We start from the raw sequence: 141,487 nt of genomic DNA on the forward strand, positions 1-141,487 counted from the left end.
AGCGAGGTTTCCTCATTGCCGAACTCAATTCCACCATACTCCCCTTCGAACCCTTCAACTCCAATGAAGGTGGGCTTGGTGGCTTCGGCCGGAGGAAGTGTCGTGACCTCGATTCCGGCGAGGGCCGCCGTGGGATCTGCTGCAGCGGAGGCCGGATCCTTGATCTTCTTGAACCCTCCCACTAGGGCCTCCTCTGGCTTGTTGATCTTCTCGCTGGCGGCGAACGGATCCTTCTCCTCGGGGGCCTCCTCGGCCTGGTCCTTCTGCTGCTCATCGGCGGGGAGGGAAGCGGTGACGGGGGCGATGGTCGCGGAGACCTCGTCCCCGGCCGCGAGGGTCTCCGGCGGGAGCTCGAAGAAGGCCTTGGAGAAGGAGTCGAGGTTGGCGCGGCGCTCGAGGGACAAGGCGTCGGCGCCACCAGACCAGGTGTCGGCGCCGCGGGCGCGGTTCTCGGCGTCGATGGAGGTGGTGACCATCTTGGCGATGCTGTCGCCGTGGATGGACGAGAGGATGGTGGCGAGGCGGACGCCGCCAACGCCGCGGAGGACGATGTCGAGGGCCATGTAGATCTCGGGGTACTTGCGATGGAGCTTCTCGGGGGTGACGTCGACGCCGCGGCAAGCGGCGACGACGACGCTGACGGCCTGGTTGACGGTGTTGATGCACTCGAAGACGTTGTTGGTGCGGCCGCGGTCGGAATCGCGGTCGATGGTGGTGATGCCGAGGACGTAGATGGTGTTAACGAGGCGGTAGACGACGCGGTACTTGCTCTCGACGCCAACGACGACCTGGCCGCTGGAGGCGGCGAGGGGGTCGTCGCCGAGGGCGGAGTCGAGGTCGTCGGGGGCGGGGTGGGGCGCGGCGGCGGAGGGCTGCTGCTTGTGGGGGACAGCGGCGGCGGTGGCGGCGGCGAAGGCGAGGCGGGTCTGCCGGAAGGCGGCAAGGGCGGCGAGGGCGCGGGCCGGGGGGAACCACTCGCGAGTCTGGAGGAGGACGTCGGCGCCGTTGATGGGTTGGAGCGATAGGGCGAGGCACGCCATCGCCGGCACTACTAGGGTTTGGACCTCAGAGATCGAGACCGATATCTGAGACTGCCTCTATCTTCTCTTTATTCTTTAGCTTCTAAGATCGAGAAATCGGCAGAGGCTTTGATATCAGATTTGGGGCAGTTCGTCGCAGCTGGATCCGATCTCGGCTTTTGGAAGCTCTCTCTCTCGCTGCTTCCGCTTAGATCTGAGAGGGTTTCATTTCCTCTCGCGAAACTGGAAAGGGAAAAGGGGGACTTCTGCTGTACCGGAGGAGTAGTTTAAAGTCAATTACCGGACACACGGAAAACTTGGTGCGATGGCTTGGATTAGATCTCGGAGAAAGGCGTATAAAGATTTCTATGCGGTCGATATCCTTGCAACGTCACTTTCTTTGGACGGACGATATCCTTCTAACGTTACTTTCCTTGGACTCAACTGACGTGATGGATTCTGATGGTAGATCGAACAGAAATTAGACGTCCAAAACTGAAACCTTTCTTTAGTACTATAAGAAATGGATATGATTTTTCTAGCCTTAGGATCTAATTGATTCGCAGGGAAAGGTGGAAGAAAAGTATGATCTACACAAAAATACAAAAATATCTTATATTTCATTAGAATATTCAAAAATATTAAAAAGTAGCTTTATATATATATATATATATATATATATATATATAAGATTTTCATATTTTATTTTAAAAAAATTATTTGAGATAAAGAAAAATCCAATTTCTACCTGATAGGAATCAGAATAAATTGTTTTTTTCAAATATACTTTTACGCTTTTAAATAGAACAAAATATTTTTTTATCAAAAAAATAATAATTATTTCATATATTTTTTTAAATAAATAAATAAATTAAACATAAGCCGCTCTAAAATGTATTATTTTTTCATTACTATCCAAACATGCAAAAATTATTTTGCTACGCAGCATATACCTACTTAGGCATTAGCTTCAAAAAAATATAATAATAATAATAAGAAAAAATTCTCATTTGGTTGGAATAAGTCGGATGATTCTTAAAAATCATTTATTCAATAAAATTTTTATAATTTTTTACTATATTTAATTGATAAAAATATTTTAAAAATAATATAAAAAATTACTATATTTGATTGAAAATAATCTTATATTGAAATATTATCAAATTTTTAACACACTCTTGTAAATAATTTAAATGCTAATATGATTTCTCCATCTATTTATTGGTCATTTATGCCCACTTACATAAAAACGGTCAATATCAATTATTTTAAATAATATTAAATTTCATATATTAGCAAATATATTTTTTTGATAAATAAATTTTAGTATGTTTTAGTATATAAATAAATATATTAACTATTAAATCATATATTAGAATTATTAATAATTAACAAAAAGTTGTTATTTATTTATTGTAGTTAATATTTAAAATCATATCATTACACAAAATAAATATTATCAACCAATATATTTATAATATATTAATATAATATGTATATTAATGTACTTGATAATATTAATAAAGTATTATATTAGTATTGCATGAATATCATATTAATATCATACTACTATCTATTAATATCATACTAATATCTTATTAATATCATATTAATATCATATAAAAAAGAATATTTGTGTAAATTTGTTTTACCGCCTGTCAAGAAAATAGGTATGAAATTAAATAAGTAGTTTAATATGAGATTTCCCCAACCAGACGGTGACTCTTTTCTTTTTCTACCGCATTGGACATCGATTAGGAGACATCAATCCAGCGAGTCGGGTGTTAGATTGCTGAAAAGACCTGCGATAAGGTTTCTTAACAATAAGGAGACCATAATTCGATCATTAAAAACAAAATTTATTGTCTCGTAAAACACTCGGCCCAAATAACAAGTTGGAGCTTCAAAATAGCTCAAATAGAAGTTCGAGAATAAAGAGACGAGAAGAAATTTACGGACAACAATTTCTATCATTAATCGCTCCAGAAGATTACATCGTCCGAAACCCTAATTCCATGTAATTCATTCAATTAGCCCACAATAACATGCCATCTCAATCAAACCGTAGCCCCCAAATGTAAAGGGGGAAGTTCTAGCCTAAAGTACTATATTTTCCTAACCCTAACCGCCGAAGCCGTAGAGGGTGCGGCCCTGGCGCTTGAGGGCGTAGACGACGTCTATGGCGGTGACGGTCTTCCGGCGGGCGTGTTCGGTGTAGGTGACGGCGTCGCGGATGACGTTCTCCAGGAAGACCTTGAGCACGCCTCTCGTCTCCTCGTAGATAAGACCGCTGATGCGCTTCACGCCGCCACGCCTCGCCAGACGCCGGATCGCAGGCTTGGTGATGCCCTGGATGTTGTCCCGGAGGACCTTCCGGTGGCGCTTCGCTCCGCCCTTACCCAAACCCTTGCCTCCCTTTCCGCGTCCCGACATCTTCTACGAGCTCCCTTTCTCTTCTCTCGTCGATCCGCTTCCTTGCCCCCTCCTCTTCCATCTTTGGGTCCTTTAAATACTTTGTTAGGTTCCCCGTTGGCCGTTGGATGGGAAAGCGATCCGCAAGACGCATTTGTTTTTGTTGCTGACCGTCCGATTAGGAGAAGTCTCATTCTATTGGTCGAGACACGAGCTGGCGGATTCACGTCTCGGGGGGAAATGGAAGAGTAGCCGACCTGAGCCTCCTCCCTATTAGTTGGCCGTGGGCTCGATTAGGGGGCCCCAAAACTGGGCAGTCAAGTTTATCCTAGCGGCAATATCGTTTTGCCTTGGCAACCACAAGGTGGTTCAAGTTTAGGTCTTGTATGTTGGAACGAGTCCTGAATGATATATCACTTTTAAGTATTTGAATCTAGAAAATTATAGCAGGGTTAAGTCTCCCTCTCTCAAGTTCGAGAATTAAGAACCCGTGTTGAATCCTAAATTGAACCTAAATTGATAAGTAATGCTTGCCAACCTAACTCAATCCTACGTGTCTCGTATCTTTAATACACCCGATCCACATTGGAGTTTAATTGGATTTTATGATAGGCACCATGAAAAGATCCATCCTAATTCTCACCTTAACACAAATAATGTTTTTTTTCTTGATTTGGATGGTTGACCATTTTCTTCGATTGGCTTAGATCAAGACTGATATAGGTCAATCTTATATAGACGGTCTGTGTGTTTTAAACCAACTAATTTGCCAAGTTTGCCACGTGAGCACGAATGTTTTGTGCCAGAGCCAAATCTCCCGTCAATGAACAAAAGAAAGCGTGCCGGTTATGTGCATGTAGATACGGCGTTTTGTATCCGTATTGACGACTTATATACTACTATTTCACACTTCACGTGGGAAAAAATAGAGCTCCAATCCAAGACCAGTAAAGGCCAACAGGAGGGTAGGAAACTGTTATCCCAGTGTTGAGCCTGAGGAGCAAGATTAAGACTCCTAGGATATAAATAAAAAACCATTTTGATGCAAACTAATATATTTCGACATATTGGGTGTTAAAATTCTCAATAAATTGGCCAAAGCTAGAGGCTGTCAACTGATTACTTTGATAAGAATGACTTAAGCAGCAGCTAAAGTTTCAGCTAATAAGTGAAGGTTAAAGAGGACTTCTGGAACTGCAACCTAACTAGTTCACCAGCTTTGCCATGCTCACAAAGTTCAGATCTCCGAAAATTTAAGGTCTAATTCGTTATCTTGGCATAGGCAAGTTCCCGCACCATGTTGAAGATATCAAAAACCATCACAGAAACTTCAAATTTAAATCACAAGCTATTTCTTTTTTTCCCCTCTTAATTTCTCTGTTTCCTATTAATTCAATTTAGTAGGTGCCTGCAGCTAAGTTGGTCGAGCAATGCTGAATACAAGCTGACAAATGGCATACATCTGTTGCTGTATTATGACATGTTTTTGGATCTCATTTGCATAATCTCGTTTCCAAGGAGCAAAATCCTTGACAAAATTTGTGTTGAAATTTTCTTTTCATTTTGTTAGCAGGGTAACTCGTGTTGAATTTATAGCTAAAAGCTTGGCTGTAGCATTTATTTTAACTTCAGCATCTTTTGATCATCTGCATCATTTGAAAAGAGAAAATAAAAGAAGATAGTTTAAATGTTTCCTACAGGAATTTTCTTGAAGATAAAAGTCTTGCGCAATGTAATTTTTCTCACTGCTCTGAACAAAGCCTGCAAGGAAATAAAACAGATAGATATGATCAAACTATCAGTATAGTGGGCCAAATATGGCAACACAAAGTGCATCTTACAAGATGAACCATTTGAAAAATAATATAAAGTTGATATATGAGGCTCTCCATGACATCTACAAGAGAAGTAAAGATCTCCCAAAAGAAATAAGAAAACTGTCCGAAAAGGATGATACTGTTGGTATCATGCCATTTTGATATGAAACCATCATTGATAAAGGTGCCAGGATGCTGAAAACCATCAATACCGATATGCACCGGCCACACCAGTCCATACCAGTGCATACTGATGGAGTCGTACCGTATCCGATTGGTACCAACAGTTTTTTGTCATTCTTCTTAATATTTTCAATATTTGTATGTACAATCAATACCGGCACCACACTGATCCATACTATTCCAATGGAAACGATACCAATATCTAAAACCTTACATGAATATTGTATTTGGATGATTTAAGGCTAAATAAAGATACATCCATCTTTGAACTTGCATCTTTTGCTAACCAGGAAAATGGTTGGCTAATATGACAATTGAACTTGCCGTATAATATAGGTAACAGTCAGAGGACTGGAGAAGTACCTCCCACTTCAGCCAGCAGCACAGAAAAGATCCTTCAAGTTGAGTAGAGAATGAATGGTACTATAAACAATAAAGAAAAAGATGATTAGCACACATTCAGCAAGGCTCATTACATCTCTATAGATTGAGATTATCTTAAACAATTTGCAATAGTTTGATGCAAAACCTCAAAATTCCAATTTGTGAAATCAAATATCACAAGTGATCTCAATTTCCCTACTATAGTCTCAATCTTTCTGGAAGCATTTTTTACAATCCAAAACTGATATGGTATAAGTGTAATATGAAATCTAACCTTGATATGGTATAGTTTTACTAGCAATGCATAATAATATTAATTTAAATATGATATTCTAGGCTTGATATGAGATGGTCTACCCTAGGTACATTACAGGAATAATACATAAAAAATCGTTTTTAGCTAGTCTTCGATGGATGCTCCTAGGCCCTTCAGCCTTTGAAATAAAACATAAACCATATGATTGTATTACCACCACAAAAGGTTTTTTAATTTGTCGCTAACCTGAGATGTACAAAAAGAGGTAAAATTGCTAATGGAGTATAATTAGGAAACCATTTAGGCAGTACTACGGAAAAAGAGATATTCTCCTAACACCCTGTGGGCATTGCATTATGTTCATTTGCATGTGTCTGTTTGTTATACACACATACACATATTTTATGCCATGTCTCCTTAATATATCATTCAATGTTTTGCTGTACATTTGATAGGCTGGATGAATTTGAGCTTTTCCATCCACTTAGAATTTGACGCTTGATGAAAATGTTTATTCAATCAATATAAATACAGTTAGCAACTAAAAGAAAACTTAGTTACGTGGACTTAATTATGATCAAACACTCCTCATAGACTTAAGAGGGACTATCTAATATGTAATACTAATATACCCTAAGATCAATGTACGAAAAATTTTGAATATGTGTATGAACTCAAGCATACTATACTTCTAACTACTCACTCGACAATTTATCTCATGCCAAGATGGTTCCACCACATAGGCCAAATCAAAAGCACTCCAATAAAACCAGCTGTCTTTTTTCTCAAACTTAAGAAATTGCAGTGATTTTACTAGTGACTTTTCAAAAAATCTTGCAGAGACAGATAACAGAACTATACGTGCAATCAATCAGCCAAGCCAGATTTATAGTTGGGAAATGTTCAGATGACCATACGCACTAAAATCTGTTATATCAAAGCACAAATTATTAAGTTAAGGTCAAGCTATGTAACCCTTAATTATGCGACACACTCAATTTTTGGTTTCCTCTAAATGTCAAGAGATGTGTAATGCTAGGTACAAGTGGCTAGCTGACCCATGAAGTAGCTTCTGCTTCATGTGCCTACAAACTAAAGCTTTAATACTGGAACACTGATCTGGCTTTACTCCTTCCAAAAAAAGAAATCTTTGCACCCTGAACAGCCCAACAAGTTTTGAATTATTGGGTCTTGAAATAGCAAGTGATTCCAACTTTAAAAATTGATGAATTTTTATAGCTACACATTTAGTCTTCAAGGCAAAAATGTTCTCATTGCTGCAAGTCATAGATGGAATATCCAGATTTCACTTTTCACATCCATAAGTTAAGCAAAGGATGATTTTTCTAAAAAATAGGAATGCAATTAAAGGCATATGTTTCGGTTAGGGATGTGTATCATAAATGGAATATCTGGGTTATTGTAACAACCCAGAACCTCACCCAAAATGGCTAGCCAGAAGGTGCTATATGGGTTTCTTAGTCCTATATAAGTATCCAACATCTTCTCGGTGAATAACCAATGTGGGACTAAACACACGCTCGCACGGATCCTCATATACTCCCCTCGTTTAAGCCTTGACGTCCTCGTCAGGCTAAGAGTTCAAATCCATTCAAATCTAATCATATACACCACGATAGGCCCATGGTCAGCCTCCATTAACCCGTGTAGTGTTTCCTAGTCCACATAGGCTATGCACCGAGTTCGCTCTGATACCATTTATAACAACTCAGGACCTCACCCAAAATGGCTAGCCATAAGGTATTATATGGGTTTCTTAGTCCTGTATAAGTACCCAAGATCTCTTCGGCGAATAACCGATGTGGGACTAAACACATGCCCGCACGGGTCCTTACAGTTATACATTCAGGTTTCACTTTTCATATCCATAAGTCAAGAAAAAGATAACTTTTCTAAAAAATAAGAAGTGAGGAATGGAATTTATTGTATATCTTAATCAAAAAAAATCAGCTTACATCGTAACTACTTCTCAAGCTGCCTATCAACATTTGTACTGGCCACTTAACTGATGCATTTTTTCAACTACACAGAATCAAACAGGAAAATTTAACAGTTTCAGTTAGTCGCTTCCATGTCCTAAATTAAATATTGTTTAAGAATAGAGGGGCATGCTATCCACATTTCTCCAGTTACAACTTCAATCAATATGCAGTAATTTATGGAAACAAACAACTAGTTTTAGAAGGTAGATATTATTCCTCAGTTAATTAAAATCTCACGTAAAACCTTAGCATTTCACCATAATAAAAAAATAATTCATGTGTTCTAGCAAAGAAAGACATTGAACTTACCAATTAAAACAATACTCAGCACCAGCAAGAAAGTGATTCGGAGAGAACTCAGGTGATACTGTGTTCCTTGGATATGTCGTTGGAGCCCGTTCACCCTTCCAGCATGTAGCCAAACACTGGAAGCTTTAGAGTCATCTTTCCAACTACTAAAACAGCACCTGCTTCTTTCAGTCACCCCATTAATTCTCTGCTCAAACACACACACACACATACACAAAAATAAGAGTCTGATTTCAGCCTGATTTCAAAGGATTTATACGGCCCATAGAAATCCTATTAACCCAAAAACGAATAAAAACATAGAAAAGGTCAATTGAACTTCAAATCCTCAATCAGACAAGAAGTGTAGCTGAACAAAACGTCCAACCTACTAAGATCACCACTATACAAAAATATAATCATCAAGTGCACTGTAATACAAGCTTCAACTGATCTCTTATTCGATGAGATAAATACCAGGTGCAAAATCTGCCGGTGAAATGAAGAAGGTAATGAATAATATTCATAGACTGCACACGTTTGAGGAAAGTTCTCACCTGCGCAAACCGGGTTATACCCCTAAAGTTGAGGTAATTTGATAATCCTTGTCTCAACTGAAGATGCTTCTCACTCTTAGCCTTCCAGAAGCTGTTCCTAAAGCACCTTAATTTTGTTGTTGATTCAGCACTTCTTAGGAAGCCAAACAAACCAGATGCACGATCTGGTGTTTCTGGCCTCACCTCCACCAATTTTCCACTTGTATCCTCCTCATCAGCTACCACAATCTTCCAAGCACCCATATCTGCTGAACTTAATGTTCTCCTCTGCCCGTTCACCTGCTCTCCTTGAAAGCAAACATCATCTTTGCATTTGGGACTTACTTTTGCTGCCACTTCCACTGCATACCTCGCATCCTTATTTGTTGTTACCGTATCCTTAAAACCTCTTGCAGAATCGGACATAGTTCTTAACTCACATGAACCTTTATTAGCAACATTTTTGTTTGTTGTCTCTTGCAAAATTTCTGGTGCCGCAGAAAGAAAAACAGCAAGATCATCTCGTTCTTCCTCATTTAACTGCACCCAACGAGGTGGTTGCTTCCCTTCTTCAAGAAGTGTAGAATTCAATGCCTGTTCTATATGAAAAATTTGGTTTTCTATTGCAGCTATGAACTGCCGGCGCCTAGTGACAATATTCTCTCCTGATGAACAATTGTCATGACTCAAGTTAACAGCTCTCTCAAATTCTTCCAACTGCACAGACAAGCATCACAATTACTGATAATGAAAAACCAAGACAAGAAATGAGAGCCAGTTTTCTCAGAATGATACGTGGGTATAGAGAAAGGATAGAAAAATAAGGGTGACAAAAACCCACCTGCCACTTTGCAGTGCCTAAAGCAGTATGGAGCTCCCTCCGTAATTCATCAGACATTTCAGAATTCAATCCATCGCTACGGTCTCTAATCCACATCCTATACATAGATTCCAATCTGAACAAGAAGTGCAGAAGGCCAAAAAAAAACACAATTTTTGACTACAGTCAGCATCAGAACCTCAGAAGCAAGCAATCAAACACAAAACAATACCCATTCTCAAAGGAAACCAAGGTTACATCCATAAAAACCAAATATTTTCCCAGAAAAAAAGATTTTAATCAAATCAAGAGCATAGCTCCCATCAAGATTCAAACTTGCCATCAAGAGACAAGAAAACATACATGTCCGCCGATTCCTGGACCACCTCCGCAGCTGAAAAGAATACATCTTTCTTCCACTGATCAAAAGCAGTACCCACCGCCATCGGCCAAGAGGAAAGGACCTCAACGGAGACCCGTGTCCAACGGCGCCCCGGAGAACCGGAATCCACCCAAAAACTTTCCCTATTCTTTCCTTCCAAGAAGAAGCAAAGGAATCCAGGCAAAGCAAGGGGAAAATACCTCGTTTTCTCCCACGCCTTCTCCCCAAGAAGCAACAGAACACGACGAGAGGAGCAAAGGAGAGAGCCGTGGAACTCTCTCCCTCTCTCCCACTCTCCCCCCTCGCCCTCTCGCTTCGCGTCCGAAAACTAGGCCACAGAGAGCAAGAGGGCAGCGGTTGGGAATTTGACCGTGGGCCGCCAGCCACCAAAATAGGTGCGGGGTCCACATCCACGTGGCACGGCTTCCGAAGTTACCCGCCGCGGAGTCGGTACTTGCATAATATATTTATACACGCAAGAAGCATGTGGAGTCGTTAAAAATGATGCAAGATAATTAGGGAATGGGCTGGCGATAACCGGAGGTCTAACTGGCCAAGCCTTCTAGGATTTAACTACCTACCTTGTTCTCTATAGTGTTTAGAACCGGCAGGTGCCATATCCAAATAGGTTTAGAACCGGCAGGTGCCATATCCAAACTGGTAGACCTGGCTGGCTTGACCCGCTTAAGTTAACCATTCAATATAGTTGGCAAATCATATCCTATACTGCATGCACCAACATAGCAGTGTATTATGCCAATCATCATCTCCTTCATATAAGTCAACCATCAAGATGAGTGCATATAGAAAGAAGGCAATAGTATATACAGTATACGGTATAATTTTTTCAGTATAGTACATCTTTTGTATAGAGTTGCAAAACATGAACCATTTAGATTAATTTCTGAATAGAACAAGTCATCCTATTTAAATCAAAATTGAGCTCGAGAAAAGCTAGCTTGAGCATGGAGGCGGAGCACAAGATTGGCGTATCATAATGTATAATACCTCAATTAAATTCAAGCACATTTCCATTTACGGAAATATTTGCAGCTAGACGAGCATTTCGATAGTTTAATTGAGATTTAACTTAGTGATTAGCTCAGGTTATATGTCCATAATATTATATTAAAGCCTTCACCCACCTTGGTCTCTTAAAACATTCATAGACAAGGTTTTTCGAGCATTGCTCAAAGTCAGTTGTCAAACTTTAATATGATAAAAGTGGATCAAGTTTCTGCATGATGTGGATTCCTCTAGATCGACTTGTTTGCATCCTCCAATTTTGTTGTCATGCAAAGCTTCAGCGTCGTTGACTGTTTCTCCCCCGCTGAAACACTTATGTTGTGAACCGTTGCAAAACTAGTCGAGAGTTGATCTTAGATAAATAATGCATGCTCTATTTTTTGAGATGCTGCCAATGTTCAGTTCCATTATCAGCCACTCTCCTCTTTGGAATCCTTTCCTTTGACTTAAGTTGGTTTTTTTTGGAGGCTAGGTGAGGAGATATGGTCGGATTCTGGACAGCGAGAGAAACGCACTAACTAAATATTTTAATAGTGCAACATATGTAGTTTATTTTGTCCATAACTTTTTTTTTTTGGTGGATTGTCTAGAAATCTTTCGTGCCAAGCAAAAGCAAGTGGCACAGTTTTGGCACTTGAAACTCCTGAAAAATAGAGTCACAACTTACAAGGATGCGCCCTTAAAGTACTTCTCCGGAAAAATATGTTATTTATCTTCACATAAAGCGGTTTTTGGTCACAAGAATAAGAAATAGTCCAAAGTTTCACTTTGGACGCCAAATAGGTGATTTAACTCCAAATCCTTCTTGCCGAAACATTTTTCACAATATCTGTTTGTTTCCAGAGGCTGCTCCATCTTCCATTTGGACTCAGCTTAGATGACTAACTTGAGACTCTGTTTGACCAAACCATGCTGACCATTGGAACGATGAACTTCCGATCTTCTTTCTTAAACTAAATCAAGAAGTCAATGATACCTTCAAACTAGAATCAAATATGCATCATTACTTGATGCTTATCAGAAGGTCCAACTAATTAAAACACACTACGATGCTGACATGTGGTAGATCGAGAGTGGTCACTGGACGGGCCCAGCACCATACTGCCGAGCTTGTCTATTAGGAGCTCTTCATAGTTGGTCGTATCCTAACCGGGAGACCCAGTAGTCATTAAAATCTCGCCGATGTGACAGGCATGACGTCATTCGCATGCAGAATATTCACGCCCGATGTTCAGGCTTTACTCGAGCCAGTCACTTCTGGTCGACCTATATGTCCTAATCTCTGATGCAAGATAGGCTCCTCTATTGAACATACACAGAGGGGCAGAGGAGGTAGGAAAGAAGAACACCCTAACAGTCTGAAAGGCAACTTCCTTATGTTTTTTTGATAACTACACTTATTTAGGCATCGCAGGGTCTCCAGTCGGATATGTTCCAACAAAAGAATTTCTTTGCTCTATATTGTTTCAGATCGAAATACTGCCATCTGATAAGAATTTTAATTGTAGCGGTCAAGTGCCGCTCGTCTTCTCTAATTTTGATCGGAGTAACCAATCACCGAACTTTCAGGGCATCACGAATGCCGTGATGCCTTGGGTCAGTCATTACTCAGCGCAACATTACCAATTGGTACGAGAGCCCGTGGACCGGAGTCTGTAACCCATCGAGAGGCTAGAGATGTACGAGAGATTCTTGTTCTATAAAGTTGCTTGCATCCTTGACCACCCAAAGTGTACAAAAGGATCCTGCCTCTAATGTTGGCAATTGGATGTGACAGCGGATGGAGTCAACTTGTGCCCTCCTTTTCTCTCTGGTCATCCCGTAATAAATTTAAGACACGAATATTGCTTCAGCTGAGGACTTGGATAAACATAACACGACCAACGAGTGGGAAACTTCGCGTGGGATTTTGGCACCCAAACCTTATCATATGACGCAGAACGCAACCATCCCCCAGCTACTCCACCATCAGTGTTTTGGTGTTCTACATGGAATTTTATGTTCCCAAAAAAATTAGTTCAGAGGCTGCTTTCTTCCGGCCAAAGGTAGGTTCCGATAACGATGGCCCGAGATTACTTAAATAAACAGCTAGTGACATAAGGATCAAATTCCTTTGAATTATATTCCAGCACTGATGTTCCTAAAAGCATCTTCTGACAGGTAGAAAGTATCATAGATATGCCACTGACTAATTAGATTCAAATAGAATGCCTGCCACATTTGGTGCTGTGGTATGTCCTGGTTCATCATCAATGGCATATATATATATATATGACAATGTTGCTGGTCCAAGAGATGCTCGCATCTTCTGCCCTTCAAGCTACCTCTTGCGTGCATCTCAGGTGGGAAATCTGTATGCATTCGTATGACCTTACGCTGAAGCATCCGAAATTTAAAGTCCAAAGTTACAAGACTCTATGACAGAGGAAACGATCCTTCTCCGCAGATCTTTGTAATCCAACGCCAGCTTTACATCCCAATAAGAATTATCACTGTAACATTAAACAGGAACTATTGGATGGTGAGGCAAGCAGATGGTAAATTTTAAGCTAAGACTGTCACAACCCAAGGCTTCATCCAAAAAAAACTAGTCATCAAGTATTATTTGAATTATCTGGTGATGTATAAGTACCCAATATCTACCAAGCAAATTATCGATGTGAGACCAAACATATGCTCGCACGGATCCTCACATACTTTCTCCATTTAAGCTCTACCATCCTCGCAGGCTAAAAATTCAAATCTAGTTACAAGCACTACAATTGGCCCGTGGTCAACCTCATTAAACCTGTATTGCAGTGTTCCTTAGTCTACATAGATGTGGGATTAAATACACACCCACACGGGCCCTCGTATTCTCCCCCAGTGCAAGCCCTAGCATCCTCGGCATATTAAGGATTCAAATTCATTCAAATCTAATCACAAGCCTTAGCAGTCCAATACAGAGACAACACCACTCGAAACCATCTGGATCGGCTATTCCTTCAAACAATTGATTAAACATGGACAGAATTTGTTTCAAGCACTCCTTCGTTGTCCCCGTGCATCTAAGGATTCTAAGCCGATGAGTTCAGGACATTAATCAGCAGGCCTGTCGACAGAATTTAGTAGAACCAAGTTGGTAAACCTACTTAAAGCACAATCAGTGGACTTGATACATGATGTGATCCATAGCTTTGATCTGATACATGATGGAGCTGTAGCATAAAGTAGCGATTATGGTGAATAGCGAGCATTCGGAACAGGAAGGGGTGTTTTTTAGCCTTCCCAGGAATATGGGTGAGTGGAGAGGATTTGAATGCAATCGCAACTCATGCACGCAAACTGTGGGCCCTCCTGAAGAGGATTCCTCTCGAGTGTTGAGGACTTGCACCTTTTCTCTTCCGGACCTGTTTGCCTGGTTGAGAAGGCCTGAATAGATTGGTCGAGTTGGTCGGGGGACCGGGATCGCTATCCAAAGATCGCGGGCGTCGAATCTACTCAATCGGCAATCACTCCCTACACAAAGATATAATTCGTCTAAAGAAATCTGGGGTTCATTGTGAGGATCCGCGTGGGCGTGTATTTAGTTCCACATCGGTTATTCGTTGGGTAGATCTTAGGTACTTATACAGGATCAAGGAACCTAAATAATACCTTCCGATTAGCTATTTTGGATGAGGTCCTGGGTTATTACAAATGGTATCGGAGCGGATCCGGCCCATAATCTATGTGGACTAAAGGACACTGTAGCACGGATCCATTGGGGCTAACCATGAGCCGATCATGGTATTTGTGATTAGATTTGAATGAATTTGAACCCTTAGCTTGATGAGGACGTCAGAGCTTGAACGGAAAAAATATGTGAGGATCCGTGCGGGCGTGTGTTTAGTTCCAGATCGGTTATTCGTTGGGTAGATCTTGAGTACTTATATAGAATCAAGAAACCTAAATAATACATTCCGGCTAGCTATTTTGGATGAGGCCCTGAGTTGTTACATTCATTATAACTGCGATCCTCATATAAATAAAGGTGGGTAGGTATTCCCAACTGCTCCGAAGAAGAAGAAGAGGAAGAAGAAGAAGGCCCCAAAGGCGGGCATGCATGGGTTTGGATTAGTTCCCAAAGCATTTCCTTCGTGAAAACTATGACCAGAAAAACCAAATTTAAGCATCAAAATAATTCAGAAAAAACATAGATTGTTTATTATAACCCAATCACCTGACAACGGAATTAACTAAAGAGAATTTAAATTGAAAAGAGACAGTAAGACTCAAAAAATGTCGAGACTTGCTTTTAATCAGATTAGAAACTCACTCCAATTTTAAAAAGATTGATTCAACGTTCGGTACAAAGAAAAGGAGAATATGACAGAAATATTCCTATCAAATGGCTATTTATCGTCTACCAACTTGAACTTCCTCTATCTCCTGCACCCTGGAGCAGTTTGACGATGCTACTGTTTTCTGGATAACGATCGTGGGCCTCCCTTTCATGAGAGGTGGAACAGGATCAGGATACCTGATGGATGATGAAGTCGCTCTAGGAGAGATTTTAACAGCTGCGGAGATGGGCGGAGAGCTTGTAGGGGGTACTGGAACGTTAAACTTTGACATGAAAGAGAAGTAACCATCCGGTGAGATTGGGCTTGGCCATGGAAACCATCGGGCACTCGGTTTGTCATTACAGAGCCGGAGTTGGGGTGAGACCTGCCGCTCGAGCCAAAAATGACGGTAGAAATCAGCGATAAAAATCTCAGCTCTCTTGTCGATGTCTTCCGGTGTTGCACTCCCGATCCTCGGGCGGCTATTAGTCCTCGAGACATTCCCGATGGGGCTCGTAGTCCTCGACGGGCCAAACGATGATCGAGCATGCATCGCAGTAGTCCTCCAAGTCGGAGCTGGTGGCGCAGTCGAGCAGGCTCGGTTGGCGCTCGAAGCGCAACCGGTGGTGGGGACTCTGGGAAGCTACGAGAGAACACAAGATCCATTTGTTGGCTCCCAGAGAGAGAAGCAACTTTAACCTCTGTACCATACTACTTAGGTATCTCGAAAGCAACAGATTTTTTATGGCCATGGCTAAAGACTACGGAGAAGAAGAAGAAGAAGGTTTTTTGGTCTTGTAAGGGACAGGAGGGGAGTGGGAGAAGTAGAAGAGTCTGTTGCTATATTATATAGGGAAGAGGGGGAGAGCGCGCGGGAGAGAGAAGAAATATGGTTATATAGGTCACAAGACTTCTGGGCTTTTGGAAAGGGCAATGTATGCGAGAGTCACAGGCTTCATCCAATCCAAAACGAATTGCATCATCGCAACCTTTTCTTTTCCTTTTTATTTCCCATGACGGGGTGGGAACAGGGAAGTTTAGAGCAAGACTCCGACCGGTTGAAATGGAGATAATAAACAACTTAGGCCCTGTTTGGAGGAACTGTTGGCAGTAGAGCTGTTAGAAGTAGAGCTGTTGGAAGTAGAGCTGTCTGAAGTAGAGCTGTTATAAAAAGCTGTTTGCTGTTTGGTAACTACATTCGTAAAGTGCTGTGGTACTTTGTTTTGTGTTTGGTAAACAAACCGAGAAAGTACTTTTGTATGACAAAATTACCATAAAGGACATTGCATAGTATTATATAACAGAACATAATAAAACATAACATAAATTAATACATAAATATACGATATAGTATAATATTATTGTAATATAAAATAATATTATGTTAATATAGCATAATAGTAATATAATTATTAGAGTAAATTAATATTTGGTAATATAACATAATATTAAATTATTTAACATAACATATTAATGTATTATGATATAATGTAATATATATTATATTTTTAGTATAATACAACAATAAAAGTATAAAATATTAAAATTATTAGTATAAATTAATTTCACATAATATAACATAATATTAAATTATTTAAAATAACATATTAATGTATTATGATATAATGTAATATATATTATATTTATAGTATAATACAACAATAAAGGTATAAAATATTATAATTATTATTATAAATTAATTTTTCATAATATAACATAATATTAAATTATTTAAAATAACATATTAATGTATTATAATGTAATGTAATATAATATAATATTTATAGTATAATACAATAATAAAGGTACAAAATATTATAATTATTAGTATAAATTAATTTTTTATAATATAACATAATATTAAATTATTTAACATAACATATTAATATATTATGATATAATATAATATGATATTATATTTATAGTATAATACAAAAATAAAGGTATAAAATATTATAATTATTAGTATAAATTAATTTTTCATAATATAACATAATATTAAATTATTTAACATAACATATTAATATATTATGATATAATATAATATGTTATTATATTTATAGTATAATACAAAAATAAAGGTATAAAATATTATAATTATTAGTATAAAATAATTTTCCATAATAATTTCCTATAAAATAATTTTCTGCGGTCCAGGGGCTCTTCTTCGTGGTCCACGCTCGAGAAGGACCTCAGCGTGGGCCGCGAGGTTGATGATAAAAAAAACAATAGATTGATTTTGGAAGGTATGGAGAAGGATTAAAAAATTTTTCTTCTAAAATGTGGTTCAAGAGATACATACAAAAATTGAAAAAAAAAATACCTTTTCTTACGAAAGGGAGTCTGACGGCTAGGGTTCTTGGCTCAAGCAGATTTTTAGGTTTATAAAGGGACAAACTATATAATTATGTTATTTTAATATGGGCATTTTTGTTAAAAATACAGCTTTTCGAAAAAGCTGAAACAGTTTCCTCCCAAAAGCTCCAAATTGGAGCTTCCTCCTAAAGCCGTTTTCAACTTTCCGCAAAAGCTGAAACAGCTTTTTGAAAAATTTACCAAACACAATTTTTCATCTAAAAGTACTTTTGGAGGGCCAGAAAGCACCCCTCCAAAAGCTCCCCCAAACAGGGCCTTACCTGTGGGCTCTTGAACTTTCTCTTGAAGCCAAGGGCTACCGCTTAAGGCGAAACAATAAAGTCAAAGTGGCTAGCTTCATTGAGTCCCTACAGGTGGTGACATCTCTGACTGCAATCTCGAGTAGTTTTTGAAATCATGCTAACGTGCAGAGGCTTGCCAATTCCGACCGACCCACTTACTCGAATTCCTAAGCAACAAGCGCTAGTCTTCGCCTAAACAATCCACTCTTTAGCAAACCATTGGAAACCTCCTCTATTCCTTGAGTGTCGTCCTAACTTAGACATCGAAGGGAATGCAATCCAGCAAGAGGACTTTTTCGTCTTTGTTGTTTTAATTCGGAGTTGGTTGTGAACCAGAACCTTAGACGCAACCTTCCATTCTGAATCGTAGCCTCGCACGACCCGAGTAGCTCACCGCCAAACTCTTCAGCATCTTTCTTGCTCAGCATCTAGGCCAGGCTGGTCCTTAGCGACAACAACTATTATTAATACTTTCTTGTTTAGAGTTGTTTTTTTTATTATTTTGTGATCCGAAAGAAGCTCTCCTCTGTAATAATAATTCTGTAGTTGTGGAGAAGCATTTTGCCCACGGATAAAGGCATATTCTTCTGCAAGCCAGGAATGACTAATCTAACAAAAAATTCGAACGTCTTGGAAGATGTGGTTACGATAATGATGATGATTGTGAGCGTATTATATAAACCTATTTATATATTTTTATTTGAGTATGCTTATCTTGAAGCCATCCTATTGACAGCCACATATAGGCAGATAATAGCAATTAGCTGGACTTGGCATGGCAAGGCTATTTTATATGATGGCTGGGCTAGCCAATCTTAGGCTTAATTGGCGAGCCTTTGATCATATTGGACTAAGTTTGGGCAGATTACATGCAAGCATAATTGAAGCGATCACAACCTGATCTAAGCCTGGCCCATTCTGCTACCTAGCAGTCCTAACAATCTACGAAATTATATATAAAAATCAACTTTAGTTATTAGATTATCTGAATTATGGAAAAATTTTGAATTATTCTCAATATTTTCCTTGGCCGAATAGTTCCCCGGAATATTCTCCAAAAGAATCAATCTAGAACTATTCAATTGTTCTGAAGTTAAGCATAATTTATTCATGAGATATTTTATGACTAATTTAAGAAACTTTTATGTGTTGCTGCTAGGAGTGATTTTTTTGCTATCTTTTGCTATTCCCAACTCTCCTGCAACTATTTTAAATAAATAAATTTGTAAATATTTTAAATAAGTTATGCATTATTTTGGTTTTTATTTATATTTTTTGGGGTTATATGGATTCTTTTGAACTTCTAACATTTTTTTCTAAATTGGAAGTCATCATGTTTACCCGTATTATTTCCAAAAAAGACATCTTCATGCACTTGATGACCAAGCATGCCCACTCTAGTTACGTTTTTCGATATATTTTTTTTGAGAGTTGCATTGTTTTTTTCAACAAATTACATAAATTTTGTATAAATATATTTAATAAAATATTTCAGAAGAAAAGGCATGCATGGTTGCACAAACAACTTATAATATATTTTCTGAATACTTTGCCACAAAGGATGCAATCTAGTCGGCAGCTTTATCAGCCTTATAGTAGGCATGATTGTTCCAAAAAATAGTATGATCCCTCGGCAAATATCCTAAACCAAAGAGGGTACGTCGGCAACCCCGGTCTGCAAGTTTTTTTTTTTTCTTAAAAAATCTGAAAATATGGGAGAACCCAATGGGACCCGGTTACTCAAGGCTATCAAATATATAATAATTTTTTACTCGAGCTCCTTTCTTTCTTATTTTGCAAGGACTCTTACCTTTCCCGTGTGGGTGCATAGAAGTATTCTAGTTCCCGAATATCGAACATGCGACTATGTCAACAAATCATCTCATATAATTATTTAATAACCATGTATTTAATATCAAAGACCCTTTCAAGCATACGTTATTCATTAGTCGAGACCTGCTTCATTTAGAATTTAAAATAAAGAGAGGAGAAATGCTGGAAGAGAGAAACAAGGATTTCAGGAATCAAGGCCATCCGGAACTCACAATCCTTGAAAAAATTAGATTATTTATTTTATTTGAAAGGTTACTTACCTTAAATATAGATTGTTATGAATCCAAGTTTTCTACTATGATTAAATATTCTCTCCCCATCGCATAACATTTCCCCAACTCCTGTCTATTACTAAACCTCTTTTTTCTTTTTCCAATTCATATAAATTAAATCATATCTTACAGCCTGTTAACAAGCTCCAAGGCTGAACAGGGCTCTTGTGATCAGCTATAATCTTATAAATTATAGCAAATATTACATGTGTTAACATAAGAAAAAAAAGATAAAATATTTATATATGGTATTCACAGTTGTATATTTATCAATATATAACCTAGTAATAAAGCTAATAAGAAAAATGTATCAAGCCTAATAAGAAAGTATCAATCACATCGAAACAGGTATATAAACATAATGGAAAATATACTTAACAATATGTTACCTTGATGGCCTCACATATGGTTATAATGCTGGGGAATTTCATTAAATTTGCTGCATGCCCTCAGTGGTCACTTAATTTATTTTTTATTCTTTCTTTTTCCCTGCTTTCATAAGCTCTGCACATTACATAAAATTAGGAGTCCGAAAACTACTACTATATAGAATCAGCTATACGAAGTAGAAAAATAGACAATAAAAACATGTTACAATAAGAAACAACTAATTAAAAAAAAAGAAGAGTAGTGCTAAATAGACTGCAAGGGTGGTTTAAAAGCGATTCTAATACCCATTTTAACCTCAGCAGCCCACAAAAACTCTGGTTGAGGTGTGCACTAATTTACAAACTGGGATACATCAAGCATTATTTAAATAAAAAAATAGTAGCATAGAGCCCATTTCTGCTTTCTTTTCTTTCAAAAATAGGGTTCCATGGTGATTAGCAACCTAAAGCGCCAATCCAAGATCAAGCCTAAATTTGACCCCATCCAATCTGAAAAATAGTTTCAAAAATTATTTTTTTCTGAATTTATAAAAATTAATTTCTAACATCTACTGCGAGAAGAATAATGATTTTGAGTCGAGATGTATTACATGTGCACCATGTATATCTAGAATTTAATGTATGAAAAAATAATAGTAATAATAATAATACTAGAAAATGTTTGGAATCACATACCTTTTGATCACCCACCTTCCGCCAATATCATAAACTGCACAAATTCGAAAACACAATTCTTGTCTATTCTAACCTTAGATTTGTTTAACAAGGAAGACGTGAATAAAATTGGGCTAAGCCCCAACAGCAGGCCGGCGAAGTCACTTCATGGAGCTAACAAGTTTATTGAATATGGTATCACAAATGTGGAGGATTAGGTGAAGACGTGAAAGCTAGTGCTATAAGCCTTAAGCTTAAAAAATTAAACAAAATTATATGGACTTCACCAAAATAGCAGCTTCCATTCACCACTGGCATCTCCGATGACGTTTGATGAGCTTTCTACACGTTTCAGTTTTCCATGTGGAATTTACTAGACTTATGAAGAAAGGCGAGATAGATGCAACTTGTTATGATATATGGATGTAACCTTTGAACCAGAAATTTGGAAGGCAGTTGAAGTAACAATGTCAACTTCATCGCCTTTTGATTCCATGAAAAAGATCTTAACCTTTTTCTCTTCAGAGATAATTTAGATTCAACTTTTGTCAATTTTTAAAAAAATATATTCAATATTCTCTCTCTTTATGTGTGTGTGTATATATATATTTGCACGCGTGCGACAACCTTGTTCGAAGGTACAATGTTCTGTTATTGTGTTAGTTGGCCGGTCCACCAAAAAATAATGCTAGGAGAAGAAAATTTATAAACTTCACATACTGTAATTTCTTCTGAGGACAATAAAAAAAAGATGATTCATATGATTTGTTGATTCCACTAATTTTAGGCATTCGGTGAATGGTTTGACCCATGCCAAAACTTTTGTTAGGTAAGAAAGGTGCTAAGGGGAGGGTACATGATGATGACATCTTATATACAACTATCTCGGGGTAACAAGTCGCTAGAGTAAAGAAATCATGTGATCAACTAATACTTGATTTAAAACTAACTCATATGCATATAACAATATTAACATTAGGAAATATATAATTACAACGTTCGTTTCCACTTACAAATAGAGGCCGACTAATGGATGATTGGTTTGCTCCAATGAATTTGGTGATATATGCTATGTACTTGATTTGCATATTGTACTACTATTAAATCAAGCTCAGATAAGATTGAACCAGTTTATGTCAATTTCCATTCTCATTTACAAGACCTAGTCTTATAGCTTAACCAGAGGCATTAGTAAATTATGTTCCTCCAAATGAGTTGTTTGATGATTCTGCCTTTGAATGATTGTCCAATTGTTTTTCTTGATCTATCCATATCGTGTAGTTTTTACCAAGACTCCACATAATGGCATATGTCAACTTATGCACACTATATTTTTTTTCACAAAAAAAATATTGGATGGTAATTTTATTCTATATTCATTGTGGAATCGGGGGATCTAATAATTTCTCCTCCTCCGTGCCACTTTCCACATCCACGTGGCGGGGGTGGGTGAGGGGGAAGCCCTCGCTTGCCCTCTTATAACCCAGACGGCACCAACCCCCGAAAAGTATTCTTCTCTGTTAACCGTTAGATCTAGCCTACCATTCGGATCGACAGCCTTGATTGCCCGTCCGCGAACCAAGTAGAACTACCGCCGCCTTCCTGATGTCGCTCGAGCCACTCCTGAACCGGTCCACTTGTGCTGGCTCCCAGAAGGTTAGACCGAGACCAGGCCCGAACTCTAGTGTGCGTCGCCGACGTGGCAAACTTGGAGCCGGTTACTTCGTCTATTGGTCAACCAATTCCCCGGGTGGTTCTATATACACCCCCCCTATTGCTCAGGACACCCCCCAAAAATTAAAAAAAAATTAAATACTCTCTACACCCCCCCCATTTGCTAAGGACACCCCTAAAAAATTGAAAATTCCTAAATTACCCCCCATCCTTCCCACCCCCTCACCTAAATTGCTCTCTACACCCCCCCACCCCGCTCTTCCCCTCCAAAACACCCGCCGGCTTCTTCCTTCCGCCCAAAAAACCTCGCCTCAAGCACCTCCCCGGCCATCTCCCGAGCAACGAGCACCTCGCCGGCGGAGGAGGAGGGAGGAGGCGGAGGAGGAGGACGGGGAGGCGGGGGGAGGTGGAGGGGGAGGTGGGGGATGGGGAGGAGGAGGAAGAAGGACGGGGAGGTGGGGGAAGAGGAGTGAGAGGAGGTGGCGGAGGAGGACGGGGAGGTGGAGGGGGAGGACGGGGAGGTGGAGGGGAGGAGGGGGGGAGGTGGGGGATGGGGAGGAGGAGGAAGGAGGACGGGGAGGTGGGGGATGGGGAGGAGGAGGAAGCGGGCGCAGGGGGGAGGGGGGGAGGAAGACGAGGCGGAGGGGTGATGGGGGAGGCGGAGGAGGAGGAGGAGGAGGCGAAGGAGGAGGACGGGGAGGTGGGGGATGGGGAGGAGGAGGAGGACGGGGAGGGGTGATGGGGGAGGCGGAGGAGGAGGAGGAGGCGGCGGCAGTGAGGAGGAGGGGGAGGGGAGGAGGCGGCAGTGAGGCGGAGGAGGAGGAGGAGGAGGCGGCAGTGAGGAGGAAGGGAGGGTGTACTGAGAAAATTTCAAGGGCAATATGGCAATTACACTAAAGGTTAGTTTGGGTATTTTCTTTTTGGTTTTTGGGGGTGTCCTTAGCAATAGGGGGGGTGTATATAGAACCACCCCAATTCCCCCCTTCTCTCACCAACCGCATCTAATTTTTTCTTCCATTTTTTGTCCTCACCAATATTTTAATTCCTTCTATGTCCTCACCAACTCCCCGGCCCCCTCCACCCGCATATTACTTATACTTCTCCCTGCTCCCACCCTGCTCCCCTCAGGGAGGAGCTTTGACGAGAATAATACTAGCCGAGCTCTTCTCCACTACAACAACCACCTCCGCTGCACCTACCACCATCCCCGTCTCCGCCATGAAGTCGTTCCTGCCGCCGGAGGCGATCATCTTCCGGTCGAAGCTGCCGGACATCGAGATCCAGAACGACCAGCCCCTCCACACCTACTGCTTCGAGCACCTGCCCGACTTCGCAGACCGGCCCTGCATCATCGACGGCGCCACCGGTGAGGTCCACACCTACGCCGACGTCCACCTAGCCGCCCGCCGAGTCTCCGCCGGCCTCCACCGCCTCGGCGTCGGCCAGGGCCGCGTCATCCTGATTCTCCTCCGCAACTCCCCGGAGTTCGTCCTTGCCTTCCTCGGCGCCTCCTTCCGCGGCGCCGTTGCCACTACCGCCAACCCCTTGTACACGCCGGACGAGATCCACAAGCAGGCCGCCGCCTCCGGCGCCTGCCTCATCATCACCGAGTCCACCCACGTCCACAAAGTCCGCGCCTTCGCCGCGGAACGCGGTATCACAATCGTCTGCGTCGACGACACTCCCGAAGGTTGCCGCCATTTCTCCGAGCTACTCCAATCGAACGACAGCGATCTTCCCGACGTGGAGATAAATCCCGACGACGTGGTGGCGCTGCCGTACTCATCGGGGACTACCGGGCTACCAAAAGGTGTCATGCTAACACACCGGGGGTTGATCACGAGCGTGGCCCAGCAAGTGGACGGCGACAATCCCAACCTCTACTACCACAAAGAGGACGTGATACTGTGCGTGCTGCCACTGTTCCATATATACTCGTTGAACTCGGTGTTGCTGTGTGCGCTGAGGGTGGGGGCCGCGTTATTGATCATGAGGAAGTTCGAGGTGGTGGCGATGCTAGAGCTGGTGCAGCGTTTCCGGGTGACGATAGCGCCGTTCGTGCCGCCGATCGTGATGGAGATCACGAAAAGCCCGGTCGTGGATAGCTACGACCTCTCGTCGATACGGAAGGTGGTGTCCGGGGCGGCGCCCATGGGGAAGGAACTGGAGGACAAGCTGAGGGCCAAGATCCCCAATGCCAAGCTCGGCCAGGTACGTGGTTTAAACTTAGCATCTGTTTGATATTACTATTTTTTTGGTATATAAGTGAATACCGCATTGGAAATTGATGTTGGTGATAGCGTTTGCTGAGCTTCCCTCATCTTTGTTTGATATTATTACTCTATTTTAATTTAAATCTTAGAAAATTAAAACAGAAGACAAAAGCCATATATACCATTAGATAATACGTCCGTCTTCTAGTATTTATTGATGTTCCATGCATACGACTTTCCCCAACTCCGTCCCTTTTTTTTTTTTGGAACGCGTGGGAATCTCTTAAAGTTGGTAAACCCAGTTGTGTACGTGCGTAGAACTTTTCTTGCAATCAGTGTACATGGTATATTTCCTTGGTTATGATATACGACGTTACCCAACTCCGCCCTGTTTGATTTTTTTTTTTTAAGCCACCTACATCAGCCGAAAGGAAAGAAAACAAAGCATAAGGGACTTCAGTATCCCCTTTTGGAACGCGTGGGAATCTCTTAAAGTTGGTAAACCCAGTTGAGTCTACATTGTATATTTTCGTTGGTCATGAAACACGACGTTTCCCAACTCGATCCTTACTTTTGGGGCGCGTGGGAATCTCTTAAATTCAGTAGACCCAGCTGCATGTGTACGTCTAACTTTTCTTGCAATTAGTCCGCGTCGACTTTGGCCTCCAGGCAAGTCATCATGGTGCTTCATTTTATAACCAATAAAAAGATACTTTATTCGTTGCTATTTACAAGTTTAGGTAAATGAATTCCTAAGTATTGTGGTTCAAATTTGGCATGAGGGCGACCATGCCAAAGGAGTGGAGGGAGTCTCTGGTCGTTGGAGGAAAAAGACGGGGGCTACCTCCTTTGCGTCTAGGCTATTTTATAGTCCCGGTGAGAGACCCGAATGGCAGAGATATTGTCCGCCCTCATCATGAGAGGGAGGTGGCTCTGAGTCGACTGACGCGCAGCTAAGGCTGGCCGATGGCATGTGGTGCTGTTTGTTCTTAAGAACGGTAAGGTGTTGACAGTCGTAGCAGGATATGGTCAGAGTAGTCATGGTGTTGTCCTTTGACTGTCGAGGGCCAGCTATCGAAGCGTGGCGCGGTGGCGTTGCAATGTACGACCATGTAGGAGGGCGTGGACATACATATGGGTACGGCTGTTGGCGAGTTCAAACCCGTTGAGAGGTCATATCATGTGTCTGGCAAGGTTGGTTAGACGAGTGCCGATGATAGCTCAACTATCGGGTTCCGAGGTGTGCTCAGTGGAGCGCTCCGAGCTTGAGGATCGATGCGTACTACTGAAGCGATCGCTCCGAGCTCGGTCGGGGCGAGTCGGCGAATATTGGAGGTCAATGGAGCTTTTGGTAGAGTCCGAGGCCGGAATGATTCTGAGTCGGACTGAGGATTCAACCGGTCAGCATTGGTGTTTGTTGGGCCAAAATTGGGCGGCCTTTTGTTGTGGGCTGAATGATCCATTTCGCCCCCCATCACCAAGGATAACTACCATTTGGAAACGATTGAGGAAATGATTTAGTAGAGCACAAAGCAAACCGTACTACTACGGATGTGACTGTTTTTGACCATATTTATCTGATGTAGTCTGATTAAACCATGTATCTTTAGTACTTATGGTTTTATTAATTAAGTTCTGAGTTTGCATTTTGCATTGGCAGGCATATTTATTAGCTGATTAAATTTTGATTTTATAATTAACTCTCATTTGATACATTGGTAAATTTATGATTTAAATATATTTTTTGCCAAAAAAAAGAAATATCATTTTCAATGGACTAAATCCTTGGTGATAGTCCTTCCCAATATAACCATCGCAAAAATAGTTTGTTACGAGTCAATGCTCATAACTTTGCCAAAGAATAACTACTTGTTACCAGAAATTTCAATTATTTCCTGCAGTAATAAAACTATAGTAAAAGCGTTTACTCTTGGACAAATTTTTTTCATAAATCCAATTTTTTCAATTACTTGTTATTTACGCCGACAAGATCTTTCCCGGCGGCTTTCAACCAACTAAAAAACGGTCAAGAAAATTTTTCCAACGATTTTTATTATTTTTTCTTACGAAATTTTCTGTTGGTAAAGCCCTTTTTACTTATAGTGTATGACGTTCCCATGGCCTTTGTCTTGAATTTCTCCGCCGGTGCTGTAGTTTTTCTCGAAAAAGTTTCCTTAAAATGTGTTTTTATTTTTTCAAAATTCGAACAATAAAGATCATCACATATGAAAAAAATTATTACCATCATGCTCGTTGTGTTTGGATGGAACACCTAGAAGAAGTAGCAATTAATATAAATTAAGGTAGCTACCGTGTATCAGCTCAATTACACAACTTTTTTTCCCTTTTTTTTTTGGAAATTCTCATCTGCCCCTTCTCAATCAAGTCAATCTACCTAGGTTAATTTATTTTTGCAAGAAAAGGTTTAGAACTTTAGATGCTAATTAAGTGTTAAAGATATAATTTGTCTTCAATTTACAGGGCTATGGGATGACCGAGGCCGGGCCGGTGCTTGCGATGAACCTGGCATTCGCTAAGGAGCCATCGAAAACAAAGTCTGGGGCCTGTGGGACCGTTGTGAGGAACGCCGAGATGAAGATAGTTGATCCTGAGACTCGGGCATCCTTAGGACGGAACCAGCCGGGGGAGATCTGCATCAAGGGAGCCCAAATAATGAAAGGTCAGCCTTTGAAATTAATATCTAATATTCCCTTGTTAGCTAAGCATTTGATCATTCTATATTATTAGTTTGGGAATTGCATGCCTTTTTTTTTTTTTTTGCATGCCAATTATATTATAATGCTCTGACAATGGTCGGCCCCTATGTTGATTTCAACTTCAGATATAAAGCTTTTTTTATATATTTTTTTGAGAGAAAATAGAGAAGGAAAATATTAGAAAAAAAAAGAGTCGTTATGAACTGATTTGAGAATTCTTTGTTTACATCCATTAACAAATATAAATTATATATATATATATATAATATAAATCTCATTGGAATGAGTTAGATAATTAATTAAATATTAAAATGTTGGTAGGTGGGCACCAGATTGTGATTATTTATTTGTAAATTTAGAATCAGCTTAAAGCGATTTATGGAAAAGAACCGAAAAGGAAATGAACTTGATTGGTGGCTGTTCTACCAAACCTATTCTTACAAAAAATTCCTTGGTTATTTTAGAATAATAATATAAAACCTTCTTCCAATGTCACTAGTCTTCTCCTAACACACACACACACACACACACACACAAAAGGAAAAAGAAAAAAAAATCATTTGTAACCATGTGCTTTTTCAGTTCTAGTTTCTCTCTGAAATGAAGCTGGCTGGGCTTTTCCGTGCTTCCTTTGAAGTAGGTAGGTATGTGTTCTTTCGGAGTGATCATATGGTCAATATTTGTGCTCACCAGGTTGAGAAATAGGGAACTTTGTGATATTTGTGCTCTCAAGAGAAAAATTTCTTCTTACTAATGAAGAAGGACGAAGCAATGTCCACTGCAGTGTAATATAATTATTTATATATATATATAGATATATATAGATATATAAAAAGTTGTTCTTCTACTACACATCTGAGAAACCATATATTGTTATGTGTCATTTGAATGATGCTGTGGATAAACTACTCAGGTTATCTCAATGATCCCGAGGCTACAAAGAATACTATAGACGAGGAAGGTTGGTTGCACACTGGAGATATTGGTTACGTGGATGATGATGATGAGATCTTCATCGTAGATAGACTAAAGGAGCTCATCAAATACAAAGGGTTCCAAGTTGCCCCTGCAGAGCTTGAAGCCATGCTCATTACTCATCCCAACATCGTAGATGCTGCCGTTGTCCCGTAAGTTCTGACACCTAAATCTGAGCTTTCATAAATTATCACAAGTTGTGTTATTTTTTATTTTTCAAAACCATTTTTTATACCCTTAAATTGTTACATGGTCATTTTTTAGAAAGAGGAAAAGCACTAAACCCCCTACAAGTTGGATTTTGCTAAAATACAGAGTAAGATACTTGTGTTAGTAGGAGAGTACAGAGATATGTTTTGTCGGAGGTATTGTTTTAATCACACCTTCTAAATGATTTGTTTTAGAAAATCTAAATATCTCATTTCTGATTTCTCAAAGTAGCTAGATATCCAAATATGTTTCCTTAGAACCAATATAATTTTGTGATTAGGCAGTGAGGCCATCATGCCATAGTTTTCAAAAGTTGGCTGTAAACTTGTAGCAACATCATTTATAATTTAGAGAGACAGGAATATATTTTTACTCGAGAAAAAGAAAAAAGAGTATATTTTATTGTTTTCCTGGAATTTAGTAGTTATATCAAACTTTCACCAAGTAGATACTTGATAGTATGATCAAGACCTTAAATATCTTGGATGACTATACAATAAGCTTCTGATGCCATTAAATTTGCTAAAGTTTACAAATTCTTGCAGTATGAAAGATGAACTCGCTGGGGAAGTCCCTGTAGCCTTTGTTGTCCGAAAGACGGGCTCTGAAATTACAGAGGATGAGATCAAGCAATACATCTCAAAGAAGGTATGTATAAGGTTCATGATCCCTCCACCCCTCTCAACCAATAAAAAAAAAACCCAAAGCTAATGTTCATATATTAGGAAGAGAAGCAACTCAACTCAAGATTGGACCTCATTTAAAAAATAAACTTGCAAGATCTTGCACAAATTCATCATAGTTTATTTTTTTTTTTTTTGATGGTAAGGGAGGTAATGGGCCACCCGAAGTTCATTATAGTTCTCGTCATGAATAGATAAGCCAATAACTACTAGGAAAAATAAAAATAAAGCCAATAATTGTCTACGTTGATGAAAAAGATAAAAAAAAACTTGAATAGGCAAGCCTATAATTATTTATATTGTTGAACAAAAAAAGCCAATAAATATTTTTTTTGGGGAAAAAGATAGACAAAATAACATCAAAATAAGGCTAGCACTTATCTATATTATTGAAAAAAAATAGAAATTCATCATAGAACTGATCAGACCTGAATAGGTAAGCTAATAAATACTAGGAAAAATAAAGATGAAGCCAATAATTTTCTACATTGCTGGAAATATAGACATAAAACATGAATAGGGAAGCCAATAATTTTTTATGTTGTTGAACAAAAATAATAATAGCTAATACTAGGTCCCAACCAAGTTCAAATTGATGGCCTTCTAATCCATAATCAAATGTTCTACTGCTGAGCTATAGGAACTCTACATTCAAATTTTGATTTTATAATTATATCAAACTACATCAAATCCCACACAACAGCATATAAATCTACTTTTCAAGCTTTAATCGTGCTTGAAAGAAAGCTAGGACAATCTTAACCTAGCTGGAGTAATGTAGCTATTAGTCCATTAAGATTTGACGAACAATAACACATTATGTGAAGTAAATGAATCGGCCTAAATATTAAGATTAACCTCCTAGATTGACCATCAACTTATGCGTAGTTTGCGATGATTAAAAATATTGTACCAAGTCATTAATTTTGATGGCTATTTTTATGTGTTTTTTTTTTGATAAAACAGCTATTTTTATGCATAATCTTTGGTCCTGTGTGTATATGCTTTGCTCGTGCGTAAAAAAAAAAAAACAGTTTAAAAATAGTTCTAAATGAGCATAGGAACCAAACCCAAAATGCTAATTGTGTAAAGGCCAAACATGAAGTGCCAAAAGACAGGCCTGATTAAATCAATTTTTTCTGAAATCTTGGAGGATTGCTTGTAGAGCACATGAATGTAGTTTGAGCCTCACACGTATCTTTGTTTCTCTCAGGTGGTTTTCTACAAGAGGATAAACAGGGTTTTCTTTACCGACGCCATTCCGAAGGCCCCCACTGGCAAAATCTTAAGAAAGGATTTAAGAGCAAAGCTAGCGACCATATAATGTCTCCCAATCCAGCTGCAAACTATACATACATACATACATATGTAAAGTTTGTTTTTTGGGTGGGGTGTGTTGTGTTCATATATAATATGCTATGACTTCTTTTGCTCCAAAAAAAGATATGCCATAATTTTTCTGCAATCGAATTACCATCATAATTTGTATTTACATACCATTTTTTAGTTGTATCACAAACTCACATCCACGCCTGGACAAATATTGAGCAGAGAAAACACGCACTGTGTAAAGGAAGTAATGAGAAGGGATCCTGCACCTTCTGAATCTTTTAATTGAAATTTGAACATCCCAATGCTGCCTTTGATGTGTACTAGGAATTAACACGGAGCATGCAGCAGAAGGGTATCTATGCTTACACCTACAGAATTAACATTGAAAAGAACTTTGATTTGGAGAAATTATATAATAAAATATTGCCGGATAACCTGGTAGGATTCATTTCTACTTGTCGAAGGTCCGGTCAAGGGCGCGGGCAACCCTACTGCATTCTTGCCGTCCGTCGGAGTATCATCACATGATGAAATTTTAGTATCGGTTGCCGCTGGAAACCAATCCGACCTACGTACCAAGTTAACAATGGTCACTGAAGTTCCTGCGTTTATTAGAAAGCAACTAACGATTCGGCTGAGTTATTGCCATGTATGGAGAGAGTTTGAGATACATAGGACTCTCCATGCATCCTTTGGGTAGGCCACATGGAAAGTTTTGAATAGTTAGCCCATGGTTAGGTGGTGAGCTTTTATTGATCCGTTTATCTTATCAATATAGACCGATTCCGAGGTGTATCGGTATCCTTGGATGAGTCGGCTTAGGCTGGAATCTTTCTCGGCAATGGTCAGGCTAAAAGGAGAATGGGCGAGGGATCGGGATTTAGGTCTAAATGGCCCAGGGTTCGGCCAGTATCCAAATATACGGGAAAGGTTAGTTGGGCCCAATGGATGGAAGCTGGCCTCTGATTTCGGGGGCCCGTCTAGTCTTTTTAGCATCGTGAATGCATTAAGCGAAAAGAGATGCGTCAATATGCTTGAAAACGGAAGAGGGGACAGGGGAGGGGGAAAGAGAGAGATTGCGAATTAGCACAAGATCAAGAGGATTTTGAGAAAAAAATGCCATATGATATCCTTCAAAGAAGTATTGTCATTTAAGCTCTTTATTTTTTTTTGGTGTGTGTGTGTGCGTGTGTTCGTTTGTCTTGTATTTGAGTATCATCTTACCTTGATGAAGTAGTTGAGCTGACCAGATGAACTCAATTTAGGCCGAGTGTGCTTAACTCAAACAATATGATCTTGAGATAGCGTTCAATCTACACATGTATTTAAATGGCTTTCTCCATGAACATGTGCCACAAACATCATAGTTGGGAAAAAAGAAAAAAAAGCTTAAAGCCAATCATTTGGATCACTGCCTTTAGGTGGAAGTCGGTGATTGGTGGAACAATACTCGGAGCCCTGATGGACATCACTTCCCTCTCGCTTCCCCAAGCTTCCATCCCTCCCTTTGCGTACTGCACCAGCCCTGCTTGCCACATATAACTAAAGAGTGGTTGTATTGGGAGATCTATAGTAAAACCCTGATTGACCCACAAATGGTGTGCTTAAGATGCGAATGAACGCAAAGGTATACGTGCCATGAAGATACTCAGTGACTGTCAACTATGCTTAAATGATTGAAAAAGAAGTATTCTATCTATTCAACCTTAGAAAGAGCTTTGCATACATTTCACTTTTGGAAGCCACTATGCAGTAAGAAGTAGATTGAAGGCCACATCAAGCTGTGGAATAGCATAGCGTCTCTTGTGCATTGCCCCTTCGATTGACCACATCTTCATATTTTGTACCCTACCTCCTTCACGCTCGTACATATTTTCTTCATCAAATAAATTTTGGAAGAAAGTTTTGTAACAACCTAAAATCTCATCTAACATGGCTAGTCGGAAGATATTTTTTTGAGTTTCTTAGTTTTATATAAGTACCCAAAATCTCTTCGGCAAATAAACAATATGAGACTAAACAACGTGAGCTTCTTGCTTTCTCTTTTTTCCCAAAAAAAAAAAAAAAAAAAACTGTGTTAAATGATCTATTGCCTCAGCCTTGATCAATTAATCTTTTCTGAAATCTAAGAAGGTTCTTTTGAAAAAAAGAATTGATGAGAGGCTGCAGAGTTCATTAAATTTGTTTGATAAGGAAAAGCACATCATGCATGCAGTTACATAAACTTCTGAATTTCACGACCAATTTTGGTGACGTGTGCCTGGAGCTTGTCCTTCATGTTCATCCAAAAATGGAGCTTATCTCCAAGGGGCTCCATCCCCATCCTATAAAACCTATCCCTCTGCAAATAAAAACAAGGAGAAAGAAACATCGGAGAAGTGTTTCCCGTTTAGTCGCACGTTATCTTGGACGGAAAGGGCCTCACGAGTCACGAGGTGGGAATTAAGCTCTATCCCTGCGACCACCAAAACCTGATAGACGTATATGGAATGATGGATCCGAGATTTTTCTTTTTCTCGCGTGCAGGAATAAAGTGTGGTCCAAATTCCAGGTTCCTCGTCTGATGTGAAAACCTGTTTTACCAAGAAAAATACTAGGCCGCGCCGTTCGGCCATACAAAAGATTCTTTCTAGATTGGAGGACGAAGATTCCACGTAGACAATCCGAGATGATGCATATGATCTACTCTCTCTCTCTCTCTCTCTCTCTCTATATATATATATCTATATATATATCTATATATATATATATATAAATGTAAAGTTTGACTTGGCTATATTGTTTTATGTTATTTAATCTTTTCAATTTTTTAAAACCATTTGATGCATAATGTAAGAATTTTCAAGCCATATAATTCTTGATGTGCAAGTAGTTTAGTGGTTGTAAATCATATCGAATGGTTCAGATCATGAATGTGGAACCTTCATTCTCTAATTTAGACTTGACTAGCTCCAAATGAAAATCTACCGGAGTATAATCAAGTCAAGTTCTCCTTTTTCTCTCTATATGTATGCATGGATGTATGTATGGAGTGTATTTATATGCACATGTATATGTATATATATATATAGAAAAGGGGTATCACTATCATAAAAGATCTCAGGGCCAAGTTTACGGAATTTGATGGAGCTCAGTTGGATGTGCAGACCTCGAAAATAATGTAGCACATCAATATCTTCCTATCTAGGATTTCTCCAAAAGCAAGCTATTTACAAGCTAGCGCAAGATTATACTCGAGTCCAACATGCTTGGTTAAGAAGTTTAACTCAAACTTAACTTGAAATCAAAATTATTATTTTAAATCATATAAATAATTTGTTATATAATTTTAAATTATCATTGGATCTTTCAAATAATTTGTTTATGAATAACTCAAATGCAGCTTGAAATTAAATGGACTAGTTCCAGCAATTCTACTATAAAACGAGCCGAGCGCTGGTGCTTTGCTTGCCTTGTTTTGGCTCCTCAATTTCTACCCTTACCGTCGCATGGCACGGAGAACGTTTTGCGATGCACCGGCTCTTTTTTTTTTTAAGGTTCTTCTATGAATGAATAAGGCAAGCCTGGCACGGAGAACGTTTTGTGGGAGACTGGCTCGCTGTATCAGTAATCTTTTTATGAATGAATACAACCAGCCATGCTACTGTTTTCTCACGGCATTTGCTACCACTACAAGCATATCACATGGGAAGTGATGCAGGACTTAGTTTTAAATTCCAATGATTTTAATATTTACAGGACATAGTTCTAACATGCTAGAGACCTTTAATATTCAGGTTCCAACTTCATATTCCCCAATATTGGCCATGCCTGTAGATAACAAGAAAAAATTGTTTGGTGGATTAGATCCACCTTAGACTGTTAATTAATAAACCGTTGATAAATTTGCGCGCGCTGCTATTACACATAAAAAAAAAAAGAAGAAAAAAATTATTATTACATATATTGCTTTTTGGTTGGACTGGACCTGGTCCAACTAATTATTTCTCATCTATAAGGTAGCAGTTTTTTTATCAAACCAAGTTGATGATTGAACACCTACTTCGTTGGAAGGATGATCCATATTTGCTCATTAGCATTATCGAGTGTTTCCTTTAACTATTCGGCATGGGTAAGTCTTCTATATTCATGTTTCCTTAACTATGAAATGATTGATGACATCCACACTGTAGAACCAAAGGAAATTCAAAATAAAACACCACTATTTCTTTAAAAAAAAATAAAAACTCTGTTAAACCAAACAGAATACAGCACTCCTTCAACGCAACGAATTCACAAGATCATGTCGAATCTGGCTTAGATCTTCACGCAGAATTTGCCTGCTCTATGGGAAACAAAACCCAATAAGACCCATCAGCTACATTCATGGGAATCGACAGACAGAATCTAATCTTCCGGACCAAATTTCTGACCGGACGAGAGACGAGCTACTGGTTCCCACAGCACATGCATGGTCCCATGTGAGCTTCTTGCTCTTGCTCCTCCCTCCTATATGTCCTAACCAGCTGCCATGCATGCGTATACCTTGGAAAATAACTACTACAGCACTTGTCCCCAACTCCACTGCAGCACTTGTCTGTGATGGAAGGGACACGCAATAGCTTTGCGTCCACAAGAAACTATGTTCGAGATCCATCTTCCAGTGGTTCAGTTTTAATTCTCTGTCCGAACACGAGGACAGTTGGGAATGGCGTGGATGCTAGCGAAAATACTAGTGTTCCCGTGTGCTTGACTTGCGATCTTGGAAGCTTGGTATGAACATTAGCCTTTACTCTTTTTGGTGTGGATCCACAACTTCGGCTCTAAAATGAGGTGGAAATCATGATGTAAAGCTTATGCATTTGACTGGATGGTTGTGTGTTTGAATTATGTCTTAGTGCTTCAGCTGGAACTATAGACTATATGGTTGACATAGATATCTGTATAAGTTGTGGACCTGAACCAAACTTGAAGTTTGATGGTGGCAGTGGAATTTTACACATTCTTGTAAAAGGAAAAAAGGATAGCGTCACCGATTCTTTGAAGTACATATATACAAGCAGAACATCCTTCTAGCTAGAGAAATGGACGAGAGATAAGAAACAGGACCTGGGGCTGTTTTCGGATGATCAATTTGCTGCTAGATATAAAGTGTGTTCTTATGATTGTGTATTTTTTCTTTTCAATAAGCACTTTATATATATATAGATTAATTAGTAGGAATGTGGGAGTAGAATCTGACATTTAATTAACACAAAATTAAATGAATCTTATATCTCGTCGTTTAACTCCTCTCCCCCCACCCCCCAAATCACTGAAAAAAAATCTATAATGTCAACTTGGTCAGACAATGTATATGGTGTACATGGATGGATATAATTGTCACGTTGTCACATCAAAATAGGAATAATTGGCTGTTACAATGAACAGTCATGGCTAGCATCCGTTAGGGCTATTGGCGTGGGGCACACCGGCGTCAAAGCATGCGCGAGTAAACCCTTAGGACCATGCCTCGTCTCCACCACCTTATGTCTATCCACACAAGTCTCAATGAGGTCACATGCTACTTCTCCACTACGGCCATGGCTCGGCAACTGTCAATTTGAACAGTCACCACCTTTGGAGGGCCAGAGAATTGAAAAATTATACTCTTCATTGCATGCATCATATAGTCATGCACCACACAATTCACCTCATCTTCTTTCTATGGACTCCATTTATCATATGCTCATCTCGATTGGTCCATAGCAAATAGATAGCTACAGTGGTGCGTGCGATGTAAGGTATAATTTCTCACTACAAATAGATAGCTGTTGTAGATCATATTGCATCGATTGGTGGAGTAAATTTCGCCATTTTAATTTAGTGCTTAGACCCAAGGGAATTGTTCTCATTCATAGATTTTTTGTTCCATCTCTCCTTGTTATCCTTCTAAGGTCTGGCAGCTCCGGTCAACCAATCTCACATGCACACTTACGCATGACCATGTATGATTGCAAAGATGAATTATTTGTGAGTTTGTGGAGTATGACAAGCAGATGGGAACTCAACGTATTGGATTAGGACAGGCACTTGTTGAATGTTAGCGTTGCAAGACCATTGTCCATTTATAAATGGCAAAGATTGCAGTAAGTTGCATCCATTTAGCATTTTCATACTTCATTGAGTTGAGACATAATTGAAGATGAGGTGATGAAACTTGTATTGATGGTTAAATAAATCAACTAGGCAATTGCTACTTTATATTTGTAGTTTTGTGTATAATTTAAGGGCAGTATATAATTAATAAGTAGCAATTTTATTTTTGAGAGATACGAGACCGCTGTTACCACTAAAAGTTGAACCCCAAAGTCTCCCTATTTTAGGTAGAAATAGTATTCTTGCTTATTTTCATGATCCATAATATAGAAGAAATAGTTTAAGAATTACTAAATATGGGACTATAGAGGTGGATTTGACCATTAAAAAAAGAAAATTTGATTGAGCATCAACGAATAAAAAAATTTAATTAGTCCAAAATACCAAAAAGTAGATTTTTTTTTTTTGATCCTCCAAGAAGTGCGCGTCTTATTCAAATCTTCAACCAACTAAGCTAAGTCTGATTGATTATTGCATGATTTCCACGTTGCAATCTCAGACTTACACTTATCAATAAATTCATCCGCCGTGCTTATCTTTACGCCGCATTAATGGAATATGATATGGGTTTCCACCTTATTGCTCGAAAGAATAGCAACTGATCCAAAATTTCATTAGGTACATAGCAATCAGTCCCGTTTTTATGCCACTCGATCGTTGCACAAAAACCCAATTTGCATCCAACTCATCATGTCCAATGGCAGCCGTCCCATTTGAGAAAGCAGAACTTTTTCATGTATTTACACTGCTGCAACACCCTGTACGCCTCTGCCCCTGTGTGTGTGTTTGTTTTCCGGGGAAGATCGGAGGGGGGGAGTAGGTGAGTATGTCCATTTCGTTCAAAAACCCGGCATTTCAACATTTTAAATGATTCGCATGACATCCATAAAAAAAGGTGACCGGCAACCGTTTGTCGTCAGCCGCAGAAACTTAGAGCACTAACATGCATGGTCTTAATTGGTTATCCCCACCCTAACGGTTGTCAAGAGCCCAGGGCCCCCGAAAAAGATACTAACCAGCGATGGATCTCGTCCTGAGAAGTTCGCAGATGCATCTTCTTGCCTCCTCTATAAAGCGAGGCGACGACCCCTCCGACGCACTTCGCCCACTGATTCCTTCATCTTCCCACATATGAAGACACGCCCCCACCCCCATTCTCGCCACCATAACAACAACTCTGTTCTCTCTCTCTCTCTAAAAAGATGGAGCTGGAGCCCAAGAATCAGGAGCTGAACCTGGACCTGGGGCTGGAGCCGTCGAGCCCACCGGAGCCAGCCCGGGTGTTCTCGTGCCACTACTGTCAGCGCAAGTTCTGCACCTCCCAGGCGCTGGGGGGCCACCAGAACGCCCACAAGCTCGAGCGAAGCCTGACCAAGAGGAAGCGGGATCTGGGACTGGCTGCGCGCCAACATGCCAGCTCGAGCCATTGGGAGGTGCCCCGCTCAGGCTCGGCTGGGCTCGAGAGGAGGGAGGAGGGGGCAGCGATGGCAGCGACAAGGGCGGCGAGCTATGATGAGAGGGATAGCAAGGAAGAGCTCGCCCAAGAAATTGATCTGTCCCTGAGGCTTTGAGTTGCTTTGAGTTGTTAGAGAGAAAAAAGAGGTGAAGAGAGAGAGTTTTTGGTGAGAGTCCGGTCCACTGAGAGACCGGTCAATAAGTTTCATTTTTTTTGTTTTTTTTTTTCCTTCCTTCTTGGAAGAGCTCCTCAAGTGGTTGACTCGATCGTCTCTGAAATTATGAATTGCTTTACTCCCCTTTCTTTCTATAATCAACTCTCTGAACTCTTCATTCTCTCTGCGTGTGCTGGAGATAACGTTAAATGCTGGTAAGCAATTTTTTCACAATTACCAAGAACGGTAGAACAGAACATTTGTATTCGAAGGTAATCATAAGCGGTTGGCCAGCCCTGCATGCATCTTTATCATTTGAGTTTGGAAGTGTTACAAGTAATGTAAGGATAACAAGGGAGATGGTTATGGTAACTTGCTTACAAATTAATATACTCTCTCTTCTCTATGTATATATCCTAGATCTCAACGGATGATGGAAAGAAAGGTTAGAACCTACCTAATTGGAGGCACCCCTAGTTGCTTGTTTCCATGAGAAAATCTCCAGGAGCAACCAGTTTTCGCTAGAGAGCTATCTCGAGAATTCAGCACCCTGTTTTATAATTATAACCAACCTTCTTCAAGTGAAACCAAACAAGGATTGATATTGAAGCCAAAGTAGATAATCTTGTTTTTTTTTTTCCTTTTTTGTTTGCGAAGTCAGATTGATTAAACAAGATACCCAAAGAAAAGATATACTTAAAAAACGAGGCTTGTTAACAATGAGATTGAAGCCAAGCAGAATAGTGACTTTTATTGCAATTCAGTGCCTCGAATCTTGTTTTATTAATCATTTAGAAGTCACAGTTCTCGGGTCAGTCTATTTCTCATCACATAATCGGGACTCAAATGTCTCAGAGATATGCCAAATAATTTTATCTATATTCATGAGATTTATTGCCACTACCCTCTAAAGGATGGTGTTGAATTATCAACTTACCAGGTCATCAAATATGTAAATCTAATAAAAATATGTATCTTCCCACCAGAGAGAGATGTCATGGTGATACTTCTGCCATGTTCAAAATTTTCTGTGCACAACATGGCAATTTGCTGTTAGGTCATTTATCATTTTCATAAAAATTGAAACGGTACTCCATACTCAAAATTCTATCAAGCAGTTTCTCTTGATGTAAGAGATTTTCAAAAAGACTCAATTATTTGTTTTCCTTTGGCATGTCTTGCAAAGGACTTAAACTACACCTGCCACAAGCTAGCCCAAATTGGCTCGGCAAGCATCCGTCCGTCCTAAGAAAAATCTGGGCAAGAAGCTGAACCCTACCCCCCAATCGAGACCCCTAACTGCAATAGGTTGGTGGAACCAATGGAATGAAAGAAACTACAGGCTTTTCTGGTTTGAAGCTAAATCGACCGAGGGCATTTAAAACTCTCTTTGGGTTGAGAGGCTGAAGCGAGGTATTGATGGGATGGGCCATGAAAATTATTATATGAGGCGATGAGAAGGTGGGCCCCCATGCAAGGACCCATGGGAGATGTTTCATCGTCAACTGAAACGAATGGGATCATCAGCGAGAGACTATCGGTGGGTGGGTGATTTTGACATTTTGGACGGGAGGGCAAGGTGACCAACACGAGGTCTTTGCTTGCGGGCTTCCTCTTCTTCTTTCTTTTCTTTTTTTTTTTTTTTTTTTTTCTTTTTTTTTTTTTCTTTTTTTCTTTTCTTTTTTTTTTTTTTTTTTTTTGTCAAAACAGCATTTCAATTCATATAACTCTACCAAATCAACTGAAAATAAGTAGTATAAAAAATGCGGAATACTAGCTAAGCTTGTCTAAAAAACTTTTTTGGAGTGTCGGACGACATAAATTCACCTTCTGATATACATGAGCTATTCATAAGGTAGTCAACTTTTTCACCTATGTGTGGATATCCCGGATGAACAGATGGCTATCTCTATATCTGTTCGTTCTGCGAATTCAATCAATCATCGTAGCTAGAAGCACTTGTACCTATTAAGGAAATGCATGTTTTTGGACCGTACTACTTTCTAATGAAGTAGGGGAAGTGACTCGCTTCCTCCATATTTTCTTAAAAAAAAGATACAAGCATCTGCCTGACGTGTGTTCTGAAACGTACGTGTGCCTCCAGTCTCCATCAACGACTACTCTACGCATCTCATGGTTAAGAAATTCTGGAGATAAGCCTTGGCGAAGTTTAATCGTGAGCTCATCACCATATATAAATTCGATCGCTCTCTTTATGGCAGATTGCATTGGAGATCCAGTCGATTTGCAATGCTTGACATGAACCGAGCTTAATTTACGTTCTAGACTTGCAACTAGTTTCAAGATGAGCTTGATAAGACCAAGGCTTTCAGACTGATCAATTTGGACACTACTCAAATCCAAACTCAAGAATCTGGCCCAATATCTCCATTCCGACACAACACGGCAAAGTTTTGGATGTGATCTATGATGCCTGGCAAACAACTTTCGCATGGCTTCAGTAGATTTTAGCTATAACTTCCTCAGTAGAAGTTCAGATTTGCCCGTACCTCCTGACAGCATTTTAGCGGATCGCCAACCATCATGGCCAATCAAAAGCATAGATTCAGACCGTCCGTGCATGATGTATGGATGGTTCAAGCCACAAATGATATACTGTAGCAAACATCTCAATTTCAAATCATATCCGTACATAACATATACAAAATATACAACTTCGATATAAGTTAGTGCCCGATCAATCTGCACAAAATTGACAACACTCAACAATTGCCATGCACCAAATTTATTTCTTTGAAGCTAGAGACGAGGATGGTTCTCTTGGAGGGCGATTCAACGACAATCATCAGGTGGATTCTACGGTTATCGGGGGTGGTCGGCGACTATCATCCGCTGCTGCAAGATATCCGGGCTATGGTTCGGGATGGAATGACCATCCAAGCAAAGCATATTTTTTGGGAGGCAATGCGACTATTGATTGGGTGGCTTCCTTCATTGCCAACCATTCGGGTGGACCACTATGGGTGGATAAGACGGAGTTGCCTAATGCTCTTCGAGATGTTTTGCTTTTTGATTTTTTTCGCTGTATTCGTACACGCTTAGTATGATACTTTTGTTTTACCAAAAAGAGAAAAAAGAAAAAAAGCTCGAGAAATACATAACATCAAATGTGCACAAGGTTACAAACCTTCGGGAGAAAATAAAAGTTACAATAACATCTCATTTCTATTCAAAGAGCATGATGAGAGATAGACACCTCCTATCATATGGAAAGAAAGATTTGAGAAGCTAGCTTGGTTTAGCTTGTGGAATGATTCTAAGAAAGCTCCATAGGATGTTATGAATGTATTAATTAAAAAGTCATAGATAACTATTCAACAACAATAAATTCTTATAAACTTAAACTAACATAATCTTTTGGCAAGAAAATTAAGTCATTATTCTATATAATTAATAAGAAGTGCCAACAAAATTAAATTGATTTTCTTTGTCGATTAGCCAAAAGGAAATAAGTGGGAAAAATTAAATTCTTGCAGTTAGCACAAATTCAATGTGATACTAGACGAAAGCACTCTAGGCAAAAGATTGATCGAATGCATATACTTCAATGCTAGGTTGGACCAAGAGTCAGGATCTTCTATAGTTCAAAGCTGAAATGGGAAGATCCAATCTTTCAATCATGACATCCCATATGGTGCATGATAGCATGGTTTTTGCTAGATACATCAGATAGCACATTGCACGTATTACGTAAGATGCACACAATCATGACCGTCATTGAACACATGAATGGTCATGATTGAAAAATTGATAAATTCAATCCAAACTGAATAAGATCCAAACTCTTGACGCATTGCACCAAACTTAGCATCGGAATGATCAATATCTAACCATTTTTAGTGGCACTGGCAATCATTACCCGATCGAACTCGTCTATGCAACCCACCTATCTCAACTTCTTGTGTTCATAGGTCTAGCATCGGTCAACTGACCTTTACTTGCTAGAATGTCTAGTTGGGTTCGACTCGAGACTTCTCAACTTATTGAGTAATGAAGGTATAACTTGTTTTTCCTCTTTTTTCTTTTTTCTTTTTTTTTTTTTGGTTGGGGGGGGGGGGGGGGGGGGGGGGGGGTAGAGAAGTCATGTTCTCAACTCTCCTCAATAGAACTTCAGACCCCTAGTTTTAACGTCAGTAAACAAAAATATTGATAGTGGATTGCAAATGAATGACCGGCCATAACCAATCAAAAGCATAGATTTAGACAATCGATGTATAATGTATTAATACCTTAAACCAAAAAATGTATCACAGAAAGCATCTCATTTTTAAGCCATATAGATTGATGTGCAGTATATTCAAAACATAGAACTTGCATATATGTTAATCAATCTGCAAAAAATTGCTAACACTTATCAACTGCCACAAAATATTATTTCATTGAAGCTTGAGAGAAATACATAAGATCAAATGTTGGCGCAAGTTTACAAGCCTCATGACAAAAGAACTTTAAAGAGAGCAACTTATCTCAATTTGAAGAGCACGAGAGCCATCAGAGATAGATTTGCTTGCTATATCGAAAGAGAGATTTGAGAAGCTGGCTGGGGCTAGCTTTTGGAGTGTTTCTAAGGGAGCTCCGTTTGAGGTTTCGCTATTCAAGGTCTTTAATTCCATTTTATTTTTCCTCTGTTTTTGCCTATGGCCTTGAACAAGAACGAAACCCACATTCTCTTAGAGATATCACTTGATTTATAGGTCATGCCATAAATGATGGGATGAGGAGATAAGAATGTGTTAATTAAAAAAGTAACGGATACCCGTTCAACAAGGTTAACTTATATTTGAACTTAACCTAGCATAATCTTTTTGCAAGGAAAATGACATCATGATTATTTTTTTAAAGAAGTTCCAACAAAGTCAAATTGAAATTCTTTGTCGATTAGCCAAAAAGTAGGAGTGAGAAAATTAAATTCTTATAGCTAGCACAAATTCAACGTGATGTTGTAGGTCAAAGAATTAAGTAGGTGTACATCTTTCAATGCTATAGAGAGAGAGTTTAGGATGTACCACATCTGAAAGTAGAATTGGAGATGTCCAGTCTTGCAATCATAGCCGTCCATGTATTACATCAGGCTATGGCTGCATGAACTTGCAAGGTACATGGGATAGAGCATTGTATAAATTATTTAGGAGACATAATTACAACCTTTGTACAATTCAGGGAAAGACATGAAAATTTGAACCTCTCTAATTCCGCAGCCAACTAGAGAGGATCTAAAATTGTGACTTCAAGGCACCAAACTTAGAATTGGAATGACCAGTATCCGAATACCTTTAATGGTGCTAGGGAGGGGAAATAATGGGGCATTTGGACAAGCAGCATGGTATCAACTCTCTTCAATAGAATGTCAGATTACTTTGAATTTTAACAATAGTAACAAGAATCAAAGAGAAAACATTAGTAATAAGAATTATAGGTACCTCTTACCAGTCCTATAGTGGATTGTAAGGTATAACCAATCAAAAGCATAGATCAATGTATAATTTATATTCCCTCAAAGCAAATAAATGTATATAAAAGCATCTCATATGGATTAGTGCACAGTAAAACTGCCAAGACTCAACAAGGGCCATGCACCAAATGTTGTCTCATGGAAGCTTGAGAGAAATACGTAAGATCAAACATCGGCGCGAGGTTACATGCCCTAATGCCTTTACCTTTAAAATAGAGGAGAGGTAGTCGTAGCATCAAAAGAAACTTTAAAAGTAACAACTCATTTCTCTTCAAAGATCATGAGAGCCATTAGTGATAGATACTGCTTGTCATATTCAAGGCGAGATTTAAGAAGCTAGCCTAGCTAGCTTTTGGAGTATTCTAAGGGAGCCAGCAGAAAGTTTCCTTATTTAAGGTCTTTCATTCCTTTTTTTTTCCTCCCTTTTTTGCCTATGATCTTGAATAAGAATGAAACCTACTCTTAGATATATCACTTGATTAATTGGTCATGTTATAAATGATTGGATTTTGAGGAGATTTGAATGTATTAATTCAAAAGTAATGGGTCTCAATTCAAGAATGGTAGAAGTTTCACGACTTAACCTAACATAATCTCTTTGCTATGAAAATGATTTTATGATTCTGCATAATAAGAAATGCCAGCAAAATCGAATTGAATTTTTTTTGTCGATAATCCCAAAAGGTGGACTAGGGAAAATTAAATTCTTGTAGCTAGCGCAAATTCATTCTGATACTGGACAAAAAAAAAAAAAAAAACTAGGTCAAAGAATTGACTAGATGTACATCCGTCAATGCTAGACCGAATAAAGAGTTAGCATCTTTTTCAATTCAAAGCTAAACTAAAGAGATCTAGTCTTGCAGTCATGACAGCCCTTGCTTTGCATGATGGTCATGCTTGTATTAGCATGGTCGTGATTAAAAAACTGAAAATCTTCAATTTAGCCTGGAACAAGGAAGGATTCAAACTCTTTAATCAATGCACCAAACTTAGCATCTGATTGCTCGATATCCAAATACCTTCAATGGCACAAGGGCAGCAACAGATACTGAACTCATTTATGCAATGCATCTGACCCAACCTTGTAGGTTCGTATGTCTCATACAAGTCGGCTAACCTTGACCCTCTAGCGTATTTGGTTGAATTCAAGTTAAGCAACAATTTTTTCAAAAAAAAAAATTATATAATAAATGTTAAAGAAAAAAATGATATGAGTCATGAATATTGATTGAGGGCTTAAACATTGGATAAAAACAGAGATTAAAATGGGATTCTAAGCAACCAGCAAGTCACACATGGCAAAAAGAGAAAAAAAAAAAAACAATTTGTATGTCCATGCGATAAAATTTCCAAAACTAAATTGGCTTGGCTTGTAACTGCATCAATAGGTCCGTTCTAGTCAGATGGGTTCATCTTGGATAAAGTTCAGATTGTACATCATAGACCTACAAGCAAGTTGGGTTGGCCTATAAAAACTTGATTTGTAACTTTGACCTGGCCCATTGCCGCCTCTCTGCTGCAGAAATCAAAGTGAAAGTGGACCAGAGGCTTGACACATCAAGTATCCATCGGTTTATACCAAGGATGCAATTTGGGTTACATTTAGCCCAAACAAAATCGGTCCAACTCACTTGTTGCTTTTGGGTTGGAGTGATTTTTCTTCTTCTTTTTTTTTTAATGAGTTGATTTTGCCCTCAAAATTCCACTAGGCAGCCGCATGGATTTTTTCGGATATCCTATCTATCCCGAATTCTAATAGGAATAATTTAAGAAAACCACTTAAGGTTTGGGAAGATTTTGGAATTTAAAATTAAAATTCGTTACCGTTTGTGATGGATTTGAAATTTGACCCCTAAATATCCGCTATATGAGCCTGATTATATATACTAATAATTTTTTTGTAAAAATTAATATATATATACACACACACAAACAAAAGAAAGACGAGGGGACTTGAACCCCAAAGCTCAAACACAACTAACCTCTGCCATATATTTTTGATCTTAGTAAACTATATTATTAGTTATATTATTGATTTTTACTTGATATTAGTTATCATGCAAAAGTCTTTCTTACTACCCTCTCCCCTCTTTCCTCTTCCCACCATCTCTCATTTTATTTTTTTTTGTAATTCTGGATTGGGTACTCGCTCAACCCAAATAAAGATTAATTGGGCAGGTTCGAATAGTCGATGAATTTATTATTATTATTATTATTATTATTATTATTATTATTATTATTATTATGGGATGGGTTTGAAAATTTTGATAAAGTTTTAGCTGGATTATCGAGCAATCTACCCAAAGAACAGCTACAATTATAAACAAAAAAAAGGTGAAAGGGGGTCATTTTGTTCAAGTCTCCATCTACACAGAATCTAACCCCCTACGTCTCTGGTGAGATTCATGGCTACTTTCTTAAAAAAAAAAAAAAAGAAAAAAAAAGAGGAGATTTTTCATTCAACTAATCTGCCTTACGAGGAAATTTCCGATTGAGAGTACTTGCATCAAGTTATTCAGTGAGTACTTGGACAAGCAACATCATCCACATCTGATAAGATTGTACTCTCTGGAACATAGGCAGAATACCACCCATGGGCTCAAACTCACAGGGCTCAACCTAATCCTCTCTCGGCCACTTGGGGGATCGCTCCCCACCCGAATCATTCCTCGGTCCCACCGGTTCTTCCGCTCAAGAAGACCTGACCTGGCCAACTCAAAAGTGTGACCTCTGGTGTGTCGCTGTTCCTTTCGCAAGTTCTGAAGTCGCCACATCAACCGGTCACATATTAGAGTGCGTGGATCGGTCCCATTATTAAAAGTTTAAACAGAAGATGACGCTCTAATCGGTCTCCTAACATAAGCTTGGACCAATAGGCTGTGGCCATTAACGTAATCTAATCTCTCCATCGTCATCAGAAGGGACGAAGCAATCGAGTGAAGAGAATGTCAGGGGCGAGGACGTGGTCGTCTTCTTCGTTATCGGATACGACGCCTCTGCTCCCGCTCCAGGCCGATCGGGCCTCCACCGCCACCCTCGAGATGGCCGCCGCCGCCCCCGCCCCCGCCGCCTCCCGTACCGTCTACCTCGGCGTCGACGTCGGCACCGGCAGCGCCCGGGCAGGCCCGTGCTCCTTCTCCTCCTCTTTATCCCTCCTCCTACATCTTAACCCTCCTCTTCTTCTGACTGGATTTCCTTAGTGCTTGTTTGGTGTAGTTTGATGTCGGAATCTTTTTGTTTTTCCGGCGCCGGTCGATTGATCGATGCTTTTCGAGACATTTGCACGAATTCGTTATTTTTTAATATTTTGTGTTTGAAGATAGGTTCAGTTTTGCATCGAATTATTTCATGAAGAATTCATTCTATTTCTAGTTTCCCTGATCGTCACGATAGTTTTCCGAATGAGGATTTCTCTTGCTATCTAACGAATTGCTAGATATTTCTGCTTAGATTAACAAAAATGAATCATCTAAGTTATTATGGTCTCTCCTCTTTTTGATCTTATCGATTTTTATGCGAGGGCGTGTCATCACTCTTTGATCGACGAGCAAGTTATAGAACGCCATAATACGTGATATTTCCAAGCTTCTGCTAATGATTGTGATCTTACTCTACATCTGCCTTGACATATTTTTCAAGCTTGACATTCGTGCTGTTTTGCTAACCATGTTTTGATCTTTACCCTGTCTTAAATTCTTAGTCAGATGCTCACTTCGTTGTAGCTAAAAATCAGAGGCAGCAAGGTAGGAATTCTAGGGAAATAAGGATTTGTAATGCTGAGTGCAAATAGCTATGTTTATATATCTTGATTGTGCAACATTCTGATCCACAAAACTCATAAAACAAATAAGTCTTGTGTAGATATCTTTAATTTGATTATGGTATTAATAAATCACATTTAAAAGCAGAGAGAATTCATGACAGCCAAGATGGTTCTGTACAAATCTGTAACAAGATGATGTGGTGAGTGGAATAGCCAAAAAGAAACAGTTATGGTAATATATGAAACCTCCTAAGTGGTTGCTTCTGTAGAAATAGGTTTTTCTTAGGCCAAGCGCTTCCTTTTGGTGACAATAATCCAATAAAATTTTACTGGATTCAGCTAGGATTCTATTTTAATACCTAGCAGGTGCAACCTAAAACTGTAAGTCTATGTCCGAGCCACAAGCAAAGGCAACCTAATTAGAGATGAATCAAACACATGATAAGCCCAGTCCGTACCCAGTCCACCTAAAACTGTCAAGCCAAAATTACCTCAAGACACAATATTAATTGTGTGATGATCCAGCCAACAGACCCAACTTTGGAATTTAAGTACAATCTACAAGGGAAAAAATGATGCTAGGAGGGTGGTTGAATTTTCATCCAAGAAATTACCTTCTTCCCTAACTCCACCTCAGAATTGGTGATCACTTTGTCTTGTGGCACACCACTGGTTAGCATGAGACATCCCCTTTTCTCTCTTTCCGTTGCATGTAAGATAGTGAAGGTAAAAGATGGTCTAATTTAAAATAATCAAAGTCCTTGTAGATCAGATTATAGTTATTTTGCAATCTATGAAGGTCTTACGTTAGAAATTTAAGAAGGCACGACCAGAGTTTGGGCAGAGTCAGATTCTTTCTGCACCTGTTGGGTACATCACAGACAATTTCATGCAACCTTTAGAAATGGATTGTATATTGTCAGAAGTTGGGTGAGTGCTCAACCAATTTGAAGAGGTGTGAATGTCATTTACTCAAAGAGAGGCCCATATGATCACAGATTGGCTTGCAGATGGACTAGAAATCACAGTCAGGATCAATTAAGACAAAGAAACTACCTGCAGGAATTACTTTTGTTGGTATGTAGAAATATAGCACTACAAATGTATGTGAGGGAGAATTGATGTTGTTGTATTTTTTATAGTTCAGGAAAATGAAGAAAAGAAAATCTTGTCATCTATTATCATGACATCATCTGCAAAAAAACATTTGTCAAGTGATGTTATCTCAAATAGTTTTTGTTGCCACACCATAAGAGATTGTTTCGTTCTGTTGGCAAAAATGTCTTTGTTATTTTTCTGGAAGTTCCCCTGCAGCATTTTTTTTAGTTCCTTTGGGAGATTTTGGGGCATCACCATCGAATTTTTTGAGATAAAATCTTGGTATGGTTTGAAGTGCATTTAGTCGGATGGAGCATCCAAGTCTAGAGAGAGTAAAAAATTGTAATTTTAATTATGGATTTTCGATGTTTAAACTTCCACTGATATCCTTAATATTGATCTCTCTTTATTTTCTGACATTTTTTTTCAATAATAACAAGCTATATTGCCTTTTTTTGGGTTGATGAATTTTATATCTGCAAGGTCATTGCCCGTCTAATCTTTTGGCACATTGTTTATGTATAGCTTCATGATATTTAGAATTCCAGCTTTGCATTGTTTCACCCATGCAAAAAGCTTACAAAAATACAAATTATTACATTATGCTAGTTTCTGAAATTCAAAATGTTATATCTTGACTTTTTTGATTTTTTTCTTATTGGTATGACCTTTTGATTCAGGTCTCTTCGATGATCAGGGTAGGCTGCTAGGCTCAGCCAGTAGCCCCATACAGATATGGAAGGAACGAGGTTGTATTGAGGTTGTACATTTGTGGAATCTATTACTTCGGTTTATCTAGAATATTTGTAAAATGGCTGATATGATAACTGCTGCTAAAATATGTCTTTCTTCAAATAGCAATCCTCAACAGATATCTGGCATGCGGTATGTGCAGCTGTGAAAACAGCATGCTCATTGGCAAATGCCGTTGCTGAGGAAGTGGTTGGTATAGGATTTGCAGCTACTTGCTCCCTTGGTATGTCACCTCCTTGCAGAACATTTTTTGTATATTGACTATTTGTGTGCTGTAAGAAGTGGTATGTAAAACCTAAGCTCTTTTTGGAATTGGGTATTGTTTGCAGTTGCCGTCGATTCTGATGGATCTCCTGTTTCAGTTTCATGGAGTGGTGATGCAAGAAGAAATATCATAGTATGGATGGACCACAGGGCTGTAAATCAGGCTGAGCACATTAATTTTCGCAACTCGCCAGTACTACAATATTGTGGTGGGTCTGTCTCCCCTGAAATGCAAGCCCCTAAGGTAACCAAAGTATCCTGACTGAGAGAATCAACAGTACCTTTTTTTTATCAGCAAATTAAAGAACTATGTTGATCCTTTTATCTGTTTCCATAGTCTTGTTGCTGTTACTCTTTTGGTATATGCAAAATACTGGCTCTGTAGAATCTACACAAACAAGCTGATGTTTTGGGCCATTAGATTTTGGTGATGTTATTAGGTTATACCATAGCGGCATGACTGTATTTTTTTTACCATGGGATACAGCAACCAAGCTGAAAAGTTTGTAAAATGGATAGCTAGCACCCATTTTATCATCACTAACAATATCTCAGGTTCATCTTAGACTTAATCACTAGACAATGTTTTTATCATTAAAGTGGTTTGATGAAGGGTTTTCTAACATCATCTTCTTAACATGAAGTCACTATACTACCCCTTCAAGTCTTTTGGAATTCTTACCTTGGTTTTAAAGTAATTCTAATAGAACACTTTAGTCTGACCAGCATATTTGCCTTTCTTTCTTTCTATCTCTCTCTTTTGGGATGGGGGAGAACATGGAGGTGTTGAGCATTAAAATTAGGTAATGCTGAATCCTTTTATTTTGTTTATTTTTTTATTTGTTTCGGAGGGGGATTGCTAAGGAACATTAGTAAATGTTTTTATTTTCACCACAAAGTGCTTGCTTTGATGGTATTATCTTGTCCCTTGCTAAGGAACATCAGGGGTTTGATTCCAAGTGGTGTGTACCCTTGCTTTGACCTGCGATTAGCAAAAGCCCAGGTTCCATGAGCTTTGGCTGTTGGACTTGGTCTGCCTGGAGGCCTAAGCTCCTACCTAGGTGGGTTGGGTTGGGGTGGGTACCTGCTGATTGGGTTAGAGCGCCTCCTAGTCTCAAAAAGAAAAGAGAACTCTCATTTTCTTTTAATAAATTTTAGGTGGTGCCATCACTTTTTCTCAAAATTATTGCATAATTTATTTGTGAGAATGTGAATACTTATTTATGTACATACATTCATTAATATGTATGAACATGTGTACAATCACAAAAGCATAAATGAATATGTGTATGTGTATATGTACATATGTATCAAAAGAGTTTGTTAAAACATGAACTCAGCCCTTGATTAGGAATGTATATCAAGGTCCAAAAGAGAGAATGTTGTTTTAGATACACAACATAAAGAGGGGCATGTATATATTCATTAGTTCCCTATCCAACTTTAATAATGTTCAATGTTGCACATCTAGGAAATGCAGTATTTTGTGATTTAGGGGGAACTTTTGGGAAGGGATGGAATGAAGTAGTGGGACAGTGGGGGCAGTGGGGCGATTGTAGAGGGAAAGGAGAAGGCTGGAGATTCGGTGATAGGGGTAAAGGTGGCAAAGTGGTGGTGTTGCTGCTCAGAAAGGGAGAAAATGAGGCCATTTGGTGAAGGGTTGAAGGTATCTGCTGGTAGCAATTGGGGCATTTAGGGTTTCAGCGAGGCAAACAGAAGGGAAGATGCCATCCTAAGATTATTTACTAATTCCTGGAGTTGCTTTCTTTCTTTTCAAAAATACATGGCTGAGAGATCTAAAAGATTTGGGCCAGTACCCTAATAATGGTAGCTCAGCTATACTCTGCATGCATGCATGCGTGCATGCTTGTGCATGAGAAGCAGATTCAAAACATATGCAGGTTCCAATATCAAATGCATTTTTCTCTCTCTGAATAGTGTCTTTTCAAGTCTAGGGGAACATAGAAGGCTACTCTGTAGGTCTTTTTACCTGCTGATTAGTAACATCCTCTTGCTTGAAGTTAACTTGGTAAGGGATTCAGTACTGGATCAAAAGGTTGACCTCTGATTGAGAATTGTCTTACATTTTTTAGACCTTGATGGATCCTACTTGGTCCAGAAAGCTGAGCCTATTTAGATAAATAAAGTTTGTTGGTAATTGTATAGGTTACCACAGTCATGTTGTTAATCTATTAGAACAGATGGTTCATGACTAAAGGTTTCAAACATTGTTGTAATCCTGCTTTTGGATAATAATTAAGGTGGATTATTAGAAAACTGTGGTGACATTGTAAGTTCTATCATAAGCTTGCATATATGTAGTATATGAAAGGTTTGTATGTAATATGGAGATCACCAGACACCCTTCTTTTTTTACACAAGCCATGGCTAAAGAAGCTTGTTGAACTTGATCTTAATAGTTGAAGAATCATTATTTATCCTCTTGATATCTTAATAGTTGAAGAATCATTATTTATCCTCTTGATATCTTAATAGTTGAAGAATCATAACTAGAACGTCTAAAATAAATATATGCAGCTACTATGGGTAAAAGAAAACCTGCAAGAATCTTGGTCCATGGTGTTTAGGTGGATGGATTTAAGTGACTGGTTATCATACAGGTAATTCTTCTGATAGATCTCCCAATGTTATTCAGTGATTTATATAATTTATTTGCACAAGGCGTTGAAGTTAATTATTTATTTACATGACAGCTCTTTTTGTTATTTATAGTATGAATGCATTTTTGTAGAGCAACAGGGGATGATACTCGGAGTTTATGTACAACTGTCTGCAAGTGGACATACCTTGGACATGCACACATGGAACTAGCTAGTGAGAAAGAGTCTCATATTATGGAATCTTGTGGATGGGATGATGACTTTTGGGAGGAGATTGGCTTAGGAGATCTTGTGGAAGGGAATCATGCAAAAATTGGTATATTATTTACTCATCTCATTTCTAATAGTGCTTAGTTCTCTGTAGTGATAGCCTCAACTACGCTGAACAAAAATTATTTGCAAAATTACATATCTGTTTCTTATTCAGTCCTTCATTTGTTAAATTGCCACGTGACGTCTTCTGTGTTGCATAACTGTGACAAGCTTAAAATGACATTTGGAGTGCTGGCAGCAACTATGAAGAATCACAAACTACTGAATATGTGCACGTGATATTATGTGAGACACGGAAAAAAGAAAAAGCAGTGGTGCTGAAACCATGTTTGAAAAGATATCTGATGTCTTTAGTTGCTCATAAATCTCTTCTTCACCCTATGATTTTAATGCTTATTTTTTTGGATAGTTTGCCAAACTGGTTACTTAACTCATATGCAACACTTTCTCATTTGTTTACTTACATAATAGAAACCGATAAGAATACCAAAGTTTTGCCCAGGCCTAGATTTAATTTGGTAAATCAGAAGCTTTATAAAAATTAGTTGCTGATATGCATATATTTTACATAGCAGGTATCTATTAATAAAAAAGAATGCATCACAAGGGGACAAGCTTTGCTCTGTGGAGAAAGGCTTGGGCTGACAAGCATGATGGTGCGGGCTCAAGTCTTAGGGCAGCCACTTTATACAAAAAAAAAAAAGATAAAAAAAAAGGACAAAGGTTAGGTCTGTCCCCAGTCTGCCGTTCTAGGATCCTGGATTGCGAGGACCATAGCTGGGGTAATAGCCTTTTTTTAAAACATAATTCTGGGTCACAGTGCAATAAGCTATGGGACTTAGAGAACTTGTTACCTCCTTTTTCTGGTTTTGCTTTTCGGCTTTCCTATGTATATTGCTTAGATGGATGATTATATATGCTCAATGACTTCAATTTTTGGATTATAGATAACAATTCTGGTTTTTCATCAATTAATAGTCCAACTGTGGGAGAAATCTTTACAATTCTGAAAAACATATAAATTGATTCTCTCCTGCAAATTCATTTTGATGTCATACTACCATTAGGCACCTTGACTGAAGTCTTCGAGTCAGTTAAGTGGGAAGGCTGAAGCTTTTCTTTGAAACATAAGCTGATTGAAATGGTTGGTTACAGGAAACATATCTGGACCTTGTAATCATCATTTCATATCACAAACAGACAATTATAGTGCAAGCCTTATTTGCTTCTGTACAGTAAGGGCCTTTTTCTTTTTTCATGATAGAGAGGAAAGCAGGAGATGTAATGCAGATCAGCTTTCTATGGAAGTAAAGTTGTAGAAGCAAAGAGTCACTTTTCATATAAAAAGAATTAGTTGCCTTCTGGAAGCATTATCAATGATCAACAAACCCATATGGCATGCAACACTTTGTTTCTGACTTTGTACCCCATGTCTTTCATTTTATGGGTTTTAGTTTTGTCCGGAGCTTCGATGCTAAAAATTTGATTTAATTGGTTTCTTGGATGCAGAAAATTTAGGTGTAAATCTGGTGATGGTATTGGGCTCGGTTTTGGGGTCCTTTTAAAAGAGATGTCAGGATGTTAGTGAGAGCTAGAAGTTCATCATTGGGTTGTCTTATTAGGCAACTTGTTTGACAGTAAACAAATTGGCTGAAAATTTTCTCTAATGGATCTACATGTAATGACAACCACTTTCGCTACTTATAGGCTATGCAAATTAGTCAGGCTTTTTTCTATGTTTTCCTTCGGTCATCTTCTATGAAAGCCTGTGGCTGTCCCCTTCTCAATCTATCGTACCATTTCTCAATCTTGTAATTTTAACATCATCTTTGAATTTGTCACACACTAATGATGTGGTATAAACAATGCAAACAGGACGGAGTGTTGCTTTTCCTGGTCATCCTTTGGGTTCTGGTCTGACACATGCTGCTGCAAAGGCAAGAAATTTAGTAGTCATGAAGTCTGATTTCAATGGCAATGCTTTGAGATCATTAATGTGGTGAACACACATGTTACTAAAAAAATACGCCAACTATATAAATTGCTTATTGGAGGGTGGCTGTATGTCAGATTGTAGTATCTACATTGCATCTCTTTTAATCCTTTTAAAGATCTTTTCAATTTCAGGAGCTAGGCCTATTAGCTGGAACACCTGTTGGAACTTCACTTATTGATGCCCATGCTGGTGGTGTTGGGGTTATGGAAAGCATGCCTATATCAGAGTCCAGAGCTGATGGTGTGTGTTACTGCCAGATATGCTTCATTTTTTGATTATGATTATTTATACATAATGTCCTGGTCAATTTTAAGGCTAGATGTGTATTCCTAATGGAAGAAGTTTCCGTGTTTCAGTGTCTGCTGAGGAAGTCATATGCCATCGCATGGCTTTAGTATGTGGAACATCTACTTGCCATATGTCTGTCTCACGGAACAAACTGTTTATACCAGGTGTATGGGGACCATTCTGGTCGGGTACATCTCTGGCATGTGATATGCATTGGTCACTATATCCTCTTTACCTGCATTTTTCTTAATGCCTCTTTGTTGGTGTTGGTTTTCAAATCTATTTTCTTTATTTAGTATGATCAGTATATACTGACATTCTTGGTGGTTGGCATATTAATAACTATGTTGCTGTTGATGCTTTTGCTTGCATATTTAGCCATGGTGCCTGAATACTGGCTCACTGAAGGTGGTCAAAGTGCAACTGGTGCCCTTCTAGATTACATGGTTGAGAACCATGTTGCTGCTCCTCTCCTTGCCAACCGTGCTGCTTCGCAAAGTAAGTTTCCTGGTTTGTATCTGAAGAGAGGTGATGCTTCCTGATATGGCTTTTTGTTTTTGTATGCACAAGTACATTGTGGTATCAGTTTCAGAAATGTCTGAAACATTTTCAGACGTTTGAAGCTAATACTGCTTATACACAAGCACGAAGATTGTCATTACTTCAGCTGATGTCCAAAACCAATTTCAGAAGCTTGGGGCTAATTTTCTTAGTGCATATTGTCTAGGTATTTCTCTATATGAGTTGTTGAACAAGATATTGGCATCCATGATGCATGAAAGCAATATTTCATTTCTTTCTGCCTTGACTAAAGACATGCATGTCCTTCCTGACTTTCATGGAAATAGGTATGGAAAGATGTTCAGAAATCTCCTACATTCCTAATGATAGTATGAAGTCATATAATTTGATTTAGATGCCCTATTAGACCCTAATTCTGTTTCTGAAATACATATATGGTTTTAATGGGTTAGGTCACCAATTGCTGATCCAAACTCCAAAGGAATGGTTTGTGGTTTAACTCTTGATGCAAGTGAGAAACAATTGGCACTTCTATACCTTGCAACAGTTCAGGGCATTGCGTATGGTACCCGCCACATAGTGGAGCACTGCAATTCTCATGGGCATAAGGTACTGATTAACTTATCATTTTGAGCACCTTGGTATGAATACTTATTTTGCTATCCTTCTTTAGACGCTGTGTGCAAAAGATTGCAAAATCATATCCACATGTAGCACCAGGTAATATTTTATGCATCGAGTAACATTTCAAGTCATGTAGCGTAATATTAAGTTGTCGGAAGCATTTGTTACCTTAGTACATCCTCTATTGGTCAAAGGATCACATGAAGTTTTGATTAAAAAAAATATGGATCATGTTAACTATCTGACAAAAAGCAGAGCAATAGCCTGGAATAGATAGCGGCAATCAACAAAGAACTCCTAAAACCTTCACTTAAAGCTCATGGACATGTTGGTCCTGGAGTCAAAAAGGAATGCCCCTGGTGAAAAGCATATTGGCTTATGCTGTCATTTTGGAATAAAGGATTTCAACTATGCAATGTACATCCAAAATCTGCTTCCAAAGTTCCATCTCTATCGAGCAAAACCTGCATTTCATAGGTCACTGAGCAAAGACGACCAAAACTATCAAGGATGATATAATGCGTTCAGGGTTATCTTGCATAAATTGTTAGATTTGGACTCGGCATCTAGATAAAATAAGAAATGTTATGCATACAAAATTGGATCAGTCAAGGTGGTGGTAGGGATCCTCAGTGAAGATTAGATGAGGGATACTGTTGCTTGGATAAATTCAGTGTGAGAAAAATGTGGAATATTTTGCAGTTTTTTAGGTGACTGCCCCTCTTGACACTATGTACATATGATCAATCTTTGTTAATCTGCAGATTGACACACTTCTTGCGTGTGGTGGACTTGCCAAGAACCCATTGTATATTCAAGAGCATGCAGACATTGTAGGCAAGTCTCTCTCTCTCTCTCTCTCTCCCCCCCAATCCCTCCCCCTTCCAGCTCACATATCTGGGTCATGGAATGCAGGACTTCCTATCATTCTTCCAAGAGAAAATGAGCCCGTGCTTTTAGGTGCTGCCATTTTAGGTGCTGTTGCAGCCAAGAAATACTCAAGCCTTCATGATGCTATGAGAGCATTAAATGCAGCCGGTCAGGTATGTGATGACTTGTAGCATCTTTATTTCTCGCAGTCTAGTTATCAGCAGATTTTTCTGGTTTGATGGCCACAGGTTGGTCGATGGAATTATAATTCAATTAGGTTTGCTTTGAATCATCCAGAAGCTATTCAGAATTGTGGTGAAGCATTTTACTTCATCATTAATGATATTTTACAGCCCTGATATTTTACTCGAGGGGCATGGCACGCTAATTTGCATCATTTTGGGACACAAACTTTTTAGCATCTTCAGGTAGCAATACTTAATGCGAGTTTTCGCAGGTTATTCGTCCATCTAAAGACCCAAGGGTGAAGAAGTATCATGATGCTAAATATCAGGTTTTCAGGTCACTTTACGAGCAGCAGCTTTCTTATCGTTCAATCATGACGCAAGCATTGCAGTAGAGATGCATGGTAGCGCCTTGGTTGTAGCCTTGGCTTTCATGGCATTGTAGTACAGAAATGTCACCCGCACTGCCAAATTTTTGTGTAGTTGAATTTTGAAAATAATTAAAAAAATACAGATCCTTTTGCGGTCAATCATTTATTTTTTCTTCAGTTATGAATATGTATAAATATTTGGAAGGAAAACAAAGAAGGGTAGAAAAACCAAAGATCCCCCGCAAGGAGAGGTAGGGCTGCTCGGGGCTCACAATGGATCACCTCCCCGCCCGGCCGGGTCATCCCGTGGTGGTGCCTTCCGAACCGGTCCGGTACAGCACCCCGATCGCCAGGAAATGAGGAGCTTATCTTGCTCCCAGGAGGATAAAAATGAATTGGAAGTAAGGGGAAAAAAAACTCTTTTGGAGATATCGGATTACCTAGCAGATATATCATATTGATGCAGTGATGTTTTAAGTAATCTTGTAATTATTTGCTAATTACTGAACGATATATGTATATCACAAAATATTTATAAAATATTATGAATAATTAGTATAAAAATTGTAAAATAGAAGCAAGTACTCTAGATCATGATAATCTAAGAAATAAAGATGATACTGCGCACTGATTATCATCACAGACAGAACAGATAGGAACACGGCATGTTATGACGATGACAGCCGCCGGAGAGAAGTTTAAAGGCAGCTAAGAATTGGAGACATGGATCATGATCTTCTAAGTCATGACGTATTAACCAAAAAAAAAAAAAAGCATGTAAAGTCCCAAACTATTATTATAAACAATATGTCTTACTGCTTTGGAATGCTGAATATGTAAAAATAGCCAAAAATGACAAAAGAACGGAAGGGCGTGTTCTTCTCGAATAAGTTATAAATAAAACCTCGGGAACTGAGACTAGCTTGATAACTTCAACTGCGGAACTTTATAACAAGCGAACGGATAAAGATGACTGAAAACAGCTACTTTTTCTGCGGTATGATCGAAGTTCCAAGAAACATTCTATATTGAATCTGTGCTGATGGATGATCAAAGAACCCAATTCGCTGTTATTCCCCCGAAGATGCAGGATAAGGCCCCAAGCAAATTTAAACATATCAGCCATCCTCCCAAGATCATACGGCTGAGATCAAACAATCCAAAACGTGCCAGCGAGCGAAGCGGAAGAGGGGATCAAGCAAGATCCGATCGACGCCGCGCGGAGGGCTACCCGGACCTGGATGTTGACTCAGGGTCGGCAAAAACGAGAAGATCGTCGGCGCTGTCGCCGCAGCTGGAGGAGTCGAAGGTGGGGGCTCCGATCTTGGTGCCGACGACGTGGTGGACGGTGAAGATGTCATACGGCGTGATGTTGGCCTCCAGCAGGCCGTCGCCGACGACCGACTGCCAGCTCCGGAGCACTAGCACTGGCCGGACGTTACCGCCAATCGACCCACCAGTGGGACTCGGCGGGGAAGCCCCGTGGGGGCGGCTGCAGAAGCTGGCGTTGATAGCACTGCGTAGCCGCGGCCGTTGGGAACGCTGTCCTCGGAGGTGAAGGCCTGGGCAGGGGAGTCGGTGTCCACCAAGGTCCGGAGGAATGAGGTAACTCTTGGGCGGCACCTCTGCGCTCGATGAGGAGGACGCGGTGGCCCTCCGAGAGGGTAGCGGCGGCGCCGCCGGGGGGGGGGGGGACCGGCGTTGAAGGTGAAGCAGGCGCAGCTGGCCGGCCCTGCCAAGAAACCCCAGCAGAAAGAGTTAAGAACGAAAGAACAAAGCTAGTCTCAAGAAGAAGGGGGATTACATTGGTGAGCATGGGCTCCGAAAGAGGAGGAGGAGGAGGAGGAGGAGGAGGAAAGGGGGATTTGGGGTTCAGAGCCGTGGGCTTTGGGGGATTCTTGGCCGTTTTATTGGACGGGGTTCGCATGCTGGGGATATTGGGGTTTTCTGCTTTCCGGAAGCAATGGTGGGGTTTGTCTATTACGCTGGTAATTTTGTACCAAATAGGCCTGATGGCGGGAGCTGCAAATAAACTTCCTTTTTTTATGGATCCCTAGTACCTCCACTACCTGCTAACAGGAGGGAGCGGGATTTGTTGAATTCTATTGCAATTACCGCCGCGAGCAAGACGCAACATTTCAGACCTAAAGCTCCGACTAAATTCAAAGATTTTAACTAGTAAACGACTATCCTACACTTACTTTTTCCTAGCATTTATTGGATACATTTGCTTCGTGTAAACCAGATCATTCATTGCTTTGATACTTGGGAGGTTAATTTGACTTTAAATGACTAATCCGCCCTTAATTCTCGCGTACTGATTTTGAAAACAATCAATCTTTACCATTTATGAAGGGAACAATACACAAGCTATGGATGTCCGCCAAAGCTCAGTTATCTGAAAGATACAATACTCAAAGGTCCGTTGAAATACTTTCTCCTTTTCTTTTTTGAGCAACTGACGTATTTTCTGCTTCAGCATATATATGAGATGATGTGCAAGGATTTCCCCCACAGTTCCTAAAGGAAATTACAAAGCTGGTCTATTGGAAGTCTTCTTCTTTTTTTTCTTCCTTTTTTTTGTGAGTGCCCAAACCAGGATTGAAACAGGCAGCCTGTCTCGCACATTTTAAATTCAGTCCAACCGAGTAGACATTTGACAAACATCCTGATCCTTGGGGATTAATTCTGGAGTAACAGTTTACAGAGCCCATTACATGGGCCAACACTTGCCGTTCAGAAATCCTTTTTCGTTTCCTCCTTTTCTGAGAACTAGCAGCTAGATATCAAGCCCCCTGGGGGTTATCCCGAGTTCAAGTTCTACAACCTCATTCCGGCTGACCATGTCAAAAAGAACATGTAACCTAACAGCTGAATATTTACCAAACTCCACGCCATAAACTTGCTTCCAATCTTTTTTCCTAATACAAAACGTAGGAAAAGAGGGCAGCTTGGATGCTGAATCAGCAGCTTCGTGCTTATTTATAATCATAAATAATCTCGCACAAAACCCTGCAGACATGCTATTACTCATCCAGTCAAAATGTGATAGCCCAGAAGAAGTTCCACGTAACAATTTATGCCGCTAATGGATGCTTGAGTCCAAATAAACTATATCAGGTATCAATATATATGATTTGATGACGAGAACCATATTTGTGATATGTAAAATTCACATGAAAACAGCACTGCCGCACATTTGTGCCCGTTTGAATAAATGAATAAAAGGCTACATAAATACAGTATTTTTCTGTATGGCATAAAGATTACACAGGTAAAGTCCCTGTAACAAGATCATATGAACTTGAAATATAGACTTCCAAATGAGAAAGATGAAAGCTCATGACCTTGAAATACATATGAAAAGCCCGATACATGCTTGGAATGAAGTCTCAAGACAGATGAGAAGCATGCAGGCATGCCAGCTCTAGCATTGAAAATTTGGTGAAGAAACAACTTTATCAACATCAAAATTTAATTACATGTACACATAATATCATAAAATTGCAAGCTTTATTGGACAAATCCATTTGGTTTACTGACACCTTTATTATACTGCTTCTGCTGTTCTGTGTCATAGTGAGCAAAGGCAGCATCCAAGGCCTAAAACATGGGAGTAAAAGACATAAGCTTTGCAGGTCTTGAGTTGGATGGGGAGTTCACTGGGCATGTAAATTAAATGACAATCATACAGGAAAAGACAGATAAGAAGAAAAAGTCACCCAGGTTGCAGATCCCGGTACATGAACAAGCTCAAAAAATGTACTATGTGAATTCAACACGAAGAAGTCAATCTAAATAATATTGTTATTGAGAATGGTAGAAAAATATTGATGTTTTGGGCATGTAAGCTTGTTAGGTTGATATTATTAATGCTGCATTTGAAATACTAAAAATGCTACTTGAATGATCTTTGATACCACTTGACTGCTAACATGATATGCACAAATTCAACATGCATCAAGTCTAATAATAAACTCAACTATCGGAGGATGAAAACACCGTAGAACCTAAATGTGCATATCATATTCACAATAAGGTCTGTACACCATTTGATCATGTTTTCTTAAGGGCCTGTTTCAGTGATCCAAGGATAACTCCCACAAGAGGTGTTGTCAGCAGAGGCAAGGTGGCTGGGGAAAGAAATAGGAGAATCAGGGAAGCTGATGAATTTCAATCCCAAAACATTAGATACCAAAATCAAGCTATAAAGGTAGATTTCGGTATCCAAAAAATATTGGACTATGAGATAAATAATCTTCCCACAACCCTGTCAAATTGTCCTGTGACCCACAGTCTCTCCTTGCCTAACTCTGACCTTGTGAGAGTTATCTGGAAGCCTGGCAACAAGGTGTCAGAAGAGGCCTTAAAGATTTATTGTTTCAGAAGATCCATATATCTCATGCTGAACTTGCTGGCTAGAGTCACTGAGTTGATTTAACCCCATGGAGGAAAGTGCCAAGCTTTTTGTTTACAATTTCTTGCACATAATAATCAACCGCCTGCCAGTTGCCCTAAATAGACTCAATGAGTTCTGCAAAACTTTAATGGTAATAATCATTAGCGAATGTCTCCGAACATGATTCTACGAATTCTCAAACAACACAAAAAAATGATCTAATGGTCAGCTTAGAGAATAAACATTTAAATATGATTGCGGAGGCTAAACAAATAAACAGATGTCATGTTGCAAAGACCACAGATGAGGATTACTTGCTTAGATCCATATGGTTTTATGTCTCTGTTCAAACTCTAACCAGAAACTAAGGTTGGTTTCAGAGTTGTGGATGAAATTGACATACAATACTATATTTAATGCATATATGGGTAAATTATATATTTTTATCATATATTTGTTTATCAGTTAAAATTCTGGGAGGTAATTTTTCTGATCATACTCGTAGTTTGCAAGTCTTGAGAAAACTGGAAGCATTTGGAATTTTGGATGTTCCATTACCAAAGCTCGAAAGAAAGACACAAGTTTTCCAGTTTTCAGACTTTTAGAGATCTTTGAGAGATCCGCAAGGTGAAAAAGAGAAAATGAGTCTGTGGAGTGAATATTAGCTCTAAGATCCATATGAAGTTTCAAAACCCAAGTAATCGCGAATCTGTTTCTTAACTTAAAAAACCCTACTATTTTTCTTTTGGAACAATCATCTTCTAAACTCTCAATTGACTAAACCAATGGGCTCTAATACATCATTTTCCTAAATAAAAATAAAGCTGGTATATTCTTAGTCCTTTATCCCAGTATGTATGTATGCATGCATGCACATGTGTGTATGTATTCTGTATGTATATATGTATATGCAAGTATGTACCATAATATGCGCATATAGCAATAGGCACAAGACTACCTGGAGCATGGGCTGAACAAGGCGAGAAACTTGATGCCGGAAATCTGACTGAACAGATTCCTTTGTCTCCTGAAAGTTTAAGAGATTGGAGACAGTCACATACTACAAATATTGTTCAAAACTTCCTTGAGACTTCATATATACTAGCAATGATATAAACCCAGAAGAGAAAAAATTAGAGTTTGACATGCAATACTATAGTTCAGCATAATATGGTGCTCAGCAGACTCTCATATTTCAACTGGATTTTCCAGTGTCATTGGTTTGCAGTAAACTTGAGAAGCAAGTAAAAGGAAAGAGAGAAAGGAAGTTGACTTGCATTTAATCTCTAAATCCAACAACAATAATTTTCCATTCATGACACTTCAAAAGGACAACCCACCAATAGCAGAAAAATAATAAAACATAAGACTGGAAACTAGAACACCCCCATCAGATTGTAACAAGGCAATAGACTTCATCCAAGCTAGGATAGCAAAGCCATGATACATGTGCCAAAAAAGTGGAAAGAACTACCTCAGTAAGTAAGTTAAAAAAAAAACACAAATTACTTCTTGGATTAGAAGAAACAAGGGCATACCTGTAGCTTATGATAGATCTGTGTCATAGCATCCTTCAATCTTAAAACCTGTTGCAAATGCAAGGAAACCAACAAAGAAGGTGAAGACATCACGAGAATTACATATACAAAAACCAGTTAGTATGCAATTGAAAACTGCTAACTGAAGAGGGTTTCTATGGCATGAAACCAGAAAAGAAATGCATGATGGTATCTATATTTCAATCTAGCTCTTTTATTTAAAATATTCTCCTTTGAAACAAATCCAAATCCCTATAATCTTTAATCTCTCCTTGACCAGTTGAAGGGTTGCAACTTGGTTGGTTGGGCAAAAATCTGTCACTAATAATGCAGGACTCCCGGCCAAAAACAAAATAAATTGCCCTAATATTTTCTTTTACATTTTTTTCTTATCACTCAAGAGGTGAAATCTTCCCTGCAATCATTAAGCTGTTAGTCATATATGAAACATTTCCATCTTTCTCCGTCCTTTTCATAATAAATAAAACCAAGGTAACAAATAAAGTATGCTCAAGTACTACATTGTTGCTTAACTAGAGCTGCAACTCTGACCACATATATCCACTAAACTCGCAATGTTTACTCTCTTAAGTCTCTTTAGATTATGCTAATTCCAGTCTAGCATTTATCCCTTCTGTGGCCTTGCTAATTACTCCATAGCAATTAGCATAAACAAATAACAAAGAAATAATGACATCCAATAACAATCAATGCATCTATAATTGGTATTTTACAAAAAAGTAAGATTAGCAAACCCCAAATATGAGCCTCCTCTCACCAAGAATGCATCTGAAAAAAAAAACTCTCCACACTTGAAGTTGCTGCTCCTCCAAGAATATAAGAAGCTTATTAATATACAATTTAACATGTGTTTTCTCATTCCCTAACAAATAAACTCTTGCCATTTTAAATTATTTTTTAACATATAAATAATATTTGCTTGACTATCCTCTCTTGTTAACATTTGGAGTTCTCCCCAAGTGTTCATATTCCTTCATTCGTCGTTCTCTAACCTTCAAGATCTAAAAATAAAGATTCAATAACCAAATCAATCATGTTTGTTCCATTATCTTCCCGAAATCCATTTGCATCTAAACTGATTGATAAATACGTAAGCCTGGAAACATGCATTGGCTTGCTCGCATATTAAAATACATTCCTTGTAAGATAATATAAAAGGAAAGCCACTGAGAACATGACTAGAAGCATGCATGAAGAATTACTACTCCACTGACATTTTTATTCATTGTACCAATTCATTTTTTCAGGAAGAAACAGACTCTTGTCATAATAGAGTTAGTTGGGAAACAAAAAGCTGGCCAGGTAAAAGTATCCACCTTCCCAGGGCCCATATAATATCATGATAACGTCTTGCAAAACCAAGAAATATTACCTTATTATAAAGGTATGTGGTTGTAATAGGATATGATGACCAGAAATGCCGTAGCAACTCCTGAATTGATGTCCAGTGCTGAAACAAATAACAGTCATAAGAGCAGTTTCATCTATTCTAACAATATGGAGACAAGCAGCATTACTTCCTCTGCAGTTAAAAAAAGAATAGGCAAAAGATTTCACTTTTTCTATGTGAAATAGTGCAGGATATGCAATTAATTTGACGGAATAAGAAAGTAATTTATCAGATCAATGATTAAGTTCGAAAGAGATTTCTATTTTCAAGAGATGTGCAAATGCTAGCATGTGATAATGTGCAGCAACTCTTCGAGAGTCAAGAGGCAAGAGTCAAGAGGCAACTCACATGCATAAGTTCATCTTTAGTCCTGTTTGGCAGCCTGTCCAGGACACTCTCCTGAGGGTTCTTTCCAAGATGATATTTGGTACTTGAAAGATACTGATTCAACCCATTAAGAACCTAGCTCATACCAGTGAGGTGGTTAGGTTTTCCTGCTCCATGCAATTATAATAACTGATGAATATTAAGCCAAATGAAGCAGTAATACAAGCAGACCATCTTACTGGGGATAAATAAAATAACAGAACAATTGGAATCAAGATATTCATTTCTCTAATTATAGTAACTGGTTTAAATGTCTTCATTTGTTTTTCCCCCCTTTGACCAAAATCATCATTTTACATATCATGCTATATATAACATATAAGAACCAGACAACCAGCATAGATTTACTTAGCCTTTCGCATCATAGACCATGGCTGAACTGCATGTAAGAGAGAAACTGTAAAACTACTAAAACCATCTTCTCGAGAGAGACTAAATGATTTGGATGGAATTAGTTATATCTACCTAACAATGACAAGGCACAACAGCTACCACAACACCAATGTCATTTTTCTTTCAGGTATTTCCAATATCATCCACGTAGTTGAGCAAGCTACTTGATATTCATTCAAGTTTATACATCAAGAAGCTGCTAAATTAATCAGTATTGCTAAAGAAAGAGAATGCAAGTTGAAGAATCTTTTGAGACCTAATTTTTACATTAGAAGATAACAGTATTCCATGTCAAAAATTATCAGTGTCTAGAAAGGTACACATGTAAAGTATAAGAAGTTAGCATTTTGACATATCCCTTTATGATGTTTCCAAATCTGCTTTGCCTACAATGAACAGAAAAAACTGTACTATATCCTAAAAGAAATGAACCATTATACGGTACAACTTTGTTTTTCATAACTGACCTAACTAGTCTCCACTTCACAGACAACACACACTCAGGGAAGAGACCATCTAGCTGGGTCATCTAAGTGGTTTGTTTAAACAATAAAAAATCTATATAAACATAGATAACAAGGCCCATTGTCACCATTATTTAAAGGAGATTTTTGCAAAAATGGCCACACACATTTTCAGATTTGTAGAAATAGCTATATTTATTTCTTCTTGTAGCATTGGTCGTTTTCAATTTTCCTAACCAAAATGCTCTCTGGCCCCATAAACATGAATAATGGGCATCCAGCAATCAAATTTTACACTCTAGGTACATTTTTTTAGTTAGATTTTGTGCACCATGGAGGTGCACAAAACTAATCCACAGATTGTGGGTGTTGATGAATCTGTGCACAATCTAGATTTACATCACACTTATAATGCACCAGTCCGCCTAAGTGTTAATGTCACAAATTGTCCGCTTGCTTATTTTTGTGCATAACATAGTTTCCAGAAATTCAAATCTTTTTGAGTTTAGTAAAGCGGATTTCTCCCGTTACTCTATCCAAACCAGGTTTTGGTAAGATGAAGAAGAAAAAGTGCAAATAGTTATTTTGGATGTGAACAGCTTATTAAATACTTAGCTTAAAGTTGGTATTTATGTGCACAAAATAGTTTAATGTATGTAACTAGTTATTTTGGATGTGAGAAGCCTATTAAATACCAACCCAAATTTGAGCACTAGTTAGTCTGGATGTGTGCACTGCATAACAAGTTCACAAATCCACTTGAATTTGTGCATCACATTACATGGGACCAGGGTAAATATAGTTAGAAACTTAGAATTTGAAAAATGGCGGATGCTGCAAAAAGAAATGGAAATCGCCATTATGCAAATCTAAAAATTTAAGTAGCCATTTATGCAAAATATCCTATTTAAAGCCATCATACAAAAATTTGTTTGCCAAATTCAGTCTATTGTTATTATACAAAGAATTTCGAAAAACAAAATTTATAATTCACTGTTAATGCAGATAAATTTACCTTGAGAGCTGCTTCAGGTTGAACAACTGGATTATTCAACCCTCGGACTTTCACCTCAGAAATCTGCTCCATCAAATAAATGTATGCCTCCTCAGTGCTTAGGCTGCAATCAATGGGTTTGATTCTAGCGTCAGTATCTCCTAAAGCTTTGAGAGCATTGGCTTGTTGTGAATCAAAGTACTCCCGTGGATCCTGATGAAATAACATAATAAAGAACCTGTTAGTTAATGGGGTAACAAACACTGCATCATATCACAACAATCCATTGACACCTTGATGCAGAGTGGTGCATATGGGAGGCTATGGGGAGCCTGGAGATCCTCAATCTCAGTCATTCGAGAAACCCTCTTCAATCGTTCTTGGTTTGTCTTCTCATCTGAGGTTTCAGCAGACGACTCTGCTGCAGAACATTTATAGAACCAAGATAGAAACAATACCTAGTTAAGTTTGGTAACAAGTGAGATAAACACAGGGATGCACAAAAGATGAAAAGAAATATCATTTCTAACCCTGTTTAGACCTTGCAAGTGCTTCAGCTACTGTCCGTGTGTCTCCCAACTCCACATCTGCATCCAAAAATGAAAATACGGTGACAATTATAGTTTGATAATGGCAAATTTCTGACCTTACAGAATGGGAAAAGTTCAAAATATAATCATATCAAAACTAATGCATCAGAATAAATATAACAATAATGCAGTCAAAGAAAGCAATCACAAACTGGTTTTATCATGGGCATAAGCTACATGTGACCAACTATATAGAACAATTCCAGGTCCAGTTTTCTTAATGGCTGTCATCTATGTAGCACCCAGCCCCATCCCTTCTACAATACTCAAGGAAAAGATGATCAAGTAAAGGTCATGTGTGGCATGAGTGCCAAAAAATTGTGGATAGACATTCAGGCATCTGCATGATAAGCTGTGCCAGTTGTAGCATGAGTTTTCACTCAAATCAGTCATCAATACCCATCAAAATTTTAAGCATTTAAACACAGACTCTAAACACTCTGTTACATGAGATTGACTGTCCACTTCATATGCAATGTCACGATTACACATTTTTTTTATCATGTTGCATCAAAAATAGATAGCTAACTAAAGGAATACGTCCTAATTGCCAGCAAATAGCATAGGAATGCACCAATTACTATGTAACTGGTGAATAAAGTCATGAATTATTCTACATTGTCCAAGGCAGAAAGTTTATATGTAATCAAAATAAATATGGGAATTCGACCCTCAAGATACTCACTCAACTGCAAGTGATGTTTATAATGAGTAAAGCTGTAGTTTCCTAAACATACAGAATTAAGTTAATTTAGGATTGCTCAAATACACTTCTTGGATGATAAACTGACTGGGAAAATAAACAAACATAAGATAACAAGTAAATAAATTCAAAAATTTTTAATGTTATTCATGGACAAGATATAAAGAAAGAAATAGTTGAAATTGATAGCCAAGACATATCATTAATCAAGAAAATTTCGCATATAAACAGATAACAGCTTGTCATTTTGTACTGGGTGGACTTCAGCCCTCCTTTCCCCTCAAAAACAGCTCACTATTTCATAAATATGGTTAAAGAAGCAAAAAACAAGCTTAACAGGACCTTGTACCTTGATCTTGCAAACAAGGAATAGATTGGAAAAAGAAAATTGAATATATGTTCAATCAAAAAAAAAAAAATAACGGTGAGACAGAATTGGATAAATGAAATGGTGCGGATGAAAAAGAGAGCAAAGCAGAATCCACAACAGTGTAATTGAAACACTTTTTCTCTATTGTGCCATCATGTTGAAGGGCAGACCAGCAAAAAAGGAAGTGGGGAAACATGAAATGATATCCAGTGTGAGAGAGCAGTAGATCATAAAAAGCCAAAGAGCACTCAAAGAATTTAACAAAACCAACAACATACTGGAGGATAAACACTGTGAGCATTGCCATGGTCTTGATGACATTTCCTTCATTAACAAATACCACCAAAACCAACAGACTTTATCCCAGAAACCCAATACTTCTCAGAGCATAATGCCACTTTCAGGATTCATAAAACTGAAATGCCACCATTTTACATAAGAATATCTGTGTGTGTGTGTGCATATAAAAATAAGCTTTGTTTAACAGCATTACAAATGCAACCCATCAAAAAGCTACAGTGGCGGGAGATATGTAGGTACATTCTCACTGCCTGGCCAACACCAAGTGGCTGATCGGCGATGGATGCAATGTCGATGTTGTGGAGGACCCTTGGGTGGATACTCTTCCGGTGAGACTCTGGCCGATCATGGTCAACGTTGAAGCCATGGACGGTCTGCGAGTTCGCGATCCCCTCAGCCCTGACGGGGTAGGCTGGGACACCAACCGAATTGGCCATCTATTTGGTGAGCACCTCGCAGAGAGAGTTCAGTCGTTGGCAGTTCCGAGGAGTGCTGGTCTGGATATGAGGGTTTGGAACACGTCCTGTAGCCCCAGGATCAAAGTGAGAGACATTTACGCCTTCTTCAGTGTAACCAACAATCGAGGCAACATTGCGCCTGGATTTGAAGGTTCGGTCTTCACCCAAGGGTTGCGCTGTTTTTTTGGAAGGTGGTTTGGGGTCGACTACCGACAAAATTTGCCTGAGCAGGTGTGAACTGAGCATCCAGCCGCACTACCCTAAGTGCCAAGTGGAGGAGTCTGTGGACCACATTTTGTTTCAATGCGATCAAGCTATGAGAGCTTGGAGGCTTGTTGATATCCCGTCGGATATTCAGTACCAGTCCGTCCCCTTCACCTACGCTCAAACGGTGGGCCGCCACTCCTCAGACCCAGCATGTGGCCATTAGGAAAACTTACTTTGTTTACCATATTTGGCTGGCCAGAAATGCCTGGACCTTTGGAAAAAACAGTCCTACATCTCGATTCATTGTGGAGCGAGCCTGTGTGCAGGCTGCGGAGATTATCCATGCAGGTCCATCAAACGGACCTTTGACAGCTCGAGACATCTGGGGCTCTACATCTGCTCCTGTAACGTCACAGACGGTGTTTATCACCTGGGAGCCCCCACCCCCGAGTTTTCTCAAGGTTAACTTTGATGGATGTGTTGGATAGTGGCAGAAGGGGTAGTGCAAGATTTGCGATCAAAGGCCCGAACTCTAAGGTGGTGTTAGCTGGTGGGTGCCAAATTTTCGATATTTCTATCTATAGGGCGGAGCTAAGGACAACTTGGGTTGGTCTACGTCAAGCTCGGCGCGTACTGCGGGCCAACGCAGTCCCGCTCGAAGGTAACTCGGCTACAATGATCAGCTAGATGCAGAGGTGCACCAGTGGCATGGGTGACTGCCATCCACTACTCCAGAATATTTGAGGCATGGTAGGTGGAGACGTCGCCTTTCGGGCCAAGCATGTCTATAAGGAGGCCAATAGAGCTATGAATTAGGTAGCTTCATTTGTGACAAATCACTCTAGGAGAGTTTTCTGGATTGGTAAGGGGGAGCTGCCAAGAGCGCTCTGAGACTTATTATTTTTTGACATTTTAGATGGATTCGCACTAGACTTATATGAGTCATCCATTATAGCACAAAAAAGCTACAAAAGATAAAATGTTAGATTTATTTGCTTTGCTAACAAACAAAAAGAAAATAGCGCATTTAATAGCGTAAACAGTGTGAACTCGTCCTACCTAATGCCCTTCCTTCAAGAACAACAGCTGCATGTCGATTAAGATCCTGTGAGAGGGTCCTCCTAGCTATGTCATTCTCAGCATCAACAGTCTCCTTACTACCATCCCGAAGAATTCCATGATCCTGCAAGTCACCATAAGAGGAGCAAAAAAGAATCCAATAAGGATAAGCCACTAAAAATACTTTAACAAATTTGTCAGGATCAACTTTTTTAATCTATAATTTAAAAGATAAATTTTGTACAAAGTTACATATCCTAATATTGAACTATCAACCAAAGGGAAGAATTGAATGAATTATTATGGAGGATATCAATCTCATTAAGTTTAAAAATCCCAACATCTATTCAATAAGTAATTGTCATGCATAATTTATTTGTTCATATTGGGTTTATATTTATGTTATACAAACATGTCATCACCAATTATATGATTTCTAACAATTACTACTTTTCTGAAGCAATAGAATGCTTTTTCTAAGTTTTCTGGATTTTAGGGTTTCAATAATTTGCTTCCCAGATCTTTCTAAAGTAACGGAGAGATACATTGATGCTAAAGATTTTACCAATGTGGTGGGTGCATGCAGGCATCAAAGCATGCATATAAAATGAACAACAGATTCTTCATGTATAAGTAGATTGCAAGCATAATGCATCTTAATATCGATATACTGCTTGAGAAGGAAAAGTCTTCACAAGCATGTTGGTATGTGTCACATGACTAGTTTCTTCATGTACAAATAGATTGCAAGCATATGGTTATCTTAATATCAACATACTGTTTGAGGGAGAAAGCCCTCACAAGTGTGACAATATCTATCACATGAGTAGCACAACAAATTTCCTGAAGTTGTGGACTCATAGACATCATGATACCAAGCCATATATTATATATTAAAATAGTCAATAAAGAAAAACTACTCAAAGTATAGGTTCATGCTCAAGCTATATTTTCTCTTTTTTTTCCCACCATAATTTTGAAACGCCGATAATTTTTCTTTTCAATTCATTATTGAAAAAGATCCTGAGATAATATAAAACAATACACTGGGGACTTCCGAACCACAAATATGAATACAACGACCAAGCTGTAAATCAATACAAGAAACATCAACTTAGGATGAAAACTGCCTAATAAGGAAAGCAAAGAACCATAAATCTTTAATTTTACCATCCAAAAAGTTGATGTCGCATGTGATATACACTATGATAGAAAATAGATAGAAAGGTACTCCAAGGTTCCATACTTCATCACAGAAAGAAAAAAAAACATTGTTCCAAAACTATCAAAATAATACATAACATGAATTGCTCAGCTTCTCAAAAGCATACAATGAACATCACAGCATCATCTAAGAATAGAATAAAAAAATGAACACAGATCATTTACATACAGGAAGATGAATGTAGTCATCCCCTAAATCAGCTTCCATATCTAGTGTTGGATCGACCCGTCTAATCTGCAGACAAGAAGAATGCCAGGAAAAAGAAGGATACATGCATAAGAAAGGTTCATATTGACCTGCAATATAACAGCTGTTGCACTAGAAAAACACACATATGAATGTGACTACATATGTCCAGATGCTGTAAGGCAAGTACCTTACGGCGGGCTTCATTGGCCAATATGTCATCATTCTTTAGAAATACAGCAAGTTCCTCATCCTCAGCTGCTTCTGCTGCAGCAACCACAGAATTTTTTGTCCTGTGAAGGTATTCTGCTCTACAATATTTTGTCCAGAAATCCTTTTCTGTCATCTGGATGTTTCAACAAAATGATAACAAAATATAAGAGAAAGAACAAGATATCTTCAAGATTAGCATGCTTTAAAATCAGTATCATTACTTTGCTTGGGACGAAATTCAGAAATGCCCAATGAACAGCAGGCTTTTCAGCAAAAATCTGCAAGATATTTTCAAAATTAGAAATGAATTGTTCAAAAAGTACATTCATTACAAACTTACAATGAATTAATCAACACCAACCAACATATAACTGATGATACGTAAAAGAATAGTCCAACATCACTCTAATGCAAGCTGCCACCCTCTCTCCCTCCCTTCCAACACTTATGTCCGTGCATGCACATAAGTGTGAAGTTGTAAGTTCATTAACCAGATAGCATGTAACAAATGCATAAGAACCAAAACATGATTATCACAAAACATGTGGTGGCATTGTTCCCAAGTCCCATCTCCATGCACCATGATTATCACAAAACATGAGCCACTAGCTAAATCACAGACTGCCATAAGAGAAGAAGTAATCTGAGGCTCCCTCATTGTCATAGGCCAATCCATGGGATCAAAAAGCAAACTTACATATTAAAACTTAAGTAAATAGCTTATCAGCTTTGTTTGATGAAATAAGTGGCAGCTTAAAAGCTAATGAGGTAGTTAGTGCTAAGGTTTTAAGTCCCGGCAGGATGGGGGCCATCCTAGCCGTCTCATCCCGTTCCTATAAGAAAATGGGACTGGGATAGGATCGGGACTCCGAAACCCATCCATGCAAGGAGAGAAGCTGAAAGAGGAAAGAAAGAAGGAAGAAAAAATGAAGAAAAGGAAAAGGTGAAAGGAAACAAAGAAACGAAGCGCGAAGAAAAAGAAAGAAAGGAAAGGAGGAAGAAAGGAAAGAGAAAGAAGAAGAAAAAGGAAAAAAAAGAAATAAACAAAGGGATAAGAAAAAGAAAAAAAAAGTAGAAGAAAAAGAAAGGAAGGAAAGAAAGAAGAAAAAGAAAAAAAGAAAAGAAAGAAGGGGAGAGAGACGGAGGATATCTACCAGGATGCATGACCGAAACTGCCACTGGGATCGGATGGGATAGCAAGGTGTCCCGTTCCATAGAGAAACCAGGACATCCTTGTCCCACAGATTTAAAACCTTGGTTGGTGCAATGTATGGTTCAAAATCTCAGTATTGAACCCCATACCAATACTATGTTGGTACAGTATTGGTATGCCTGGTACAAGAATTGGTTCAGCATACAGATATTCGGTACACCCCCCTCGTACTAAGTATCGGTTTGTTACCAGTATGATATGATATGCCCGATATGGATGGTATACACTGGTACGGCAAACCTTAGTGCAACATGGTTTTGATGAAAGCTAGTGAATCTTAGGAAAAAGTAAGAGAATGCTGAACAAAAGTTTGCTATATGAATAAATTTGTATAAGTTGAAGATGCACATGAGGAATGTTATGGTGAATACAAGTCTCTAGTCTTACACCATCACAAGCAGACGACAAAGATAAACTACATTTTCTTTTGGCAATATGAAATTACACAATTACCTCTATAGCATCATGTGTATCATAAAGTTGGGTAGTGAATAATCTCTGTTATCTTACACCTAGATCATTTAAATAGAACTATTGTCAGATGACCATTCGTCCACCCGATATTCAAGCTCTAAGTAAAAAAAACAAGACAATCAAATGCTACTCACCCCTATGTTTCAGGGTCCTGAAATTATGGAGATGAATTATTTTCTTCTCCAGTTCAAGCAGAACTTACTATTTATGAAATTTGTCCCAATTTAACATTGGCTAGCCCCAAAGAAAAGTTTCCTTCGAGTAATGTTTTTATTAAGATTTTTTAAAAATAATATTAAAAAATTTAAATGAGATGGCATAATACCAAATACTTAACTTCTCAACTTTTCAAGCATAAGCAGGTCAAGGTTAGAACAAATACATCCCAGGCATGCAGGTAAGTAATATATACAGAGTTGGGCTTTATATAAAATCCATTAAAAGTCTTTTCTTTTTGTATAAAGGGAAGGAAACCTGTGCAGATATTTCCATTACAAGCTTTAAAATTAAAAAACGACCATGTGAATTAATATCATGTCTTAACACACTTGTACAGGTGCAGCTCCAGCAGCAAAACAGCATTACAGCACCAAAGTTGTCTAAACATAATATAAAAAATTATAAGATCATCCAAAAATTCCTACTATTTTTCTTTTTTTCTTTCCATTTTTCTCATTTTTTTCGAATAATGGAACCTTAAATGCTAAGGCAAGTGCATAGATGAAACAATAGTACAACCACTACTACACTAACACAGATACCTGGTGAATGATCTCTGGGGTAAGGCTAAAGGTGACTTTGTTGGTCTGCAAAGGAATGTGAGCAATGAAAGTCAAAAACTTTCCATAACATGTAAATACAGAATCAAACAAAAAATGAGAACAGACAAAAAGTTTGAAACAAATCAATTGCAATATATATTTCAATATATGTATTGAAATATATTGAAGAATCTTTTTTTTTCCTCTTACAGCAGTTAATTGCAGTGAAAGCAGCAGTATCCTAGATTACATTGATGGTAAAAACAATATAACTAGGATTAAGAGTAACTCGAACACAGGATCCATATCATACCCGACCATCAGTCGATGGCCTAACATCTGCAAGCATAGCACTTTTGAATCCTGCTTGCTGCTTTGATGTTCTCTGCGCATCATCATCAAGTAAACTCTGCATCAAAAACAAACCAAAAGAAAATTTTACTAGGATTTGCATCAAAAGTGGAGGATAAAGAAATGCTTATGCCAAAAATATCTAAATATAAGTTGAACAAAATGTTGACCTTTCTTGTTGCCCAAAACTCAGATTCCGTTAACACACCACCAATGACAAACTGCTTGTGTAGTTTCTGCAATTCACTACAGAAATTACCTTTCAGTTCAGTAATTTGCAAAATTAAGATACTTAAAAACTGCAAAAATCAGCAACTGACTCCTTACAAAGCTCTGAAGTCCACACAGCAAATTCACACAAAGCCCTTGGATCTCAGTTTCAAATTCATATACCAATGTTGACTCTAATTATTTAAAATGAAACTACAGCAACCAAGAATTGCTAGTTGCCATAGTTTTTATTTTAAAGATGCTTCAGAACTTCCAAAAGTTATAAACTCGGAAGCATTAACATTTCAAAGACACTGTCATTGTATAAGAACCTAATCATAACCATGAATCCATGTCCCATTTATTTGGGGTCGGCTACAATGCAGCACCACCAAAATGTCTTCTACTCTATATGCTCTTGAGAAAACCACAGCAAGGAGCAAAATCAGAAAATAAAAGATAGATATAAAATCATCTGTTTCCTACATTATCAATCTGTGCTGCCAACAATCAACATAATATTGTGGATAGCAAGCAGTCAAACTCGAACAGAAATTAATTGTTCTTTTATAAAGACTCATATTACTGAACCAAAAAAAAGGCATTTTCCAGATCATTAGCTTAAAGACAAACCCTTCATTCTTTTTCCTCCAATCTGTCAACCCACTGTGTCTAAAAAGAAAAGTTATATAACGTACCACTAGATTCATCAACCAGAATTCTCGCTAAATAAGATATATTGCTACTGAAAATCCACCTCTGGATTCCCACCAAAAAAGACAAGCAGAAGCCTAATCTTCACCAATTTTAGTTGGACAAAGCATGGGTAAAGAGTTCAATTACTTCTGGTGCATATATCGAGCCAAAATCTCAGTCCATTTCCCTTACCAATCCTTAATCTCATCCTCATCCAAAAGAAAAGAATTAATCACTCTTACAATCTCCTTTCGAATTCCAGAAGCAGATCCCACTGGTCGCTACATGGTTTTCCCATTAAAACCTATTTCCATAGCCATCTTCTAAAGCCCCCTTATACTAACTGCATTACCTTCCAAGGCACCAGATGTACCCACTAATCTCCAACGAAACCATTCCGCCAGAAAATTCCAATACAGCAACTTAGTTTATCTTTAGTCAATGGGAGCTCAAATGCTTAGAGGTTTCTTGCAACACTAATACTAGTAGTAAGATGACTATCATGAGTAAGAAATTCAAATGAAGCGGAGTTTACCAATCCATATGATATGGCTTTAAAGCTTCCTAGCCTGCGTTGGTGTGAAGCATGAGAGCATGAGCGAGCTCAGTCTTTCGCTACTCATGTGACCCTGTGTCATGGCTTTAACAAGGGCCTAAAGTGCATGATGATTCAATATCTGAAATATATAACAAGGCCTTCTCTTGCTGTCGTCTTTCTTTCTCTCTCCTATTGACTTCGTGTCTGTCCGTATCATTAAGCTGGTCAACACCAGCTGAATGCTTGAAAATAGAGGGCTAACCAACGACCCCCTAATCAACTTTTCTCCATATTAAACCTCATCCAACTCGCTCATTTAAAACACAAAAGGACAAGATGAAATTTCACAATTTTATAGATAACCATTACAATAGGATGACAACCCATATTTAGTTGCCAAATAATTACACATCCAAGTCAAACAATATACCATCTTCCATCTCCATCCATGAGGACTGCAAATCCAACCGGTCAGAAACTTCAACGACGACTCCAGTAACAAGTTTCAATAATTGGCAAAAGTGGGAATCTATTTCGGTCTATTACAATGATAAAGAAAAGGTCAACCAATATAACAGTGGACAGATCACACTTATCACAAGTATTTGGCATGTTATAATATTTCATGTTTTAAGAAAGATAGGAGAATTATATATATAATGCGAATCTTCCCGTACTTTAGAATGCATATAATAAATCCTTCATTTTGCATTTGGGAAAATCAGTTTTCACATTAACAGTATCCTGTCCTATTTAATCTGTACCGCATAAATACCTATTTTTCACTTTTGTATCATCGCACTGATTATTGATTTAGAGTAATGGAAAAGTGTGTATAAACAGATGTTTCTCAATTGGGTAAAACTCCCATAAAGTTAAGACCAATCTTGAGTTATAGACAGCAAGAGCAAACAAATAAAGTGAAAATGTGGAAGCAACATGACATAATCACATAAAATCTAGAATACAACATACACAAATACACACATTACACATCAAATTCTAAGCTCTAGGCTCAAAAATTTAGTGAACTTTAGCTTTAGGACATTAAATGAAAAAAGGAATGCATAAGGACTCAAACGTGCATGAGTCACTATCAAATGCATACTTTACGATCTTCCACCGGTTAAACAATGAATAATCCTCCATTGCAGGCCACACACATATCGGAATACATAAAATGTTCCATGTGTGGCTCCTCCCATTTTGGAGTAGTCAATAATTTGCTCCAAGTCAAAAGTCTAGTTAAAGAGTATTTATTACGTATGAAAACTTGGAGGTTGTTTAGCATCAATTACATTTGATAAATGTGGAATGTCTTTTCTTAAGAGTTTCTGTGTCTATTAATTAAGCTTCAAGCATGTGTTTCCTAGAGTCTATTGAAGTAATTGTGGTGTCTTCTAGAAAATTGAGATGTATTATTGTCATGCTTCAACGTCAGATGCCTCCATGCCTGGCGACCCAACAGAACAAGTCAAAGTGTGTCTGGGGGCACGCCTATGATCCCTAAGAGAAGCCGCCTGAGAAAAAGGCTATCTTAGGCAAAGGGAAAACGGAAAAGAAGAAAGTGGTGCTCGAATAAAGGAAAAGAAAATAATCGTGAATTGTCTAGAATAAAAAAGAGTCATGTAGTGCATATACAGAGTCATATGGTAGAGAATGAATGGAGAATGAAGAATTGGTAGTTTAAGTTATTTTTGTTTGAATTTATTGGTGCATTCCGCTTGATATCTTTCATCTCTTATTTCCCCTATGTTAATATCTTCTCCCTCTTTTTTTTTAGCTCCCTATTATTTCTGGCATCATTCCAGCTTGCTTGTCAAACCTATTTTATATATATTTCAGCAGACTAAGGAGATGTCATATGCAGGAAATACATGTCTAGCTTTATTAACTATTGATGATGTGCCAAAAAATTGAACAACCTCACTACTGTTTCAGAACATAAGCAGTAGAAAGAACAAGTATAAATAGATACATGCATTATGGAATCAAAATGATCCTAAATTGAACATAAATTAAGGGTATATCATTAATAATAAAAAAAGAGCCAAGGTCAACAACAACAGAAAGCCCATGATAATGCTGAATGGCAGGCAATATAATTAAAAGAATAAATATACTTATTGATGTTAAGATGAGACTGTAATACGCAAAATGTAATAGGAATCAAGAAAAAAGTTTTAAAAGCAAAACAATATCCTGGTTATCAACAGAAATGACAGTACAAGTATAACCAGAGTAAGTTACCTATCCTCTCTCAACAACTTCATTCGGTGCTCCATCTCTGTGGTGCTGAGTTGTTCACCATGCATTGTAGCAGCAGGTTTTTCAGGCACTGGTTGTTCATTCTGTTTAGAGGACATCATAGCCTGAAACTTCCCTAGAACTTTTCCTGTTCAGATGCCATCAGCTACTACATAGTTAGGTAAATCAAATACATTGGACATAAAAAGGTCAATAGATATATTATTCCTAGTGTTAAAATAGTTTTCCTATACTAGCACTAATTGGCTGACCATCTGACCTAGTGAAAGCATCGTAGTTGCTCAACTCCGCATTCACAATGTGCACAAAAAGGCATGTATATCTAACAAGTGTATACATACGTGTATCAATTATCAGTTGTCTAAATTAAAAACCTACAATGCTCAAGGTTATTTACAACATTTGAAACACTTGAAAATTGAAAAAAACACAGATGTTAACATTTGAAGAACTTGAAAATAAAATTTTAAAAAAAAAAAAGATGTTCAAAAGTTTCCAAGTTTCCATATTTATGCATTGGGTGGGTGTAGAAACGAAATTAGCATGTTGTTGGCAAGATACTATCTTTAATTTATTGTTTAGGATCATCCAGACCAGACAAATTTGGTTCCTGGAGGTCTTAAGATGCTCACGATCAATGAAATGAATTCGTGAGTTATATAATGAAATGAATTATATGACCCACTGTGTGCTCACTGATGACTAAGGATGAAACACCCAAATGATGTAGTAGTTTGTTTTAGGCATTAAAATAGGGTAGCCCCTGATTAATGGTCTGGATTTCAATTTCATATTGATACGATACAGGCTCAAAATCTTATCAAGGAGATCATAGCTGAACTCTTTCTCCATCTATACATGTGTACATATGTGTGCATGCAGCCATGCAAGCACATGTCTACATATGTACGCACACAAAAACAAAACACAGAGCTGGAAGTTAGGCTACTAGTCTCGAGAGGACCAGGAATATGTCATCTTCTCAACTATTTTGCTTCAAATTTTCAAGAGAATATTCCTTCCACATGCACTAAAGGCATCCTAAAGGAAAATCCTTTTTGAAGCATCTAAAAAAATTCAGAGAATAGCATACTCGCCTAGGGAAGCATAGTCTAACAGTAACATATATCCCAACATGAACCTGACCTAGGAAAATAGTATCCAATAACCATTCATCTCGCACTATAAACTTCAAGAAAGCAATAAATATATCAATAGGAAGAATTCTGATCAAGAGCAAACAAAGTAGGACTGAAATTCCACAACCAAAGTTAATTAGCTTAAACAATTTACGAACAAGCTTCATGTACACTGAATGTATGGGATTGGGTTACATAAGCAAATGTCAAAGGATGAAATAATGTGTAAAATATCAAATTAATACCAGTATCTAGCATTATAGCTAATAACTTTAGCAAGATAGTAATACAAGATGGGCAATGGACAGAATAGATTCCAACAAATTAGGCTCCTAAAGAGTACTCAGCTAAAAAGAATATGCTCACTTCTAGGAAACTAACTAAATTAAGAAAATATCATCAGAATACCATTTAACGAATATTAAATTACAAATATCACATTAAAAGTTAAGGTACTGCTTTGCAAAATCATTTTACACGTGACATATTCTATTTATGGTGACAGCCATAGGTGGAAGAACATAATGATTCTATCAATACTGCTCCAAATAAGTAATATCTACATAATAAACCAAAAGAAACATAACACTATGTCACCATGAAATTACACCATGTCAGACAAAACATAAACCATTCAAAGCCTACAGTGAAACTAATTGCAATGACACTAGGGACACATCCTCAACCAGTATAGCACTATAATAAGGTTAGATCACATATGGTTCAAAATTTGGTTGAGTCCCAAGAACTCATTATTATATCAAAGACCACAGAGAAGCATGTTGAGTTCTGCAACGTTGAACAAAATCATATGATAAGAATCATAAGATGTTAATGGTCTATAAAATTCTAATTGATCTCCACATGATACTCAAAACAGCCTGAAAGTAAAAACTACAGGATCATCATAGCAGGTTAAAGCACTCCTAACCTATCCATTCCACATCTGATTATATTGTGCAATCATTGTCCTCAACTAGTGGTAACAGAGTGAAACATGAATCAGATGAGCAACTGAATGGTGATTACATCGACAACTTAGGACTGATCTCCCTGAAGAGGGAACCAATGCTGAAGGAAAGCAACATATGCCAATATAGGGGCTCCCTCTATTTAACAAATTTTGGAATAAAAAATAAAAATAGTCGGGGACCCCATGTAGATCTCAGTTGGCAAAGATGACGAAACTATCATGCAAGAGATTGAAATTTACCTACAAAATCTCGGCAAACATTGCGGTCAGAAAATTTGTCAAACTCAAAAATGTAGCCTCCACCCTGAAATAAATGTAAATCTATCAAGCACGCTTAATGCAACAGCAAAAGGTATAAAACATGAAATAAATTAAATTTACCAATCTATACAATATGCATGTTGCCAACATTGACAATAAATTACAAATTCTATCATGTCTGAATCTGTCCACCAACGTTTTTGCGGCATGCAACTTTCATGAACTACGTAATTAGTGGTTAGATGATAACTAATACCTTCTCAGAATCTTGTGTAAGATTTAACAATGCTTGTTTGGAACCATCTTTGCTGAACTTGTGACCTAAATTTCAGATAAGAAAAGTAGAAGTATAATCAAATAACATAAAAGAGCCATTATAAAGAATGCCAATCACCTTTTCCTGTCCCAACATACCAAACAGAATCTCAAAGAAATAGAATTTTTCACAGACAAAGTTGGTAGTATTCATCCTATAGTCATCGAGCCATTGTTTTGAATGTCTCTTCAAAACAGGGAGAAAGATGTGAGCTCTTTCATAACATGCCATTTAATATCTAAAGATGGCAAACTCAGAAATTTAAGTGAATTCTATCGTTTCTTTGGTCAATGATCGGGTAATGTGCTTCTAGATTCGGAGACTGGTTTAAGTACCTGGAATCGTAGATTGTAGTCTGGGAAAGATCTTTACACACAAACAGAGAAAATAGGTCAAGAGATCATGTGAAACTTGAGTGAATCTGTGAACATCCTGCATCATGCCACCAGATGCTACTTAACCTTAGATCCTACATAAGTTTATGCAGAAATAAGGGTTATATTTGGTTCAGCATGCATAATCTTGGAGCCCATATAGATGCTTCAAAGAGGAGTGGTCTATTTCAAATGTGAGTTTTGAACAGAAGTGCAGCACAGTGAAGTGTAAAAAAGAAACATAAAATTTTAAATATATGGTGTAAAAGTCTGAGCACCTTCGAAAATCTGAAAAGCAGCCATCAAAAAACTCACATCAAGCATTCAAAAAATCAATAATTGAGAATTTTATATATCCACCAATCAAAAGCACATAAAGAATGAAGAAGTTTATAGATTAATCACTTCTTCAGCACTATGGCTGCACATTCAGTAATTTTTGAAAGAATGTTTTTGATCTCTTATGTGTCTGACAATGTCAAAAGAACAAAAGCAGGTCACAGCCTTTGACATGATCAGGCTGAAATCAATCTGAATGCATTAGTCCTAAATAATTTTGGGATGGAACCAGATATTGATTTGGCCTACATAATATAAAAGCAGGAGTATTTTTATCATAACTAGTTGGACCCTGCTGAATCCTACTACTTGAAGGAAAGGACTGATTTTAACTACTTTGGCAAAACATGAGAATTTCTAACGAGATGTTAAATTCCTTGATCAACTAAACCATGCTATTTAACTGAAAATTTAACCTTTCTCCCTGGACCTTAAAAAACAAAAAAATAATAATTATGGTCATTGGTTCTATATGGTATTAGGGTGAGGTTGGAGAGTGGTTGAGCGAAAAGAAAAAAGGCCTAACCACTGTTAAAGAAAAGAAAAGAAAAAAGGCTTCAGACTTCACAGCTTGAACATATCCTTCACCTACCCTATTTCAAATTTATCTTCAACTACAAATCAAGTAGACGTATATTATCATTTGGAGGAGAAAAGGTGAGAAAGAGAGGAGATATCTTAACGTCGCGTAAACAAAATCCCCCATTAAACAAAACACGTTGGGAAAAAAGTGTATTACATAATGCAATCTGAAGATGAAAGTCATAGATACAGCTGTATCGTGGAAATTAGTGCCATTGCATCCAATTAATTTGTATCTGCTCTTGGTAAGCATCGAAAGTTGCTTTCTTTCTTGGTTCAGTGATCGAAGGAGAGATGCATAAAAATAAAGAAGGGTTGAAACAAAAAAAAAAAACATAAAGCTGATAGAATTCAAGGAGACAATGCTAAAACCCAATTGACAAGGATCCAATTGAAAGTTCCTGTGATCCATCAGATTAGAGCTGATCAAAACCCGGGCGGGGCCGGGCTCGGGCCGGGGCCGGGCTCTACAGCAGAAATTAGGCCCGATGGCTATGCCCAGGCCCGGCCCGGCCCGACTGTCGGGCTTAAATTTTTGTCCAGGCCCGGCCCGACTGTCGGGCTTAAATTTTTGTCCAGGCCCGACCCAACAGGCCCGATTTTTTCTTTGTTTGGAATCTGAAAATGGGCTAGAATGGCCCAACAGCTTAATGGGCTCTCTAAAACTATATATATATATATATGGTGTTTTATATATAAAACACGGGCTGGGCCGGGCTATTTTTAAAAGTTCCCAGGCCCAACCCGATTTTTGGGTCGGGCTGCTTTTCCTGCCCAGACCCGATCCATGGGCCTTTTTTTTAAGGCCTAAGCTCGAAAAATTCCGGGCCGAGCTGGGCAGGCCAGAAGACCCTTGATCAGCTCTACATCAGATGTGTTTTTTCGGTCAATAGGAGTATAGAGGTGTGTGGATAGGGAATGCACCTATTTTCCTAGTTTTAACTCCAACATTCTGCTCTTACCATCAACAAACAGATTAAAACTGTTTGTTTGTTTGATGAATTTATTGCAATATTTTCTGAATAGTACAATTCATGTTCTTTTTTAAGGGGTGAAAAGGAAATTAACAAGTATCATTTTTAGATTGTCAAACTACATAAAGGTCCTAGAATTTAGAAAATGAAATGTATTATTGTTCAAAAAAGTTACAATTTTTTCTATAAGAGAAAAGAATAGAGCAGCCGGTACCTTTAATGCTTCTAAAATCCACATTAAGCTTCATTGCTGACCTAGGATCGTTTGGAATGAATATAATTTTTTCCTCAGACTGCAACCAAAAGGCAACATTGATCATCAGCAAAAGAGAGGATATTACTCAACCATGGCAGTCGACTCAATAACCATCAATAGAAAAGAAAACAATAAACGCGATTTATTTCAAGAAATGTCCTGATTCCAAGCACGCGTATGACCAAAGTTTCCACAACAATTGATCCAGGCAAGAAGTTTCCAAATTGTTCACAAAGAAAGACAGATATCAAATACTAGTCCCAGACCAGTCAAGAATTAACAAGAACGTCAAACTAACAATCTAAAAGCAGGTCAAGAAGGAGTAGCATACAAAACAGCAAGAATTCAAGAAACAGAGGAAAGGAGCGGACTGGAGAGAAGATTCACCATCTTGAGCACTCCTGGAATCCCAGGCTCTTTGACCGTTGTTTTATATTTCGCCGCCATGTTGATCACCGCCATTCCCCCGATCAAGATGGGAATCCACGGAAACAGAGCGAGGCCGAGGAGCTAGCGAGAGCGAGACCGAGGGCTAGGCAGCGCAGATTAGGGCACAAGAGAGTCGCTGGCTTGGTGGCTTCTTCGATCGATCCGATAGCAGGGAAAGAAATCAAGGGTTTCGCTCCGAGAGAGGTGAGACCGGATTGGGAGAAGGGAGAAGCAGTGGGGCTTAAGGGAGAGACAGAGGATCTCCCTCCGACGTCGTCGCAGGAGAATAATGGCAGTTTGCGTGGTGGCTATATATAGAGAGGCGGCTGATCAAAAGGAGACGGTCGAGAGTTCCCGTGAGGACCGTGAACGGGCTCGTGAGTCGGTATAGAGTCAGTTCTTGTATTTGATCTGGACCATCTGATCCAATGCCGGAACATAATAAATACCTGAGTGCTCTAGATATCTCCACTTTTAGAATCCACAAAATATACTGACCATCTGATCCTTTGGCTTCGTTGGTCTCTCAGAATATAGCTTGCTCTGAAAGATCACACCGCCACTGATTATAGTCCAAATATTCCGAAGCAATGGGTGGCACCCTAATACCAGGAGACCCAATATTATTGCCAAAATATTCATATTCACAGCTGGCATGGCAGTAAAACACTGGCATGACCCATGTTTCAACCAATCTCCTTATGGCACATGGTACCATACTTATGGCGCGATATTCCGATCTAAGGATTAGGCTCGAATAGTAATATTATTACTCCGAAGGTTGGCTTTGTTGGAGACACTAGCATGAAAAAATAAGTCGCACTTGAGATTGGCATATTTGATAGGAAAAAGACAATAAAAAATAATAAAATAAATGGTAGATTTTATATCTTTTTAAAAAAAATATTATCAAATAGGGATTTTTTTTAATACCAGATTATATAGTAGAAGTGATATAAAATTATCGTTACTTAATAGAAATGCCTCTATTGTTTCCATTGAAATCTACAAATATATTTTTTTAATATTTCTTATCCCACAATAGTCCCAACTCCGATGATTTATTTTTTAAAATAATCAATTAACATTGTCGTTGTGTTTAAATATATTAATTTAAGAAAAATAAAAAAAATAATTTTTTATGATAAAAATATATTTTTAATATATAATTAATTTAAAAATATTTATTAATTTATATAAATATATTTTGATATTCAAAATAGCCTATATTGACTACCTTTATGGAACTGGATTGGCAGATCACAAATGGTTAGCAAATAGATTAGACAAAAAAAAGTCATTACTTAATTATTTATTTAATAGTATTATTGAAAATCTGATAATATTCTATATAAGATTGTCTCAACCAACTATAATATTTTTTTAGTACAATTTTTCAAATTAATTTTCCATCAATCAAATGGTAAAATTTATTTTTTTTCTATAATAATTTTTTAGATAAATAATTTCCAAAGACCGTCAAGCTTCTTAAATTTTCCGACCAAATGAGATATGCTAGGTGAATGGGCATATAGAAATGTAAGCTTTTTTTCTTAATTTCTTGCATTAGGGTACAGTTTGGTTTGGGTTAACCCGAATTTAACCAGGCATAGACAAGTGTATCAATAGTTGGGCTGGGTTAGATCAGAAGCCTACTTAATCCAAAACAATCTGGAGCTTTTGTAATCTGGCTCGTGATCCAATCTAGCCCAAAACTTAACCTGCACTTTTACAGTGGAGGTCCGAATTTAATCCAACTCGAATATGCTCTGGATTTCAGTATAAACTTTAGATCATAATCCTCATGGATTTCAACCCGTTTTGAACTGAACAATGCATACTTCAGTAGTTTATTACTCTGATTGGGTGTCTGAGATTTGATTTCGTAGGTCCATTTTCAGTCCTCTTCTGGAGGATGGGATCGGATGGTTGGTCTATGGGCTCTCATGAGGATATTGGATGGGGTTCAAAATGAGGCCTATGCCCATCTACAACGTTACATGATTGCATTGAACTTGAAGGATAAAATGTATCTACATTTCATCCAAATTCTTGTGATTTTGGATATTTGTTATGAGATTCTTCATTCTTAAATAAAAATTTTCTTGGCATTCAATTGAGTCATTTGAATAAGAATTATTTTTGATCTCACCGAATATTTGCACGAGCCTCATTGGTCACGCTGAGGGCGTGGATCTGCTTCATCCAGCGCGTGACAAGGAACTACCTCACGAGCTCGAGCATGTCCTTCTTTGCCCGGATCCAACATCGTGCCGTCTATGATAACAACTCCACAGGCAAAAGAAACTCGTCATCTTCTTCTTTTTCTGCCTGGATCCACCATCTTCTTTGCTCTCCTAAAACTTGTTGGGCATGGAGTAAGTGAAGCAAATCTATGCTCGGATTATCACAAACTCCGGGGAAGCTAACAGAGTGGCTACTAAATTTGGAGCCAAAAGGCAACGCATTGCATCAAGAGCGTTGATGGGGTTTGGGCCGTATCCTTCGCATAAAAGAATGATTCTTTTTTTTTCACGATATTAACACATAGCTCTCAAAGCAATCCAAACTTTAGATTCATCTGTCTGCATAGATCTTAAAGCAATCATTGTGTGATCCAGTAGTAGATTCGTGTTAAAGAAAAAAAAATTCTTCCTTCACATGTGCACACGAAAGATACAACCCCTATCCTTTGTTGAGGCCACTATAGGGAGGGGTAGCAAAATACAAAAACTTTCTGGTTAGTCGTCCCCCAATGCAATGGCCTAGCTCATGAGTAGTGTCAATGAGGCTCGATCGGTGCCTCCCTTTTTCATCTTCCACTGGTTGCTTTGATACCACATTAAAATTACCACTTGTCCCAAAAACTTAAGTTGATAAGATGAGATAGATTTAATTATATATTTTATATTTTCTTATAAATTTAATAATAATAATAATATTTCATATGCAATTTAGATATATTGTGGGGTGTTTTTTATTTTTTGATGGAAGATAAATTGTTGGGTGTGATTAACCCAAATGGGCAAATGGCACGCCAGCTCTTTTTGACCCCGAAAGCTTCTGAGGAGGTGAGAATACTCAGAATCAGGGCCATGGATGGGCAGCTCCCAGCCCTGACCAACACTTCTGAGCGAGTGAAGCATGAGCTCAAGTCCCAAAGGTTGCCTTCTCTTGTTCTTCGAGTCCCTTACGGATTTCCAAAGGGAAGGCTACAAAGTCCGAAGCAAAACATTATCTATAACTAATTAACTATAACTAAAAGAGCGTGCAGCTTGCCTCGGGTGGGACACCACCGAAATCTATGACAAAGCCAAACTACAAACATTCGAAAGGTGAGCGTTTCTGTTCCCCTTGAGTTCAAAGATTCAAGTTTGTCGGAAAGCTAGAGAGGAACAAATGCTTGGAGTTTCGAGACAGATGTCGCAGCTTTTTAGTCACCGGTGGTTCACTACAATCTGAGAGAGGGATTGACAAATCGGTGCGAAAGCAGTGCAGCGCGAATAATTTTGAGTGAGATTTCTGACTTCTGAGTCACTCATTTGGGTGCAAGAGCGAAGATAAGGCAAAAAAAATAGAAAGAAAAAAAAAATCAGGGATTCAACCACGCCAAATTATTCTGTTGCTGTAATTGATGGGTTCAAGTTTGGTTTGATAGGCCATAATGGAGCCAATTAAATTTTAGAAATACAGTGGAGCCAAAACAGCTTATTTCAATTAAACACCAGAACAACAACGGTATAATTTTTCAACAAACATTTAGTAGAAGGTAGATAGATTTTTCATGGGTTGTTAAATTGTTGTCGCATGTTCCGGTGTCCAACTATTTTTCTTTTGGAAAACCTGAAAGCTGGTTTTTTTGTTTTGACTGTCATTTTAGGCTTTGTTCTTACATACCAGTTATTTTATAATAGTAATCCTCATAAATTAGTATTATGTATTTAGTGTTTTATACACGGTTATATTTGCTTTATACGAAGATTAGAGATTAAAAATAAAATAAGTATCCAAATCATGTAATAGAAATCGAATGTATAGTCATACGAGTTGACGATTAAATTAGTGTCAATTCTAGGCCTTCATTTTCTCTCCACCATTCTCTCTCCCATGAAAGTATGCCGACATATGCACTGCAATATAGAAAGCGACCTTCATCGAAAACTTCACATGTTATTTTAGGCAGAGCATGTTTATAGAAAAACTAATGAGGCGGTAGATTGAGTGACCTCGTACATGGCTAATCACTCAAAAGTCTCTGTAGATTGGAGAAAAAAAGTTGCCTATGGCACTCTGAGATTTACCATTTTTTAATATTTTTAAACGTGTTCTACACCTGGACCATGTAGAGCTTTGGGTGCACACCGTGTGAAAACAATCGCTTGGTCCCACCGACCCTGACCTTAGTAAAGAAGAGACAAGGATTTGAATTTGGGACAAGGCAGAGAAGAGATATTCCTCCTTCCAGCACCTACTCTCCCATGATAGCAGGATGTAGTAGGAAGTTTACATTAAGCATGATATACATTATTCGTCCCTTTTTTCTCTAAGTTTTAAGGATCGATTGATTACTCGATATAGTATCAGATCTCTCTGATTTGATAGAGAACTTTAAATCCTACTTTGCTGATTATTTATTTAATTATCTCGGCTACCGTCTTAACTTATTTTAATCATTATTGTTTTGCTAGAGTTTGCGAGTTCAAATCCACTCTATACTAATTATCTATTTAATGATTCTAGTTATAGTCATGTGAAAGGTGTTAAGCTGAAATACATAGTCCATTCTTTGTCTATTTAATGATTTTTTGGTTACTTAACAAATTTTTTTAATTGGTTATCTCATTTATTTTGTTTAATTATCATGGCTATAGTTTTGACTTATTTTAGTTATCATTGTCCTTTCACATGCATGGTTTTGAAAGCACATAAATAAGAGGAGGTGTTAAACTTGATGCATGCTACTGATCCTTTCCTATTAGCTTAAACTTTTAAGATCAAATGGTTACCCAATAGTTTCCCCCATCCCATTTATATTATTTAATTATTTTAATTTTAATCACTACTTATTTCAATCATTATTGTTCCATGCGAGATATATATTGTTGACTCTTTCTCTATTAATTTATCTTTTAAGGATGAATTAGTTACTCAACATTTCCTCTAAAATTGCTATCCATTTTTTTATTTAATTATCCTGGTTATCGTTTTAACTTATTTAAGTCATTGTTGTCCCTCTCTGTACATGGTTCGAGAAGCACATGACATGGGATGTTAAGCATAATAGACATTATTGACTCATTCCCTCTAAGCTTAATTTTTTAAGGTCAATTGTTATTCAGCAGTTTCCTCTTAACTTACTATATCTCCTTCTTATTTAATTATCCTGATTATAGTCTTATTTCAGCCATTATTGTCCTTACACGGTCTCGGAGGTATGTGAGGGAGGGTGTTAAATCTAATATACATTGTTGACCTTTTTCGATTAACTTATACTTTTAAGATTAACCATCTTATTTATTCGGAAAAGCAGGAGAAATAATAATTATTTATCTAATCATACCTAGTTATAGAAGACATTTTAATCAATATCGTTCCTCTTCTCGTAGATGGTCCGGACCATACATCATTAGATCCTCTCCCTTTCGGGATAAGTTTTTAGAATCAAATGGTTACTCATTTGATTCTAAAGTCCCATTTGTGTGTTAAATCTGATAAGTTTTTAGCTATAGTCTATAGAAGACCTTCCCACCCGAGATAAATACCATTTGTATATACAGCCGAAGTCCCCACAGAGAGAGAGAGAGAGAGAGAGAGAGAGAGAGAGAGAGAGAGATTCCCCCCTTACTAATTCACAAGTTGCATCAATATCCTGAGGTAATCATCATTCAATTTCTGATACTAAGCTTCGGTCAGCTAAAAAGATCAAGCATAATCTTTATTCTAATATCAGCTAGAGATTGTTCATACTTTTGGTGGGACCCGCACCTCATTTGCTAAGTAATCATGCTATTGTCGATCCATTTGCAAAGTTAATGTGATGCTACATAATTATATTTCCTGAACTTATTACTTTAGTAATTAAAAATAGGACGTAAGTTGTACGAGCGCCAAAGGATTAATTCTATTATTTTATGAGAATAATGGTGGAATGATCATTGGGCCCCGCATGCTGTAGCCCACAATGTTTTGTGGGCTGGGTGGAGCTTTTAACTAGGTGGGTCCCATGAGACAAGCCCCTCCCTTCGAATCCGCTATAAAACCAAATCCCATGGGCGTCCGATCGATCGGATAGCAATGACGCCGAACGCGGGAACGACGAAGGAGGAGGAGGCGGCGAAGGAGGTGGCCGCCGTGGCGGCGGACATGGAGCCCCTTATCCCCGGTCTGCCGGACGAGGTGGCGGAGCAGTGCCTCCTCCACCTGCCGTTCCCCTACCAGGCCCTCGCCCGATCGGTGTCCTCCGCCTGGAATCGAGCCCTTTCGGGCCCCGCGTTTCTCCGGGCAAAGGCAGAACTCTCCGCTGCCCTCTCCCTCCCCTATCTCTTTGTATTCGCCTTCCACCCGACCTCCCACCGCCTCCAGTGGCAGGCCCTGGACCCCCGCACCCGCCGCTGGTTCGTCCTCCCCCCCATGTCCCTTCCTGCCGGCGGCAGCGCCCCTCTCTGCCCTCCGGCCTTCGCCTGCGCAGCCCTACCCCACCGCGGCGAGATCTACGTCCTCGGCGGGATGCGTTCGGACACCGAGACCCCGCTCCGGACCCTTGTTACCTACCGCGCCGCCACGAATTCGTGGTCCGCCGCGGCGCCGATGCCAACCCCGCGGTCCTTCTTCGCGGCGGGAGCGATCGGTGGCCGGATCTTCGCGGCTGGAGGCGGCGACGGGGGGATCTCGGCCGTGGAGTGCTACGACCCGGCAGCGGACCGGTGGTTGCCGGCGGCGGGCATGCGGTGCGGGATGGCGCGGTACGACGCGGCGGTGGTGGGGCGGCGGATGTACGTGACGGAGGGGTGGCGGTGGCCCTTCTACGCGTCGCCGCGGGCGGGGGTCTACGACGTGGATCGGGACGCGTGGGAGGAGATGAGCGAAGGGATGCGGGAGGGGTGGACGGGTTCCAGCGCCGTCGTCGGGGACCGCCTCCTCATCGTCACCGACTACGGGGACGGCCGGGTGAAGGCGTACGACGCCGAGAGTGACGCGTGGCGGGGTGTGGAGGGTGGCGGGGTGCCACCGGCGCTGAAGCGGCCGTACGCCGTGAGCGGTGCGGATGGGGAGATTTACGTGGTGGGGAGCGGGCTGGAGGTCGGGGTAGGGACGGTGGTGGCGGGGGCGGGGCGGGGGAGGAGGAGGGGGAGAAAGAGAGGCTGAAGGTGGAGTGGGAGGTGGTGAAGGGGCCGCCGGCGTTCGCTGATCTGGTGCCTTGTTACTCCCAGGTGCTCTACGCTTAGAGCTCTTTGGGGTTGGAAAGGGTTTCGGGGTTTCATGGGTCTGGAATTTGTAAATCGAGAAGTTTGTTTGTGTTTTTCTTTTTTCTTTTTTATGCACCTTTCCCACTCTTACTTCAAATATAATAATAGAGCAATTCCAGAGTAGTCTATAATTTCTGTACGAATCCATTTTTTTTCATCCCATCCACTGGAGTGGATCACCTTCTTTTTACCACCGAGGCCTCCGAGCGGGTTAGAGAAGATGGGGAGAGTACAGGCTCCATTTCACTCCTCCGTCGCGCTATCGCAAAATAAATACGAACCCAACAACGTGAGAGTTGAACTCGCCACCTCCGGCTACCGCGGCCGGCGGCGGCGACTGGCCTCCTCTTTCGCTGCGGCGGCACGTTTAGCCCCCGCCGACGAAGTGACCGCCACGCTACCTCTAACCGCGACGGGCGCCACCGACCGCACTTTCTCCGGCCATGCTATTATTACTCACAGCAGTGCCGCCGCCGCCCAGTTGTCCCCCGTGCAACTTCTCCACTGCACATCCACCATTTGTCCAAGGTTGGTGGACGGTCAAACAGGATCCACCATTTGTCGCTTTCAATTTCCATATACAGGGTTAGTGGAGGGTTAAGAGGCGGATTTTAGAAAACTTTTAATTAGAGATGGCAATGGTTTGGGTTGGTTAGAGTCAGGTCAAACAAGGTTCGGATAAAAAAAACTTTCATCTTATACCCTAGCCATTTATACTCAGGTTAGCTAACCTAACCTATATCCAATCCATTTATTTTACATAAAATCAAAACCACTAAACTATTTCAAATTTCACTCATTAATCGTACGTAACTAAAAATAATGTAAAACATGATATCAAAAGATCATAAACAATTCGTGAAATTTTAACTATATCATTACTATCACAATAAAATTAGAAATTTATAAAATATGGTAGTTGTGAACTAATTAAGGTTAAAACTAGTTAAATATAATCAATGACATATTGTAAATCCCATTGACCATCATTTTCAGCGCTTGCTATATATATATATGTATATATATATATGACTACACATTACCAACTATGTTAGGTGTAGGAGGGTTGGTTCATGAATGGACAACACTAGGTGATTCTATTTGGGTGCTGAAGCCAAACTCATCCATTTATGATTGAGTCAGTATTATATCAAACCAGAATCAACTAAACTATAGAGAAACCCCATCCAAACCCATTTAGATTGGGTGGATTTGTGCAGATTGATGAATTCAGGTCAGATTGATGACCCCTATGTTCAACTCACCCATACTACTTTATCTGCATAAAACTATTACGCTAGAAAAGCATTTGTACAAACATAAAGCGCACACAAACGATCAGTTTAATAGGACAGGACGACCCGAACACAAGTAGCTATTCAGTTATAGGCAATACCACCTCAACCACAAGCGATCTAACACCCATGTTTCACCTCACAAGGATCTAATTTCTACTGATTTCAAAAGAAATAGTTATTAGAAGGTTAAGCTCTAAAATATCAAAGTGAAGTAAGCTAGAAAACATTAATGATATCTTCCGCCTTTTTTTGGGGGAAAAAAGGCGGAAAAAATCTCCTTTTCATAGAAAGATTGGATTTCATTTGTTGATAGAAAATGTAGACCGGATCTCAAAGTGAATTTCGATGGTAGTATATCGGCGGACCAGGCGTCGGGAGGGGCCGGATTTGTGATCAGAGATCACCTTGGCAGAATGATAGCAGCGGGTTTTCGTTGTACGCCCGGTCTTACTGCAGTTGGGGCGAAGCTACGAGCAACCTGGAAAGGTATCTCCTTTGCGAAGCGGGTACTTGGTGCTGAGTGTATTTGCCTCAAAGGGGATTCTTCAGTGGTGATTGATTGAGGGTGGTGAGTGGACAGATATGGTAATGATCACCCTTTTATTCGTGATACTCGCAGACTGATGCAGAAGCTGAACTCTTTTCAGGCAGTACATGTATTCCGGAAGACGAACAATGCTGCAGACTGAATCACCTTCTTTGTTGCCCGACACTTTGGAGAGAACATTTGGACATCCACGGAGTATATTTCTCCATATTTGTCTCTTTATTTTTCCTTGATTTGGCAGAATATACACACATTAGAGCTACATGAAATACCCTTTTTAACAAAAAAAAAAATTGTAGACTCGATGGTAATTTCTATCAAGACTCAATGGTAATTTCCATCGAGACTCAATAGTAATTTATATCAAGACTCAATGGTAACTCGGCAGTTACCACATATAGATTTAAGTATGAATGCTTAATTATTCTTTGAAAAAAAAATGTTAATAATGGAGGTGGGCAGTCCACATGGTAATCACTAAACGACAAAGAAGGATAAAGAAATAGGAAGCATACAATGTTGAATCGTGCAGACCGCGAACTCGTCCGCCTAATGAGAGAGACATGTACCGGCGAAACCTCACACCCTGAAATGCTTCAAAAGGGACTCCGAATTTTCCCTGGATTCTATCAGAGTAGGGGAAAAGCGCAGCTATCAAAGATTTATTCATTTCTGAATGCCCCTACACCTGGATCCGAAGGCTGAAGCAAAGCTGGCTCTGTCTTTGGTTCAGAGTTCCAGTGCTCATGGAAATGACTTGGCAAGCGGCCAAGGCGAAAAGGCATACCATCAGTGGATATCCACTCATAATATCAAGTATGAAGAGGGACTTAAGCAGCAAAGCTGTCGAAAACTACAGCAAAGTCTAAATTCAAACAAGTAGATCCAATCAGCTCAGCCTTTCCACCCCTTCATGGGGCCACAACGCCAGCTTTTTTCAAGGGCATGGGCGCCATGCCCAATGAATGTACATAAGCCCCATCTCATTCACATGCGAGCATCCCTTCCACCACACATCCTTGATGAAGACCATACCTACCTGCGCCTTTGCCATATTCAGCAGCTTCATCAACGGTGACCGCAATGGGCGGGGACCAGACAGTAACGCATGAATACATCTGAAAGAGACTGCCATGGAAATTAACTGCATGATTTGATTTTGGGCTGTGGAAACGAGCAAACACATTGTTATCCAATTTGACAATCAATTTAGAAGCGAATGCAAACACAACTTTCCAACTATAGCTAATGGTGCTTTTGACAACTTTATCATGCCACATTTTCAAAAGATCCCATGAATGCAAACACAAAGATTTGGATAAATATTCCATATCCCATCAGTATTATCCAAAATAAATATAAAGCAACTCAAAATATAACAGTGACTTTCCAGCTCAAATGGTAGAGGCATGACAGTTCATGCGTATATGAGTTCATCCAACACCATTCTTGGAAATACTCTCCAAGTTTTTTCCAGGTCTGGGCAGTGATTACCTGAATCAAGAAACAACATAAGTGAAGTAATTTAAGGGGAAAAAGAAGGCGGCATCCTCCCAAGGAAAAGAGAGAAAAGTGGGGTGGGGGTGGATGGAAGCAGCAAGTAACAATAATTAAATCAGTTGAGTACGAAGTCAGAAAGCCCCTGATATTTTGATAAACATGCATACTTCGTTATCAAAGATAATGATAGGACAAGTAATTAATTCAGACTCCGTGATAATTCATTTCTCTTTGACAATGACCAAGACTATGGCTGGTTTGCAAGGAACCAACCAAAAAATCCCTTTGTTAGTGCCAGTGACACTCTGTTGCCCTCTGGTCAAGGCACCACAAGATACAGGTGACATAGCGTCTACTGGCTACATGCAGCTAAACAAAATTTTACAATTCCATAACTCATATGCGCAATATTCATCAAAGATACCCATTCTTTCCTAGCCAGGGTCATGTACTCTCATAACAAGCTTTATTGTCCTCTAAACCACATCCATCTGAATATTTTAGATCATCCAATCATCTCCAGTTCTCAAGCCTCTGCTATTTTACCAAGCCCTTCCTTGCTGAGAAGCCATAGCTACTTTCTTAGCATCCATAGAATTGAATTCTATCAAGATTTCCTTCTTTCTAACCACAGTGCCAGGGAAACATATTAACAGATAAAAGAAGGCACTAAACCATCACCTGATGTAATTTAACAGTCGAGAGGGAGAAAAGGGAACAAGCCTTTGCTTCAAGGGGGAAAAAAGATCCTACTTAACAAGACTTAACCCCACCATTACTAATTTCTTAGTACTTAGACTAGCAAAAAATGCTGATATACGAGCTTTTGGATTTTTGCATTGTGGACAAATGCATCTTTTTTCATACAACTGTAGCTAAAATGGTTTTTGTAACCCATGTGCCAATAACATGGTCAACAGTGTGCAAACATGCAATGCGAGACAAAAATTTTTAATCACTTCATAGGCAAAGAACAAATAAAAAATTGTAGATAATTGACCTGTGAATACAGTGGACAAGGTTATTCTCACATGTAGAGTCCCTCGGGCACCCCTTCCTTCTTCTTAAACATGACCTTTTCCTTGGCCTTCTTGAAATCGGCATGGGTTACCTGAAACAAGAAGAAATAAAAATACCAAGCCATTGCTATGTTCATCAAAACCATCTAGACATCCAAGTACAAGATATCCAAGAAATGATGGGCGGTAAGCTATCAACAAGATTTCAATAACATGAATATCCCAAGATAGCAATCACCTCCAGAACCATTGTGTATCTTTATAATGGAAACAATAGCCATTATTTAACCAGTCAACCACTTGACTTTTCCCTTTTTTCCCTGTTGTCATCGGGGCATTACAATGGCCATTTTAAGCCAAAATAGCGCAAGACATTATTTTGCCCAAGCCACTTGTTTTATAGAACATTTTCAACCATTCTGTTTAGAGAATAGAATTTATTACTCCGAACTGATACAGAAATTTGAATTTAAAAAAAAATGTATTAGAGAGGGTGGGCCTTCGGGCAATCGCAAAGTTTCGCCATCTTGACCTGGGTGTCATGGGTTTGACACATGGAAACGACCTCTCCTTATGCGGGGGTAAAGTTGTGTACATCAGACCCTCCCCAGACCCTATAGGATGCCCTTCTAAAAAATGTATCATCTTATCTAATGAATGATCAAAAAGCTATACTGTTGTTCTCTTTTAAGCGACAACAATTATAGAAGGATAAGGAGTAAATAATTTAAAACCCCCAATTTTCTACGTAGCAAAAAAGCAAAGGTCCTAAACCAAAATACCAAGCATTAAGATGTTTTTTGGCCATTATTTGTACCTTGAGTCTTAATGAAATGAATGTTAGAATCAGTCAAACCAATGACCAAGGACAAAGTAGATATTGTAGGTCCACTCCAATCCAAATTATTCCAAATTATTCTGATTGGTCATGCTACTCAAAACATAATTTCATGGAAGGGAACATCTCTTGAACCATTTCTGGTTCCATTACCGTAACTTAATTGTGATAATGAGAACAGAGAATAGAACTCCTTAATTTCTTAGAGCACTATATGGAATTCTGTTGAATAAAGTATTTTTTGCTACCAATCTGGTTCCATTAGCCCAGTTTGTTTGTGAACAATAAAAGAGATAAGTATTCAGCGAAGTTGTTAAGAGTACTCAAGTTATAACTTAATTGTTTGATCTCTATTGTGATCAGAAAGTTAGGAAGAAATATTTTGACAATTTTGAATTGTACTTTTCTTTTGTACTGTTACAGTGGGGCTTTAATGACCATAAAAAAAGCATTAAAACCAAAAGCCGCAATGACCAATTTAGAGTTTTCTAAGGTAAAATGTGTCTTGAAATTTTAGATGTTCATCAAAAACACGAATGCAACTCACCTGTACTTTACATTTGGAGGTGAATACTAGAAGTTAAATATGATAGACAAAGAGCTATTTCTTGAATACTCCATTCTACCAAGTGCTCTTCTTTCATGTAGAGAATGATTAGATTCCATAAAACAGCATGACTTTTGACTACCTCAAAACAATCAGGTTAACTAACAAAGTTTGACAACCTGATGAGAAATATGAAAGGATCCCTGAAACACCCACCCTTAGAATAACTATTGACTTCATAACAACCACCTCAACTACCAAATTTTGACAATCCTTGCACCTGACGGGAAACATGCAAGACATCCCTAAAACGCCCATCCTCATATTCATTGACCTTATCTGGTAATCAATCCCATGTTCTGATCCAGTTTGGTGCAAAAAAATTTTGCAGCTTTCCATTATAATGCATTGCACCAGTTCATGCAGAATTAAAAGAAAGGCAATGGCCTACAGTACCCTCCAATTAATCAAGTGTGCAAGATTTGACACGAGCTACCAAATATTGATGACCCCTTGAACCAGATGAGAAATATAAAAGTCATCATGATGGACCCACCCCCATATGAACTCAAATAAAGAATGCATCATCATAATTGACGATTCAATTCCCTAAAAGCAATTAACAGTGTTTCAGTCTCCTTGCTAAATGCATCACTAATTCATGCACAATACTGATTAAAACTGGACACTAACTACCAAATAATGATGACCCTTGAACCTGATAGGAAATATAAAAGTCATCATGACAGACTCATCCCCATACTGAACTCCAATGAAGAATGCAATCTCATAGTTGAGGATTAAATTCCCCAAAAGTGATTAGCAGTTTTTCAGTCTCCTTGCTAAATACATCACTAATTCATGCATCATATTGATGAAATTTGCCTTTTCCTAAATTGCCAACAAATAAACCAATGAAGAGCTGGACTCTTAAATGCCGACTTTTGATGACTCTTGAAACTGATGGAAATATTACCAAAAAAACATCAACCATTCACTTTCATATCCATTGATATCGTCAAAAAAAAAAAAAGTTGTCTGATGCTCCAGGAATTAGTTCACCACAACACAATAATGTGAGCAATTCATCACTAATTTGAAGTTTTCATCTCCAATGTACCACCAATTCATGCATAATTTTGATGAAAGCTACATCGCCTACAAATTAAACAAATCTAAAGAACTGGACGAAGAGGACATGGCCCTTTGTTGTTAATAAAAGCAAACAAATTCCAAAAGAGTTACCAATTCATCTTTGAATGGCCCAAAACAGATCAAATATGACCTATTGGCTCTACCAATGCACACAGGCTAGGTCCTCCATCACAACAAACAACTTCAATAATCTGTCCATCCATCACAATGAATAATTTCATCAATCCATTCAAACATACAAGTCTTTCAGGTTCTCAGCAATTCTCACTATTCTTGGACACTTTTCTTCAAATCATAATGCCGGATAAATGTTCTGAATAGTGCAGGCAATGTTCCATTATATCTATATCAAAAGGTGATGTATACAAGTTGAATCTGTGATAATTCCTCCAATTAATAGTATAACAATAAAAAGAACCTATTAAAGATAAAGCATGTCCATTTTCCTCAGCCTCCACCTCCACCTCCACCCCTCCAACCACCCATATCCGCACTCCCCCCCCCCCCCAACAAAAAAAAAAGAAAAAAAAACACATCACCTCTTGTCTTCTCAGCAGTTTGCCAAGCCCCAAAACCAACTTTCAACCAAGGATCAAACTAGAGATGCTTTCTTGAGAAATCCAGCCAACATTGCTCTCACACTGATGCACTGTAGGACCGTAGATCATTGGAATAACTAGTAGATTTAAATTTAGTCTTTATTATGTTGCTTTGTTTCAGTGATTTAGGTTGCTTGAAGTCGTAGATGGGTTTTCTTGATTAAAGGGCAGAGATTAAAAGATCTCAAGCCTCATTTGGGAGCTCACTGAGGCATAGCACTGTAGCAGTATCTTTGACATACTCTTTATGCTACATTACCCATGAATAGCATCCAGGCACTTCTAGGGTAGTTTGGAAATTTTTAGTGTTAATGCAGTCTTGGAATTGGTAGACAGATTTTATGGGAGTGAAGATGCTGACTGTCAGGCCTTTCTTTTCCCTTCTCTCTGTCTTCTCATTCTTCATCTTAATCTATTCTATTCTTCTCCACTGGATGTTGCATCAGATCTAATCAGATCTTATTCTTCATGTAGCTTTTAACCTTCTACAAGGCTACATCAAGCACTCTCCTCCTCATCCCATCTTATCTTCCACACATGCCCCAAAATCATCATTTCCACCCATGCCATGGATCGATTGCGAGAAGCTAGAACGAGAGATTCAGCCATTACCACCGCCATTTCATATTTGGAAAGGCATGTCGAAGTGCAGGAGGTGAAAACTAGTGAAAGAAACATATGTGAGGACTATGAGGTCCCCACCATGGAATCTCTCGCATTTCACCCATCTCTAGTTCCAGGGTGCCTAGGCTTCTGGGCCTTATCCTTTCAAATCATGCTAGGTTCAGGTTTGACCATTGGATTTGAATTTAGGCCTAAACCAAGCCTGAAACATCCTCAAATAATTTGGGTTGGGCTATTACATTCGATGCCTCATGTGAAGATGGGCCTGCACTGCCCTTCAGTAACTCAAGCCAGGTCATACTTATTAAGAGCAGCATCAACGATTTCTAACCAATAAAATTTCCTTGCTTAGTTATGGAGCATCATCCAAGATGTAGATTATGATGATGATATCATTATATGTTTGTGTGAGTGTATGCTTGTGTGTGTGATTGTATGTATAATTTTATCTGTAAACCTCTTCATATTAGGGACAACTTGACAATACATAATAATTTGAACAGCTAAAGCCCATGAACATTTTTTTAAAAAAAAGAAAGAAAATCTACTATTATCAATGTTGATAATATAAATCTTACTTTCATTCTGCGCTCTCTTAAAGCAAGCAAGCCAGCTTCAGTACAGATTGCCTTGATATCAGCTCCAGAAAACTCATCCTTTGTCATAACAAACTCCTCCAGATTGACATCATCTGCCAACGTCATTCTGGATGTATGTATCTGTGTAAAGCAAACACAGTTTGCATTCAGCAGGTACTTCAAAAGAAGAGGCAATAAAGCAAGCTTGCAGAAGCAACTGATGATAATTAACATTGTGATACAAATGTGGAAGGATCTATGTGGCAGCAACTAAACATGCTTTAACATGATCACTTAGCATAAATCCCTAATTTATCTGACAAAACATGAACTTTACCTGAAAGATGCGTCGCCTTGTTTTGATATCTGGCAGAGGGAATTCAATCTTCCTATCAATCCGGCCAGGCCGAAGCAAGGCCGGATCAAGACTGTCAATACGGTTTGTTGCAAGAATAACCTTGACATCTCCTCTTGAGTCAAAACCATCTAATTGGTTCAGCAATTCTAACATGGTTCTTTGTATTTCACGCTCTCCTCCTGAATGAGCATCATATCTACCAAAAAACAAAAAAAATGCAATAATGGATAGCATTGGTTATCACAAAATAATAGATATAATTGCACTGGCATCTGTAAAAGTAATTTCATTTCAATTACCTCTTAGTGCCAACTGCATCAATTTCATCAATGAAGACTATTGAAGGAGAAAGGTCATCTGCCACTCTGAAGAGTTCTCTTACTAGTTTTGGGCCATCACCCAAGTATTTCTGAATCAACTCACTTCCAACAACACGCAAGAAAGTTGCTGATGTTGAATTAGCGACAGCCTGAAAAAATCATGCGCAAAACATAATTTAGAACAGACACACTAAGCCATTGCAGAATGCAGAAACATTCGATTACAAGAACAGGAAAAAAATAACTTTGACACTACGTAAATGTTCATCTGCACAGGCGTGCAAAACATGATTTTGCAAATTCTTCAAAAGACATTATTGTGATTCAGGTACCAGAAAAGCTTTCATCAAATGAAATTTAGTCAAAGCATTTTGGGAGAACAACATTCATGATAAACGTTCATGTGCCCCTTTGTAAACATTTAACTAGCAAAGGCAAAGCAATCTTCAAAGAGATTATTTTAGTTCAAGTACCAAAAAAAAAAAATTTCATTCCATGATTATTCCAAGCATTTCAGTCCAGCAGCATTCCTAATAATAAATGGTCATATACTTCGAGAGAGATAAATGTGTTAAAGCCTACTAGCTAACATCTCATATTTCAGGGACCATCATATCACGGTGGTTGTGGGGTTGTTTTGGTGGGGGGGGGGGGGGGGGGGTGCGGGGAGGGGAGCACAGGAAAATGGGCCACCTATCTTAAGAATAATGAAAAAGAAAAATGCACAGGAAAGAAATACTGGCCTTGGCAAGCAAAGTTTTTCCTGTTCCTGGCTCCCCGTAGAGTATAACTCCCTTGGGAGGCTTAATCCCAATGTCTTCATACAGCTCAGGATGGGTCAGAGGAAGTTCAACTGCTTCTTTGATTTCTTGAATCTGGGCATCTAAACCACCAATATCAGCATAAGACTCCAAAGGAGCTTTTTCAACTTTCATCACAGAAACCATAGGATCAACTTCATCTTGCAGAAGCCCAACAACAGAGAGGACCTGCAAAAAGCTTATAAGAAAATGAATAAAAAATGTAATAAATCAACAAAGAAAATACATTACAAAAAAACTCAATAGCATTTAAAAAGTTAATAAAAATAACAATTTCGATAATGTGGAACAGTAGATGGATCGAATGCCACACAAAAAGAAATGAAAAATGACATTCGTGCACTCAACTACTTCTGACATAGATGCTAATGCAAAAGGAAGCATAGGTACCCGACCATCTTCTAAACATGAACTATGCATCAGAAATCATGAGAATTTGGATGGTTGGGCATGCTCCAAAAAGGATGGTACTAATGAGACATTCCAGTTGCACAGATAATTCACCTACAAGGATGAAGGGGCAAGTTGTTTAACTGGAATCTGACTCTTCAACCTCATCTAAAAATGATATGATGTCATCATCTTATTAGGTGTAGGCAATCCGAATCCCTGAAAGTAGTGATTCTCCAAAATATGTGACCTCCATGATCTTTGCCCTCCTTTTTCGCCAACAACTCCTTAGTTAGCATCTCTACAATAAGCTGATGGCTCAACATACTTACCTTGTATAGCATACCAGTTCTCTAAACACTTTTTAGACTCAATCAAATTTTGGCCTCATGTCCAACCCCCCAGTTAAGCATTTCTGTCTGTCTTCAGATTTCTGATATAGTCATCTTTGAACGCAAAGAGGCACCCAGTGTATGGTGGATCAATAGATTCGCTACTCGAGCAGAACTTATATGTCAAAGAAGTTTCTAAGATGGAAGTTTTAAAGGAGATGGATATGCGCCGCTACCGCCCAAAATGATAAATGATTTGCACATCAATCAACAATAGATTCTTGTACAACTTCTATCTTTATCCAGAATTGAAAAACCTACAGGTTAATGGTTAACTTTATATAGGATGGACGTTTCTAAATTTCATACTGTTATGTTGTGCCTCAACTGTTGTTTATGACTATGTGGAAATTATTAAACAATGTCTATTGTCATTCCTTGCTTGTTTTACAATGATATAAGATGAACATCTAAAAGCTGTTTCACTAGCAACTTTTAGCACTAATATTTCTGCTAAGACCAAAGAAAACATATATAAGATATTCAAGGCAAGGATTTGGCTCAAGACTTCATGCTGTGCAGATGAGTAGGACTTTAATATCCAGATAAAACTAGATTTTTATGACATGAAACCTCTTTTTATGTAGGCCAAATGAATGAATTGTAACACACATTAACAATCTTTTGTTTTTCAAATGCCATAACAAAAATAATTAGTTTCCAAATGCATATATTGTGGTTAATACAATGCTGAGACTTATCTGCAAGGTTGCAAAAATTAAATCACAAAACGTTATTCTATGAGTGTAATTCCTTTAAAAGCAATAGACTAATCATTCTGTGATTTCATGTCTCATAAAATTCACAGCGGACAGAATTAGAAGAGACTTGAACTTAAACAAGAAATATTCTTACAAGGAGGTAAGTGAAGCAGTGCAACATCTGAATGTAGGTAAGAGTTCTTATATGCAAGAAAATTACTTTTGGCTGCCTTAATGAAACATAAGAAATGTTTTTGTTAACAGGTTTCCAACCAAAATTTGCCCACGGTTTGTTCATTCATTTGGTTTTGGCACATTCTCGTGGACATTACCTTGACAAGAGTCTTTATACAATTTGTTTTCTAGAAATCTAACTTTGTGTGTCTGTGTATAATGATGAATTTATCAAGACCAAAATCCGAAAATCCTGGTATTACCTTTAATCTTCTGTCCTCCATCCAAATGCCTACAAAGAAAATCCTACTGAAGTTGCCATTCAAACTAGTCAACCATCCAAGACATGGTTGAAGAAAACTAACAACTAAAATATACTAATTCAGCAAAATAGTCATTTTACTACTAATATAATACATAAATGGTAAAGCTACATACTGATGCCAGTCAGTTTTAGGTTCTGTTTGATTGCTTGGAAAGTGAAACAAAAGAAACTTACACTAACACAGATATCAAACTTCTTTTCCACTGATTGGTACTTAAAAGGAGTTTCTGGGAGAGAAAAATAAGCAAGCTTTTCTCTAGGAAGCCTTTTTTTCCTCCAAAAGTTGACAACTTTGAATTTCATCAGCATGTGGTTCAAGAAAATTTCTCTCTGCAATTTTTTTAGTTCAACCAAATATAAGAAAATTCATCTTTCTCTTTTCTTTTTCTTATTTTTTATTCCTCTAATTTACTTTTCTTTTCTTTCATTCTTTTGGGCAACCAAACAAAACCTTTAAGCATGTTGTTTAAAACATGCGGTGCACTGAAGAAAAAGGTTGACATCTTCCAACATCTTTCACGCAACAAAAGAATTTCTAAGGTTATCAAAAGTTACATAACCGTCCATTTCATGTCAGGTCCAGCGATATTGTAGCATTACCGAGATGATAAATTTCCATAAATGAAAAATGGGGAGAGAAATCAATTTGAAACAGAAACTAAGAAATGCATTGGCTAAATAAATAAAAGTCTGTGTGAATTATAATCATTCCTAACATTAATGAAATCACTTTGAGGTTTAGATCTTCAAATGATATACATTCCATGTTTACGAAAGCAAATATGTATATACTCATTTACCAAGACATTTAACTTAGAGCTATGAAGTTAGGATGGAATCAGATTATGAAGATGAAATGCAATGATGAGAAGATGAGTGGCAAATTGTATTAGTCTAGAAAATATTCATATACATGAGATGACAAAATACTCATGTTAATCACGATGTAAATATAACCACAATACAAGTATGCAAGCGATGCAACTAGGCATACTGCACAATAGAATGAAAAAGAACATTTATGAAGGGATAAGAAATGAAGAATTAGGAGAAGATAAAATATGAGGTATTCAACACAAAGGGGGAAATCAACAATATGCTTCCATAAAATTAGACTATCTTCTGTTGGTTACCTATACAGATTCTGACAACTTCTACCCCATGGACCCTTGATATGAACTATATGTCTCCACAATGACCTCTGCAATAAATAGAACCATACTGACCGACATATTTTAATGCATGCATCATGCATGGTTCGTAGTACCAATTTTAGTACCCATACCAGTATCATGCAAGTACAGTTGTAGGTACAGGTTGGTTCGTGGTATCGGCACTCCTCAGTACACCCCTCATATCGAGTACTACTTTGCTACCAGTACGGTCTAGTATAGCGAGTACTAAGTAGCATGGTTCGGTATGGCAAACCTTGGCCCTCAAGGAAAGAGATAATTCTCTATACCCTCTTTGCCTAGATTCTTTCTATGTACAGTGATTTGCTCCCTATGTAATCCATAAGGTAACTTTCTCTATGGGCACCAAACTTTAGAGGCATAATGTCATGTTTAAAATTGGTAACAAATTCAAATCAATCCTACATAGAGTTGTGTTCCATGGAAAATTTCATGAGAAGAACTTTGGATGATAATGACAACAATGGCCTATTTACCCAAAAAACAGAAAGCAAAATGGCTACCATAACTTGCTCTTAGCCTAGAAAATCCACCAACGTCAACATCAAAGCATGTCTTTCCAAATCCAATGACGCAGAATCATAATATTTAACACGACAATAAAGGCAAAGATATAAGAAAGATTGAAGACATATCAACCATATTGTATCCTCTCTGTTTTCCTCGTACTGAACTATCTCCATGTCTTCACCAAAGATAACATCAGATAGATCTCAAAGACACCGTGCACGCTAGATTCCAATAAACCAAGCCAAATACCTAGACGGCTTGCATATGAGTCAAAGAAAAACCCTAACTAACCAATCCACCATCTTCCTCCCCTAAATCCCAAAAGAGCTATCTAAATCCGAAACCCTAGATCAGCAATTAAACACTTCATCCGCATTCATTGAAATTGAAATCGTTGAAATCGATCGGGAAAACGGATCCTCCCCAATTTAACAAACCCTACATTGGCAATCAGAGAATAAACAAATCGCGATCAAGAAAAAACTCATACCTTGTTGTGCATAAGTATTGCGCATCCGGGCTCAAGCTGGTCCTTGTCGACGAAGGAGAGGATGCTGACGTAGTACTCAGGCCCAACCGAGGAAGAGACGATTGCGTGGTTCTCGTCAATGAGCTCCTCAAGGTTGCCGACGCTCATGGGCGATCCGCGGAGGTCGTCGACCTTGGAGCGGTCCTCCTCGTTCTTGTCCTCGTGAGGGCGGAGGCGCTCCTGGTTGGCGACGAACTCCTCCTCCATGAGGAGGTAGTCCTTGATGCGCTCGAGCTTGAGAAGTCGGAGGCGGCACTTGGTAAGCGGAGTGACGGTGGGGAGGCGGGCAGCGGCCTCGGGTCCCTTCTGCTTGCGCTGCTTCCGGCCGACGCGGGACGGCGGCGCCGCCGGCTCGAACTTCTTGTCCTTCTTGTCGCCGTCGTGCTTCCGGTCGCCGGGGAGGCCTTGCTTGTTCATCCCACCGGGCGTTCCCTGGCCCATGCCTGCCGCTGAGTTAGGGTTTCTGGGATTTCTTCTTCTTCTTCTGAGGTCGGGCGGAGAAGAAGCAAATGAGATTTCTCGCCCCGCCTGCTTCTTCTGCGCAAAGAGACGAAAATTAACAAGCAAGATAAAAGGTTTACTTATATAGACGAAGAGATGGAGATTAGTTACTTGCAGCGGCGTAAAAACGGGTCGGATCAGAAAAGCCCAAACCCGGACAAGGATACGCGATAACGGATCCTAACCGGACATAATGGACTCGATAGTTCTATAGCATTTTTCACCTGAAAATGCCGGTTTTTACGTATCGCGTAAACCGATCTAAATGCTAAAGAGCAGCTTTTAAGTATCGTTTTATTGGGTTGTAGGCCGAGTGATTCGCTCAGACGATGGAAATCGGTTGGATTTAGAAAATTTCAAATGACCGGTTGACGGGTCCTCTTCCAGCTGATCTTCATGTTTGCTTATTGCTGGAATATTTGAGGCCCGACATATGTTTAGAGAAGGGTAAACTGATTGGTTAACTTCTCATTATCTTGGGAAACTCTGATTGCCCTTGTAGTTTGTTTAGTTCTTTTCTTGTTCTGCTGCTTTTTGTTTATAATTTTTTTAGTTATCTTGGTGTAAATTCTACCCAAAAAATGAGTCAGGATCCTCTCAACATCTCGCCTTCTAATCACGGATCGTTTGTGATCGGCAAAATAGCTTTAATTGGATGGCCAAATATGGCGCATGGGACGTTCTATCATCATTTAGATATGTGACTATACATTTTAGGTAAAATCCTAAATTATTATAAATAATATTAGAGCGGACCCGATCCATAATCTATGTGGACTAAAAAATCATAGACCAATTGTAGTGCTTGTGATTATATTTGAATGTTATTTAACTCTTAACCGGACGAAAACATCAAAACTTAAATGAAGGAAATATATGCGACCCGTGCGCGCGCGTGTTTAATTTCACATTGATTATTCACTAGAGAGATCTTAAGTACTTATACATGATCAAACAACTCAAAAAAATACCTTCTAAATAGCTATTTTAGGTGGGGCCCTGAGTTGCTTTAAAAAGAGATTATAAAAAAAAGTCTATCTTATCTCTATAATGCATGCCGATGTTATTGACAGTTACCGCATTTAGATGGTGCACAACCTTTTCTTTTCCTCATGGGCTTCTTGGCCTACACATTTTCTAAGGTCTAGGCCGAATTGAACAACATTGCTGTTGGATCGAATGAATCATAAACAATAGTTTCTCTTGTTAATCCTTGATAATGGATGCTGGCGAATGAGGATGCACAGAATAAACCCTGCAAAGTCAGAAGAATGCTTGAAGGTAGGCTAAGCTTCAGGAATCTCACTCCCACCATAACTAATTTAAGATGCTGCTCCACTATGATTGAGTTAGATCATACTATAGCAATAATATAGACCATCAACAAAAAATTAAGTGGACATTCAGATTTCATATTGTTTACTTTCTATCAGAGAAGTATTGGATCATAAGCGACACCGGAGCAGCCTCAGCTACATGTTGATTGAAAAAAGGAAATCAATGTCCATACTACCAAGTCTGAATTTAAAGCTGAGAGCCATCGAATCCGTAGCCTGCATCAACAAAGTGTAAATCCCTGTTAAATACCATACTTCAGAAGGTGAGGACAGCCTCATATACTAAAATTGAAATACATCAGAGAGTAGAGAGAGTTATTTTCTTTCCATCGACACCCTCAAACTAACGCATGTTAATACAGTTGATGGTTTATTTACAAACATGAATTAAAGCATCAAGTGAAAAGAAAATCATCAAGTTCTCAGCCATTGCAGTAAATATTTGAGACCTTTTCATGGTCTTTGCTTCTTCAAGACAACAAAGATCCCCTACAATAGAGTCCTCATGCTCCACATTTAGCACCAAGTAATACTCTACTAATACCCTTGTGTCACTTGACCTGATTTGAAGTAGAGTGCAAGTTAAAGAATAGTACTTGCCTAGAATATAAAAGATGCAAAACAAGATTCACAAGCATATGAACGCTAGGAAAAAAATTATTATATTGATGAATGAATAGCTAGTACTTTGTGAGAAAAAAATTAACTGGTGATTCTTACGTCTAACGAATCAACTTATTACAACACGCAATATTAACCATCTCACAGGAAACAGTAAAACAACTACCAGGAGAAATATCACAAGCTAAATAGGGTTAGGTAACCATCTGATATTAGGATTTCTATAAGCACTCCTATTATAGGTTTGACTCGGTATGACTCTGAAATCCTCAAATCATCGTGGGAATCCGATGAGCAACAACTGTGAGATTCCAGGCATACAGGCCCCTCATTCAGATATTTAGGTCATTATTCATTGACAAATCAACCAATTAACCAACAAAGTTGTTCTAATGGGCATTTTATATGAAGCTTGTTGAAACAAGGATGTGTCAGCGATGTTTTAAGATATTAGAGCAGAAAGGGCTGTCCAGGTCCTTTTAAAGTTAACAATTGATCGACCTTTGTGAGACATGGTCTGAAAAAACTTTAAGATAACAATATAGATCAAGTAAAGAGGGGGCAAAATTTTGTGGGCAAGTTGACATGACAGACCTAAGGACCCACTTTCTCTCAAATTGAACATAATGAGGAGAAACAAGCTAAAGAACTTTGATCGTAAGAATTCAATGTTGTACCTTCATTATTTTTAAAATATACATTACTTTTGCAGTATAAAGACATATTATAGTTGAAGCAAGTCAATAACTTCCATTGCTTAAAATCAATCCCAATATGTCCAGGTTCTCTTTGTCAGGAATTAGACAGTAGACACAATGACTTGCTTAAAATCATGCCTTAATAAAAGATATGAGATATTTTTTTTACATTTACTGGATTATCTGGTGACAAAAATGGCCTGTGCTGATAAAGTTTAGTCAAAAATAAGGAGCAATCAAACAGCAGCAGCAACATATCAAGTCATATGGTATCCTCCTATCAGCTATGAAGATCACTAGCTGTGAGTATTTGGAGAGGGTTAGTATGGTTAGGGGTTTATAAATAGCTTCTAAATGTCATCTTGATTTTCCTTTTCCTCTGGATCCTTCGTGTATCGTCTCCCTTCCCTCATTCCCTTCATTCTCATATCAGGTCTTAAAAAGATACGAATGGGCGTGCAATAGATCAACCAACAAATAAGCAAACAGTACAAAATGTGCTAGAATACTAGAGGTAGGAGGATGACTGGATAACAAATTCCCAAGGCGACATTTGTTTTTTTTGGTGAATGGCAGAGGTTACACTATCCTCTGAAAGATGCAACCACAACGTCAGCAACAACAAAATCTCTAAGGGAAGGTGGTAGGCTAGATTCCAACCAATCCATAGAGTTCTCCATGTCTATATCCAGATTTGAGAGGGCATTAGCTACATGATTACCCTCTCCATACACATTGGAAATAAAATAAAAAAAAAACTCTTGATTCCGTGAGATGAGGCTAATGCCAAGCAAACAAGGATGAGCAGAACTAGTTGTTGTTGACACTTGCAGAATGAATCTCACCACCATCATGGAGTCCCAAGTAGCTCTGCTTGGGGGACTGCCATGAGAATTAAAGGAGTAACCAAAGCTTGAATGACATACGCATGAACATCCTGAACAACAAAGACAGCACTGACCTTAAAGATTGATTTAAAGGTGACAGGTTTGATGGGTGAGCTAAATCAATGCTCGAGGATGCATAAGCACTGATGGAGGTCAAGAGCAGTTCAACACTATAAAGAGACTGTTACCAGAAAGCCACAAAGAAAATAGAAACGGAATAAAGAACTCGGCACAAGATGGAAATATAGTTAGAGAACTAGGCATTAAGATATGTAGGACCAGATTGGCATTTAAGTCTTGCAACAAAATTTCTAGATGATGAAGCAAGTTGAGACAATTAAGCCGGATGCAGTCAATGCTCATAAAGTATTTAGCACATGACTGCAAATTAGATTAGTAATAAGCAAGGACAGACCTATGCATTGTTCAAGCATTTTTACTGGGTATGCGAGAGAAAGCCAAATGTGTTAAGGTCAACTAGCATTAGCCAGTAGATAAACATGTTTCTCCATAAAAAGGAGTATAACTCGAGCAGAAAGAAAGTATCCTAGATGCTCAACAATATTATTTGATAAAAGGTGACAAGTAGAAAATCTTATATTGCATCAAAACAAGATCCACGAAATCTACCAAGTTCAAGATGCACCTAAACAAATAAATGAATCTAACCAAATAGGCAAAATCTCAGACGATCTTCAGGGTAACAGAAACATATGTAGGGTATTCTAGATAAACATGAAATTAACCAAGCACCATTAGCCAACTAAATAGGGATTATGTCATAATGTTAAATAGTTATATTGATTTGGATATTCTCGAAAGATCTCAATCAAGTCTGCTTGTCGCCCTAACCGATTATCTTAGGGATATCTTAGAACAGTTAAAATCAAATCTCATGTTTTGTTAAATCGTGCCCTCAGATGCTGATGCAAGTATGCATGTGTATGGCTCCTAGAACCCATTGTATTCGGGACAAAGCTACAAGTTCGGGGAGACACTATAGTTGATACAAGATGACTTATGCACCATTCTATTCAATTAGTAAAAACCGACAAGTTATCTGGAAACAAGCAAATTTCCACAATAAAACAAGGGATTCATAAATTCAAATGTTACTCCAAACTTGGTACAGTAATATGCGGTACATAGCATCATCTGTATGCAGGATAAATGGGGGGCGAAGTAATTTCGAAATGGAATCAATCATTCCCATTCCGTGCTTCCTACCGATAGATCAAGTGGATTGTTTTATGTTGTACAAGAATAAAGCATAGAAATCTCCAATGAGTGGAATCAGATCGAGTTGGTACCTTAGGGCTGGGGAGGTGAAGAGGGAAATTAGGGCTGGTAGAGACAGGCACGAGAGGAGGAGGAGTAGGAGATGGGTTCCTTGGAGGGCGGCGGGGAGAGTTCGCGGACAACGGCAGCGAGAGCCTCCGGGTTGAGGCCGCGATCGCAGAGGGCGATGAGGAGGGAAAGGGTGTGGCGATCGAGGCCCGTCTCCAGGATGTTGGACATCTGGAAGGCCAGCTCCAGCGACTCTTTCGCGTTCCTCGCCGCCTCCGTCTCCATGATACCCTGCCCTACGAGCTCGGCGGCGGAATCCGGACCGGAAATGGTAGGCTCTGGCGAAGGGTAGGGGAAAGGCTCCACTTCTATCAAATACCGCAAAATAAAAATAAGATGAGTTGGCAAATGACTCGTCATTTTGGTTGCCGAGTACACAACCAAATTAGGTCCTAGAATAGGTCGAGTCGGGCCGGATTGGATGGGCTCAACCCAAATTCCATCTATATTTAAATGGGATCAAAGAAAAAACTTAAATCCAAATTCGGTCCAATTTTCTTCAACCGGATCGGATTGAACGTTATGGTTTCTTTTATCAAATCGAGTCAAAAGTAATCCGAACACATGTTAAATAAATAACATGTATTAATTATATAATTATATTATAAATATATTGTACAACAAATAATAGTAGACAATATGTAGACATTTTTGAAAATTTAGCATTTGATTAGAATTATATATAGTTATAATCAGTAAAATAAATTGTCAAGGAACTATGCTATAAAAGAAAAACTAATTTCTTGTATTCAACAAGGGTCTTTTGAAATATAAAATATGTTAGTTTTGGATTGGTTCTAGTTAGCTCATATTCATATTAAGAATTCAGTGATCCAAATCCAAACCATATTACGAAAAGGATCATATTTTTGAATCCAAACAGGCAGTTCGATGGGATTAATTTTGGATCGATTCCAGATCAGAAGTCGGGTTAATTTTGGATCAATTCCATCATTCAAATCATAGTTCAAGTCTTTCATCATGTAACATTGTTTTATCGCACGGCCTTCCATTTGATGGGAAGGGTAACACAGTGTATATCCTATACAGGCTGATACTGCTTCTCCGAGGGAGGCTGATGGGATTATTCATGAGACGGCGGTAATAGGAAATGACGGGTTGTAGTTGTGATGCTTTGGCCCAAACCCTGCCTGGGCTGACCAGTATTTGCGTTGGCGGGTGGCAGGATTCCGGCATACTGCTTTCGGGTTGGCTCGGCCGTCTTCCGGTTCTTCCCTTGCTGCCTATTCTAAGTGTTAGCTGGAATAATTTGAATACCGTTCATATCATCTTCAAATCCTGGCAACTTTCAAACAGCCATGCTTCTGCTTCAAAAGTGAAAAATGAACTCAGACAATGATTCAAAAAATAATAGACTGCATAGAAAACTTAGTCCATGGACTTTACCTTATCAAATGTTTACTACAAAATGTCAAAATTACTGGTGAAGGTGGGGAAAATAACCTCTATAAGGGTGATTATTATCCGTTACAAAAAAGAAAAAAAAAATGTTGTGCTTGCTGTAATGCTGTCATCATGCAGGCGTTAAGTTCTTAATCACCTTTGCATGGAACTTGGGTCAGTAGGGATCAGGCCTCGATATAGAAAACTGCTTACTCCATTCCTGTTGTTGTTTCATTGCTAAACTGCATCATTTGAGAAAGCTGGAAGTTAGTAAAGCAAAATATTTGGTTTGGACATCAGAAATATAATTTTTAGACTTACAATCAACTCCTTTCTAGCCTTTTCATCAGCCTCAGATGCCTGCAATTCTGATGAACTACCAGCAGAGCTCTGCCTGAGCAGGCTCGATAAGCTTTCGCAAAACTGTTTATGAAAGTCTGGATAAATAAGAGTCACTCTACCTGGATATAAATCAAGTAAACTTAGACAGACATGAATTACCTCTTTGTATGCTGTTAGATCTCCTGCAGATTTTGATATTTCTACAACACAATGAATTGGTGTCACCTCAAACACCTGAAATTTCCGGCTTTTCATCAGTAAGGCTAAGCAAGAAAGAAAAAGGCAGGGCTTTTCATCAAGCTTTTACCTCTGCTGATAGAGTAGAGGGGGACCGACTTCTTGTTAAACTTTTGTTACGGTGAAGTTTCACCTGAGACATTGAACAGGATACATCATTCAACCAGAATTGTTGCTTACACAACTCCAGTAAGTGGACTGTACCTTAGAATTTCTCATCCTTTCTGCATATAGGCTTACATCCTTCGCAGCGACCTCAATTTTTTCCAGTGTTTCATCTATTGAATGCTCGGAGCCAAGCTTTGTTTTCTGTTGCTTATTCACAAAGGTTAGAATTGAATGTTGGACGAACAATATAAACAATTAGCTATAGAGTGTTGAAATACCTGCTCATGGAAAAGACCAGACAAATCAAGGTCACTGGACATTGCTATGAGTTGGAAAGCATTGATAAATCTATGTAGTTTTCCTTCCACTGTCCGATTGGTTCTCTCCTGTATAGAGTTCAAAGTTTGAAAAACACAAGACCCATATGGCTAAAAATAAAAAGTAGAGGGAAGAATAACAACTGGAGCATATGAAGTCCCTACATTTTCACTGTCCATTGTATTGCTGATATCATCTGAATTCAGGTCCTCATCATTTTCGTATCCTGCTGAAGGCTCATAATCCACCCGAAACCACTCATCTTCGAGAATCTTGGCTATCGTGGCCCGCTATTGTGAGGAAGAATATAAGCTTTTTTCTTAACCAAGTATGTGCATCATGTTGCTTTGAAGAACTAAATCTCATCATTGTGCATGTGAAGAAGGATTTCAGGGAATACCTTGGTTGGCAAGGGATCCAGCATCTTGGAAATTAGCTTTCTTTGGGAGGCTGTGAACCAATAGGGGCATGTATATTCTGCTCTAGATATCTTTTCAAACACAGGAATCCAGTATTTTTAACTAACTGTTAAATTGCACCAAAAAAATACAGGCTAGTAACATCTTCCTTGAGAATATACCTTTCTATACAAGTTCATCAGGCTGCGATCTTCAAAAGGTAGGTAGCCTGCAAGCAATTCAAACAGAATCACTCCACAAGACCATACATCAGCAGCTGCTCCCTCATAATGCTTGTGGACTATCACCTGTTAATCATGCAATGTGTGCCATCAAGCAGCAATACCACCCTAAATCTTTTTGGTTCCCAAACAAGACTGAATAAAGTCCAATTTTTATGTGCTTTTAGGATATTAGGATGAAGTGTACTTTTAGGAAATCAGGAAAAATTGAAAAGCATTTTTTTTTGCTACTTGTTCAGTTTTAAGCAGGCCAAAACTATTCGCGAATAGGAGCCAAATAGTTTTAACCAAATAATCAGATATAAATACTACTCAACTCAGTAAAGAGCACACCTAGATCATTTTTTTTCGAGTGCAACATCTAGATCATTTTCTGTCAAATGTTGTTTCTTTATTTTTATTTGATTTAAGGAGAGAGCCAAAAATTATGCATCCTTTTTTTTGTGTTTACTAAGAAAGCTGTGAAGGGAGATGATAGTGATGTAGTAACTTTTAAGAAGAACAGGCTTTAGGATCTTCACTTGACAAGAAACAACCTGAAAGAAATTAGAACAAGAAGAGAACAGAACTCCTTTGACACAACCCACGCAACATATGCCTCCAGATTAAAATAGATCTTGACTTGACCACACACACACCCACACAAAAAAAAGAAGAGAGAATCACTTACTCAAAAGTATTTCCCAGCTAACTATTATTACTCCCCTAATTTTGAGGAGTTATAGGTTAATCAACACTCTTGGACCTTCTTAATCTTTTTTTCTTTTTCTTTTTTTGTTGACTGGATATATTACACAGTTCTTGTATACGTACATCCATGATAATTAACATGCAAAATATTCAAAAACTGGGTGGGAGCCATGGACGTAGAAGTCCACAAAGTAATCCCTGGGTAAGACCTTAATTTCAGTCATTCAAAAATCCAAATTATTCAGTAAGATAACCTAAATTTTATTTACTACGTTTGAACTTAGTGATAAATTCTAGCTTCATGCCTCACCGTCAGAATGCCACAATGCGGTGGATCATCAAATTTTTGCCCCAGACAATCTGGATATGTGGCATGAATACACTAAATAAATGATCAATTGTAGTATTGAGTCCTGTATTTTGCAGGAGGAGGAATCACCCCCCAACATAGTGTGAAAATGCTTGGCCTAACTAGAATTCAAACTTCTTATTTCAGGGAATCCTATACAAAATTGAACTCTAGTTTGCTCGAAGAGCTAGAATTCTCTAAGTGCTTTAATTTTTAGTTGTTGGCTAGAACTATAATATATAATACAATTAAAGACATATGACCTGAAATCTAATTCAGGTTTAACAGTAAGTTCAGTGAAGTCCCATGAACGTTTGAAGGTTTTAATTTCCAGCTTCCTTGTCCTACCCAAATAAACCTTCTATAAGATGATCAAAAACTTATTCAAGGGGAAAAAAAAAGATGATAACAATTTAGCATAATTGCCTAAACACCTAGACAAAAGTTTCAGTGACACATCTTCAGGATTCTGTCAGTAACCTTGGTGTTATTCCATCATCATGCTGTGGAGGTGCTAAGCAAATCAAGCTTTCCATCTCTTTATTGAGATTTTAAGTTCTGAATGGGTCATTTCATACCTCAGGAGCCACATAACTCGGAGATCCACAGGCGGTCGACAACAAGTCTCCTGGCTGAATGATTCCATGAATCCAATGTTAAATATTTCATAAATTAAGTTTCCCTAAGCTTGTTCATTGGAATTCAGAGGTCTGTCCTCACCTTTCTCAATACACAGAGCCCAAAATCGGATACCTTTAGGTTGCCCTTGCCATCTAAAAGCAGGTTCTCTGGCTGCTTTTGCCAACATTGTTAAGAATCCAATGTTAAATATCCCAATCTCCATGAAGAATGGAATCCCCAAGGTAACATAATATTTACCGGTTCGTAAGTTGGGTTCTAACCTTCAGATCTCTGTGGTAAACTCCTCTGCCATGGCAGTAATCCATGGCATCGATCAGCTGCTGAAAGAACTTCCTTGCCTCTCTCTCATCTAACCTCTTCAGATAGTACTGCCACCAAGAAATAGAAGGCGTGTCATTAGCTCAATCCAAATCAAACCAAAACCCAAACTTCATCGGTGCAGAAACCCACCAACTTATCAGAAAGTTGTCCTCCAGGGACATACTCCATTACAAGATAAATCCTGGTCTTCGTCGCAATTACCTGCATCAGAAGTTCCCATTGGAGAAAATTAAAATCTTAAAACACATAACTAAGTCAATTAAAGGACCTCGAAGCCAACCTCGTATATCTTTACAATGTTTGGGTGATGCAGAAGCTTCATTGTGCTGATTTCTCTCTTGACCTGATGAATGAACCATTACAATGATAGGCTGAGATGTCATTAAATCTCTTTACTACATCTGCTAAAATAGGCTGACTCACTTTCCAAAAGCATTTGGTATCTATCGCAAGAAGATGAACAAAGCCCACTCACCTGATACATCAGCTTGTTCTGCAACACCATCTTCTTATCGATGATCTTAACGGCGACGTTCTTATTCGTCTCGGTGTTCACAGCCAGCTTGACCTTGGCGAAGTTGCCCTCCCCAATAGTCCGGCCAAGGTGGTATTTCCCAATGCTCGTCGCAAAGCCCATTCCTCTCGGCCAGACTGCACCATGGAAGAATGGCAATGAGAAACCGATCCTCCTTAGATCGTTGGCCCTTGCATCTAGTTTACTTATTATATGTCCTTCTGGGCTTTGAGTGGTACGTGTTGGTATCAAGTCCCTGTAGAATATATCAATGGCGAAGGCCTCTTTTCTCTTCCAAGATCAAAGGAAGGAGTACTTCTTCCCCAACTGTCGCTTTATTTGATGGAAAAATCCTTGAGGACTTCGCTTCCTTGGTTTTGAGGAGTTATGAGGAACCACGGAAAGCAGACAAATGGGTGGTTCGTGTTAAACAAGTTCATATCAAATAATGTGAGTTGATGGGTACTCTCTTTCGCAGAGGGAAGGAGAGGAGAGAACAGGGGATGAAAGGAAAGGAGAGGAGAGGAGAGGAGAGAAGAGGTAGTTGAAAGGGGGAAGGAGGCCGGGAACGTGATACGAATGGAAGGTACCTCTCCTTTGCTCTACTTTTAGCACCCTCCAAAGAAAACCGATTTAAATAACACGTCGAGGAGGTGGGCCCCGATAGCGTTGAGATGAAGTCTGATTGGGTTTGGATTCTCCTGGGTGCTCTTAGAATTTTCAAAAGTTGTGCCGATCATATGGGCTTTGAACAATTGGTAACATGATCTGTCACGAGCATCATATGAGATTTGATTAAGACTTATCTCTCATGTCCCATAAATTAATTAATTTGATTTGATCTCTTAAGGACTATCACGATTATTATATGGTAAAGAAATATTCATAATCTCATTATGTCCTTCTTTAGAAAATTATCCACCATATTTAAAATAAACTCGATTTAAGTCTGATTTGTTTTTGAATCCACACGTTTCTTGACTTGAATTTAGTAAACATATTTTATTTTTTTTCCGAAATTTTTCGTTGAAGTGTTTGTTAATATCTAAGTACTTCTATAGATAATAAAATAATACCAGAGTAACTATGGTTGACAGAAGCTAGATTTGGTATGTGGAATGGGAGGGATATCCTTCTATTTTGGGGGACATCGCGCCAAATACCATTGAAGGGCTGTGGCATGGTCTAACACCCGATCAAACAAATTCCTCGGCCATTTGGGCCGAATAATTTTATTCTATGAAATAGAGGGAAGTGATCTCGTCTAATTATCATTTTGTCCATATCCTTGTTGGGATCCCGTCAAGTTATGACCCACATTGACAAATGGCATCAATATGGTCCAAGTAAAAGAATGTTGGATCCTATTTAATTAAATCCAAGGTAACTCTTCACTGTCGTGAAATTACCCTAATGCCCTTAAGATCATCAGAATTTACGAAATTCAAGAATACTCGTCAAATGTGGATTCTAATTAAACGGGATCAGGGTTTAATTAAATAGGATCCAACATTCTCCCACTTGGACCATATTGACGCCATTTGTCAATGTGGGCCATAACTTGACCGGATCCCAACAATCCTCTCTCTCTCTCTCTCTCTCTCTCTCTCTCTCTCTCTAAGCATCCCTATGATGAAAAAATTTAAAAAACTATCAGCCAATTACATTTTGCTCTTATCATTTATCTAAAGACATAAAAAAATGGAACTATGCTAATTACTATACCACATTCTCATTTATCTCATTTTTGGTAGTCTTTTAATGATGTATTTATTGTGATTTAATATGTATACAAAGCTTAATTATTGTAAAATCCTTTTCATTCTTCATGTATTTTGATTGCATAAATATTTAGGTAATAAAACTAATAGTTGAATAAATATAGTCTTTTAAATATATTTTTTTGTTTTTGTCTTTATAATGTTTCATAGTTCATGAGGTAGCATTCTAGGTGCACCAGATAATCTTAAAAAATAGTACAAAATTGTAGATTTGTTAAATATCCAAATTCTATGTGAAACCTGGTCTAATACCCAACCGTTGGATCGAATATTGGGTACCAGTATAAAATTTTAATTGGACTTAGATTTGGATTTGGCTTTAAGAAATATATTTTGAGTTTGGGTATGGATATAACTAAACCTGACCCATTAACACCTGCACTTCTTCACCTCCACACGAGCAGCTTTAGCAAGCTATTAAAATAAGAGGCAAAACTTTGCCGAGAAATATACCGGCCTAAATTTGCATGCGGGAAAGTTTGGGAGCATATTCGCTCCACTATGAAGCGTGCTTCATAAAGATTAGAAGAACCCCGTTCTTTGTCATTCCACAAGGTATATCTTGGAGCTATTCATGGAATCTTTACCCATTTACAAGGCAGGAGGTCATATCCCTCCGTTTGCACATTGATACACCTGAAGTAACTAGAGGCCATGGCCCAAAGCCTTGGGTTGCTGATTATTTTAAATGCATGTATTGGTCATAAAAGAAATCTTGTGTATGATAGGTAATTCATACTCTTGCTCTAACAAAAGCTTCAAGCATCATAACTCCTAAAAGTGACTTGGAATCTCAAGAGTCAAATCTCAAACCCATCCCGAACCCTAACAGATTTTTGTTATAAAATCCAAATCCTTCTTGAATTATATAGCGTTTTACTAAACGAGTCATATTAGGGTTCAAGATGGGTCCGGTACCTAAAAAATTCTACCCGGCTGCCATCCCTACTTGATATCTAGTTGAACGAAAGATTTTTCTTTTGGGGGGTAGATCATAATGTAGTAATCCACTATAAGGCGGTCTAGCTCAATCGTTATAGTGCAAGGCTCTAAACGTGGTAGTCCTCAGTCATGTGTTTAAGCTCATACCCCACTTTTTCTTTTTTTTTAATTGCTGAAAAAATAGTGTTGTAATCCACTATGAATCCCTTTGAGATACTGGCAGATTACATCTCGGACCATGCTTGGTCGATAGGAGACTATGCTGGATCCAAACGGAGGCACCTCCTCAAACCATGAGGAGGGGTACTATTAGAGTCTACCACCCTCAATTAACCCATAAAATATAGATCCTATTTGTTATCATTCTTGATTACATTTCCAGGAATCAAAAGGAATGAGGGCATGCTTGGTTCTCAACCAGACTATTAGAGACCACTGCGGCACTGCCCTCATTTAGCCCATAAAACTTAGATCCTATTTGTTTTCATTCTTTGATTACACTGCTGGGAATCAAAAAAAGCGAGGGCACATTTCGTTTGCGATCGGAATCGAAATTGGAATTAGTTTAGATTGGAATGGAAATCAAAATTGCCATATCCTCCGACATGTTTAGTTCATGGCTGAAATTAAAATTGAAATCCGGATAGAACTTAAATACTAGGGTAGAGTAGAGATTGAGTACTGGGGAGATTGGGGTATTATCATCCTCGTATGGAATCAGAATGAGAACGAAACTTTCTCCAATCAAACAACTGGAATAGAATATGCTTTAAGTTCAAAGAGGGGAACTATTCCAAAGCTAACCCATAAAACTTGGATCCAATGATGATAGAGCAAGTGGTGGGGTCGGACAGGATAAGCATTATAGCCAGAATAGGTTGAAAGCCAAATGCATTTAAAGTTACAGATGATGGCTTAAAGGAGAGTACAAATGAGTGGATGAAGGCTTCGGAAGGAGGGGATCTGAAGCCCTTCCTTAATTCCTTGTGTGTCGTTAGCCCGATACTTGTTGCCATCCAAAATTGTGGGGTCCGGCACTGAAACTTCCTTCTTTGTTTGAGGCCCCACCTATGTCTAGTGCTGGCCAATCATTTCACAAAAAAAAAAAAACTGATGTCCGAACAGCATTCTATTCAATCATTGAATCCATGTGAAAAAGATGTATAGATTTTCGATGGGTGGGTGAGTCCTAGCTCACTGACCACGTGTGTCCTTCCATTCTTTTCCTAACAGTCATCCCTACCTTCTTGCCTTCGGTTTGGTGCAATTTTTTTTAATAAGAAACAACTTCGAGCCACGATTCCATATACATGAAAAGGATGCCAAGCTCAGCACAAGGCGACATGCGTCCGTGGCATCACACTTCGCCAAAAAGGAAGAGCAAACTTCCCCTGTTCATTAGTAAGCGAAGGTCAAAGCTTAAATAGTGATGCATAAGAGGGCAACAAGGAAACAAAGTCGAGCATAAAAAGGAAGGAGACTTTGAGAGAATGATACGCTGTCAGGTCTTGGTTTATTGATAACATATTTAGTTCAAATTTTTGATATTTTAAGAATAATCTCATGTTGAATATAAAACTAAACAAAGATCTACTTGAAGTTTAATCCTTATCTTAGATATCTAAATAACTTGGTCTTTTGAGTAGATAAGGTTTATTTTTTATTTTCTTATTTCTTTTTCCTCTTTTAAAATCATACGAGCATGCCTCTAATTATTTTTGTATAGTATGTTAAAGAGAAGCATGAAGAGATGCTTTCTTCTCCTCTTCTCACAGGACACCATAAACGGATGTATTCCTGTATAAAGAGATGCATTCTCATGAAAAAATGTATCTCGATGCATCTAACCTGATGTATTCGATCTGATGATACCTCCAAATGACACAATCTTTGATGATTGGATAGATCATATAGCGAAGGAATGGGGGTCATCATTCTTATTCATCTCAACGACATCACTCAAGTGAGTATAGAAAGAAGAATTAAGATGGTAAATTGAGATTGATGTGAGTAAACTTAGTTATACCCTTTGAGCATTCGAGATAAGAAGATTGTGACCGCATAAAAGAGGATTGAGATAATTCTTTGTTAACCAATTTTGCAGATTTTGCTGTATTTAAATATGGATGGTTCGGGTCCGATGTTGATTCTTCTGTGCACTTAGAACATATAGCAATTCTTTACATTTTGAAAGTATACCACTATCAACTGTTTACACTTGAACAACGCGAATTCTGCTCTAAAAAGAGCACCTTTCTTAGTGTGCCTCGAACCAAGTAGTATCTATAACTTAATTTACTTTATTCTATATGCACATAAAACTATTTATTAAACAATCAAGACTAAATAGCAATATTAAATTAGAAGACTTCTAAAATCTAAGAAGAACCCTTCCAATGCTAGGTACTTTTATCTTCAATGATTCACCAAAAAATTAGCATTTTGTTTTAGTAAAAATAATTTTATCTACGTTGATTTGCTAAATCACAGAACTTTAGATACAAACTGAGCTTGATCTATTGATTCAGACCGGCCCAAAAGATGAAACTCATGATAAATCTGACTTTGATTTTGCACAAGGTCAAGATAAGCCACATCAGGTTCGAGTCAAGTTGGCCAAACTTGAGCATGCAAACCCAATTTAAGCCTATACTTATTCTATATCTCTAAGTGAGACGATGCAGATAACCAACTCCCTGCAGCCATCTTACTTGACGGAGCCATGGTTTACATGTAATTGCACGATATTGATTTTTGTTGGATATTCACGTCATCCATGACCCCTATAAAATTTACAAGACAAGGGCAGCTTCATGTATGAAAATATGATAAAGAATTTTAAATAGCTTGTTAATGGATAATATGCTTAAAGGTAATGATTGTAAAAACGTCACTTCTTCAGAAAGGGCCAAATGGCTTAAACAGAAAAGATGAGAAAGAGAGGACGCAAGCTTCTTTCTTTTTTGCAGTGAAACGATCTTCTAAGCTGAGAATATCTTGGATGTTGAACAAATAAATTCATAGCATGCAATTTCCCTGATTCTGGCTGGATGAAGCTAAGCGGCATCAACTATATAAAAGACTAGCAGCGAAATCATGATCATACTTGTAGGTAACCATTTGGCAAAAATTAGTATCGACCCAATAACCAACTTTTGATGGCCATTAGATAACTAGAAACTGGAAAAATTGGAAATGGGAAACCCATCGGTAGAATGATCTAGCCAAAAAAAAAAAAGAAGAAAGAAAAGAAAATGGAGGAACCATCATAATTAATCAGCTGAGATGCCTTCACCAGCCAAGAAGTAGAAGCTTCAGTAGGGCCATCCGAATATAGAGGCCATTCTTGGCTTGTCTAAAATATGCAGCTCTGGTGTCACTATCCACATCCACTGTTATCTGCAGAATGTATCAAGTTCACCAGTTCATGTATTGAGAAATTCGTTGTGTGGTCTAATAGAAGAGAAGATTTTAACCAGTAAACATGCGAAGGCCAGTAATTGATACCTCGAGTAGGATCAAACGTGCTTGCATAATAGAATATCAAAAAAGAAAAGAAAGTCCGACAAAATTGCACAAATTTACCTCATCGAGCCTTGGAAGAGGATGCATGATAACGGCATGCTTTGGCAGCACATCCAGTACCTTTCTATTCACTATGTACTTCCCACGAGCAGCTTCATATAGGTCTATCCTCTCACCAAATCTCTCTCGTTGTATGCGTGTCTGATAAACAACATCGCATTTCGAAGCCACTTCCAATAGATCAGTGCTTTCTTCCCATCCAACACCCATAGATGTCAAGTAGTCTTTTATATCATCCTGATGATGATGAATGTTGAGATTTAGTGGAACATTGTCATCATCATTAATAACAATGGAAAGGAGGCCAATGAAAAAGAAAGAGTGATAGATACTCAAAAAAGGATGTGAAACTATGGTTTAGAAATGCTTGGCAACAGTATAATGAAGAAATTCATACCTTCATCTTTACAACATCAGGTGAGACAAAGTATATCTTTATGTTTTGGTACTTGGCGATTAGATAAGCCAGCGACCGAACAGTCCTCCCATTTGCAAGATCTCCAACCAAACCAAGTGTAATTCCATCCAGTCTGCCTATTTCTCTTTTGATTGTGTACACATCCAATAGAGCCTGCACAAACAACAAGGACGAGAAACCAATATCCATGGCCGCACATAAGTTTCTGGCAACAACCATAGATACACTCACTAATTGAATCTATGCTGATTATAAGGATAAGATATGAAGCAAGATATTGGCGAGAGACCATGTTCCCCGACAGCTGGCCAATCCTCTGTGAAACATATTGAGTTCTCTGGCAAATATGTCACTAGTCTACCATTATAAAGACTCTTAACAATTACACTAAGTTCCTATTAGAAGATGGCTTGAGAAAGGAGAAGATAAAAGAGGGGAAAGCTTAAGAGTGTCAAAAATAGAGAGCACCTTCTCTAGTCTACAGATGTAAAAAGCATCTGTAAGCCTGTAGACAGATGTCACTAGTCTGGCATTGTAAATACTAACACTTACAATAATGTCCTATCAGAAGATAGGTTGAGAAGGGCAGTAAAAGAGGGGCTAGCTTCAGTGTGTCAAACATAAGTTACACGTTCTCTGGTATGATACATGTAAAAGCAACTGGAAGCCCGTAGAAAGATAATGAGCAGTTACCGATGGGACCATGTTGGACCATATGTGAGTGAGAAAACCAGCATTGAAAGTAGGGAGAAGGCAAGCATTGAAGACTGATGAGACCTGAAAATTTCAAAATCTAAAGAAGTTGAGCATGATTCTAAGGAGGTTTATTATGATAGGGAATGGAGAATACCCTTCAGGCAGCATCTGCTGGTAAACCCACTCAATCAACCGATACTGATTCGCAGTGAGAAGTGAATGGAGGAGAGCATTGAAGGACGCTGACAGCACTAAATGTTGACAGATGCTTTATACAGAGACTTTTCATATGCCTGCTCTTCTTTACAAGTGAGGCTTATGTAGTTACAAGAAACTGTGAAGATTTAAGCCCTTATAGATACTATAGTAAAGAAATTTAGGAGTGAAAATGCAACGAGTCTTGAGATCATTCTCTGCATGCTGGGTGAAGACTTCAGTACAACAAGATCCTCTTTAGAAGAGTAGCTTAATAAATAAGCTTGGTTTTGCGTATATAGGCTAGAGGGTGAAATGTAAGCTAACTTGGAAGGAGGATTTGGAGAACAAGTGGTGCTAGTGGTCTTGGCCCCTCACAGGAATGAATGGTAAAACAAAAATTATAAGAACCAAATATGCTTGATAAGGCATGTTACTGATGTATTTTCATGGTCACAAATTTATGAACGGAACAAGTTTCATCATGTCCTCTATTTCCTATATGACCATACTTTTAATAAGTTGGTTTGGTTCCTATCCTTCATGGTATGTAGCAATAGATTCCATATATGGTATGAGACAAGCTCCCAGGATCAACTCCAAATCATACAAGTACTATCCTTGAACCTTGGGAAGCAGTATGCAAGACTTAAGGGCTGTTTGGATAGTTATATACTTTATCCTGTGGATAAGGTTGCTGGAGAGTCTATGTTGAGAAGAGAAAAGCACCAGAAAAGGAAGAAGTATTGCACTGGAGTACATGATCCCAGAAAAAATAGGGATTATGTACTTCATCTCTAAGGTGATTTCGGCAATCCCAAATTTTTTCAGAGATAGCACACTCCAAAGTCCTTCCAATCCAGCCAATTTACTCTGTGTAGCTGATTCTTTATTTACAAACATCTCATACAGTCCTCTAAACAGGATCTTAACATAAACATAATGCATCTGTATTGGGTATGGTTTAGGAAAATACACCTATCATGCTTCACCATGCCAATACCTCCGAACATATCAACATAAAAGATACAGAGCTCTATCTTTTTTTTTTTTCTAAAATACCTTTGTGATAAGCAAGTCCAACCATGCAAAAAGAAGGATATACGAGGATATGTAGGTTGGAATACAATTTTAACTAAATCATAGATATGTATACCATTAAATATTTTCTAAAGCGAAAGACTAAGATATTATTGGTTAAGTTCTTTTAATATACATGTTTTTCATCCAAACTTCCCGATTAACTTAAGGATATAAGAAAAATAATGTTTGACAAAGTTACATGAATACCTAAAACCTTGACCAATCTCTTAAAAAAAATAGTAAATGTTCGCTTCTAACATCAAACATTGCAGGTTGTATTCATTGTTGGAAGATTCCAACTCTCAACAATCCCTAAAAGCTACAGCCAAAGAATTATGATAAGTATCGATGTGTTTGATGCGTATCTGAGTTTGATATGTATCTCATACAGATTTTTGGAACTAGACGTAGAAGTGTCCATGTAACACAAATGGAGGCGACATTCAAGGGTGTTCTGTATTTAGAAAGGGATTAGGAGTACAAGGTACTTCCATGATATGGCCCTGTTTGGTGATGTCAAAATCAATTAAAAAGGCTAAAAGTAAACAGATATTGGATTATGGAAAGAAAGATTAAAATGAAGCAACCGGGTTTTAGCTGATAACAGAGAGTAAATAATAAATGGACAAACCACGAACTAAATAAAAGCCATAGATCGATTTAATGCCCCCCAGTTCATACATATGATGATGCTTTGTATGTCTGACAACCATGATAACAACACTATATAATGCTTCTAGTGGCTACATACACATTAACAAACTCTTTCAAATATAAAACATTTATATCTTGTTACATAAATTTTAGATCATTACTCAGATACAGGCATGGGTGATTTTATGTTCATCCACCAGCCAACAACGTGGCCTCAATTGCTTGAATTTGGAGTCTTGCTATGAATTTGGTTCAGTTATAGTTGTACATTTAATCTAGAAAAGAATCTAATAGTTAAGCTTTGATGCATTGGGGTCAAGTAGACCATTCCTAGCCCCACTTATCAAGTTTAATCTAGAAAAGAATCTAATAGGTAAGCTCTAAAGTTCGATCATGTGAACATACAAATAAACTGACACCACAAAATTGTGATGTTCGTCTTCCTAAACTCCACATTCAAGTTTTGGACATATTATTCTTGTAAAGACATCAAACTCTAAGCTAGAAATTTATGTCATCTTCTGATGATCTTCAACTAATGCAAACCTTTTTAAAGAGCAGGTCAATTATCTTAAAGAAAGAATCTTCCTCGAGAAGACCTGCTCCGTTCTTGAAATTTGTAAATGTCCTTTACTTGCTCAAAAAATGGTGGGTGGTTCGTTCTGAAGAAGAGAAGGGAAAAAGAATTAACAGATTCAATTCCTTCCAATCCACCCTAAACCTTGTAAAATTATTCATGGTGCCCAACCTCTCTAATTTCTTGTATCCCTTTGAGTTTGAATAAAATTAAACTGCAGGTATTCCTCCATCCTTTCTTCTCCAACCCAAAAAGGGGGAAAGGATTAATGCCTTAGTTGCTGGAATCTTCTATTTAAGGTGTCACAGCAACCATAAAATCTTGCTCTCAATCAACATGAGCATCCAGTAGCTTCAGCTTCTTATTTCTTCATTTATTATTGATACAGAGTTATATGGTTTCAGGATAAACAACCCAAACAACTACTTCATATGCCTTTTCCCTTCTTAAAAGCTCTAGCAAATGGCTTCCAAATCCCAAATCCCATGCTATTTTATGATTAGATGAAGAAATCAAAAAGAAAAAAAAAGTAACAGTATTAGCACAAACACTAATGTTTGATACCAGTCACAGGTTGTCATACCATCACCTGTGATGCTTTTCTGATCAACCTATATCTAGGTCCTTGCTAGTGAGTCATGCCAACATCAAAAATATATACACTTGGATTGTTCTCGACAGTTTGTTTCCTCAAAGGCTTCTTCATTAGTTATATATGTAAAATAACCATCCTGTAATATGACAAAAACTATTCCATCAAACTGAGGCAAGATCATCCACCTAAACGTCATAACAAAGTGATGTAACTAGATCCTCTGTATGAAGAAATATACAGCCTAGCAGCTTCTATTCAGTCTAAGATCAGAGTCCTATATGTTCCACTAAATCTTGGAATCAAACACCTAGCACTGAATATCCAAGACCACGAACTTCATAAATGTTCATTAACATCTTTGCTTCAAGGATCGATGGGCTTATAACAATTTTAGACAACCGAGCTTCAAGATGTAATACATGTTCAAAGTCAATCTATCAATATGGTGAATCTATGATAATGCTCCTTAGATTAAATCAAGGGATCATGTGACAACCTTAACATTCAAATATTGAATCTAAATGATACAAATCCTAGTTACGAACCTTCATAGCAAAATCTAAAAAAAAAATCCTGGTTATCATTCAAGTTCCTTCATGCACATGCATTGCTCTTAAATGTTTATCGCAACCTACTTTCCCAAATATGTAACAAAACCTAACCAAATACATAACAAAGTTATGTATTTCTGCATTAGCTTGTTCTATTATCGTAATAACCTCTATGCTTAAACAATAATTTTCAAGTTTATAAGGCAATTTCCTAGGCATCAGACACATTTTCCTTTCTGTTTTCATTGATGCAGGACAAGCTTCTCATCTAGGTGTCTAGGTTATAGACCAATTATCTAAGACAAGCAGGCAGGGAAAAATCCAGTACAACAGCCTTTGTTTACTAAAATTATCCTCCATACAGAACAATTAAGTAATCCCTATGTACCTGAGTTGGGTGCTGTCCAGGACCATCCCCAGCATTTATTATAGGAATGCTAGCTGTAGAAGCTGCTCTTCTAGCAGCTCCACTTTCAAAGTGTCTCAATACAATTATATCTGCATAACCTTCAACAGTTCTTATAGTATCTGCAATGCAGGTGTGTTTATCAATCAGATCAGTTGATAAAATATGACACTCTGAAATGCGGGATAAACTTAGTACCTTCAAGAGTTTCCCCTTTAGCTGCTGAAGAAAATTCTCGAGCATTTTCTGTTGTCAGAACTTCTCCACCCAACCGTTTCATGGCAGATTCAAAGGAAAGTCTAGTCCGCGTTGATGGTTCATAAAATAGAGTAGCCATCAGATAGCCCATCAATATCTTTCTCCTAGATGAATTCTTCTCAATCTTTTCCATTTCAAGAGCCACTTCAAATATATCATTTAGTATATCCCTGTCAAACTGTTGAGACTCAATAACGTCATCAAGTGGGAACTTGTTTCCAATCGAAACTGATGACTTTTTGATGTCAACAGAATAGCATCGACTGTGACTCCTCGGTAGCAATTTTCTCAAATAATCTGGTTGCAAGGGACTTGTAGCAGAGAATGCATAATGTTGTGGATCAGTGGAAGCAGCACGTAAGTTGACAAAGACTGGTTGGTTAACAGCAAGATTTGAATCAGCAAATATAGACTCTTGACTACTTCTCATATGGCCTTTGCTCAAAAAACTTGGAGAAGGTTTCAGAAAAGGCGTGCCATTATGCACAGCACTAGTGGATAGCGTAGACAGAACCATCACTATGGAAGAAGCAATCTGACACAAGACAAAACCAGATCCTATAGACTTTTTGAAAATCTCCGAGAATTTATCGTGCAGTCACAACTGCAAGATATCAAATCAGCGGTGTAACATTAATAAAAGTTTAGAAAGTACTATATAAAGGAGAAGAATATTAAGAAAGCAAAACAAAATAAAGCACACTATAGGAGTACAGACAAAATTAGTAAACAATATGCACTAGCAAGTCATTTCATAATTAGTTACCATTAAATGGAAGGTTTAGCAGAAACATGAGTATGGAAGTACATAAATGGTAATAGGTGAAAACGGATTGACACACAAAGAAAACTACTGATTGCGATAGAAACATCAGATCAAAGAGAAAATAAAGTTGTCTTTTGGAGCATTTTTATTGTAGAAACCCCACCAAAAACATGAACTTGTAAAAGGAAATCAATCATGGCCACTGGATGGATTTGTGTTTTCAGGTAAAAGTCAACAAGTTACAAGATAAAGACCCTAAAAGGGACAATGCAGTTTAGATAAAATCCATCGCAGTTTATCTACAGCTAGTCACCAACCTCTCTAGGTCTTCCAAAAATGTCCATCAGGTTGGGCTGACAAGGGGCGGGATGACCATGTCCACAAGGAGTTACAGAATTCAAGAGGCAAAAGGCTTGCAGCATCATCAACCCCAGAATCTAAGTATATGCATTATATTTTTTCAACAATCATGATCGATCGTTAAGGGTGGCAATCAGGTAGGGTCGGACCAAATACAAGTCGGGTTGGATATATCATACATGATGGATTAAAAAATTGGCAACCCGAACCCGACCTATTTATTAAATGGGTCGAAAATTCAAACCAGAAGCTGACCATTATATTAAACAGATAACCTAATTTGACCTATAATGGGTTGAATCAAGTTAAATGGGTTAAACAATAAAGCATTGCAACCCCTATCTGATCCATCTATTAAACCTCATAAAAATTCTTCTCGAGCAATCAAAATTATTATAGGTACCAGCTAATACCTAGATTTCTAGACCACATATCAAGAAGTGGCTAACATGATACAGGGAATTTCACAAAGCTTCAAATTGTTCAACTTTTAAGAAGAAACAACCACCTCTCACAACCATGCACTACTCAATCCTTACTCGACATTTGTTTTCGCTTATAATTTAAACAGATAGGTGGAAAGAATATGTTGCGGATTTTGCCAATATTCTAGCTAGCCATCTAAACATTAGCATTGTTTACCTGTAGAGAACCTTATGAAATATAACTTCAAGCCTTCAAGAATTTTTTTGGCATGCCAACGAAAATATAACATGCAACTTCCTCAGCAACCTACATAATATCTCCCAAATTTTGGAATACAGACCATTAACTCTGCAAAAATTTTCCAGCATGGCACAGTAAAACCAAAGTATGAGAATCAAAAAGGAATGGCGGTTTATTGCAAGTTCCGTGATAAGAATAAGCGCATGTAGCAAATCATCAAGATGTGGTAAATCAATCGTTAATATATTTAACAGTAAACCTGAAAATTTAGATATGTCAGCTATTTCCACATCTAAAAACAGTTTAAGAAAAAGTGAAAATTTCGACCTCATTATCCCCTGACTCTGTAGGCTAATGGCATGCTCAATTCGATTCGTAACATCTGAAATATTTATAAATATACTCGAAATGTTTAATTAGACAACAAAATATACGTATAGGAGATCAAAACGGAGGAAAACAGACGAATGAAGTCGTACCTACTCGAACTTTTTGCTGTGCAAAATATCGTAAAATCCAACTCGAAGCATAAATCCAAGAAAAAGCACAAAAAAGCACAGAGTCCTGATAAAGATTTAGGAAAAACATCGAAAGCATTCGTTTGCCAAGCAAAAATCAAATTATCGGGCACTGACAAACCTTCCATGGAAGCCAAGGCAGACTGATGATTGGAGTCCATACTATCGATCGAACTATTAAGTCACACCATGAAGAACATGAGATCGCCGATGAGGCCAGAGATTCTTGAGAGATGGGAGGCGGTGGGAGATATAAAAATGGAAAGATTTTAGGGTTTTATACTTTTATAGGGAGGCGTGCAATGTGAGAGTTTTACGAGTCCGGATATTTCCATAACTAATTTCCCGTTTCCTTCACCGTTACGTGTTGTCTATTGGCCCAGCTGTTTAAATTTAGGGCCCACCAATCTCGGCTGAAAGAAGACTAACCTTCTTCTTTTCGCCTTCAAGTCAGAAAAGCCTCATGGAGGGGACGCGGGAGTGATGGCTTTTATAAGAAAAAGATTATACCTTGATTCCCCCGACTTTCAGCTAATTGCACGTACGCCTCCCTCCTTTAACCATTCCAATTAGACTCTCCAATTCAACTTGAGTCAGTGTTTTTTTTGTTCAACTAACTTAAAACTTATTTAACTCGTAGAAAAAAAAATTACTGCAATATTTTTTAAAGTTGGATATATGATATTTGAGAATATAATTTTTGTGTGTTTAGCCGATAAAAAAAAAAAAAATGACATGCTTTATATTTGGTTGAATAACTATTTTGTATGAAATAATTTTTATGCTCTTAATAAAAAATTATTATTATTTATCTAAAAATTTAAGAGTATTTTTAAAAAAATTACTCTAACTTTGAGCAGGTGAGAAAATAACTTTTCTACATAGCATATGTATTTTTTCTATAAAATATAGAATTTTATTTTTATTAAAAAATTATTTTTTTATTTTTTAAAAAAAACTCCAATCAAATATCAGACATTTTTCTTTTTTTTTTTTGACCATACTGTCCTCTCTTCACTTCCCATGAGCTAAACGAATTCTCGAAATATTTCCGCACGCTTATATTAATATAATTTTCTTCCAAATTTACTCTTCCTATAATTTTTATTCATCATTTTTTTTCAAAATAATTTTTCTTCAATGATCTTTGCCCTTACCTTTTCGGCCCGTAGTCGTGTTGTCGCCTAATCCATTCTCCTTTGCTCTCGCGACCGTGCTCGTGGCTGCCGCCTCGACACCGCCCTTCCCTTGGACTCCGTCGTCGCCAACTTCTTTATCGCCCTCCACTCCAAATGCAGCGACGGGGACAAATGGAGAAGGTGGAGCCTGATGATCACGACATACTGACGACAAGAGTGAACTTTTGATGATCTAAAGTTCTTTAATTTAGACTATAAGAATGAAAGCACTGATAGAAGTACTAAAAAGCTGGAGAACTTTCGTGCTCTTTCCCAAATCTTCGGTTCCAGCCAGCAATTTTCTAGCTTCTCCTTCTTCCACTTCTTCATACCTCACAACCATATTGCTGTCCAATTCAAGAACATCAAGTCGTGCCCCGATAAGACTGAAGAGCTTCTGGTAATTCTCTTCAACCATGGACCGATCTTCCCATTCGGGCGAAGATCTAACTCAACTTCAGCTGCGAATTCTTCCGTTGAGCCTCCTCTATGCTGCCAGAAAAATCTTTCAGTGAATTGGGTATTGGGTAATTGGGTACAGCTCCAAGTTTTCTTTCAGTGAATTGCCATTGGGCTCGCACTGGGAGAGTGAAAAATCTAGTGGATACCAACTCTCAGCATCCTACTCTGAGTGCCCCTTCCAATTGGGCGAGGATGCCAGGTTGAGGGCTATGACAATATAGTCCTGGAATCAATCAGGTGCCTTTGTCTTCAGATGACTAAGACCTCTGGTTGGCAAAGCAAATTAAATTGCCACCAAATATATTCCCGGACGGCTGCTCTCCTTGTCATTTTCTAATTTTTGACACGCAACCACTTTTTTTCTAACAGGAGCTCTGTTGCTTGCTATCCACTAGATTTCCATGCGTGGCCACCCATCTACAGTTCACCAGAATAAAATTAGATGTCTCATACATCTGCTCATTATGATGGCAAGTCGCAGTACGTCCAAATGCAATTACAATTAGTTGCATATCAAATAGTATCGTCATTTAGAGATCATCTCATAGGCGCAAAAAATTATGGGTTTTTCGTATTGGCAGCGTGGAAGGCTTCGAATGTCCTTGCACGGGATGTGTGGCTGCGAAAGGCCATTTGTTGGATAACGACATCATCAAATGCGCCAAGGTAATGATGCCACATACTTCACGTCTAATCCTACCTGCTACTTTCGGTTGCATGCGCATGCATGCTATGCTTTCCTTTTTCCTTAATTCCTTTATTTGATTTTATGCTTTATTTTTATTTTCCAATTTTATTTTTTTCAAACAGTTTGTAAACACACTGCTCTCTATATGTTTAACTTATAGCTCTTAGGACAGGATTAAACTAGTTACATTACAGATTGAACTGCAATACAAGCACGCCAATTAGTGTATTAAACCTAGTCAGTTCATCATAAACAAAGTATCAATTTGGGAACACAGCCATCCATCCATCCATCAAGTTCTGTTTGTAGTTCATAAACAAAAAACAACATGCTTAGATTTTTTTTTTTTTTTAATATTCTATGAAAGTGGTATCATATCACAGTCATCCATAACGTCAATTGTTACACTCAGAATCCATACATGATAGCATGGAGAGAGAGAGAGAGAGAAATTTAGAAAAGCAATTGCTGTTTTGGTACAATAAAAGTGTTCTAATTTCTGATATGACGAGAGATAAATAAGCTCTTAGCATGAGCCACGTTTTTTTTTTTTTTTTTGCTAAAGGCATGAGCCACTTCATCGTACCTATATTTCTACTATCATCCTTTCCTCTTATATCAAAGCTCTATTCCATCCTGGTCGTCCAGAAAAGAAGTTCCCATTTCGATCACAAACTAGAAGGAAAACAAGAAGGTAAAACTTCCGAAGCTAATTAAAAAGAAGATATATTTTAAGGAAAAAAAGAAAAGTTTCTATTACCCATATTTCATCTTTCTTTTTGTGGGCACGACAACCCAATTTGGAGTAGAAAGAAATAAAGGATCTTTCAGGCAGAAAAGAAAAAAAAGAGAGCAAATTCTACGTCAGCGGTACGAAATTATGCGGCGGAGACCGTGCCACCGGGGCGGTGACCTGGGCCTGGGTGATGAAGGGGTGGCGGAGGAGCTGGGCGGCGGTGGGCCGGCGGTGGGGCTCCTTCTGGAGGCAGCAGGCGATGAAGTTTCGGAACTCCGGCGAGGCGGTGGGCGGCGCCTCCGGTGGGTTGGAGTAGCAGATGGCGCACATGAGGCTGGCCCAGTCCCCGACCTGCCGCCCCAGTTGCTCCGCGAAGGGGAACCGCCCCAGATAGAACTCGAGCATACTGAGGCCGAAGCTCCAAATATCGCCGAAGTAGCCGTGGTAGACCCCCTCGTTAAGGTCGGTGTTAATCCGCTCGGGGCTCATGTAGGCGATCGTCCCCACCGAGGAATTACAGGTGCCCATGGTCCGGGCCAAGATTCGGCTGACCCCGAAGTCGGCGATCTTGACCTGGCGGGCGGAGTTGATGAGGAGGTTGGAGGGCTTGATGTCGCGGTGGACGATCCGGCGGCTGTGAAGGTAGGCGAGGCCGGCGAGGACCTGGCGGGCGATGTCGGCGAGGACGGGCTCGGAGGCGACGCGGCGGCCGTCGAGGGAGCCGCCGTCCATGTACTCGAGAAGGATATGGATGTCTCCCGCCCGGTCATAGAAGCCGTGGCACCGGACCACATGGGGATGGTCGGCGGTGCGGAGGATCTCGATCTCGCGACAGATCTGGCGGCGGGCGGCGTCCTCGTGGTTGCCATAGATCACCTTGAGGGCATAGATCCGGCCGGTGGGCCGGTGGCGCACCATCCAGACGGAGCCGCCGTTGCCGCTGCCGATGCGGCGGAGGCGATCGAGGTCGGCGAGCGCCGGGGTCTGCGGGGTGGCGGCGGTCGGGGGCTGGGCACCGCCGGGGGCGGCGGCGGAGAAGGAGGCGGGGGTGGAGGGGGGAGGGAGGGGGAGAGGGACGGCGAAGGACGGGGGATCGCGCTGGGGGAGGGGAAGGGTGAGGCCTGGCCGGCGGCGGGGGCGGGCGGGTTGGCCGGGCTGCCCCGGCCGCGCATTGGGGAGTGGGCCGGGTCTCATTGCGTCATGGCGACGAAGCAAAAGGCGGGGAAGAAGTCATATATATAGAACGGACTGAAGGGCGATTGGGTCGTAGGGGGGTGGAGATTGATGGGGATGGTGGAGGGTTCTTGGAAGGAGGAGAGGGAGGACCGACAGAGAGACAAGACGAGTTTTCCTTGGATATTTTACACCTATATAATATAACAAATTATTGGGTTAGGATTTAAATATAGATATGTGGGGGGAAAATGGGGAAGAAAAGAGGCGGCTGGTTTTCTGAGTAAGAGAGATGGCGAGACACTAATAATTTACACAAGGAGAAAGATGAAAGGCCAGATGTTTCTAGTTCCATGCATTACAAATATGCTATAAATAATTAGAAAAATTCTAGCAAAAAATTAATCAAAAAATTTTGATGGCTATAATTATAATTATTATATATAAAAAAATAAAAATAAATATTCTACTACTAAGTCTGTAACTTTATGTCCTACAATTGTCAGACGCGTGGCATTAAAATTCAACCTTAATGATGTCATGCATGATTAAAATTACATACTGACGAGTCTTACTGCTTCAACTACTTGATACTCCAGTAGATGGTATTCTCCTTGAGTCTCTTCTTGCTTAAATTGCTATATATGGCAATTGCATTGTGTGATGGAAGAATGTCATCAGACGGCTTAGAGAAGAATCTCAAGCCTTTCGTGTAATTGCATGATTTTGCATTGAAAACTCCTAGTGTATGAATGCGTTAGGATTAAAATATAATTTTGGCGGAATTTTTTATGAGCATGCTAAGTGCAGGAATTTTTTCTATTATTTGGGACACTCGATCAAGATATTCATGCTTTTGATCAGCACTTTCTTATTTTCTTACATGAATCGAAAAGTCTGAGCAAAGAGAATCGTGTGTATAAAGATGGAAGTATTTATAGGTGTGGTCAGAGCAGAGACAAATGGAACCAATTGTACAGGCCAAAGTTTTGTGTTAATAGTAGAAAAGTTCACATAATGATATTTTCATTATGCAGGCACTGTTTGTTACAAGTTTTAAAAATTAGCAATAAACATCTGAATTATTCGTTGCCCAAAAAATCTGTCAAAGATCTCATCCACGAGTAATCAATAACTAGTCCACTAATTGTGTATTTTGTGATGATGCCAGGCGGAGAAGCTTTCTTCTCCTCTTAAATATACATGTGAATGCATTATCAAACAATTCTTGCTTTAAATTAGTTTCTAGTTTTTTTTTTCCTTTTATTAATATCTTGGTTTTCCCTCAAACTTTTCAATACAGTTTTGTTGAGATTTTTTCCCAAACCGCACCTCAAGAATCTAGTGACTCATCTCAAATAGAGGGTATACTTGCTCGAACCAGTGGCTTTAGCAATTCAGGTGGTCCAAAACCAGGTTAACCACAATAGGTTGGAAAGGGAAATTGAACCTTTGATCCTCAGTAAGGTCACAAACTACTCAACCATTGAGAGACGATACGGAACTTTTCTATTATGATACTTAAATGTATATAATCAAACCCGGTAATTGTGATGCTTGAGAATTTCAATAACATTTGTTTCCAAATAATATTTTCACTCTTAATACATAACCAAAAATAAATAAATGTACTTCATTTGTTCTTTTGGGTATTTTCAATATCTTATTACTTGAAATTATGTAGAATGCATCAAAATGGGAGATCGACATATATATATATATATATATATATAGAGAGAGAGAGAGAGAGAGAGAGAGAGAGAGAGAGAGAGAGAGAGAGAGAACAGCCATGGTGTTGGGGTTAAGGGGGCAATCACAAGGGTATTGGAGATGGCGGTAGAGGTCATTCGAGAAGGAGAGGAGGGTAGATGAAAAGGGCTTGAGATTGGGTTTGTGAAGTTGAGAGTTTAGATGATCACAACATCTTAAGGGACTTGAGATTTCCCATTTTAAAGGAAGATGTGAGACCCCAAGTCTCAGTAAAACCCGATTTCTGGGTTCTATGAAATACAGATGATCTAAAACACATTGTAGGATCTTTGCAAACAGAGATTTATAAAGTTCTGTGGCGATTTGAAGTAGAAATTTGCCAGTTATAACGAAGCAAAACCCAAAGGCCTCCTAGTAATCGATCATGAATAAAATCTATATTTAATTAGGATGTTTGCATGTCAAGTGTTGTGATCTTTAATGGCCCGGATTAATTTGATTAGATCAAAGGGCACTAATCTTCTTTAAACAGAAACTGTGGATACCACACACAAGCTTACTCCAAATTATAAAATCGGATTAAAGCCCTTGTTTATAACACAACCTAAAATTTGACAAAATAGTATTTGGTAGTACTCAGATCGTGCATGATAACAGAAATATGCCAAGGAATTCTGAGCGGCCTGCAAATGCCAAGCTCGCACTTGGTAATATGGTACTTCCTCAGTGTAGGGTGGGACACCTTATCATCTAATTTCTTAAGTAGATGCTTAGAGACTGTGTTGTAGTATCATGGTTCGACACATTAAGAGCTTCACACACACAAACACACACACACACACACATACAGAGAAGTGCTCCTTTTATATTCACCTCAAAGATCAGCTTGAAAACCGAACATAGGGAAAAGAAATTTTATTCGCATGAAATACTCCTGAACACAGTCTAGAAGACAACGAGATAAAGTACAAACCAACCAAATGCACAGTGCTGGGAATGGAAGGGAATTCAGAGATGGTGGGCTTAGGAGGCAATTCGACCTTCGGAATGGAAAGCACTGGAGGCAGTTCTACCTTTGGGAAGTCGGGGACGGAAGGCTTAGGAGGCAGTTCAACCTTTGGGATGCTTGGGATGGAAAGCTTGGGAGGCAGTTCGACCTTTGGGATTTCTGGTAATGGCGTGTCACGACCCCCGCCCCGTTCCCGGCGGGCCGCCGCGACGGTCCTAGGGTGCGGGTAGGCATAAGGCCACCAGCCACCACGTAGAACCCTACTACCTATTAATCATCAATAAATTCTGAAAATTTTGGCATGATGCATGCACAAAATGATCACCTTTCCTATGGTGACCTGTCAGGATTATCTCATTACATACAACAACGCTACCTGTCAGAGCAGCAATCACATAACCTGTCACATAACGAACCTGGACAATATATATCAATACATCATCATAGGCATATAACTCAACTGTATAAAAATCTGGTTTCCATTCTATCCATGGTCAAACCCATATCCACAACAGGATCTATGACTGTAACTATACACTAAATACAACAGAAGGTTTATAATACACCAAAAGGGAATAAACCTCTATCTACATTATACTATACTATGGAGCGGCACAGCTAGCAGGCAATCTCTAACCCTGCTCCTCTCTATACAATACCTGCCCTGCAATCAAAAATATCAAACTGGGGAGTGAGTATATGAATACTCAGTGAGTGGAGTAGAGAGTACTATGCACATGAGACAAGATATAATCATGGCTCGTGGTAAAATCTCAAGATCAATAACAAGATGAACATGAACTCAACATAGAGAATATGGAGTAAGTCATCAATATCACCACAATCAATCTCAACTCATCTGAAGCATATATGGAATAATCAAGTAAATATATATGCTACTCATGCATATGCTCAACAGGTCATAGTACTGAATCATATAAATCAGGTGTCAATAGGCTGAATCATCAATAAGACAGCTATCGGGAGGTGGGTTTTACGCCCCAGGCGAACCAGCAACAACTCCCTACTGCCATATGCATACATCGAATATGACACCACACCAATATGTAAATCATCACTAGACAGCTGTCGGGAGGTGGGTTTTACGCCCCAGGCGAACCAGCAACAACTCCCTACTGTCACATGCATATGCAGGATAAGACACCATACCGATAACATAAATGCTAGACAGCTATCAGGAGGTGGGTTTTACGCCCCAGGCGAACCAGCAACAACTCCCTACTGTCACATGCATATGCAGGATAAGACACCATACCGATAACATAAATGCTAGACAGCTATCGGGAGGTGGGTTTTACGCCCCAGGCAAACCAGCAACAACTCCCTACTGTCACATGCATATGCAGGATAAGACACCACACTGATCATATAAATGCTGGCCAGTATCCAGAACAGAAATCCATCTCACATCTACATACTAAACGGCACCTCGCGGGAATTCTACATCCGCGGAAAGCCATACTGCACCTCGCGGGGTCTTACTATGCCCGGCGGCAAGCAGAATATAAGTCGTAGGACCGGCCGATCCTACGCCTAGGGCCGTGTCCCCCCCTAGGAAGGGACTGGGCTCCGCCCACCCAGAAGGCTACTATGTGCACAAAGGCCGATGTTCAACCCCATCGACTATAGGTGTCCTGCAGATACTGCCAAGCCATGCATAAATGCCATAATGCACCCTCCCAATACTCTACTAAAAAGGAGTATAATCAAGATTACCACTCACTCGATCATGACCCAATCATAAACTAACATCAGGGTTAGGAGTGAGGGTCAAGGAAGTGCAATACAACTCAATATACCACTAAAAAGGCTCTACAAATCTTTGAAATGGAGGAAATGAAATCAATTTACAAAAGAAATCATTTCACAATTCAGAATCAATTTGATTACTCATCAACCCCTCGTAATTCCTCTCAATGCTCCCTCAAATGCATGTACAGAATAATCAAGCATGGAGAATCAAAATATAGAGGAATCTACTACAATATCAATCAATATGCTCAAGTGGAATCAATTCACACTTGGCGACATTTATGAAAATGAATAAGGAATGTGCTCATGGTGCAAAGTACAAACTCCCACTCACCTGTCAATCTGGCACAGCCCTGATACGCCTCCAAAAATCTACAGCAGGCAGTGGAAAACTTCTTCCTCTTGTTCCCTAGCTTCTTGCCCAACTGTGACATGCATTTACAATACATTTAGTCTTGTATCAAGGGCTATAATCTACGTGCCAATTATAACATAGAAAACTTTAATTGATTCAACTCCCCTGTTCCCTAAATCTTTTCTTTTCTTTCTTCTTTTCCTTTTTAATTAATTAACTCACCATTTATGTGTATTAGGGACTCCCTTGCACGAGTACAAGGTCTCCCTTAGCCTAATCTAGGCTTAATACCCTATTATGGCATGAAATCCCTTATTTTCCACCGGATGAACAGTAACCCAAACTGACAGTGGGTTACTTCATCCCGGTTTTGATCCACTTTCAGGACTCCAAATTTGATGAAATTTTTACCTAACATTCTACACTCACAGAGGATTCCAAAGAGATAACATGCATCATCATCGGAGGCCGTTTGACCCCCTAAATAATTCGCCGAAATTGGGACTTCGACACAGTTTTTCCGTAGTGCCGGAAAAATTTGTCAAAATCCGATTCTTCCTCTTTTAACCGCCTCTACAACCCTTATCCTACCCC

General features: G+C 38.7%; 13 protein-coding genes across 32 annotated transcripts in view; 4 read left to right on the plus strand and 9 right to left on the minus strand.

Moving 5' to 3' along the window:
* LOC103707091 (F-BAR domain only protein 1-like) overlaps window positions 1–1,326 on the minus strand; it is a 2,584-nt gene extending 1,258 nt beyond the window's left edge. Inside the window, exon 1 of the mRNA XM_017842769.3 lies at window positions 1–1,326. This exon is cut by the window's left edge and continues 1,258 nt beyond it. Coding sequence (XP_017698258.2) covers window positions 1–1,040 — 1,040 coding nt within the window. The 5' untranslated portion in view covers window positions 1,041–1,326.
* Window positions 1,327–2,862: 1,536 nt separating this feature from the next.
* Window positions 2,863–3,513, minus strand: LOC103707090 (histone H4-like). Its single transcript, XM_008791449.4, has one exon. It carries the CDS (start codon window positions 3,450–3,452, stop codon window positions 3,141–3,143), a length of 312 nt encoding a protein of 103 aa, XP_008789671.2. The 5' UTR covers window positions 3,453–3,513; the 3' UTR covers window positions 2,863–3,140.
* A 1,500-nt stretch (window positions 3,514–5,013) lies between these two features.
* LOC103707089 lies at window positions 5,014–10,455 on the minus strand. Of its 2 annotated transcripts, XM_008791448.4 has the most exons (6): window positions 10,082–10,455; window positions 9,740–9,854; window positions 8,920–9,615; window positions 8,384–8,570; window positions 5,795–5,854; window positions 5,014–5,192 (listed from the first exon to the last, which is right to left on the minus strand). In XM_008791448.4, exons 1-5 carry the CDS (start codon window positions 10,162–10,164, stop codon window positions 5,829–5,831), a joined length of 1,107 nt encoding a protein of 368 aa, XP_008789670.1. In that variant the 5' UTR covers window positions 10,165–10,455; the 3' UTR covers window positions 5,014–5,192; window positions 5,795–5,828. The 2 variants fall into 2 exon arrangements, with proteins under 2 accessions (XP_008789670.1, XP_008789669.1); XM_008791447.4 differs by lacking the exon at window positions 5,014–5,192 and having other exon boundaries at window positions 5,263–5,854.
* Window positions 10,456–24,042: 13,587 nt separating this feature from the next.
* LOC103707092 (4-coumarate--CoA ligase 2-like) lies at window positions 24,043–31,172 on the plus strand. The gene is made up of 5 exons (XM_008791453.4): window positions 24,043–25,120; window positions 27,604–27,802; window positions 28,753–28,966; window positions 29,570–29,672; window positions 30,921–31,172. The coding sequence occupies exons 1-5, from the start codon at window positions 24,128–24,130 to the stop codon at window positions 31,029–31,031; spliced, it is 1,620 nt and encodes a 539-aa protein (XP_008789675.2). The 5' UTR covers window positions 24,043–24,127; the 3' UTR covers window positions 31,032–31,172.
* A 7,186-nt stretch (window positions 31,173–38,358) lies between these two features.
* LOC103707130 (zinc finger protein 2-like) lies at window positions 38,359–38,727 on the plus strand. The gene has a single exon (XM_008791507.1). It carries the CDS (start codon window positions 38,359–38,361, stop codon window positions 38,725–38,727), a length of 369 nt encoding a protein of 122 aa, XP_008789729.1.
* An 8,447-nt stretch (window positions 38,728–47,174) lies between these two features.
* LOC103707093 (FGGY carbohydrate kinase domain-containing protein) lies at window positions 47,175–58,044 on the plus strand. 2 transcript variants are annotated; one of them, XM_008791454.4, is made up of 15 exons: window positions 47,175–47,362; window positions 49,781–49,860; window positions 49,959–50,076; window positions 50,183–50,361; window positions 52,656–52,738; window positions 52,870–53,054; window positions 54,887–54,948; window positions 55,139–55,247; window positions 55,364–55,483; window positions 55,674–55,793; window positions 56,023–56,143; window positions 56,270–56,426; window positions 57,206–57,278; window positions 57,357–57,484; window positions 57,769–58,044. In XM_008791454.4, the coding sequence occupies exons 1-15, from the start codon at window positions 47,185–47,187 to the stop codon at window positions 57,889–57,891; spliced, it is 1,836 nt and encodes a 611-aa protein (XP_008789676.2). In that variant the 5' UTR covers window positions 47,175–47,184; the 3' UTR covers window positions 57,892–58,044. The 2 variants fall into 2 exon arrangements, with proteins under 2 accessions (XP_008789676.2, XP_008789677.2); XM_008791455.4 differs by having other exon boundaries at window positions 50,216–50,361.
* A 2,919-nt stretch (window positions 58,045–60,963) lies between these two features.
* LOC103707094 (general transcription and DNA repair factor IIH subunit TFB1-1-like) lies at window positions 60,964–85,271 on the minus strand. Of its 4 annotated transcripts, XM_039128087.1 has the most exons (21): window positions 84,877–85,270; window positions 84,448–84,526; window positions 82,300–82,396; window positions 81,905–81,969; window positions 81,628–81,691; window positions 79,258–79,402; window positions 75,734–75,809; window positions 75,526–75,621; window positions 75,213–75,257; window positions 72,986–73,042; window positions 72,742–72,897; window positions 72,534–72,599; window positions 71,141–71,264; window positions 67,984–68,040; window positions 67,747–67,874; window positions 67,475–67,666; window positions 65,564–65,677; window positions 65,198–65,275; window positions 63,805–63,852; window positions 63,225–63,293; window positions 60,964–61,470 (listed from the first exon to the last, which is right to left on the minus strand). In XM_039128087.1, exons 2-21 carry the CDS (start codon window positions 84,469–84,471, stop codon window positions 61,381–61,383), a joined length of 1,791 nt encoding a protein of 596 aa, XP_038984015.1. In that variant the 5' UTR covers window positions 84,472–84,526; window positions 84,877–85,270; the 3' UTR covers window positions 60,964–61,380. The 4 variants fall into 4 exon arrangements, with proteins under 4 accessions (XP_038984015.1, XP_008789679.1, XP_008789678.1 ...); XM_008791457.3 differs by lacking the exon at window positions 82,300–82,396 and having other exon boundaries at window positions 67,747–67,871; window positions 84,877–85,271; XM_008791456.4 differs by lacking the exon at window positions 82,300–82,396 and having other exon boundaries at window positions 84,877–85,267.
* A 5,915-nt stretch (window positions 85,272–91,186) lies between these two features.
* LOC103707095 (F-box protein AFR-like) lies at window positions 91,187–92,523 on the plus strand. The gene has a single exon (XM_008791459.4). The coding sequence runs from the start codon at window positions 91,213–91,215 to the stop codon at window positions 92,281–92,283; it is 1,071 nt and encodes a 356-aa protein (XP_008789681.3). The 5' UTR covers window positions 91,187–91,212; the 3' UTR covers window positions 92,284–92,523.
* Window positions 92,524–95,417: 2,894 nt separating this feature from the next.
* On the minus strand, window positions 95,418–107,361 carry LOC103707096 (26S proteasome regulatory subunit 4 homolog A). Of its 2 annotated transcripts, none has more exons than XM_008791461.4 (7): window positions 106,764–107,361; window positions 102,511–102,756; window positions 101,747–101,916; window positions 101,427–101,643; window positions 101,090–101,230; window positions 96,761–96,840; window positions 95,418–95,723 (listed from the first exon to the last, which is right to left on the minus strand). In XM_008791461.4, the coding sequence occupies exons 1-7, from the start codon at window positions 107,241–107,243 to the stop codon at window positions 95,720–95,722; spliced, it is 1,338 nt and encodes a 445-aa protein (XP_008789683.1). In that variant the 5' UTR covers window positions 107,244–107,361; the 3' UTR covers window positions 95,418–95,719. The 2 variants fall into 2 exon arrangements, with proteins under 2 accessions (XP_008789683.1, XP_008789682.1); XM_008791460.4 differs by having other exon boundaries at window positions 96,730–96,840; window positions 106,764–107,360.
* A 1,256-nt stretch (window positions 107,362–108,617) lies between these two features.
* Window positions 108,618–112,514, minus strand: LOC103707098 (mitotic-spindle organizing protein 1A-like). Of its 3 annotated transcripts, XR_005512494.1 has the most exons (3): window positions 112,157–112,514; window positions 109,090–109,200; window positions 108,618–108,856 (listed from the first exon to the last, which is right to left on the minus strand). XR_005512494.1 is itself a non-coding variant. In XM_008791463.4 (2 exons), the coding sequence occupies exon 1, from the start codon at window positions 112,416–112,418 to the stop codon at window positions 112,185–112,187; it is 234 nt and encodes a 77-aa protein (XP_008789685.2). In that variant the 5' UTR covers window positions 112,419–112,514; the 3' UTR covers window positions 108,618–108,879; window positions 112,157–112,184. The 3 variants fall into 3 exon arrangements, 2 of the variants coding, with proteins under 2 accessions (XP_008789685.2, XP_008789684.2); XM_008791463.4 differs by lacking the exon at window positions 109,090–109,200 and having other exon boundaries at window positions 108,618–108,879; XM_008791462.4 differs by lacking the exon at window positions 109,090–109,200 and having other exon boundaries at window positions 112,157–112,512.
* Window positions 112,515–113,110: 596 nt separating this feature from the next.
* Window positions 113,111–118,421, minus strand: LOC103707099 (CBL-interacting serine/threonine-protein kinase 21). Of its 5 annotated transcripts, XR_005512492.1 has the most exons (17): window positions 117,998–118,418; window positions 117,720–117,895; window positions 117,525–117,587; window positions 117,374–117,445; window positions 117,184–117,291; window positions 117,002–117,073; window positions 116,860–116,913; window positions 115,183–115,308; window positions 115,003–115,092; window positions 114,767–114,892; window positions 114,563–114,670; window positions 114,381–114,485; window positions 114,247–114,309; window positions 114,099–114,173; window positions 113,919–114,020; window positions 113,755–113,839; window positions 113,111–113,518 (listed from the first exon to the last, which is right to left on the minus strand). XR_005512492.1 is itself a non-coding variant. In XM_026804652.2 (15 exons), the coding sequence occupies exons 1-14, from the start codon at window positions 117,879–117,881 to the stop codon at window positions 113,921–113,923; spliced, it is 1,338 nt and encodes a 445-aa protein (XP_026660453.2). In that variant the 5' UTR covers window positions 117,882–118,421; the 3' UTR covers window positions 113,554–113,839; window positions 113,919–113,920. The 5 variants fall into 5 exon arrangements, 2 of the variants coding, with proteins under 2 accessions (XP_026660453.2, XP_008789688.2); XR_005512493.1 differs by having other exon boundaries at window positions 113,919–114,034; window positions 117,720–118,421; XR_001879450.3 differs by having other exon boundaries at window positions 117,720–118,417.
* A 4,914-nt stretch (window positions 118,422–123,335) lies between these two features.
* On the minus strand, window positions 123,336–133,650 carry LOC103707101 (aspartate carbamoyltransferase, chloroplastic-like). Of its 7 annotated transcripts, none has more exons than XM_039128092.1 (8): window positions 133,320–133,650; window positions 132,967–133,135; window positions 131,268–131,399; window positions 129,440–130,103; window positions 129,224–129,363; window positions 124,464–124,637; window positions 124,067–124,303; window positions 123,336–123,880 (listed from the first exon to the last, which is right to left on the minus strand). In XM_039128092.1, the coding sequence occupies exons 4-8, from the start codon at window positions 130,014–130,016 to the stop codon at window positions 123,773–123,775; spliced, it is 1,236 nt and encodes a 411-aa protein (XP_038984020.1). In that variant the 5' UTR covers window positions 130,017–130,103; window positions 131,268–131,399; window positions 132,967–133,135; window positions 133,320–133,650; the 3' UTR covers window positions 123,336–123,772. The 7 variants fall into 7 exon arrangements, with proteins under 7 accessions (XP_038984020.1, XP_038984018.1, XP_038984017.1 ...); XM_039128090.1 differs by having other exon boundaries at window positions 132,967–133,152; XM_039128089.1 differs by having other exon boundaries at window positions 133,219–133,650.
* A 1,051-nt stretch (window positions 133,651–134,701) lies between these two features.
* On the minus strand, window positions 134,702–136,427 carry LOC103707100 (mitogen-activated protein kinase kinase 5-like). 2 transcript variants are annotated; one of them, XR_005512495.1, is made up of 2 exons: window positions 134,898–136,427; window positions 134,702–134,812 (listed from the first exon to the last, which is right to left on the minus strand). XR_005512495.1 is itself a non-coding variant. In XM_039128093.1 (1 exon), exon 1 carries the CDS (start codon window positions 136,065–136,067, stop codon window positions 134,997–134,999), a length of 1,071 nt encoding a protein of 356 aa, XP_038984021.1. In that variant the 5' UTR covers window positions 136,068–136,427; the 3' UTR covers window positions 134,829–134,996. The 2 variants fall into 2 exon arrangements, 1 of the variants encoding a protein (XP_038984021.1); XM_039128093.1 differs by lacking the exon at window positions 134,702–134,812 and having other exon boundaries at window positions 134,829–136,427.
* Window positions 136,428–141,487: the final 5,060 nt, after the last annotated feature.

This window comes from Phoenix dactylifera, chromosome 7 (assembly GCF_009389715.1).
Source record: "Phoenix dactylifera cultivar Barhee BC4 chromosome 7, palm_55x_up_171113_PBpolish2nd_filt_p, whole genome shotgun sequence".
Taxonomy (NCBI): Eukaryota; Viridiplantae; Streptophyta; class Magnoliopsida; order Arecales; family Arecaceae; genus Phoenix; species Phoenix dactylifera.

What these genes read in the sequence shown, in the direction of transcription:
- LOC103707098 (XM_008791463.4), bottom strand. Translation starts at nt 112,418, where the DNA reads ATGGAGACGGAGGCGGCGAGGAACGCGAAAGAGTCGCTGGAGCTGGCC.
- LOC103707094 (XM_008791456.4), bottom strand. Translation starts at nt 84,951, where the DNA reads ATGGCGGTGATCAACATGGCGGCGAAATATAAAACAACGGTCAAAGAG. An exon ending in TTACACAAGATTCTGAGAAG is followed by an intron (nt 81,692 to 81,904) that starts GTATTAGTTATC and finishes CATTTATTTCAG; the next exon opens with GGTGGAGGCTACATTTTTGA. An exon ending in ATGCACCACTCTGCATCAAG is followed by an intron (nt 67,667 to 67,746) that starts GTGTCAATGGAT and finishes TTATTTCATCAG; the next exon opens with GATCCACGGGAGTACTTTGA.
- LOC103707089 (XM_008791448.4), bottom strand. Translation starts at nt 10,164, where the DNA reads ATGGCGGTGGGTACTGCTTTTGATCAGTGGAAGAAAGATGTATTCTTT. An exon ending in TAGGCACTGCAAAGTGGCAG is followed by an intron (nt 9,616 to 9,739) that starts GTGGGTTTTTGT and finishes TTGTCTGTGCAG; the next exon opens with TTGGAAGAATTTGAGAGAGC. An exon ending in GCTGAGTATTGTTTTAATTG is followed by an intron (nt 5,855 to 8,383) that starts GTAAGTTCAATG and finishes TATTGTTTATAG; the next exon opens with TACCATTCATTCTCTACTCA.
- LOC103707092 (XM_008791453.4), top strand. Translation starts at nt 24,128, where the DNA reads ATGAAGTCGTTCCTGCCGCCGGAGGCGATCATCTTCCGGTCGAAGCTG. An exon ending in CCAATGCCAAGCTCGGCCAG is followed by an intron (nt 25,121 to 27,603) that starts GTACGTGGTTTA and finishes TTCAATTTACAG; the next exon opens with GGCTATGGGATGACCGAGGC. An exon ending in AGCAATACATCTCAAAGAAG is followed by an intron (nt 29,673 to 30,920) that starts GTATGTATAAGG and finishes TGTTTCTCTCAG; the next exon opens with GTGGTTTTCTACAAGAGGAT.
- LOC103707090 (XM_008791449.4), bottom strand. Translation starts at nt 3,452, where the DNA reads ATGTCGGGACGCGGAAAGGGAGGCAAGGGTTTGGGTAAGGGCGGAGCG.
- LOC103707096 (XM_008791461.4), bottom strand. Translation starts at nt 107,243, where the DNA reads ATGGGCCAGGGAACGCCCGGTGGGATGAACAAGCAAGGCCTCCCCGGC. An exon ending in GATGCAGTTGGCACTAAGAG is followed by an intron (nt 101,644 to 101,746) that starts GTAATTGAAATG and finishes GTTTTTTGGTAG; the next exon opens with ATATGATGCTCATTCAGGAG. An exon ending in TAAGAGAGCGCAGAATGAAA is followed by an intron (nt 96,841 to 101,089) that starts GTAAGATTTATA and finishes TTCTTGTTTCAG; the next exon opens with GTAACCCATGCCGATTTCAA.
- LOC103707130 (XM_008791507.1), top strand. Translation starts at nt 38,359, where the DNA reads ATGGAGCTGGAGCCCAAGAATCAGGAGCTGAACCTGGACCTGGGGCTG.
- LOC103707101 (XM_039128092.1), bottom strand. Translation starts at nt 130,016, where the DNA reads ATGGTTCTGTCTACGCTATCCACTAGTGCTGTGCATAATGGCACGCCT. An exon ending in TAAAGGGGAAACTCTTGAAG is followed by an intron (nt 129,364 to 129,439) that starts GTACTAAGTTTA and finishes CCTGCATTGCAG; the next exon opens with ATACTATAAGAACTGTTGAA. An exon ending in CTCTTCCAAGGCTCGATGAG is followed by an intron (nt 123,881 to 124,066) that starts GTAAATTTGTGC and finishes TACATTCTGCAG; the next exon opens with ATAACAGTGGATGTGGATAG.
- LOC103707099 (XM_008791466.4), bottom strand. Translation starts at nt 117,881, where the DNA reads ATGGGCTTTGCGACGAGCATTGGGAAATACCACCTTGGCCGGACTATT. An exon ending in ACATTGTAAAGATATACGAG is followed by an intron (nt 117,446 to 117,524) that starts GTTGGCTTCGAG and finishes CTTCTGATGCAG; the next exon opens with GTAATTGCGACGAAGACCAG. An exon ending in AAAGGATGAGAAATTCTAAG is followed by an intron (nt 114,310 to 114,380) that starts GTACAGTCCACT and finishes TCAATGTCTCAG; the next exon opens with GTGAAACTTCACCGTAACAA.
- LOC103707095 (XM_008791459.4), top strand. Translation starts at nt 91,213, where the DNA reads ATGACGCCGAACGCGGGAACGACGAAGGAGGAGGAGGCGGCGAAGGAG.
- LOC103707100 (XM_039128093.1), bottom strand. Translation starts at nt 136,067, where the DNA reads ATGAGACCCGGCCCACTCCCCAATGCGCGGCCGGGGCAGCCCGGCCAA.
- LOC103707093 (XM_008791454.4), top strand. Translation starts at nt 47,185, where the DNA reads ATGTCAGGGGCGAGGACGTGGTCGTCTTCTTCGTTATCGGATACGACG. An exon ending in AGTGACTGGTTATCATACAG is followed by an intron (nt 52,739 to 52,869) that starts GTAATTCTTCTG and finishes GCATTTTTGTAG; the next exon opens with AGCAACAGGGGATGATACTC. An exon ending in ATGGGGACCATTCTGGTCGG is followed by an intron (nt 55,484 to 55,673) that starts GTACATCTCTGG and finishes TTGCATATTTAG; the next exon opens with CCATGGTGCCTGAATACTGG.